This window comes from Lissotriton vulgaris, chromosome 5 (assembly GCF_964263255.1).
Source record: "Lissotriton vulgaris chromosome 5, aLisVul1.2, whole genome shotgun sequence".
Taxonomy (NCBI): Eukaryota; Metazoa; Chordata; class Amphibia; order Caudata; family Salamandridae; genus Lissotriton; species Lissotriton vulgaris.
In genome coordinates, this window is record NC_141693.1 from 1591811112 (window position 1) to 1591955290 (window position 144179).

Below are 144179 nucleotides of genomic sequence, written 5' to 3' on the forward strand. Positions count from 1 at the left end.
AACTGCCCAAGAAAGTGAACTGAACTGTTAGCTGCCAAAAGGCTTTTGACACCCTGAAAGAAGAAATGTGCTCAGCACCCATTCTAAAAGCACCAGACTACTCCAAGCAGTTCATAGTGCAGACTGATGCCTCAGAGCTGGGGATAGGAGCAGCCCTCTCCCAGATCAATGAGGAAGGCCAATACCAACCTGTTGCTTTCATAAGCAGGAGGCTACTCCCCAGAGAGCAGCATTGTAGTGCCATTGAGAGGGAGGCATTTGCTGTGGTTTGGTCCCTGAAAAAGTTGAGGCCCTACCTGTTTGGGACTCTTTTCCTGGTTCAAACTGACCACAGACCTCTCAGATGGCTAATGCAGATGAAAGGGGAAAATCTAAAACTACTGAGATGGTCCATCTCCCTACAGGGTATGGACTTTGAAGTGGAACACCGACCAGGGACTGCCCATGCCAATGCAGATGGACTTTCCAGGTTCTTCCACTTAGACAATGAAGACTTTTGTTGGAGGCTTCAGTGGCGATGGTTGTGGGGTAGGTGCCTTGGCCTCTGAAATGAACCAGTTGTGGGAGGCGCTGAGACTTTTCAATGCCTCCAGGTCTTCTTGTACATATGGCAGTTCGGGCTGGACTGTTCCCATGAGGCACAGGGTCAAGACGGATTTGCATATGGCCATGTATGAACTGGGGTGGCTTGGTGAGCAAAATAACGATGGATTAAACCCAGATCTGTGACTGGGGGTAAATGTTTTGCCATTGTGCAACATTCCGTCCATCATCTTGTGTGTTTTGCTGTTTACCCTATGTGGGAAGGGTATGCCCAGACGTGGGTCCCTTGCTCATTACGCCACTGGAGTCAAGCTATCCTGGCTGATAGCCAGAAACTGGTCTTAGGATGCTTGATTCCGGTCCAGGGAAGACATGGCTTGGCAGTTCGGGATGGACTGTTCCCATGAGGCACAGGGTCAAGACTGATTGGCTTAGGGCCATGTCTGAACTGAAGTGGCTTGGTGAGCAAAATAACGATGGATTAAACCCAGATTTGTGACTGGGGGTGAATGTTTTGCCATTGTGCAACATTCCGTCCATCATCTTGTGTGTTTTGCTCTTCTTGTACATATGTCCTTCATCTGTCCTAGTTCGCTGACGCTGTGTTTATTGCCAGTAAGCTTTAATCTGTGCCATGGCATGAAGGGTTCAGTTTTCATGAATTGTGGCTTGAGTGGAGATTGTGGTTGAAGCCAATCCATAGGGACACAACATTTGTGCTGGGGTCAGATGAGGCTGTCAGTCTGGCTGACATAAAGGACAGACACTGACACATTTCTGAAGGATTTACTGATCATTTTCAGCAGGTGTGGTGCAGCTCAAAGGCAAGTGTGCTGATATCGGTCCAGTGCACGTGTTAGGGTGGCTGGTAGGTGACATCAGGCAGAGCGGTGTATATGAAGTGCAGACATGGGCGTAGGAAGTGTGGATGACGCAGGGGATATATCCCCCCAGATTTTAGAGTGGGGGGACAAGGGTGTGGGGATGAGGGGACAAAAAAATTTACCCTCTCCCTTCTGTTACACATTAGCGCTGAAAGCGCTCCCTAATGGCCCTGCACTTGACCTTTCTGGAGTCAAAGAGGCCACCCACCCTCTGCCCTTTGTTATGCTGCAGGAAGTCTGGGAAGGGTAGAGAAGGGAAAAAAACTCTGTCTCTTTTCCTTCATACCCAGAGAAGGCAAGCACAGTGCCTACTTCTCCTGATCTGCCTCTGGCAGCTGCCATCCTCCCCCCTCTTGTTATTCCTCCATCTCTTTCTGTCTCTGTCTCGCTCCTCCTTAAGCTCTGATTACAAGAGACAACTCTTGTACTCTCTCTTGCCTCTCCTTTTCTTTATTTGTTTCCCTGTGAAATGGATCCAAAAAAGGTGGAACACTTTGGCTGGAAATGTCCTCATTTACTGAACTTTTATAATTTCAAAGAAAAACTGCAGGATGGAGAGAAAAAAATAATTAAATACCTAAATAAAGCGATACAGAGTGGTCAGCAGACAGGCCAGATTGTTATTTACACCCACACACATTAGCGCCACTTTACAGAGTTTGCCAGTGAAAGCGCTACTTTCTTTTTATCTTCTTTCTTTGAACAACATTGTTTTCCCAGGGTGGGAAAGTGCACCATTCCAAAATAGACTGCAATACCTGGTTGATGGGTGGAGTGGAAACGTTTAATATGATAGTTTTCAACTGTTTTAATTATTTTAGCTTAGAAAATGTGTACAGCGGCTCTATGTTCGAGGATGTGGTCTTCTTTAAACCAAACTGCTTACATTTTGAAAGGCTATAAGCAATGGACATTGAAACGGGTCCCATCCTGGTCCTGTAGCCATGTCCTGAATTTTTCAGGAAAAATCATTTACTGATTTCTGAATAATGAGCTTAAAACTGTTAAGGTAACCATGTTGTTCCTGAATACATATCACATGCTTTGCTTATTTTTGCATTCCTTATGAGTGTTTTTTTTTCCTGGGTGTTATTCATTTTTTTCAAGCAGCATTTTAATGTTGTCTAGTGCATAATCTGAATTGAGTCGCAGCACAAATGAGTTGGAGCTGAAGGCAGTGCAAGTTTCTCTCAGTGGGGCAGTATGGTGTTCAGTGTGGGAGAGGATGTGTCACTCTGGCCAGAGCTGCTGAATTTGGAACTGGAGCACCATTCTCAGCCTACCTGACTATCAAAAACACACAGGGAGAGTAGGGTCAGAGGGAAGAAAATATTTTAAGACCTACTACTGGTTCACTTCCCCAGCAACTTCATATGAATAACAAACAAGAACCTAGGAGGTCTATGAGCAAAGCAAATTGCTGGCAAAACTGGCAAGTCTATCACTATGTCAGTTGGTGCTACAGTCACCATTTAACAATGTCTAAATAATAAAGAGAAAGCGAGAGACACATGTGTGAGAAAAAGGGAGTGGTGATGTCTAAGACTCAATCAAAAAACTGGTCAAACCAGATCCAGTACACACTATTTGTGGATAATCTGGTTTGACCAGTTTTTTGATTGAGTCTTAGACATCACCACTCCCTTTTTCTCACACACGTGTCTCTCGCTTTCTCTTTATTTTTTAGACATTGTTACATGGTGACTGTAGCACCAACTGACATAGAGATAGACTTGCCAGTTTTGCCAGCAATTTGCTTGGCTCATAGACCTCCTAGCCGACATGACCAGTCCACTGAGACCACAATCCTGACAGAGCTCATTCCGATGCTACACCTTAGAAGGCCCCAATAAACCTTAGAAACCCTGGCTTCTTAGCACCCGCAGGTGGACCCTTGCGGTGGCAAGTATGGCTTAACCTTGAAGGTCTGTCCACCACAATCCATTCTGCAGTTCACCTCCAGTCTTGCAAGCAGGCATACGAAGAAGCACACCCTAGATCGACAGTGGCATTGAGGTCACATGATCCTTGAGGCCAGTCCACTGCACCCATTGGTACCTCCATTTGCCTTTTTAGCAGTAGTGGTGCAACTCGCCAGGGATCGGCAATGTAGGATTTGCATGCACACCAAATTTAGGGAGTGATTATAATGGAGGTGGGACCGCCACATCACCCCATCAGTGGCGGTTCCATCGCCATCGGTGACTACATCACCGCCAGCCATATTACAATGGCGGGTAGTTCCCTATCAGTAGGAAAGACAAACCGCTACACAACAGACTGGCTCCATGAGCCCACCAGTGCGGCGGAGGCGCTCGTGGTTCCTACAATGCTGGTGGTGCCTACCAGGCACCGCACTAGGGATTACAATACCCTTTACCTTCCAGCCTATTCATGGCAGTTCACCCCCCCATGGAAAAGTTGGCGGAAAGGGACATTGGGGGACCATAGCAAACCCCTTTCCCCAAGCCCCCAGACATGGGACCCGGGGGGCATCTACGATGCCCCCCTACACATCACTGCACCATGTGGCAGGCACCGCATTGTGCCTGCCACGTAATGCAGCGATATATGTTACATGTCAGTTTTTACATTGCGGTGGATGATGCAGTCAGCAGCACCTGCTGCAATGTAAAAGATAGGCACTGTGAACGCCATAGTGGCGGTCGCATTGTAATGCCTATCGTGGGGCCGCCACCTTGAAGGCCAGCGGTCCCATTCCCCGATTCGATGGCGGACGGACTGAAGTCCACCTGCCATCGTAATCAGCCTTTAAGTTTGCAAACTTCATGGTCTCTGCTTCATGCACAAACACTTTTAACATTTGCAGCCTGCTTTCGGGCCACTGGAGTTATGCAGAAATGGAGGCCAAAATTATGTTGCAGTGTTGACTAAATTATGCAACAATAAAAAGGCTGCAGCGTAATGTGGTGCATTTTTGATACTTTATTATTTTGACATATTTACACATACTAACAGCCTCTGCAAAGCATTTGCCTAATTAGAACCTGTGTAAAATACAAATGCAGTAGTGGGAAAGGTGACCAGTCAACCTTTGCCAAGAGCCCTACACTTCACAGCAACATAAGTCACATTTCTTTTAGTAATTTTTGATCCGTCTGAGCTACAAAATTATTTTGGGGCACATTGTTAGATTATGCAGCAGATGATGTATTATGTGGCAAATATGATACAGCCATAGTTAAGTGGAATTTTTTTTCCACTTAAATTAATTTTGCCCCAGCATTGTAGTTGATCAATTTCTATGTTCCCCAAACCCAAAAGTCGAGTTTGGGCACAATTTGCATTTTAAAAGCAGTCCTACAATACAGGGATACTTTTAAACTGACCTAAAGCTTCAGCAGTGCACACATGCAAACGCAGAAAGGGCTGCTGGCCTCTAAACTGCAATGCCCTATTATATTCTAGGGCCTTAAAGGTAGTCCCATCCAGTGGCGTAACTAAACTTGAGGGGGCCCCCCTGCAAACTACATGGAGGGGGCCCCCCTCCCATCATCCGTGCCAGTCTAGAGCTCTCAGGCCAGCGACCCGCCATACTGCGGGGGATGCGGGGCTATTGTTACACCACTGTAACTAATCCAGCCGTTATAAGTAACACTGGATGGTGGAGTCAAAGGTTGGGCTTAGTCTGCCCGCAGGCTATCATAGGTGGTGGTTCATTCATTACAGGGTCTCTGCCATCAGTACGCCAGGGAAGTTTGCCCAATTCTAGGTGGGTTTCCTGATGCAGACTCCTGTCATGATATACAATGTCGGGCCACTCATCGTTCAGTTTTGACAAAAGTGCATCCACTACTCCTTTTCATTTCCGTTTTAAAACATTAGACAATGCGACAATGCAGTATTTCAAAAGCAGATGTAACTACAAAGAGCACATTTTGATAATAAATTTTTATTAATAGACAATAGCAATCTTAAGAGGCATTGCATAGCTTCATACACACCGTGACCCCAATTCCATCACAGTCTCTCTCTCAGTGAGTCAGTCTCTCTCTCTCAGTCAGTCAGTCTCTCTCTGTCATTCAGTCTCTCAGTCAGTCAGTCTCTCTCAGTCAGTCAGTCTGTCAGTCAGCCAGTCTGCCAGTCTCTCTCTCTTTCTGTCAGTCAGTCAGTCTCTCTCTCTCTGTCAGTCAGTCTCTCTCTCTCTCTGTCAGTTTCTCAGCCAGTCAGTCTCTCAGTCAGTCAGTCTTCAGTCTCTGAGTCAGTCAGTCTCCACTCTCTTTCCATTCTCTCTCAACTCTGTCAACTCTATCTCTACTCTCTCTCCACTGTCTCTCCACTTTCTCTCTCTCCACTCTCTCACTCTCCCTCTCTCTATCTCTCCACTCTCTCTCCACTCTCTATTCACTCTCTCTCCCTCCACTCTCTCTCTCCACTGTCTCTCTCTACTCTCTCCACACTCTCTCTCCTCTCTCTCCCTCCACTCTTTCTACTCTCTCTCCACTGTCTCTTTCTCTACTCTCTCTCTACTCTCTCTCTTTCCACTCTCTCCCTCTCCACTCTCTCTCCACTGTCTCCCTACACTCTCCCTCTCCACTCTCTCTCCACTGTCTCTCTCTCCACTGTCTCTCTCCACCCTCTTTCTCTACTCTCTCTCTCTCTCCATTGTCTCTCTCAACTCTCTATCTCTCTCCACTCTCTCTCTCCACTCTCTCTAAACTCTCTCTCTCACTCCACTCTCTCTCCCACTCTCTCTCACAAAGTAGTGTGTGTTGCCATGGGCGTACGCAGAAATATTTCCGAGGGGGGGGGGCACATTTTTAACTTCTTTACCATCCCCCTTGCACCCTTCTTCCCTCTGCCTTGCACCCTTCTCCCCTTCCCCTTGTACCCTTCTCCCCCTCCGCCTTGAACCCTTTTCTACCTTGCACCATTCTCCCCTCTGCCTTGCACCATTCTCCCCTCTGCCATGCACCCTTCTCCCCTCCCCTTGCACTCTTCTCCCCTCTGCCTTGTACCCTTCTCCTCTCTACCTTGCACCCTTCTCCCATCTGCCTTGAACCCTTCTCCCATCTGCCTTGCACCCTTCTCCCCTCCCCCTCCCCCTTGCACTCTACTCTCCTCTGCCATGCACCCTTCTCCCCTCCACCTTGCGCCCTTCTCCCCTCTGCCTTGCACCCTGGTCCCCTCTGCCTTGCACCCTGCTCCCCACTGCCTTGCATCCTGCTCCCCTCTGCCTTGCACCCTGCTCCCCTTCTCCCCTCCACCTTGCACCCGTCTCCCCTCCGCTTTGCTCCCTTCTCCTCTCTGCCTTACACCCTTCTCCCCTCTGCCTTGCCCCATTCTCCACTCCCCCTTGCACCCTTCTCCTCTCCGCCTTGCACCCTTCTCCCCTCTGCCTTGCACCCTTCTCCCCTCTGCCTTGCACCGTTCTCCCCTCTGCCTTGCACCCTTCTCCCCTCTACCTTGCACCCTTCTCCTCTCTGCCTTTCACCCTTCTCCCCTCTGCCTTGCACCCTTCCCTCCTCCCTCTTGCACCCTTCTCCCCTCCGCTTTGCACCCTACTCTCTGCCTTGCACCCTTCTCACCTCTGCCTTGCACCCATCTCCCCTCTACCTTGCACCCATCTCCCCTCTGCCTTGCACCCATCTCCCCTCTGCCTTGCACCCTTCTCCCCTTTGCCTTGCACCCTTCTCCCCTCCGCCTTGCACCCTTCCCCCCTCTCCCTTGCACTCTTCTCCCCTCTGCCTTGAACCCTTCTCCCCTCCCCCTTGCACTCTTCTCCCCTCTGCCTTGCACCATCTCCACTCCACCTTGCACCCATCTCCTCTCCGCCTTGCACTCTTCTCCCCTCTGCCTTGCACCCTTCTCCCCTCTGCCTTGCACCCTTCTCCCCTCTGCCTTGCACCCTTCTCCTCTCTACCTTGCACCCTTTTCCCGTTTTCCGAGGGGGGGGGCACATTTTTAACTTCTTTACCATCCCCCTTGCACCCTTCTTCCCTCTGCCTTGCACCCTTCTCCCCCTTCCCTTTGCACCCTTCTCCCCCTCCGCCTTGAACCCTTTTCTACCTTGCACCATTCTCCCCTCTGCCTTGCATTATTCTCCCCTCTGCCATGCACCCTTCTCCCCTCCCCTTGAACTCTTCTCCCCTCTGCCTTGCACCCGTCTCCTCTCTACCTTTCACCCTTCTCCCATCTGCCTTGCACCCTTCTCCCATCTGCCTTGCACCCTTCTCCCCTCCCCCTCCCCCTCGCACTCTACTCTCCTCTGCCTTGCACCCTTCTCCTCCCTACCTTGCACCCTTCCCTCCTCTGCCTTGCACCCTTCTCCCCTCCACCTGGTGCCCTTCTCCCCTCTGCCTTGCACCCTGGTCCCCTCTGCCTTGCATCCTGCTCCCCTCTGCCTTGCACCCTGCTCCCCTTCTCCCCTTCTCCCCTCCGCCTTGCACCCTTCTCCCCTCCGCTTTGCACCCTTCTCCTCTCTGCCTTACACCCTTCTCCCCTCTGCCTTGCACCCTTCTTCTCTCTACCTTGCACCCATCTCCCCTCTGCCTTACACCGTTCTCCCCTCTGCGTTGCACCCTTCTCCCCTCTACCTTGCACCCTTCCCTCCTCCCCCTTGCACCCTTCTCCCCTCCGCTTTGCACCCTACTCTCTGCCTTGCACCCTTCTCACCTCTGCCTTGCACCCTTCTCCCCTCTGCCTTGCACCCTTCTCCCCTCTGCCTTGCACCCTTCTCCCATCTGCCTTGCACTCTTCCCCCCTCCGCCTTGCACCCTTCTCCCCTATGCCTTGCACCCTTCTCCCCTCTGCCTTGAACCCTTCTCCCCTCCCCCTTGCACTCTTCTCCCCTCTGCCTTACACCCTTCTCCTCTCTACCTTGCACCCTTCTCCCCTCTGCCTTGCACCACCTCCACCCCACCTTGCACCCATCTCCTCTCTGCCTTGCACTCTTCTCCCCTCTGCCTTGCACCCTTCTCCTCTCTACCTTGCACCCTTCTCCCCTCCCCCTTGCACCCTTCTCACAAGACCTGGAACCCATCTCCTCTCTGCCTTGCACTCATCTCCTCTCTACCTTGTACCCTTCTCTTCCCCCCTTACAAACCCCTCTGCGGACGCCCACATGGTGAGTGCTAACAAGAGTGCTTACCTGAGGGCACCATTTTGCTGCCTCATCCCTTCTCATATGAGCTTTGCCCTTGAGAATGCTGACAGTCTGACTCTGAGGGCCCCCACTCCCAAAGGGGATACTGACTCAAGACATACTCCACCTTTCTCACAGTTTAAATTCAGAGAAACAATATACTGATGTTAAAGAGGCATATTCACTAAAGAATACAAACTTTCCACACCACTCTCACCAGAAAGCTCGAAAATATCCAACCCAAAGATTTCCTATAGGAATCAAGCTATTGTTTAAAATACTTCACAGTGGAGAGCTACAGCTAAAGGTGCGGTGTTACATGACAACCAAAGTTGTGAAATAGAACTACAATATTTGACAACATTGAGAAGATAGGATCTTGAAACCATTAATTCAAAACCTAGTCTTGCAAGTGTGTGGGACAGCGTGTTACCCGTCTGCCCATTCTTCCTTAGTTCATGAATACCATGCATATTTGCATCCATACTCTTGTCATGAGTGTGGTATGTGCCTTCAAAACCTGTGGGAAGAACACCATCTCCATTTCCCCTCTCACAACTAGGTAGACCCGACCTCATGACTTGTTCTGCGTCCTAATTGCTCTGTGCTGCCTCCTGCTCGGGGCCCCCACCCACCCCATCCTCCTTCCGGGCCTGGCTCTGACTGAAGAGAAACATTGCAACTTGTTACTTTGTTTCTCTTCAGTCAGAGGGAGGGGGCGAGGGGCTCGGAGCAGGCTGCAGACAGCCTGCACCTGTTTTAGGGGAGAGAGGCTTGCTTCAGCGCAAGCCTCACAGCTCTCTGAAGTGCTGAGGGGCCCGGGGCCCCCTTCATTTACTGAAGAGAGTGGGCCCCCCCCCGCACTGCGGGGCCTGCGTGGGTGTGTGTTACGCCCCTGGTCCCATCCTCTTTGTTGGTGGTTGATATGAGGTACAGATGGTGACACCCAGACATCCAGGGTGTGGCAGCTGGACGGGGTGAGCCGGGTCTGTCATTAGGACAGCATGGAGGCTCGTAGGGGGGATAGGGTCAGATGCGCCTGACTGCAAACAGGGCATTATTTAGGTAGGGGTGTATTGGGAGCTCGCTGTGATTGCTATGAAAAGTGACACGTGGGGTGTGGGTGGCTGAAGCTTGTGTTGACTGTGCGTTGGAGCCATGCGAGTTTGTGTTTGATGCGTTGGGATGTGAGATGGCAGATATGGAGCAGGGAGCCGTGGGAGGAAGGCACATGATGAAGATGTGGTGAAGTGATGTGATGTGAGCTGTAGGGTGCGGATATACTGGCCCTAAGCAGGCCTGAGAGAACTCGTGTTACACTGAAGGGTAAACCGACGGGCCTGCACCGCTGCCTACTGTCCCCAAGACTCGGCCCCCTGCATGCAGGGCTGCAGCCAGGTGCTACGGTTATGAACATTATTACAAGAGCTCTGAGGTGAAGAGGTGTCTCAGGGCATCCCTCGGCTCGTCCTCCCCGCCCTCTCAGGTGAGTGCTGCTCACGGGAGGGGCCCGGTGTGCGCCCCTGAGAGGAGCCCGGCGGCGCGAGGCCTGGACAGTGCGGCCTCTGCTGAGGGGCCGGTTCTTAACACGGAGCAGATGCACAGCAGATGTCCCGGCGTCCCTGGGGTGAGGCCAGGCCAAATGGAGTAAGTGTTTCGGCTCAGACTATGCTACCCCTCGCCAGCCAGCCCCGCACAGCCGGCTCCTCCACTGTTCTTACAGCTCCCCGAGTCCGCGCTCCTCCGCCGCTGCCCACGGCCCTCCCCCACCGCTCACATGTTGCGCAGTATTTTCTTGTTATTGCACATGTGGCTGCGCGGCGCGCCCTCCCACGCGGTTCTCTGGGGTCCTGGCTGTGAATTGTGGGATTGTCACCCCAGGCAGTCCCGCTGAATAATGCCGCCTTGTTCCCGGGGTATGAGAGCACTGCCGTGCCAGGCTCCGGGACAATCCCTCCTCTGTCGCTGGCTCCACTCCCCTTCGTCAAGCATACGAGGTTCAGCCGGCCCAGAGTGATACCAGGGGCCCACCACGCCCCTCCCCCGCCAGCAGCCACAATAACCCCAAATATCATCCCTCTGACACTGGGCCCTGTTTAGTGGACGACTTCCATGGCGGGAGCGGAGGCATCTCTCATTCACAAGGCCTCGGTGTTCTAGCTCGAGTGTCCATGGTGACGTCACTTCCGTCTCTAAGTGATACGTCATAAGTATGTGATCTCGTACAGGCTGGCGGTCTCAGGAATCTTAGCTTTACTTTTGGTGGTCTTATGGCTCCGAGAAATGAGGTCGGTGTCTGGTGCGTGGTGTAGTGACAGGAGTTGGGGGGGGGGGGGGGCAGTCTCTAGTCTCAACTGCATCGCTTCGATGACGTCAGTGCAATCATAGTTTCAGTGGTGCTCGTTTTCGGTCTGTCGCTGCTATGAGTATGGTGGTCTATATGATATGGTGGGAGAGGATGTGGCGTTACGGCCAGAGCTGTCGACTTTGTAAGTGGGAAACCAGGCTCGAGTCTTGGCGTAGGTTCATCATTTATCCTATGATACAAGTTAAGTATATCTATCCCGACCTTTGATGGCTCAGAGGACTAATGTTCCAACTCAGGAATTTGTTTTTATCCCATGGTCACATATTCAGATCTTGGTCGGATCGCTGGGCCTTTCATCCTTCTGAGGTCGATAAAAAGAGGAACATTGAGTTATGATTCAATGAACACCTATTATTTAAGCACCAAGAAACCCCAAGGGGTGAACCAGTGCTTTAAAATAACACATCAAGTCGGCGTGGACCATTTGTTTCTCTCCTCCTCTCTTACCTCAGACTTAGCTATCTCCTGCCTGTCCCATCCTTACCCTGATTTTCTGCCCCACTTTCTCTCTCCCTCTCATTTATTCATGGAGACTTCCAGTTCTCCTACTCATTCGCTCTCTGCTTTCTTTTACTTTTACCCCATTTCACCCTCTGTATGACTTCCCAATTCATTACTTTCGCTACATCTCCATCGCATTTCACGCGCCCCCAGTAATATCTCCTTCTGTTCTCATTATCTCTACGCTCCTACTCTCACCCACTCGCCCCTCTCCCCAGTCCCGCACTAATTCTCCCTTGCCCCATTTTACTCTGGACGCCCCTCTTCTACACCTCTTCCCTCCTCTGCTCTTTCTCCACTCTCCTCTTCCACCCCTCCCCGCCTTCCTTTCCTCGCTCCCACCCCCTCCCCTAGTTCCTCTTCCTGTGAACTCTCTGCATCTCTTCCCTGACTGCGCCGTCTGTCCTGGGACATTCCAGTTCTTTCGTCAGCCAGACCCGTGTCCTGCGGACCACCCGTTTCGCAGACCCCCAGACCGAGCCCGGATTCCTGCTGGGGAGATGTACGAGGGGCGGGGTGAAGAGGCTGACGCCCAGGGCCCTCCCGGGGGGTTCAGCCTGGCCCAGGACTTCCTGAAGAGTCGGAAGGGGACGATGCTGGCGGCAGAGCTGGTAAAGACGCCACGAAAGCCACCCCACCCATATTCACTCCAGTATCGCGCCAATAACCCTCCTCCGTGTATGCAAGCGCGCACTTTTAGGGGAAGCTTTCCAATATTGCAGCCAGAGAAGTTCACGTTTCGCTGCTTCTCTCCTCCAAAAATGCCATATACTAACCAACTTACCGTCACATGACACCGCACGCTCCCCAACCCACTATTCTTCCTGCGTGAAAAAACTTACTGTAAACACTTCTCCTAACATTCCTCGAAAAGCACCCTACTGTAAGAACATCATACCCTATAAAACAAAGTTCTTAAACATTCCTTCTATCCCTACAACTCTAGTAAGACAACTTATCCTAAATTAACGTTGTCCTATGATAAAATCCACCATATATGGGAGCATCCTCCCCACATTCATTCTTCTGCAGGGACCCTCCCCGCCAATCATTCATAGGAGCATCTCGCCCATTGGAACATTTACATGTTTGTTGAGTACTCCTTATATGGCATTGCCATTCTCCTTTTTTTATTATTATTGTATTATTTATGAGATTTTGTGTACATTCAATACAGACAAGATTTGTTATGTGGACTAAAATCAATCCCTCGATAGAACTTCGTCCCTGCTTTAGGGAACACCTCGCTTTTTTAAGAATCTCCACTAGATGGCGCCGTTTTACAAGCTGGAAATCATCCAAGTCCCTCGTAGGGCGGCACGTGCTGTGCACAAAGAACTGCACGCGCACTACACAACGAGCGGCACGCGCCGGCGAAAGGGAGCTTGTCTGAAATTTATGAGAATATCTGAACTGTTTTGAAAGTTGTGTGTGGACATAAAAATGCGCCTAGGTCCAATATCCGCTGATACGCTGACGTGCTAAATTGTTCTTCTACACAAAGAGGGGTTTGGGGGGGGGGGGCAGCCGAGCCTGCGAGGTCTGCCTCCCGGGCAGTTTGGAAGGGGGCGGGGCGGCCGGAAGCGGCCATTTTTTTGGTAATTAGTTGGGCTCCGGGTATAGCTCAAAAGTAGCCCAAGTGATTTTATAGCCCAACGGCTGTAAGGCGGTTGCCCTCTCTCTCCCAGCCACCATTTTAGGTTTAGTGACCTGGTGGCTGGGAGGGTAGCTATAACTAGAAATTTGTCCCTCCCGTCTGTAGAGAGCCACTCGGGCTCTCCACTACAATGTTGCCTTTTCCCCCACGCACGCACGCACAACCCCGGGGCGGGCTCGCGCCGGGGTATAAATAAACAAGCGGAAGACCGCTCGGGGTCTTTCCGGCTAACCTTCATCCAGTGTCCGAGTGTCATTACTACCCCAGTATACCAGCACGTGGTAGGCCTCACCTACCTCACTACACTGGCGACGAGGCGGTCGTATGCCACGCGTGCCCACCGCCTTTTACACCTCCTGCTGCGTGTGCCCTGGCCACAGTACTCAGCCGATCCGGCTCGCCGTGCCCTGCAGCCGAGACCCGCCCACGCGTCACCCGTGAGGGTGCGCCTTCAGCTGGCGGGACTCGCGACGACGGTGCGCAGCCTTCGCCTCCTGCGGGTGAGTGTTCCTTCTGCCCCGCCTGCGCGCGCTCACCGCGCCCCTTCATCTTGCCGGCCGGCGAGAGTCAAGACACCGGCAGAACCACGTGTTCGCGGCCCGGAGCAGGCCCGCCCCTCCCCCTCTTCAGGCTGCTGCAAGGAGACGCCTCTGCTGCTTGTGCGCGCGGGGCTCCGCGCTGCTCTCTCTCTCTTCCCCTCGTCAAGCTGCCTGCAATACAAACAAGCATTGGCAACGGCAATTCTGGCCGACTGCTCCCAGGGACAGAGAACACTACGAGGCCTAACAAGCATTGGTCAAAGCAACTCAATCCTCGCTCCTGCCTGTACTGCATGTCGTTTGGGAAGCCTGCAACCCTGTGGTCTCATCAGGTCAAGGCGTAAGGGGAACACTAGTCTCAGTCACTGCACCCAAGGACGACTGTCAGCAGCAGTCCCTCGCTACGGCCCCGGAAAGCACCATACCTCCTCACACACAGCGTCACCATGAGTCAGGACGCCGGCGCAGCACAAGACGGCGTTGTCCAGCCACCGCCACCTGCAGTCGTCCCACAGGCCAACGCCCAGGCGGGTAACCAGGCCCCTGCCGGGCCCACTACCCCTGCTCAGTCTGCCCACCTGCATGCGGGCGCAGCGCCCATCCCGCCATTCAGCGAAACGTCGGATCCGGCAACGGCCGCCCTCCGCTGGAGGGCGTGGGTCGGACGCCTCAATCTTTATTTCAAGGGAACTAGAGAAACTGATGGAACGGTGAAGAGATCTCTACTCATCCTCTACGGGGGACAAGAAATCTATGACCTATTCGAGTCACTCCCGAACACTGGTGCCGAGGACGACTACGACGCCGCAGTCGCGGCCCTAAACGCCCACTTTGATCCACAGCTAAACAACGACTTCGAGAAATTCAAGTTTAAGCGAGCATGGCAGACTGAATCTGAGTCCGTCGACATGTATTATGCTCGGCTCCGTCGACTTGCGAGCACGTGCCCGTTCACGGACCCCAGGGAAGAAATAAGGGATCAAATAATTGTCGGATGCAAGTCGAAGCTGCTACGAAAATTGATCCTCAGGCAACCAGGGATTTCACTTGACGAGATTCTCGTCCTGGCCAGGTCGCATGAACTATCGGATGCAAGGGCTGAAGAAATGGAGGTGGCGTTGCGCACTCCTGTCATTGCCCCAACGATGGCGCGAACCCCGACCATCAAGGAGGAGCGAGTGGACGCCATCCACAGGCGATTCCCACCGGCAAGGCAGCGACAAGGCCCTCCACGAACCAACCGCTGCGGGTATTGCGGAGAAGATCACCCGACCGCTGCCACGTGCAGCGCAAGAGGCAAGACGTGCCTCAAGTGTGGGCGCCTCAACCATTTTGCCGCCGTCTGCCGAGGTGGCAAATTCAAACCAGCAGGACCACGTGCCCGGGCGGTGACGCAGCGGCTTCACCAGCTATCAATCGACCAGGAGCGACCCCCGCCGGACACCGAAGCACAAGACCGCCGGCCCAGGTACGAGGACGATGAAGATGACGAGGTATACATCGTCTCCTACGTCAGCCGGGCATCTACAAAACGAAGGCCACCGCCCATGTGCTCCATCACTGTGGACGGGACGAATGTCAACGCATTGATTGATACTGGAGCGTCTGTCAACGTCATGGACTCAGAGCAATACGACAGCATGTCCCCCAAGCCGACGCTGACACCGACCACGGCAAGGATATACACTTACGGAAGCACGGAACCGCTCCCTCTCCGAGGGGTAATACAAACCACAGTCGTCAATGGGGAATACTCCACCGAGACCAAATTCCATATCACCGAAGGCAAGAAAGGCACCCTCCTGAGTTGTCACACCGCGGAGGATCTTCGCCTGGTATTCTTCGCCAACCAGGTGCATCAAGCACACGCGGACTTCATGCTCAAAGACTTCCCCGAACTGTTTAAAGGACTCGGCAAACTCAAGGGGCGGAAGTTCAAACTTCACATAGACCCCACTGTGAGGCCCGTCGCACTCAGGCATAGGCGGGTGCCCTTCAACCTACGGCCACAAGTAGAGGAGGAGCTGCGGAAGCTTGAAGAGCTGGGGGTGATTGAGAAAGTGTCGGGACCGACACCCTGGGTCTCCCCGTTGGTCGTCGCCCCCAAACCAAAGCAACCAGGAGCCATTCGCTTGTGTGTGGACATGAGACTTCCGAACACAGCCGTTAAGCGGGAGAGGCACATCACCCCCACCATGGAGGACATCATAGCTGACCTCAACGGGGCAAAGTGGTTTTCGAAGCTGGACCTTAACTCCGGATATCACCAGCTAGAGTTAGAGCCCGCCAGCCGGTACATTACCACCTTTTCGACGCACGTGGGGCTGCGTCGCTACACAAGGCTCAGCTTCGGCGTATCCTCGGCAGCCGAGGTTTTCCAAAACGCTATTCGGGAGGTGCTGTCAGGACTGACGGGTGTCATCAACCTGAGCGATGACATCCTTGTCTATTCTTCAACCCTAGAAGAGCATCACACCAACCTGAGGGCGACTCTGCAGAGGCTTGCCGACAGCGGGTTGACCTTGCATCGAGCCAAATGTGCCTTCTACCAGGAAGCCGTGGACTTCTTCGGTTACACATTCACTAGGGAAGGCCTCAAGGTGGACCCAAAGAAAGCGGAAGCGATTAAAGCGGCTAGCACACCTCGGAACCCAACGGAAGTACGCAGCTTTCTGGGCATGGCCACGTACTGCGGCCGGTTCATTCCGAACCTGGCTGCCATCGCGGAACCTCTCCGGGCTCTCACCCGCACCGATCAGAAGTGGGACTGGACCTCGGCTGCACACAAAGCGTTCCAAGACGTCAAAGCTGGCCTTCTAGACAATACCACCATGGCCTACTTTCAGCCAAGACGGAAAACTGAACTGATTGTGGACGCCAGTCCCGTGGGACTAGGAGCCGTCCTTTTGCAAGAGTACGGTCCGGAGGAATGGAGGCCAGTCGCCTATGCCAGCAAGGCGCTGACAGACACGGAAACCAGATACGCACAGATAGAAAGGGAGGCCCTGGCAATCAAATGGGCCTGCCAGCACTTCCATCTCTACCTCTGTGGACAAGAATTCACCGTGGTCACAGACCACAAGCCTCTCCTACCCCTTTTTGCTGGAACCTCAAGACTAGCTCCTCCACGGATCGAGCGGTGGGCCGTCCAGCTACAGGGCTATCGTTTCAAAGTGGTATTCCGGCCTGGCGCTCACAATCCCGCCGACTACCTGTCGCGGCACCCGGACGTTGCCTCACAACCGCCACCCACCGAGGACGGAGAGGAAGTGGAAGAGATCGTGCACATGGTCACGCAGGCCGCGTGCCCTGACAACATGACCCTCAAGGAGATCGGAGAAGCCACGGCGGGAGATGAAACCCTCACGAAAGTCCGCCGGGCCCTGGAGGAGAACCAATGGGCCCGCTTCCTTGATGGCGCCGCAAGCCTCCGTCCGGAGGTCAGCCATGCGAGACAGCAGCTATGGCACGTTCGCAGTGAACTCAGCGTGGGAGAAGAAGGAGTGATTCTGCGAGGACACCTCCTCGTCATGCCAGAAAGCCTCCAACAGCGCGCATTAAGCTTAGCTCACGTGGGACACCAAGGCATGGCGAAGACGAAAGCGCGTCTACGAAGCAAGGTGTGGTTCCCAGCGATGGACACCCAAGTAGAGGCAATGATAAGGTCCTGCCATGCCTGCACGATCACCGGGGGCGAGCCCCTTCCAGCTCCTGTAATCACGGAAGATGCGCCCAGGGCTCCATGGACCCAATTGAGTATTGACTTTGGAAGCTTCCCGGATGGGAGGCAGATGTTGGTGCTGGTAGATTCCTTTTCGAAGTTCCCCATTGTGGAAGTCATAGCATCCACCGCCTTCCCACACGTCAGAAAGGTGCTCAACCGAGTGTTCGCAACCATGGGACTCCCCGAGGAAATTAAGTCAGACAACGGCCCTCCCTTTCAAGGGCGAGAGTTCCAATCATACCTAGAATCCCTCCGAATCAACCATAGAAGGATCACTCCGCTGTGGCCTCAAGCCAACGGAGAAGTGGAAAGACTGATGCGGACCATAAACAGAGCACTTCGGATTGCTGTGGACAACGGGGAAGATCCGGAGACAGCACTAGACCAGTTTCTAGGAGCCTACCGGCAGACGCCGCACTCGACGACGAAGTGCGCCCCAGCCCACGTACTGTTCAAGCGGGCCCCCAGAGACGGCATACCCACGGTGAGCGAGTGGATGCCGGCAGAGAGAGATGCAGAGGCCACGCAAGCCAGGAGACAGGTCACCAATGCCAAGGCGAGCCTGCACCGCCGTGCCAGAGAGCCGGACATCCGAGAAGGTGACGCAGTGGTCGTCAAGGATCGCTACCCAGGATGGAAGTTTCGAACACCGTTTGAACCTGAGGTGTGGAGAGTCGAAAAGGTACAAGGGACAATGATCACGGCCAGGAGAAATGGGCAAACTGTCACACGGAACGTATCCTGCTTCAGAAAAGCAACCGAAGCAGCCACGGGACACCAGCGAGCGGAGGAAGCGGCAGAGGAAGAGCCGATGCTGGAAGAGCCAAGCGGCCTTAGGTCCCCGAGTCCTCTGCCAAGACCGGTACGCGGAGAGAGTCAACCGAGGCCAATGTCACCAGGCCTCGGCACCGAGCGGAGTCAGCCAAGGGCCTCTGAGTCGAGCAACGATCCGAGTGCAACCCCGGCTGGGGCTGCCGAACCATCAGGGATCAGGAGTCATCGTTACAGCCTGAGGCCTAATCCGGTGCCCAGCCAACGGCTGAGGGACTTTGCATGGACATCTCCCTAAACTGTCAGCCGAATGCCTGAGGGCAGAACGAACTAAAACAAAGGAGGGATGTAGAGAGCCACTCGGGCTCTCCACTACAATGTTGCCTTTTCCCCCACGCACGCACGCACAACCCCGGGGCGGGCTCGCGCCGGGGTATAAATAAACAAGCGGAAGACCGCTCGGGGTCTTTCCGGCTAACCTTCATCCAGTGTCCGAGTGTCATTACTACCCCAGTATACCAGCACGTGGTAGGCCTCACCTACCTCACTACACCGTCCACCCTTAAGTTAGGGTTTTTTTCTGGGCGCGGTTTCGGGCAGTACATTTTTTAGAGTGCGGTTTTGTTGGGAACAGGTGCTGCAGTAGTTTGGTTTGCTGTCACTTAAAACAGGTGCCGTGGGGTTTTTCAAAAGTTGGCCAGATTGGCAGAAGTTTGGAGTTACATTTTGGGAAGTTTTGGGGCCAGGGCCAGGGAAAGGTTAGGCAGGTAGGATAAGTTTAGAATAGAGGTTAGATAGTTACATTTGCAGAAAGACAGATGGGGTTGTAGGTTTTATTAGATTGCAGGAGTTTGGAACTGCATTCCTGTGGAATAAGATTGTTATGGAATGTTATGTTATCGGCAGGGCGGGGGATTTTATGTGGGGATCGTAGGGGTGGGTTTGAGAAAAATGGAGGAGCATTTTATTGGTTTATAGTGAGGTTTTAGTTTGTAAGGCAATGGCCTAGGTTGGACATTGTGATATGCACCTGTTTTTAATAAAGCAGCATTTTTCACACACAAAAAATGGGTCTCGGTGTTTGCTGTCCCCCTCCCTCCCAAAGTCGCGTGTTTGGTTGAATCAGTATTTTAGATTATTAGTTGTTGTCGGGAGCCTTTGCCAAAGCTCAACCCTGACACGTTGAAGGCGCTTGAAGGCACCTAATAAAGAGACAGGCTCAATTTAGGCCACTGAATTGCGGTATATTTTCAATAAGTGGAGGGTCATATGCATTGGATGCTCGAGGAACGTTACTGCTAACCAGCATTACCGGCTCACCCAGAAAGAAATCTATAATAGGTACCCGTTTCAAAAGAAAACGTCAAATACATGGGAGGGAGGCATGGAATATGAATGTGGACATGTTCAATAGCTGTGAATAGCCATGTTAGTAGGAATAAGGGAACCGGGAGTCTGAAAGCCAAACTTGTGGCGGGTCCATCAAAACTTCACAGAGGTAAGTCGGTACCCGAGTTACAAAAGAGACCCAAGGAAAAAGGAAGAACTCATACAAGGAAGAGAACACATGAGTGATAAGTGGGAAGATCCAAGCTAATGTATCTGGATTGCCATCAACTTAACCTTGTGATCAGTGTTATCATTTGGTTATCCAGTTAGTGCAATGGTATGCCTCTTGATCATAGAGACATACTACCATTATCGTAATAGCAGACTGGATCTTACCCACAGCCACTTCACAGACACCAAATGACCAATTAAATGGTTGATTACAAAAAGAGAAAGTGCAGTGCAAAACACAAAAGATATATGGTGAATTTAAAATAGAGTGATGTGACCAAAAATAATACACATTTTATTGGGACATAGGCACATCCCCTAGTTAAAAATAGAACAGTGCAACGGGCAGTATGAACAAATGACAGCCAAAGAGGGCCAACATGTTTCAGCCTCGCGAGCAAATGCTCCCTCGGCTTTCGTCAGGGCCTCTGCTCTCAAAAATTGCTACTGCATATAATCGTGTGTAAGTGTATAACTAAATAAGCAATCGAAAAAGTTGGAATAAATACAACCTGTTGTTTACTAATCCTCCGCATCAGTGAATGCAGATGGCATCTGTAACAAATTAAATAAAACCATTAGAAGATATCATACATGTTCTCTTCCTGATGTGGTTCCTACGATTAAGTGTAAAGTGCTTATTAGATTAAAATACTCACCCAGCTTGACCGGGGACTGGACCTCACCTCACCTGGACCGTGCTCAGGATATAGAGGCCCCGGTCTGTGGAGAAAGAAGGCAGATGGAGGGGAACATATAGAGCTGCTTATATATAATCCACGTAATTGCTCGATCCCATGTTAAACCTCCAATCATTAGCTCTTCCTCCCCAAGCAGGAACAAATTAAAAATAACCGGTTGGTACAACATCAAGCTCCCGATTACCACAGCACAACTCAGCACTAAATGTTAAAAGCGAACTTATATGCAGTATTCCACATACCAAACCATAGTCCTCTATAACCATGGAGTAATATATACATTCTGCATGTAATGGTAATACCCTAAATCTCAGTTCCAGGACATGTTTACTGAAGGCTCCCAGGTCAAGATGTTGTTTATAACGGCAAAGGCTGGGTAGCCGCGATGTAACATGTAATAGAGGGTTAGTTTTAATGTGCCCAAATCTAAAAACTATATTTATCCAAAAACAGCCACTGGATGACAAGAATATCCATGTCATGTGTAGTTGAGGTTCGAAACCAATAAACTTAATACAGGATATCCTTAATTAATGCAAAACAAAGTAACTGAATATTCGTTCAGCTCATCTTTCTCTATCAATCTCCTAGATACTCTTAGCTGTACGTAGTATCTAAAGATAATACATAATATGAGCCCCCCTGCCTACCTGTCCGTCGTTGCCTCAAGACTTTCCTGAGTCTTGGGGGAGGCAACGAACGGCGGCAGACACTCGTTTAAAAAACAATAATTGGACTATTTTCTTACCGCGTCCATTAAGTAGATCGTCTAATCCTTACTGTAAGCTCCTGGAACGCAGTCTTTATAAGCCGCCAGGGATGCTCTAAAAAATGAATGGCACACGGGGACTCATCTGTTAAACAAGACCCCACCAAACTATGCCTCCTACGATGTATTCCACTGCCAAAACGCAGAAGTATCAGGACTACAAACTGACGTCATCTGTGTGACGTTTGTAGTTCCCTCGGGTGATATGTCGGTGATCGGTCTCTGCGGTGCCCCCGAACCTATCGCTCTGAACAATAAGCGCTACATACACCCTGCGAAGAACTATGGCTACCTCATGCCATGGATCATTTAGCACAATCAAATATACTTTAAATGAAAACCTTATTAAACTTAATGTGTGTAAATACAGGATGGCGCTTGCTTGTTTTAAACTTTAAACTTTAAACTTTAAACGTTTTAAACTGAGCTGAATGGGCAGCCGCTCCTTTAGGGTGCTTGCGGCAGGTTTATGGAACTCGCTCCTGGTGCACATCCGAGCCCTTGATGACTTGCTCGCCTTCAGGCAGGCGATTAAAACTTTCTTGTTTCCCGTGTCTGAATAGTTGCCTTTTCTTTTATTGTGTGTTATGTTATAGTGTCTGTCAAAGCGCCAGGACGCCCCTTTGCTGGGGCAGCTGTGCGCTATAAAAATATAAATAACATAACATAACATAACATAACATAACATAACATTGTTTCCCTCTCGTACGCTCGTCTATCACTGAGTTCCTTCAGCACTAGAGCTAACAACATTCAAAAGATAGTTTGCCGGCATTGGCGCATTTTGAATCACACCAATGATAAGATTGCTCTACCCCTTTTTGCTTTAAAAAAAGGGCAAACAGTCTGGTGCACACACGCCCGAAGGATGTACCCAAAAGAATGGTTGGGACACTGTGGAATTTGCCAGCTGTGGTGGGACATCATCCGTGTGGAGGCTGTTCGGTCTGTTCCCAGACCAGACACTCCACGACGGTAGACATAGGCACTGATCGCCCTTGGGAACAAGTCCATTTTATCAACTGCAATAGTGAGAATTTGATTTACCTTTTGACTTGCCCCTGTTCAACTAGATATGTCGGAATGACTACACGAAAAGTGCGTATTCGGATGCTCGAACACAAGAGTTCGTTCTGATGTAAGAAGACTCTGACAAGGTTAACGAAACACTTTTCTGATAAACATCATGGAGAAGAAGAGTTTCAGTGGACTGTACTTGAAAAACCCTATGTGTGTATGGCATAGGACGCAGGACTCTCTCAAGACTTGTTCCCTTGGGAATCCCACGGAACTCAACTAATTGTCAATGTATTTATAAATTATGAACCTTAAATTCTCCAAAACGCATGAACATACTTACACTATATAACACAAAAATCACGTTTTCTTACTAAAGAGCTCGCTTTCTGCCAAATCTGGTGTAAATCTGTTCAGTCATTTTGGCTGTAGCGCTATATAATTATATATTTGCCCCCAACTTTACTATTTCTAACGCCCACCAGGTGCCCAATATCCCTCCTCGACCTGAAGAGCACCAATACATTTTATATTATTTTTCCTCTCTCAATCCTAACGTAAGCTGCGTTCACCCTTGAAGGAAAAGAGCATCTAACTAAGGGTTCTACTCAAACCACCCACTCACTCCCCCTCCTCAAAGGCAGGTCTCTCCATGCTCTCACTCTTGCAGATATTCAGGTGTGTCTGAGATATATTTCCATTCACCTGCCTTGCAAAGACACATCTCTGCTGCAGCCAGGGTGGCTCCTTCACTATGGCTCAGGACCGTCGCCCCACCTCTGAAAGGCAGCAGACAGAAGAAAAATAAAAATGACAAAACTATTTTATTATCATTTTATTTTTCACTTCCAGTCGCGGAGTCTAGGTCTGGGCTGGGTCATGTCACATTGTCACATATCAGGGGAGGAAGAGTGGTAGGCACTGAAAGTGCGCATGTCAGTTTGGCAGGCCGTCTTAGGACGGCCAAAACGACATGCGCACTTTGTTATCTCCAAGCTGTACCTTGGAGATATCAGCAGTACTCAGGTGATCAGGCTCTCAGTCCCTGCTGGAGCATGAAACTGGCCTACCCCGCCCAATCCCAGAGCTCCTCTCATGCTAGGAGTAATAGCATGAGAGATGCGCTGGGATTGCGTGGAGATTCTGGGAGTCTGTGCTCCTGGAGATAGCAGTGTGGGAAGCAGAGGATCAGCGCAGCACAGGAGCAGAGGATCAGGCCTGGTGCGGTGAAAGTTAAGTGTACATTTCTTTAAAACAAAATTCCCTCTTGTTGGCCCCCCACATTGGATTGGCAGCAGCCGTCACTGGCTGTAGCAGCGCTGTAGATTTCTTTTTAGGAGAAAGCCTTACGCTCTAGGGAAGAATACGCCAGAGTTAGTTTTAAAATATGCTTCCCCAAAAATGATACATAGTAATTAGACACCCAAGAAATCTTACACAGCCTTGAAACGGAGTCCTTTGACTTCACGTCAAAGTTCGGATAAAATATGCCTGCTCTTTTTCCAGAGGGTGCAATTAGTGGTCACCAGATAAAACATGAAAAGCAAAAGATTCCAAGGCACTGGCTGCTGTGCTCTGCAGGATTTTCTGTCTCTTGAGAGGCGTGAGATCCTTGGGTGATGGGCGTAAGGCCTAGGTGTGCGTGCCTCACACATTTTTGCAGGATGATGTCTCTGTCACCGAAGTTAGTATAATGTGCTCTATAAGGAGAATGACACCAGCCAATGAAACATTTGGATGGAGCGTGGGCAAGGCTTTCACAGCATACTCTACTACAGCATGGCTCGCAGAGCGAGCAGCGCATGCGCGCTGCCTCTAGGCTCGACCTATCAAGGTACCAATACTTGTGACGTCTTAAATTTAATGAAAATACAACACATGCTTGCACAGCTGTAATGAAAACGACTGTGTCTGTAAAATTAGATGCACCCCACGGTAAAGAGTCCTGCCTCCGAGCGCATCGAGTCAGACTTTTATTCAGACATCTGCCTGCCAACAGACACCAAAACATACAAGTTAAGGGAAATAATTGCTGCCTATGTGCACTATTCAGTGACTTGCATACTTGTGCTGCTCTGAGACCTTCATTTCTGACTTTTTATCGCCACGTTTTCCTGTTCACAGACCTTCTGCAAGATACTACATTTGTGTGTTTTTAGGTCTCGCCCTGGAATTCGCATCCGAAGGATGCGTCCAGGGCGGAGACTTATAGTCGGCTGACACGGGGGAATGAGGGACACAAAACTGTGACGAGCGTGGATTGAGCTGCGTGCACGCGCGTCAACATTCACGCATGCGCACATCACAGCCACACGCATACACAGCACTCACGCATGCGCACATACACACGCATACACAGGCACACCCCCGTCACCTACACGCATACACAGAGACCCCTCCACACACACCAGCCCCTCTCCTCTCGGCTCCACACACACGCACACGCATTTACACTTACACAGACACGCAGGCACCCAGACAGGCAACCCCCCCCCCTCACACACACGCATACACACAGACTCCAGGACACATACACATACACACACACATGCACGCTCACACACATACACAGTCCGCCGCCGCGCGCGCGCACACAGATGCCCCCCGCCCCCCCCAACAAGGCGACGCCCCACTCACCGGCATCCTCAGTGCAGCGGCTCCCACCGGCAGCAAGACTCTTCTTCCCTTCTTCGGCACCGGGGCGCAGGGTAGGCTCCTGCCTGCTCCGGTGCGCCAAACAATCGCGGCTCTTCCGTGGGAGGCGGGGTAGGCTCCCGCCCTCCTACTTCCGGTTGTCCCGCCCGGCCTGCCTGACTTCCTGGTAGAAGACACGGAATGTTCATGGCAAACAGACAGACAAAAAGTGTCTTAAGAATCTTTCGTGCGCCGGTAAAGTCATCGCGGTGCTGACCAGCAGAGGGAATGCACAAGGTAAGCGGCTCGCAAGGAGGTGGTGGGGGTGTGAGGCGAGGGACGTGATCTCGCTTAATTTAGTTTCGAGTAGAGCCCCCTGCCTCCCTCAACCGTGCCCCCTCCCCCGCTTGAAGGGGCCTGTACTATGCCCCTGGTGCCCATTTGGTTTGTATTGTAAGTTCGCAACTCATTATATAACACACGTTAGAGTTGCTCCCTGAGCCTATTCTTCAGGACATTGACACAGTTTAATTCCCTCACAGGTGGCCCGTGTGTGTGTTAATGTGTGTATATGACGTTGCACCTGTAGTTGTGAATGTACGCACGTCTGACTGGCGCGGAGGTGTGCATGCATACGTGTGCATCTATCTCTGGATGCGGGCAAGAGCAGAAATGTCCTCTCTCTATGTGTGCTTCAGTGGCCAGCCACTACTGCCTCTCCAAAGGACTTGCGGATTGCCTTGTGTTGCGATCAAACTCACTTCCGGATTTCAGTAACGCTAGGTGTTACCTGCGCATTATCAGGCAAGGCCTTTCAAGGGATGAGCTCCGGAGCTCATCTTTCTAACAACACGATCCGGCTGGAGCAGCGGGGACGGCTGAGGTGCTGAGAGGACTCGGTGCATCAGAACACTGATGCTGCAATGCAGGTTTTCTCTGAGCACTTACAGTCACTGTCACAACCGGCTTTCGTTTTCACTGTTAACAGCACATATTTCTTTTACAAGTGGGATTAAAGGAGGTAGGCAGAGGACCGTGTTCAACAAAAAGAGGGGACACGTATTGCATGCAATCCTCCAGAATTGGCACCGCTTTTACAATATACGCGCTGCTGTGATTTGAGGCCCTGTTGAACAGCTCCAACATTCACCAGACATCATTTCCTTCATGTAGAGACATGAAGAATGGCGGAGAGGGAGTTTTGAATATGAGGGACTATGTTAATGTAAAAAGGGCATAAAGTACACCCTGCCGTAATTCTGGTGCAGAGTGACTGCAAATCCTCCAGTGAGCCCACACTGAAGGCCAAGATTTGTCTGTGAGATACGGGAGACTCAGGGGCCCTCTTCAAATTCTGCCTGTGGGCCCCCTCCATTTTGCATTGCGTCATAGAGTGTAATGTGCTGTAGGGCACAAGGCGGCTGTCTGCTGCACATGGTACCTTTGTATATTTTCTTGTCTAGAACCAGATATTCCTTAATACTTCCCGGAAAATCTGTTCTTCTCGGAGGAGCTAGTGTGTCACCGAACAGGATGTGACACAGGGGTATCGGAGCTAGGGGAGTCAGAAACGCTAACATCATGGAAGGGCCTTTAATGGTGCAGGTTTGATGATGGAATACCTTTCTGCTCTTACATTATTTAAGGAAATGTGCTCCCTGTGCTTTCCAGTGAGGAGTGTTGAGTGTCCGGTGTAGTACAGAAAAATGGACATGCATCCTCGGATCAGATTGTGGCAGCTAGACATGCAGCAGAAGTTCGTTGTCACTCGCTTCCATTTCTGCACATTCAAGCACCTTGGACCGGAAAACGTACGCTTGTCCCTAATGTAACAAGCGCGAGGCCAGGTGCTGCAGCAACATTACAGTACTCCATTGCCGTGGGCCCAGAGCCATGAACTAGGTTTAAACCTTCTCTAATCTCAGTTCCTTCGTTAATCAGATGCACCGACCAGAGCCGTAGCCTCCATTAGCGCAGCAGGAGCATTGGTGCCGGGGTTCAGAGGCTCTATGTAGACACCCAAACACACACACACGGAGTGACAGTGAGTGCGAAGTGACAGTGAGTGCGGAGTGACAGTGAGTGCAGAGTGACAGTGAGTGCAGAGTGACAGTGAGTGCAGAGTGACAGTGAGTGCAGAGTGCGTGCAGAGTGACAGTGAGTGCAGAGTGACAGTGAGTGCAGAGTGACAGTGAGTGCAGAGTGACAGTGAGTGCAAAGTGACAGTGAGTGCAGAGTGACAGTGAGTGCAGAGTGCGTGCAGAGTGACAGTGAGTGCAGAGTGAGTGCAGAGTGACAGTGAGTGCAGAGTGACAGTGAGTGCAGAGTGACAGTGAGTGCAGAGTGACAGTGAGTGCAGAGTGACAGTGAGTGCGGAGTGACAGTGAGTGCAGAGTGCGTGCAGAAACAGTGAGTGCAGAGTGCGTGCAGAGTGACAGTGAGTGCAGAGTGACAGTGAGTGCAGAGTGACAGTGAGTGCAGAGTGACAGTGAGTGCAGAGTGACAGTGAGTGCAGAGTGCGTGCAGAGTGACAGTGAGTGCAGAGTGACAGTGAGTGCAGAGTGACAGTGAGTGCAGAGTGACAGTGAGTGCAGAGTGCGTGCAGAGTGACAGTGAGTGCAGAGTGACAGTGAGTGCAGAGTGACAGTGAGTGCAGAGTGACAGTGAGTGCAGAGTGACAGTGAGTGCAGAGTGAGTGCAGAGTGACAGTGAGTGCAGAGTGACAGTGAGTGCAGAGTGACAGTGAGTGCAGAGTGACAGTGAGTGCAGAGTGAGTGCAGAGTGACAGTGAGTGCAGAGTGACAGTGAGTGCAGAGTGCGTGCAGAGTGACAGTGAGTGCAGAGTGACAGTGAGTGCAGAGTGACAGTGAGTGCAGAGTGACAGTGAGTGCAGAGTGACAGTGAGTGCAGAGTGACAGTGAGTGCAGAGTGAGTGCAGAGTGACAGTGAGTGCAGAGTGAGTGCAGAGTGACAGTGAGTGCAGAGTGACAGTGAGTGCAGAGTGACAGTGAGTGCAGAGTGACAGTGAGTGCAGAGTGACAGTGAGTGCAGAGTGCGTGCAGAGTGACAGTGCGTGCAGAGTGACAGTGAGTGCAGAGTGACAGTGAGTGCAGAGTGACAGTGAGTGCAGAGTGAGTGCAGAGTGACAGTGAGTGCAGAGTGAGTGCAGAGTGACAGTGAGTGCAGAGTGAGTGCAGAGTGACAGTGAGTGCAGAGTGACAGTGAGTGCAGAGTGACAGTGAGTGCAGAGTGACAGTGAGTGCAGAGTGACAGTGAGTGCAGAGTGACAGTGAGTGCAGAGTGCGTGCAGAGTGACAGTGAGTGCAGAGTGACAGTGAGTGCAGAGTGACAGTGAGTGCAGAGTGACAGTGAGTGCAGAGTGCATGCAGAGTGACAGTGCGTGCAGAGTGACAGTGCGTGCAGAGTGACAGTGCGTGCAGAGTGACAGTGCGTGCAGAGTGACAGTGAGTGCAGAGTGACAGTGAGTACAGTCACTCAGCACCACCACATTATCAGTCAGAACCACCACAGCATCACTCAGAACCACCACAGCACCACTCAGCACCACCACAGCATCACTCAGCATCACTCAGCACCACCACAGCACCACCATAGCACCACTCAGCACCACCACTGCATCACTCAGCATCACCACAGCCCCATTCAGCACCACCACAGCATCACTCAGCACCACCACAGCACAAATATGTTCTCTCAATGTTTCAAGCTTTATTACAAATGTCACAAAAAGATGTTAATATTTCACTTCTGTTCTTGGATTTTGTTACAATAAAATACACTGAACATAATCTTCACAAAAGTTATTTACAAAAGTTTAAGCTATTGCCATTATAAATTACAATCACTTTTATTAAGTATTAAAAAAAATTAAAAGCCATTGTTATTTGTAATATCAATACATCTAAGTCACGTAAATACAAATGTTGCATTACAAATGCTATAGGTGTCACATTTGCGAAAGTTATAACTACTGGCATTGTAAATGACAAAGCTATTAATTTAGCTATTTTCAAAACCAACACATAAATGAACGTTTGGTGAATTTCCATTAAAATATTTGACTTTTTTACTAAGATATTATTATACTGTTTTATGCAAACAAAATTTAGATACTGCATAAATAACTTTAATAAAACATATTTTATATGAAGCTTTTTATGTAAAAAAAATATATAGCATAAAGCAAAAAACAATTGCCATTTACAATGCTAATAGCTCAAACTTAAATAATGCGAGACCTATTGCATTGCAAATGCTTGTTTATCTTGGTTGTGTACACGGGTTCCTGAAGGACAGAGCACTCCCTAAAATGTGATATTCAAAGACCATAGAAATGGGAAGGAGCGCCCACTTAGTGCCTTTTTCATGGAGATAAAATGAAATACAGCCTTATACCGGACTATGCACTTGACTTGCTGTCAAAAGTGAGTTTTGAAGGGCTGTGGGTACCTGCCTTCTTTGTGCTGTGTCACCCCACATGCACATCCAGACGGGCGATTCGCAGGAGAATATGGCTTCTATCGGCCCAGCTTTTCTAAGCATTATTTTGCAATTAGTGCCACTGGTAGTCCTGAAAGGGGCTTTTCTCAGGCCTCAGGCCTTTTATGTAAAGTACAGGTGCATTTGCTGTTTAATCTCTCGGGGTGAATACAGAGCATTCTCGAGTTCTATATTAATGCTGATTGAAAACTCTGTCCTCACCTGAGCATCACTAGTTGCTGTTAAATATCACTGCTCTTGAGGTTTTCATGTGGTGTAGCCCCCAACATGTATCAGCCGTGTGTTCGGTCAACCCCAATGACCAAGAATAGCAGTCAAAACACCATGTGTTACCTGAGGATTCTCAGTGCAAATAGTTGCTAGTGTAGTATTGTACAACATGGCCTCCTGCTTTCCACACATGCACCATGCTGATTTAGATATTTTCCGTCCTCCTGCTCCATGGAAATCGACAACCATGCAGCTTATGGCTGCAACCATCCTTGAATGCAATTCACCAAGATTTTGCTGTCTTCTTTTTTTTTGCCGTTTTATATAGCACAATCTCAACTCGAAAGGTCTACATGAGCACCACGTGCATTAGACAAGGTCACGTGCATTTTGTTTATTAGGCACAGGGAGATTAAGTGATTTCCCCAGAATAACAGGATGTTCAGTTAATGCCAAGACTACTATTGGCTGACTCTTGGAATTTAGGAGTAAGGCAGGAGTACTAGAAAATTAAGTTACATCTCATAGGAAGATCTTTGTTAGTTCAATCGTTTTTCTGGGCCATGCATTTCTAAGAACTGAGTTGACTTGTTCTGAGCTGATATTTAAATCCTTGTTTTATTAGAACTACTTGGTCAGTTTTCTATTAGACAGTGTGTCTTCAAGGAACTTATTTACAAGACCCCAACTCTGCTGGAGTGTCACTTTTTGTGACGCTCCTGCACAGCAGATTACTAAATCATATCTATGAGGCCAGGCAAAGCTACTATTTGTGGCCTCATAGAAATGAAATAATAGAGTAAGTGTGCTCAAGAGGCGTTCTATCAGCAATGCGGTGGGTCTTCCCACTCAAATCCCATGGATTTTGACACTGCCCCAGATTTACAAGATCGTGTATAGCCGGAAAAGTCACAAATCCTTATGCCTCTTGCTGTGAGTTGTAACAAGGTATTTTTAAAAATTTCTCTTCATTTTTAACTTTATCTCTGTCACGGTCACGGTCACGGTCGGCTAAACCCGCCCTGAAGGCACTGCATTGGTTGCCGGTGCGTGAAACGGTTAGGTTTAAATCCCTTCGTCTGGCGCACAAAATTCTGCAGGGTAAAGGTCCACCGGCCCTGAAGAATTTAGTTATACCCTACAAGGCCAACAGAACCCTACGCTCAGACCAGAAACACTGGCTCAAGATCGCCAAAGTTAAAAAGGCACGCACAGGGGGAAGAAGATTCTCAGTGAATACAGCCGTTCTCTGGAACTCACTCCCCCTGAATTTGCGGTCGGAGACGTGTCTTCTCCGTTTTCGCAAACTCTTGAAAACACATCTTTTTTGTTAACTGCTGACCTGGAGTACTTGCGATTGCCTCTTTTCTGTTTCTGGAACAAGCGCTGGGATGCTCCAGGGTAACTACGCGCTATATAAGACTTTAAATAAATAAATAAATAAATAAGTATGCTGCATTCTGCAGCACACATAGAAAGAGGAAAACACCTCTTAGGATTGGTTCTGTGTAGGAAGGTGCCCCTTCCTGCACAAAAACTACCCTGCCGACAGTACCTGAATTGGCGCTAGGCTGCCGAAATGGTGCCAGCACGGGGGAAAGGACAGGAATGCACTATATTGCATAAATACAATGCATTCTTTCACTTTCACTTTGGCAGAGGGCAGCGCAGCAAGACGACTTGCTGCGCTGCCTGATGCCAAATCCCCGTAAATAAGGGCCTTACTATCTTACTCCTTTTCCATTTTTTAAAATCTGAATGAAGTTTTGAAAACTGACATTCTAGTCTTTATATATTTCTGGCCGATAATTGCCAATAAAATAAAACCTACAGCTTTTTAGGATCCATTCTTCAGTCTCTTGCTCCTCCTGGGCCCCCTTAGGGCAGGAAGGGTGTAGATTCACTCCAAATTATTATTTTTTTGTCCCACCACTTTGAAAGTTCACCAGCCGTCGCTAGCCAGGACCCGTTGCAGCCAAAGGGCCTTCTGACACTGATGTGGTCATGCAGGTCAGAACACCACCAACCCCCTCCACCCATCACCCCAACTCCTACTAGCAGGAGAGCAACCATCTCACCGCTGCCAGAATCTGTGGACAGTGATAAGGGTCATTCACAGTGAAGGGCCCTCAGAGCATCATAGACCAGGAAACACTGAGCAGAGGGAAAAGATCAGCAGTCCGTAATGAAAACCAGTCAGTTGGCATGTCGGATAGTGTTCATGTGTATGGTGGGTTGGAGAGGTTCACCATCTCTGTAGAGTGCCTGCAGCCAGAACTGATACGGACAGTTAGGAGGTAACTTCAGCGTATGTCTAAGTCACTGCAGAACTTGGAGAAAGTACACCAAAACTAGGAAGGGGTGAGAAGCTTTGGTAAGGTGAAACCCTCAGCTTCCCAGACTGTATTGAAAATCTACATAATAGAAGGTTGACCTATCGCTCCTAAATCTCGTCTTTTTGCAAGGCTAGATGCGTGGCCCTTATTATATCTCAAGTGAGTGTGCGATCTACACACAATTCAATTAGTGTGATCGCCAAATTTCATGGATATAGTTGTTGGGTCCTCACTCGCGGGTCACACCTGTGACCTGCTTTATCATCGGACCCACACCTATGCTCTGCGCGTTTGTAAGCGGAGCACCTAAAGGTGCAAACGAGGGATTGAGAGTGATTACCTCATGGATCCTAAATTCGTTTTTAATAAGAGAAGTCTTGAGGTAAGGTTAAAAGCAGTGAGTTTTCACAAGATTATGATGATTCTTGACATCAGGAGGTTGACATGTAACTGCCCAGTGGTTCAATTGGCTTTCTTCAGGACCAAATATAGTACTTTATATCCCTGCGTGGTGCGGTTGTTACTTGCAACCTATCTGTATGCATTTATTTAATGTCATTAAAGCATGCACACAACTGTACAGACCCTAATTAGAACTCTTTCCTCGAATTACATGTCCTATATATTAATTATGGTGGGGTGATCTATGCACACTTATTTATTAGTTAATCAAGAAATGAAACTCTTTCTGTTGATCAGTGTGCTAAATGAGTGTACCTAAACACTCTAAATTGAAGTAAGTGGGGGCTAGCTAGCTCAATTGCCTGCTAGACTCAGACATGCACAACTCTTAAATGGTTTCCCACAAGTTAGCACAGAAATTAAACATTTTGTTTAACATTTCACAATGATTTATATTCAATTTATTTTCAAAAACCAATCTTTTCAATTATCTTGTAAATAGCAAAACTTTTCTTATATATACATAAAAAACAGCCTCATTTTGATTCACAAAAAATGATTATGTATTCTAAACATGTATAATTCACTACTGATGTTTTCTTTAGATGATGTAGATGGTAATTGCCTAATGCATTACGGGACTTTTTATAGTCCCTTCTTCAGGGGCCACACTGTAATTCAAAAACAACAAACAAACATAAACTACTGATTTCAGCACATAATGCATTCTATGCGTGAAACTTTACATATTCGCAAGGTCATCCACAACAAGTATAAAGATTTATTCAAAGATGTAGAAATCTGTGGGCAATTAGCTGTACACCTATAAACTCAGATCGGTGAAAAACATGAAAAGATGTGTGAGGAAAACCAACACCTCAGTGAAAAAATAGTGCATAACGAATTCATGAAATACACTTACTGAAATAATACTCGAAAAACCTCTTTCCAATAATGTATTCTTAAATAAAACTTCTTCCTAAATCTAATTAGTGAAAAACATATCTGGTTAGACAACTGGCCTGTAATATGACAAACTGGAAAAAAATACTCTAAAACGCAACTTTCTTTGCAGGATTAATTATCGAGATCGTCACACCTATAGGTGGAAAAACATATAGGTATATATTAATTAGGCATCATAAGGTTTTGAGGAGTGGATGATGCCTGTAGTGAAACATTCTTCAAGGGACATCGTCCATGCGAGCACCTACTCGGTCGCCTGAAACATGCAGGGATTCAAGACCATATATTTGGTTCTGAAGAAAGTCAATAGACCCACTTGGTGTGGATCCAATGATGAAGCAGGCCACAAGAGGAACTTGTTGGTGAGGACCCAACAAATATATCCAAGAAATGTGGCAATCGCACTAATTCACCTGGGTAGAGATCGCACACTTACATGAGACATAATAAGGAACTTGGAGAAAGGGCAGGACTGGTAGCTAGCAACAATGAAGAGGGATCACCGTGTGCAGAAACAGAGGCACAGGCAGTACATAAATGTTAAATGCTGTATACTTGTAAAGCGCACAGCTGCCCCAGCAAAGGGGCGTCCCGGCGCTGTATACCGCTGGGGAAGCCATCCTGGCTTTCCCTGTGAGATGGTCCCTCCTGGGCATCTCCAAGGTGAAGACAAGCATCCCCGGCGCTGATGGGGCCGTTAGTAGAGATTAAGCAAGCTATTGCCCAGAGTTGCTGAGTGGGACCCATGGTTGGAGTAGGCACCGAGGCGAGAATTATCAAGTTCGCTGACCATGGCCCAAGACCCTGCCGCGTCGGGAATCGAACCCTGGTCCCGGGTTGACCTCTGCTTCCAGGTCTGCCGCCTCTAACCAGTGAGCCACACCACTCCAGGTTTGATTCTTTCACCCGGTCCCTCAACCTCCTGGTAGTAGCCACAACAATGCTAGCAAGGTGGACTGTGAACATTCAGATTGACCTGGGCCACTGCTGGTAGGATGTTGCATGGTGGGTCATGCAAGTGACCACAGCCCTACATTAAATCCAGACCCCCATCCTCTGTGTCCCTAAACATCCTGTCCCCACCGAGAGCAAAGAGGGCTCTAGCCTCAGTTCCACATTTGTTCAAGAGGCTTCCAGTACCATGTGTTTACACAGACACACTTCTGGGACTGACATATCACCAGTCCCACAGCCAAGTGTTGCAGACAAAGCACCAAACTCCAGAGGCGGAAATAAGTCAAGCACTCAGAGGAATTAGTCGTCTTTGTTTTGTTTTGCATTAGTAACTTTTGTTGTTAAAATACTAAGAATGTTATATTCACAAGGATACAGTCAATCCTTGCGTGTTACAATGTTGTTAGTACCTGAATAAAAGGTTGTGCTTCAGTTATGCACCAAGCATTAGTATCATGTGTGATGTTTCATTATTTGAGAAGCTAATTTTTCTTACCTCACAAATAGTTGGGGATTTCTCTGCATCGTGCAGGTCCCTCTGCTGAATGTGTGCCCTCCTGCTGCACCAGCAGCAGCAGTGGTAACTCATCATCAGAGTCAGTATCTGGCTCAGTGGGGATGCTGTGTAGACCCTTCCTCATTGCAATATTGCACAGTATGGTACAAATGGCGATGATCTCGGGGAATGTATCCAGTCTGTACAACTGTGCCCTACTGGTTTTGTGGAGGCAGCGGAAGTGGAAATTCAGGATCCCAAAGGTCCGCTCCATGGTGGACGGCATTATCCTATGTGCCCAGTTGTATTTCCTCTCACTTCTTGTTCATGGAGTCAGGTGTGGTGTGAGTACCCAGGGGAGTAAAGCATATGCACTGTCACCTTAACAGCATAAGAAGTAAAACCAATAAGTCACATTACACACGCCATGCTTGCCATTGTTTACTTTGGGTGTGAGATTCTCTTACCAAGAATGAAATCACCCCCAAATTCACCCTGTGCCAGTTGGTTGTGGATTCCACTGTCACAGAACATGAAGGAGTTGTGGGTGCAGCCTGGGAATCTGGCCACAAGTCTGATATGACACAGGAGGCATCACACAGGACCTGCACATTGAGTGAGTGTGAGCTCTTACCGTAAATGTATTCAGTTGCTGACAGGGGACATAAGGCAATATGTGTGCCATCTACACAGCCAATGACATTGGAGAACTGTTCTACCCTGTAGAATATGAGGTTTGCTTGCTGCAATAATTGGGGGTATTGGGAAACTAGATATATTGGTTGATCTTGCTCACCATGATGTCAAGGAACTGGTGGAAGAATCTGTAAAAGGTACTTTGTGACACCCACCCTGCCACTGCTATGACCCCCTGGTAACTGCCTGATGCTAAGAGGTGTAGGCAACACAATACCTGCACATGGGGTGGTATTTAGTTGCGTCTGGGTGTTGGGCCCTGAAGCTGAGGTCGTAACTCTGCTATTAAATCAAGTATTACCAGGCTACGTTGCCTGTACTTATCAATAATATCTACCTCTGTCTGTTCAAACAGGGTGACTCTAACCCTAAATATCCTCTCCCGTCTTCTCCGCATGTTCTGCCTCGCCGCCAAAATACATATCCTCCTCACCAAAACGTACAGGACCACCATTGTGAAAGAGCCTGATGCATTTTGAGTGTCTTTTTTTTAAAATAGTTTTCACCTAATTACTACCAGATTTAATTCAGTGGCAATTGTATTTTCCAACTAGTCACAATTAAGAATTGCTTTGTACATGCGGTTACCGCAAATAGGAAATCCCTATTTGCGATTTCTTATATTGCAAATTACAAAATGCAATTTCTACTGACTAGAAATAGAATTTTGCAACGCCGCATATGCCTTTCATACATACCAAAATGGGTATTTTGCATTTCCTAATGGCCTGAACTAGCACTTTCGACCGTTAAGAAATGCAAAATCCTTTGTCTTAGGAATGTGGATGTACATGTAATGTAACTGGTGCTCAAAAAGCGCGCCAGTTCGTGAAAAACTGGAAAACAAAAAGGAACAGAAACAGTACATGACCAGGTGATTTGCCTTTTGGTGATTGTTTGCCGCAGCTTTCATTGGCCGCAGGTGTTTCATGGAAAGCTAAGGCAGGCTATGTCAGAAGAGCTGTCATTGCATGGAATCTCAGAGCTGGTAGCACTGTCCCCAACCCCTGATTATACCCCTTTGTGCTTTTTAACAGTGATTTAGTGTTACACGTCAAGGATAAAAGCGAGAAAGTACAAAATGGAGCGACATAAGTAAGGACGTTGAGAAACAAGGACAGGAACCACGGGTGCGGACAAAAAAATAAGAAATCGAGAAAAAAGTGAGAAAGAAAAATAAACACTCTAAAGATATATTGAAGAGAGTTGGGTCATGTTTTAAAAAAAAGTTGTGATCAGGGTGATAGAGGAGTTGAGAGGCAGCAAGGTGGGATTAAGGAAGGGAGCTGGGGCAGCTGTATAAAGCTTGTGAATGATGGTGGTGTCAGGATCATCAAAAGATAAAGAGGGAGCTACCCTTTTGACAGGAAAAGGATTGGGTCAACAATCTTATGAAAACAAAAAACTCCTTCTCCTGAGTTTGGCAAATGATTAGTGATGCTATATTCCCCTGGGGGCCGTTTGCATCAGTGGGAGGGATTTAAGTATTGCGTAGGTTACCAAATTTACAACTTAATATGTATCAGACCAAAAGATAGCATGAAAACATAACCAAACAGCCCAGGAAGGAGGAGGACACCACGCAGATCAGCTACCCTAAACAAAGTTGGCAGCTAATTTATAAAAGCCCAACAAAGTGACCCTTGATTTCACACTAAAGAAAAAAGAAGGAGGAAATTAAGTTTAAAGCAGGTCTTTTCGCCAAGAAGACAAAGTGGTGAGAAGAACAGCGACGGGTAGCTCCCAGAGGCGTCCTTCCAACCCTTTAAGACACCAAGAAAATAGGACTGGATTGAAGTTGGTCCATTTTTAATCAACCCAGGTGGAGTACCAACGAAACTGATACATAAGAATAAGAAAGAGGAAAGCAAACAAAACTTCCTTAGGAGAACACAAGAGCGGAAGAGAACCTGCTCAAAAGACCGAGAAGGTAGTGCCAGAAAGGAAATACAAACCTGGATATGATTTAAATGAACAAGTCCTGAAGAAGGTGCATGATTTTTTGAGGCACCGAAACCCCGCGTCGACAGTTTGTTCCTTATGTCTAATAAATATGATATATATGTAGACTTGTGTAACAATGCTAAACAGCATTTTTTTTTTAAATTTGAGTTTTTTTAATATAGCTGACTAACAGCAAAGACGAATGTGCACAAGATTGTTTTTATGAAATAATGTGTTATTATTATTTTTTAAATTATTTGAATAAATGAATGAAACTTTGAATTTTTGTGTATGCAATGTTTTCATGCTATCTTTTGGTCTGATACATATTAAGTTGTAAATTTGGTAACCTATGCAATACTTAAATCCCTCCCACTGATGCAAACGGCCCCAGGGGAATCTAGCATCACTAATCATTTGCCAAACTCAGGAGAAGGAGTTTTTTGTTTTCATAAGGTGTCAGGATCATTTCATCTCAACTAAGCAGTCACAACGGTAGGGTCCAAGTTGTTCACTCGCCTAGTTTGAAAATAGGGAAACAAGCCTTCTGAGTCATCTCTGCACTCTCTTTCGCTCTATATATGTCACTCTCTGGATTTATTGGTACTGAATAAAAGACGTATGTCTTAGTTCCCTTGCAGCCTGTGGGGAGGGTGAGGCTGTAGTTACTATTACATCGCATTACAAAGGTCCCCCCCCCCCTCTGGGAATCCTGGTAACAGATCTCCTGCCACTGCAGAGGGCACGTAGCGCTTCGAGGCTACTCTGTGGTTCTTCAATGAAAGCAGGGCACTGCACGTGCTCCCCAAGATTGAAGTACGAGTTCTCTTCCGTGTAATCTTTATACCCTATTCTCTGATCAAATCCTTTCTAGATTGGCGAGCGCGAGAGCATTTTCTTCTACTTTTCTTCTAGATTTACAGTCTTGAACTATGGTTCGCGAACAGGTGTTTAATATTTTGACTTAGTGCGGCGTATATGCATTTCTCCTCTTTAACTACAGCCGTTTACGTTAGCTTTATATGATTAAAAACATGCATGCAGAAGGGTGCAGGCCATTTGCTCCAATTTCCCTATTTCCGTTAGGGATCCTTGCCCGGTGCCCTGGTCTGACCATTTTATATCCCATTTCTCTTGGATGATATCTAGTGCAGTGTCACAGGTTTGTTCCCACCAGAAGCCTGCTTTTGGGAAATGGACCCTTTGGAACTCAAACAGGCTCTTGATCATTCTAGGCCTGTTTTGCCAGGAGAATTGGAGGAGTGTCTGACGGGGTTCACCGCTTGGGTTGCTAAGGCGGTGGTTTCTGCAGCTTCTCCCTGGCCTGTTAGACCGGCCAGAGACACCCCGTCTAAACCATGGTTTAACTCGAATCTCAAAGCTGCCAAGCATGATTGCAAGGTCTTGGAGCGTGCCTGGCGTCAGAGTGGATACTGCCCCATAGCCAAGAGGAAACTCAGAGTTACGCAAAAAATCTACTATGAGGCTATTGCTGTGGATATTGGGCAATTCTATGCAGCCCGCATTGACTCTGCCAGGAACAACGCAAAGGAAATCTTTTCCATAGTGCAGAATTTCACGTCACCGCGGGCCCAAGCGAGTGTTATTCCATCTTCCCTCGCCTGGTACAATACGCTCTCCTGCTGCTTCAGAGAAAAAATTAAGACCATCCAGGCTACATTTCCCTCTGGTATTGGCCGCTGTGTGGGACCTTTGTCTGTTCACTCTGCCGCCCTCACCTGCTCTCTGTCAGTATCCAGAGCAGTCGACCCCCTGGAATCTCTTAAAATCCTCAGGGGACTTAAGTCCGGTTCTCCTTCGGACCAGTGCCCGGCTAGGCTTCTAGCAGCAGTAGCAGAGAGTGTGCATACTGAGGTGAACTGTATTGTTAACATGTCTCTTCAGACAGCAGGGGCGTGGCTTGGACGCCGATCGGGATGGCGGCGTGAGCTCGCAGCTCCGCGCGGAATCCCGCTAATTCTCCTGTGTTCGGGACCCTAGGCGACCCGAAGACGACGTTCCTGCCCTCTGAAGTGTAAGGGGACAGCTGGGAGCAATCAGAGGGTCGTTGGGGGACTGCTGGCCCCGAGAAGATCGTGAGAAGAGGTGGCCGAGGTGTTGCCGAGGGTGAGAAGAAAATGGCGGCGAGGAGGTCGGACGGTCCCGAACTTCAGCCCTGAGCCAAGTTGTCGCCAAGTGGCAAGAGATCCTGCACTCGGCTGCCCGAGGCACTAGGATCGGCGGTGCTGTGTCCTGAGACCAGGGGACGCTGACCTGATTCACCCGGGAGCTCGGGGACCTTCGTTGGCCCCCACCCTAAGACTCATCATTCCCCCCTCAGGCTTCGGAGGGGGGTGACGGAACGGAGTTCGTCCACCTGGCCATTGCTCCTGAGATCATCGGCGGGGACATTGCAGTGCCCGGAGACCGGCACGGAACCACGGGCGTAATCGCAAAACGGGCGCCTGGACTTGTGACGCAGCACCCTGGCATGGCGGCGATCGGAGGGCCGATGCCCGGGAGTCGCGAGGGGGACTCGGCGACATCGACTCGGCTGAGTGAGAGTCCCTCCCCGGAGCTTGATCAGGAACAGCGGCTGAACCGGCGTTTGGATGCCATCCTTGATGCGATCACCTCCACTAAGGAAGCGTTGCACCATGACATTGCCCAAGTGGCCACGGGCCTGGGGCTGCTACGCGCGGATCACGCGAAGCTGGCGGACAGGGTCAAGGACCATGACCAACTGTTGCTGGACCTGAAGCCATCGGTGGTGACCGCGGAGCACAGGATCACGGACATTTTGGCCCGACTGGACTCACTGGAGCGGAGGGCGGAGGATGCCGAAGTCCGCAATAGACGGAACAACGTGCGGGTCGTAGGCCTGCCGGAACGGATTGAGGGGGAGGATGCGGTGGCCTACATGGAGAACTGGTTCCGCACTGTGGTGGCACCGGAGGGGCTTACTCCTTTTTTCACTCTGGAGCGAGCTCACCGGGTGCCTGCTCGCCCGCCGGGGCTTGGCCGCCCCCCCGACCGATGGTGGTGCGGCTCCTCCACTACAAGGATCGGGATCTCCTCATCCAGCGGGCCAGGATGTCGGGCCCGTATGAGGTGGAGAACAGTAAGGTAACGATCTTCCCGGATTACACTCAAGCGGTCCAGAAGAACAGGGCATCGTTCCTCGCGGTGAAGAAGGAGATTAGGGAGGAAGGCATCCAGTACTCCTTGCTTTATCCAGCCAAGCTGCGGATCATTATGGATGGCACTACGCACTTTTTCCAGACTCCGGACGAAGTTTGGCAATGGCTTGAGTCATATAGAGCGGGGACGGACAGATCGCATAAAAGCAGGCGAGACCAACCCGAGCAGCCCCGGGTGAGGCAGTCACAACGCATCAGATCCCGCAACAGGCGCCAGCGGGAGAAACGGGAAGCTCAAATGGCGGCGGAAAAGAGGGATGCGCTCGCAGCGACGGCGGCCATTACAGGGTCGCAACAGAACAGTGAACGGGCAGAAACGGACTCGGGAGGGGAAGGCAGCAGGACGGGAGAGGAACTTTCAGAGGCGGAAAGCTCGAAGGGGCCGATAGTAACCCCACAGACATCGGATGGTATTTTCTGCGGCTGAGATAGAATTGGGACTAGATCGAGACTTCATGGTAGGGTGATATCCTGTTGATGGAGGGCGGGTTGCCGGGAGGGGGAGCTGTGTGCATTGGAGGGGATGAAGGTGCGGGGCGCGGGCTCCGCTAGCTGGGGTCGGCGGCGACTCACCCCCCTTGGGCCCTTAAGGCCGACTGTGGTGGAGACCACAGGGTAAGAGTGTGAGAAGCTGGTTCAAGGTTTGGATGGGGGCGGCCATTGGGTTCGTGTGCTCTGTCCTGGGGAGTGGGGGTTGGGAAGTGTTTCAGTTTTGGGAATGTTCGGGGGGGGGCAACTGCATTGGGGGGGCCATGGAGCTTCGTTATTTGAATCGGACTGTACGAGGTTGGAATGGGGACATTACCTAATTTGAAATGCCTAACGTGGAATGTCCGGGGGCTGCGGACTATGGTGAAACGTCACAAAGTACATGCATATCTTGTACGCAGGGTGGTTCAGATTGCTATGCTCCAGGAGACTCATCTCACCAAAAAAGAGTGCGCCGCCTTGCAGAAAAGATGGCGGGGCCAGGTGTTTGGCACCACTTACTCAGCGTATGCCAGGGGGGTGTTGATCTGGGTGAGGGCGGGGATACCCTTTCAAGTGCTGAATCAAGTAGTAGATCCGGATGGCAGGTTTGTGGCGGTGGAGGGGAGGTTATATGGACGGGATGTGGTTTTCTGCTGTGTCTATGCACCGAACACTGACCAAGGCCGATACTTTGATAGTCTTTCGGGGTCCTTGGCCTCTTTCCTGGCGGGTCCGATAGTGTTAGGGGGGGACTTCAACTCGATCACGGATGTTGCTCTGGATAGGTCCCATCCCCCCCTAGTAGACTCTCCGGTGCGCAGGCTGGCCGCGCACAGGAAGGACTGGCAGGAACGATGGGGGTTGCTGGATGTCTGGAGGGAACGGCACAGGGGAGCCAGGGATTATTCCTTTTATTCCGCTCTCCATGATCTGCATGTCAGGATAGATTCGGTGCTCTGCGGGGGATCCCTAGCCCCTTTGATTTCCCATGCGGAGTACTTGGCTAGAACTATATCCGATCATAACCCCCTATTGGTGCACATTCAGTGGCAGAGAGAGCGCTCAGTGATACCAACATGGCGGCTTCGGCCGGAGACGCTTGAGGATTCTGTGTTCAGCGACGCGGTTCGGCAAGGCATTGATAGTTATTTCGGAGTGAATGAGGGCACGGCTACGAGTAGGTCCACTGAATGGGATGCAATGAAAGTGGTGGTGAGAGGGGTGTGTTTGGGTAGGTTCTCGAATGCTCGCACGACTGTGCTGAATGACCTAATGAAAGCGGAAGAAACTTTGAGAGACCTGGAGCGCCGCAGGCCGGCTAGGCCAGATATACAGGCCCAGTTGTTGGAAGCGAAGGAAGTGGTTGCCACCGAGACGGAACGTTTAAGGTGTTATGACTATAGGCAGTACATCATCAGAGCACATGCAGAAAGGGACAAGGTGGGTACCCTCTTGGCCAGACTAGCTAACCCGGAACTTAGGGGCTGCCCGATCCTCAGCATTCATAATGCACAGGGAGAGATGGTGTACTCCCAGGCAGCGGTATTGGAACGATTTAGGGGGTATTATGAGGAATTATACCAGAGTCAGCTGGGAGTGGGGGTTCAGGACATCGCGGAATACTTGGGGGAGAGGCAGCTTCCGGTCCTGGACGAGGAAGACGCGAGGGAGCTGGGTAGCCCGATTACGCTCACGGAAATACGGGTGGCCATCAAACATATGGCCCGCAACAAGACGCCCGGGGTGGACGGACTGCCGATTGAATTCTATCAACAATATGTGGACAGCTTGGCGCCCAGGCTGCTGGTGGTGTATACGGAAGCTTTCGAGACGGGGGCATTGCCTGGGTCCATGCGGGAGGCCTTGATTGTACCGCTCCTCAAGCCTGGCCGGGATGCCGCGGATGTGAGGTCTTATCGCCCGCTGTCCATGTTGACGGTGGATTATAAGATCCTGAGCCGAATCCTGGCCACCAGGCTGGCCCCGCATATGACGGGCCTGGTACACAGGGACTAGGCCGGGTTTATACCCACGAGGAGCACGACGCTGAATATCCGCCGCCTGGTGGGAATAATGGACGCCATCTTGGACGGGGAGGGAGCCCCGGCGGTTCTGTCTGTGGACATCGAGAAGGCCTTTGATAGTTTGGAATGGTCTTTCCTGGATGGAGTGTTAAAGAGGTTTGGCATGGGCGAGGGGTTTCGAAGGTGGACGAGGGTGTTATATACCTCGGCGACGGCGAGAGTACGATTGGGCGGCCTGGTATCTGCGGCGTACCCGGTGGGCAGGGGAACACGACAGGGATGTTCTCTCTCCCCCCTATTGTTTGCCCTGGCGATGGAACCCTTGGCGGTCCATGCGAGGTCAGGTGACCGATACGCGGGGATAGTCAGCGGCGGGCAGTGGCATTATATATCGCTATATGCGGATGACTTGCTCCTGTATCTAGCTGACACCTCGGGGGCGTTGGTCGGAGCGATGGCTCTGTTGTCTGAGTTCGGCCGGCTATCGGGCCTTAAGGTCAACTGGGCGAAGACTTGTGTGTTCCCGCTGCGAGCGGGATCGCCGGTCCCTAGCAGCGATTTGAGTGTGGTGTGGGAATCCTCTTGCATCACCTATTTGGGTGTCCGCATTTACCACGCGACTGCGGACCTATTGGAGGGCAACATTGGCCGCTGTGTCCGGGCGCTGCGGGGCAGCTTGTCTTTCTGGTCGACCCTCCCGCTGACAGTCCTGGGCAGGATTGCACTGTTGAAAATGGTGGCGCTCCCCCGCTTCCTCTATTATTTCCGAACGCTGCCTGTCTGGATTCCCCAGGGGGTGTTTAGAGAACTGCGGTCAATGATAATTGGCTTTCTATGGGGGCATGGCCGCCGCAGAGTGGCCCTGAGCACGCTACTTCGCCCCAAGATAGAAGGGGGCATGGCTGTGCCCGACCTCGAGCTGTATTATCTTGCGGCGCAGTTGCAGGTCCTTACACAGAACGTAGCCAGGGTGTTCCGGGGCCCGGAGGAGGACCGGGATCGGGGAATACAACGCCACGTGCTGTCCTACATCATCATGCAGCAGAGGCTCGAGTTACGGGCCCTCACCATGGAAGAGCGGACGCTCCGGCTGTGCTGGCAGAGGAGCCTTCGGAGAGCAAGGGCATCGCGGCCTTATGCCCCGGAGATCCCGCTCGGGATGTTGACGGCTTTGCCGCACGGAGGAGATTGGTCCCCGTTGCTGGATTGGGAAGAGGCGGGACTGCAGATGGTGGGCGACTTGTACATAGACGGGGCTTTGGCGCCGTTCGAAGTGCTCCGGGACCAGTTCGGGCTGCCTGATGGGGACTTCCTCCTACACGCGGCAGTAGTGGCTGCCATACAAAAGCACTGGAAAGGGGGGCTCATGGAACCCACGACGACTATGGCGTGCCAATATGTGGTGATGGCGGCTGGTACGTTCAAAGCTGTGACGTGCCTCCATAATAGGATGCTGAACGAGGGGCTGGAACCACTCCAAGGGCTCAAGGCTAAATGGGAGGTGAGCGTGGGCCGGCCCATACCGGATACGGCATGGGGCCACATCCTGCGGCGCACGTGGAAGGGCACTAGAAATGCGCGCTTTCAGCAGGTACATTTCTATGTGCTTCATAGGGCTTATTTGACTCCTGAGAAATTACAGCGGTACTTTCAGGTGCCGGATGCCTGTTGCCCATGGTGTTCGTCCCCGGGAGCGGACATGGACCACTTGTTCTGGGGGTGCCCACAACTGGGGACCTATTGGGCGGAGGTAGGGGAGCTTCTGAATGAAGTGTCTGACAGGGAGGTGGAATTCGATATGGCGGCGTGCCTACTGCTCTGGTTCCCGCATACTAAGCACACCAAGGTGACAAGCAAATTCATAGACCTGGGCCTGATATTGGCACAGAGGGAAATATCGTGGCATTGGAAGTCCAGGGGGGGTTCCTCACTGCGTAGATGGAAGAATGAGCTGCTGCGGTGGTCTGACTGCGAGAGTGTGCTCCGGATGAAGCAAGCTGTGAAATTGGGGAATGAGAGGGCATTGGATGCGGCGCGTGCATGGGAATTAGTGGTACAGGCTTTGCGTGATTCTTTGGTAGAGGATGAGGATGGCGAGAACTAAGCCGCTGGACACCGCGGGGCGAACACAGAAGTATGGTACCACGCACTGTAGTGGACCCATCCAATACGACAGGACGAGGCACACACCTTAGCAGTTGCCAGGGGAGGGGGGGCTTTGGGGGGGCTGGTTGAAGGATGTTTGGGGAGGGCCGGAAGCCATTGGATGGTGGCTTGTTAGGGCCTTGGATCTACTGGGACGGTGGTTACTATGTGGAGTGTGGAATGGCTGGGTAGTGCGGCCAGGTGTGACGACCCAGAGCGCCTAGGGCAGGTCCCGACAAGGGCGATATCACTGATTATCACTGGGATGGCTGACGGGAGTGTTGTTGTGGGTGGGGGGATAAAAGCAGATACGTAAAACGATCTTTCAGCCAGGGTCCCCATGGGACGTGCACTGTGATGTGTTCCTCTTGAACGACGTAATATGCCGCCCGGCCTCCGGGATGCGGGCTGAATGGCTGTGTATGACTGGGAATTCTTATTGGATGGGGGGATCTCACAAGTGTACTGGCTGATTAATTGTATCCTGTGGTTTATAATTCTGCAATAAAAATATATTTAAAAAAAAAAAATGTCTCTTCAGACAGCAGTGGTCCCTCAGGGGTGGAAGCAGGCTAAGATCTTGCCTATTCTTAAAAAAGCTTCTCTGGATCCCCTTATTTCAGGGAATTATCGTCCCATCTCCCTCCTTCCGGCCGTTGCTAAGGTCTGTGAGAAGGTTGTCAATAATCAACTCACAGAATATTTTGAGACAGAGGGACTCCTGCACCCAGCACAATCAGGATTTCGAGCCTCTCACAGCACTGAGACTGTTTTAGTCGAGGTGGCGGAGGCTATTCAGGAGTGTCTTGGCGCAGGCAGGAGGGCAGCATTAATTTTGCTGGACCTCTCGGCCGCGTTCGACACAGTCCCCCATGCTCTCCTTTTGGCCCGACTTGCGGAGATTGGGGTATCGGGAGTGGTCTGGGGCTGGCTTAGTTCTTTTCTGGAGGAGCGGGTTGAGCAGATCTGGGTCCCCCCTTTTACTTCCTCCCCCCAGCTGTACACCACTGGAGTTCCACAGGGTTCCTCCCTTAGCCCGCTCCTCTTTAACATTTATGTTACGCCTTTGATATATATGGCAGAGGAGCTCGGGGCTAAGGTGATGGCCTATGCTGACGACACGCAGCTTCTGTTTACTTGGGATAAAACATCTGACTCCGTCTCAGCAGCGCAACAGTGTCTTGTTTCCATCTTTAAATGGCTGGCGGATGCACAGTTAAAATGCAAGGAACAAAAATCCGAGATCTTGCTTAATGGCAGGTTTCCCGCTGACTTTCGTGACCCGCCTGGGGCCTCCTGACACCCCGCTCCCCCGCGTCGGGGCAGCCAGCAAAAAACCTGGGAGTATGGTTCGATGAGAGTCTTTCCTTTACAGCGCATATTAAAAAACTGGCAGGATGCTGTTTTGGCCTCCTTAAGACTCTGCGGACCTTCTTTCTGCTTCTCCCCCAAGCGGCTGGAGAAGCTGTCACCTGTGCCCTGATTCTCTCTCGCTTGGATTATGCCAATGCCCTCTTTGCTGGGTACCCATGATACCTGCTTAAAAAGCTTCAGGTAGTCCAGAATACGGCCGTTCATCTGCTATCGGGAATTTCGGCGAGGAACAGTGTGACTCTTCAATTGCGTTCTCTTCACTGGCTTCCTGTTGTTGACAGGTTAGGTTAAAATCTTTGGTATTGGCCCATCGTGCTCTCCTTGGCTCCGGCCCCCTCTACCTTCAGAGACGCTTCTCCTTCTACCTTCCGACGCATGCGCTTCGATCTATGTCTCTGCGTTTTGCTCGGATTCCTCGCTTTAAGCTCCAGAGGATGGGTGGCAGCTCCTTTGTGGTGAAGGCCAGTGCAGCCTGGAATGCCCTCCCCCTTTCTTTGTGGTCCATTCAGAACCCTGTTGTGTTCAAAAGAAAACTTAAGTCCCACCTTTTTGTCTGTTAGCCTCTCTTATACCCCTCTGGCATCGCGCCGGGACACTCATGAGTATCCGTGCGCGTTACAAGTGGATATAACATAACATAACATTGTCTAAAGTAGGCAGCGAGTACAGCGCAGGCAAAGGCAGGGTGCACAAGGTACGGGCCGGTAGTGTGCACAGTGCACACACAAATTGCAGGTCCAGTCTGTGCACACTAGGCTCTGTGTATATGGCCCACACAAAGTGTGCGCTATGTACCCATCGGTTACAAGACCAGGGCAGTGCATACACTAGTCCTTGACTGCACCCGTGCACAAGCAATCCATGCAGCGCACGCATGCTGATCCATCTGTCACTGTAGTAATTTGTGCAGATAAACAGACAGTGGCTGTGCATACTGCGCCCACAGGCAGGGAGTCGACTCTGCACGCACTGCACAGTTTGCCTCTTTGTATTTAGTGTGCAGTGCACACACTGCACTCAGTGTGTGGATACAGAGCACACAAAAGATGGGGCTCAACCCTCGCACCACACAGTTAAATCCTTGCAGTACAAATAACCAGTGAATGCAAACTGCGCACACAAAGTCGGTGTGCAGGCCCTTCGAATTGCATGCTGTCGCGTGTTTGTGCAGTGCACATACACATTCATTCAGCCAATGAAGGCAGAGAAAACACGGGCAAGGGGTGGACCTTTGGCTATGCACATAGTTACCTCCTTGAGTGAAAACAGCGCACATGCAGTGGCAGTGAGTGCAAAGACCGCACACCCAGTGAGTGCACGCAGAGCACACATGGAACTTGAGCGGATCAATTGCATGTATTGCTTATTTGTTGAATGCACACTCATCCAGTGAGTGTGTAAGGCACAGAGCTAGTGAGTGAATGAATGCACGCAGGGTGCATTCGGTGAGTGAATTCAGCGCATTCAGTGAGGCATGTAGCGCACACCCAGTGTGTGCATCCAGAGACATACAGACTAACTGCACCGACTGCCTGTTTGGTGCACTCGTGCATGCAGTGAGTGCAGGCAGCGTACACGCAGGCACGGAGCAGGCAGACCTTGCACTGCACAGAGAGCGCTCTTTAATAATTTTCACAGCGCACACTCGGACAGACGGCCGCAGAGCCCCGCTGTGCGAGCAGACTGAGGCAGTCGGGGAGGGCTTCGGAAGGAGCTGGGCAGACGGCGGCGGGTGAGCCCAGATCCAGGGAGGCCGGCTGTGAAATCCCCCATCAGACCGCAGCGCGGCGCACACTCCCCAGCCGGGTCCTCCGGAGACGGGCAGAGCGGCGGCTGCGGATCCCGTCAGTCCAGCAGAAGCGGCGCATCACACCCCAGAGAGGGTCCCGAACTGGCGGCGGAGCAGATCCTGGGGAAGTCCGTGGCCAGGCTGCGGGCAGACAGCTCGGAGGGACCCTGCCTGGTCCTGGTTCGACGACGGCGCAGCTCGATCCGACCCGCTGGTAATTTTTTTGACGTAATATAATTACAAAATGTGCATGAAATATTACTTCAGTTTTTTATGACAACTTCATTGAAAACCCTTGAAGGGGCGGGGAGGGGGACGGGGTGATGCAGACAGGGGAGGAAAGTGAAGTGGTTTTGCGTTTCCTTTTCTGAAATGTCCAGACTGTAATTAGAAATCTCTCTGCAGGCAGCGTGCCTCTCAAAATGTTGACTAATTCCAATCGTGTCCTCTCTTTTCCAGATGACTTTTCAGGATTTGCGCTCGCCATGCCTTTTGTCTCTAAGCCCCGTCCTTTTCAGACTGGGGGCCCGGACTTCCTGCTGGCATAAAAGGTTCCTTATCTTCTTTATGGGGCCATCTGGACCCGTAAAGAAGATAAGAAACCTTTTACACCAGCAGTAAGTCAAGGAACCCAATCTGAAAAGGACGGGGCTTATAGAGAAAGAAGAACGTCACTAGGACCTCTTCTCCAATGGCTGGCCACCGTTTAGGAGGCCAGCCAATGGAGAAGAGGGGCGGGGCTTAACCTCGCTAGTGATGTTCTCTCTATCTCATTAAATCTCGCCAGCGAGGCTGCGCAAGCGCAGCCATCGCAGGCTGAGACCTAAAAAAGGTTATCTGAAGTAGCCACAAGGTGGCACACAGCACCTTATAAAACAGGGGCCTCCATCCTTTTCTGTAATTAGAGCTACTTGTGTTCAATCAAATTCCTCCAGAGCTACTAATATTATTAGGATGTAGTTTTAACCACATCAGACACGATTACATTATTTCCCACCATATGCAACATTACCCACAGTGATCACCTTGTGTATCATGTGTTGATGATACATAACAGCCATACCTGCAGTTCCCCTACCACAAACTTAACAATTGAAGTAATAGTCTACCCCAACACAATTTGATTTTTCGCCCTCAAATATCTGCTTTAAATATATTTTAGAAATTAAACTGTTGTTTTTTTATGAATTCTAAAAATTCAATACATGCATTTTCATTTCAAATACATGCATTTTCGTTTCAAATACACGCTTTTAAATTTTAGTATACACATTTTAATTCACCAAGCAAAAGCTTCTAATTTATTTATTTTTTCTTTTTTTTCTTTTTTTTATTTCTCTGGGCTGCACACAGGAGAGCTACTTACAACTAGCAGGAGAACTACCAGGAGGTTACGAACTACTCATTGGAGAATCCTGTTGTGAAATATTTTCATCAAACACGCCAGAGGTTACCTCATTGGTCTCTTTGTCTTGAAAAACAAGATACCTCTGTCTGCTTAAGCTTCATAACTGCTCAATGGGGAATAAAGATTGACTTATTGCCTTTTCTTGTGATTTCTCCCTTGAGAGCTGTGGAACAGTCAGTCTCTAGGATAGAGCACTTACAGTACCTTTAATATGTCAGTAGAGTAAAGCACGCAAAACGTGAATGTGGCAATTGACACCAGTGGTGTGACGCAAAATGATGCCATCCCAACCCCTGCAGAATGTGATAAGTGGCCCCAGATTTTCAAATATCTCATAGATTTTCATGGCATTGGGCTGTAGGGGTCACCTGAAAGCCTGAGGGGCCTGTGAAGTGTTGGGTGCCCCCCTTGTGTCGCAGTGACCTGCTTTACGCCCCTGGTTCACATTGAACCACATAGCAGGCTCATAGCCAATGTGGTGGGTGGACCACAGCACATGGTTGCGTGGCCCACATGGCAACGCCTAAGCACTACGGGATCACAAGAATGATACACACACTCAGCATTTGGTGTGGGCCAGAAGACCTCGAGCGGTCCCAGTCTGTTTATTATATAGTCTCTGGCCACGCCTGGCCAGAGTATGTACATGGTATGTTTCTGTAGCAGGTTGCTACTACAGGTGAGGGGGTTAGGGGGCCTGTACATCCCCACCCAACTTGGCGATGAACTCTGCAATTGAACTAGGCATGTAAAGTCTCTGAGCCTCTCACTTGGTGGCGGGTTAGGTCTATGGTGATACCATTGCTGCCGGGAATGTCCTCTTGCCTTCTCAGGGCCCTGGCTGCTTTGGGAGTCGGACTTGGTTTTGGTCCTGGTACCGACTTGGCCGGGGGTCATCTTCTTCATCTTCCTTTCTTTTAGGTCCTGAAGGGCTCTCACACATCGCTTGTTTTCCCCTTCTTCCGGTTCAGGCGAACTGGGTAGGTCCAGTTTCTGGAACCATGATATATTCCTAGTGGCCAGCTCATTACCTCTGCAAGTGGTGATCATGGTCTAATTTGCCTGAGTGATAGTTCATACACTAGGCTCGTTAGGTGTTCGGAACTTCCACCCCGGTCTTTGGTTTTTGAGCAGTACCTTGTTACCCGGTGAGATCACCAGTGGGACAGCTCGCCACCTGAGGCGTGCACGCGCATTGGTCATGGTGTGCCAGGCCTGAGTACTCATTGGGTCGTACTGTGGCGGAGACCACTCGAGATGGATTGGGATTGTGTCCCGTCGGTGACCATTGAGCATTAGAGACCAAAGAGAGCGTTGAGTGATGCAATGCGGTGTTCCTCAGCATTCCCTCTGACACTTCTGAAGGCGAACTTTTGGGTTGGTTGCTTAGACGACAGCGATTCTGAGAGTCTTATTTAGTATCCCAAGGTGCTTAAGCAGGTCTTGACACTCATATCCCTGGAAAGGCAGTCCATTGTCCATCTTTATTTCTTCTGGTAGGCCAAAGAGTGCGAATGTTCTTTCCAACACCAAGTCCACATTGGCAAAGGCCATGGAGTCACCAACTTCGACAACAGGGGAGTAACCGACGGCTATGACTACAGTTGTTGTACCGTCCGGGAAACTTCCTATGTCAAGACTCACTTTGGACCACCATGTGGTGGATGGCCCTTCTGTCATGTCATTAGTGGGCACTTCTTGAGAGCTGTAAAGGTGCATTAGGGGCATTGCTTGACCTCGAGACCAGAGAACCAGACATTCTCCCTCATGCAAGATTTTATCTTCGCTGTTCTTTGAGGTCTGCCATGAGCCAGTTCTGTCTCTTGGTGCTGCACTCTTTCCGGGATTACTAGGTGCTGTCCTCTCAGGATGATTCCGTCTGTTGTGGCGCTTAGCTCATTTAGAGTCACCATTTTTTCTCGAGTTTTTCTTTCTCCAGGCCTTGGCACCCATTGGCATCTCGTAGGAAGTTGTGCAATGAGACGCTTTGTAGAGCGCACATCACTTTCTCCAGCACCGGATCTGCTGCAGTAGTGTCTCTGATTTCCAGTGCTTGGGAGCAGACCCATTGGGATACTAGGCTAACGTACACTTTGGTGGCATCTGTGTTATCATCGTTCTCACCAGAAGGCGGTGGTGGTTGGCATGAGAGAAAGCCTGCAGGGTTCTCGGATCCCTGTCAGTAGGTGACCTCAATGTGGTAGTACTGCAGTTGGATGGCCCAGCGCTCTATTCATAGTGGATGGTGCGGGAAGAGCCACGAAAGAGAGTGACAAGTGGTTGGGAGCCAGTGACCACTCTGAACAGCCTTCCACAGAGGTACAAGTGGAAGTGTCCACATGCCCCTTTAATCGCTAGTACTTCTCCCTCGTTTTGGGAGTAACGTGCCTTCGTCAACGTCAGTGCTTTGCTAGCGAAGGCAAAAGGGGATCGCCTCATGTTCTCCAACCCTTGGGTGAGCACGGCTCCCAATTCAACTGGGCTGGCATTGACCAATAGTTTTTTTTTTCTTTGGATCAAAGTAGGCCATGGTGTCTTACTTAACAGGGCTGTCTTCATCCTTTTAAAAGCGCTTTGTTCAGTGGGACCCTATCTCCAGAGGATATCAGACTTGGTGAGGGCTCTCAGGGGCTGGCCGATTGTAGCCAAGTTAGGGATAAATCTACCACAGTAGTTGGCCATCCCCAGGAAACTTTGAACTTTAAAACGGTCGTCGGGGCTGGGGCCTTTTGCATGGCTTGCGACTTTTGGGGGTTGACCTGTACACCATCCTAATTGAACACATAGCAGAAAAACTCAATGCAATTCTCGAAAAAGTTAAAATGTTCCCAGTGCAGAGTGATGCCATGCTCCTACTGGCATTTGAGCATGGCCTGCAGGTGTCTGTGGTGCTCTTCTGCTCTTGCGGAATATATTAGGATGTCATCACTCACATTCATGACACCAGATCAGTGTCTCCCTAATGGCATCCTGGAAGACCTCTGTTATGTTATGTTATTTAGTTTTTTAAGGCGCTCAGCTACCCAAGGGTTTCCCGGCGCCACCTGAAAAAAGGTCTGAAAACAAATGAAAGAAGGAAACCAATTGATTAAAAAGCCAGGTTTTCAACATCCTATGAAAGTGCACAAAGCTAGGCTCATTCCTTAAAGACAGAGGGACAGAATTCCACAAAGTAGGCCCCAAATAAGAAAAGGATTGACCGCCTACCATGGATAGTCTATACCTTGGGACCACAAATTTTGTCTGATTGGCTGAGCGAAGAGGACAAGGAGGGACATACAATTGAGCAATGGATCTCAAATATTGAGGGGGCTTACCTATTTTAATCCTATACATATACGTTAAGGTTTTAAATTTAATATGATTCTCCACTTTCAACCAGTGGAGATCGCGAATGGAACTAGAAACAGAAGTAAATTTAGGAATCTGGCAGAGCAGGCAAGCAGCAGCATTTTGGACAGTTTGTAACTTATGAATAGCCTCCTTATTGGCTCCAAGAAATAGGATGTTGCCGTAGTGCAGGTGAGAGGTGACCAAAGCCGGGACTACTGTTCTTTTTTGTAGGATCCGGCAACATCCATAAAATCTTTTTGAGCCACCTAAGTATGGAGAAGCATGTTGCAGCCACCTTTATGGCTTGAGGCCTCATCGAAAGATGATCATCGATTATAAATCCCAAATTACGGGCTTGTTTAGTAGGCTGAGGTGTGACACACAATTCAGGAGGCCAGTGTTGGGGGCCCCAGAATTCTTTATTTTTCCTAGGATGAGCACCTCTGGCTTCTCCCCATTAAGCTTAAGTGAATTGACTTGCATCCACTGCATGATTTTACTCAATCCATCTTGAAGAGAAGATGGCCTGAAGGCTCCTTTGGCAGATAGGGAGAAGACTATTTGGGTGTCATCAGCATAGGAAAAAATTGATAGTCCTGCCTCCTCAGCAATGTCAGCCAATGGTTTAACATAAATGTTAAACAATAAAGGACTAAGAATCGAGCCCTGTGGCACCCCGCAAGGGGAGGCATGGAATTTAGAGACTGCTTTAGAAGAGGAAACCTGAAATGTACGACCAGACAAAAAATGTGCTATCCATCTCAAGGCAACTCCAGTTACACCAATGGATCGAAGTGTTTGCAAGAGCAAAGTATGGGACACCATGTCAAATGCGGCACTCAGGTCTAATAGTATGAGCGCCACAGTGTCCCCAACATCCAAAGGACTACGCAACATTTCACTCACTCCCAGAAGTGTGATTTCTGTGGAGTACCCTTCTCTGAACCCTGATTGAGATGGGTGTAAGAGCTTATGGGATTCCACATAATGAGTTAGTTGCGAATTCACATGTTTCTCCAATAACTTGGAGAAAACTGGGAACAGGGCAATGGGTTGAAAATTGGAAAGTTGGGCTGGGTCAGCATTAGGTTTCTTTAATTGTGGAAGAACCATCGCATGCTTCCATTCAGGAGGAATCAGGGCTTCGCGTAAGGAGGCATTGAGTAGCTCCTTAATCTGCTCTAGAACAGGTAAGTCCATTTTTTGCAGTATAGTAATAGGAAGCTGGTCCCGAGGGGAACCTGATTTAACACTTTTTAAAATACAATTAAAATAAATTGTGTCAAACAAAGTCCATTGTTCAAGTTTATTAATACTGGTCTCCTCCACAACCTCTAACTGAATTCCAGGATTTGATAAAACAGTAGTGACCACGCATTGTTGTGAAGTAAAAGTCATAGAGGTATTTAATCTGGAATAGATCTGCTCCAATTTATCAAGAAAAAATATTGCAAGCTCCTCACATTGCGATTGTAATAGAATTGGTTTGGACATTGACAAACAGCACCAGAAAGTTCCTTAACCAAGTTAAACAGGACTTTAGGGCAATTTTGAGCATTAGAAATAGTAGTGCTTACATACTTAGCCCGGGCAGTATTGCAGAGAGAATGATACTCTCTGATTGACTGGTTATATATCACTTTAGATTCTGAGGCGTAATCTCTCCTCTAGTGTCTCTCTAATGCTTTACACTTACTCTTTACTTTTTGTAAGGTAGATGAGAACCAGGGGGCCGGAGGACGATGATTTTTTACTTTCTTGGAGGTCAGAGAAAGACAGATATCAACAGAATTAGAAATCCAGTTCATAATAGTCCCTGAGTCAGTCATCGAGGTCTGATTAATGGAGGGCATGGTTTCCATTAAATGATAGTTAAAAAGATCCATATCAAGTTTACTCCAATTTCTAGAATTACATTTATTCCCCAAGTTGGGTAAAATTGGATTAGTCTGCTCTACTGTAAGCCTAAAAGCAGCTATAAAATGATCAAACCAAATGAAAGGGAGGGCCGAAGCACAGCGCAAGCTGAATAGATTGGAAAAAACTGGATCTAATAAATGTCCCGCTACATGAGTCGGTCCTGAATTAGTCAGCACACAATTCATAGCCGCTAGATCAGAAGTTACAGATATGCTAGCGGGGCAAGACAGATCATCAAAATGAGTGTTTAGGTCACCTAAAATAGTAAAATTAGCTGCACTAAGCACATGGGGAGTGACCAATGCAGGGATAGTAGAGGCCAGCAAGGCCTGGTGGACGATAAAGTAGTATTCCTAAGAAGGTAAACTGAGGGCTGAGAGCAACTTTAAATAAAATAGCCTCACTATCTTTCCAATCTAGCTTTTCAAAGTTGCACTTATACAGATTAAAAAAAATTATAGCCAACTCACCACCTATTTTACCTTCACGGTCTCTTCTAACTATAGAATAGCCAGCAGGAAGCGCAGCCGCTACATCATGGCCTGAGCTTTCATGGAGACTTAAATCAGTACAACTGAAGTCAATTCCACCATAGGGAAATATGTACAATTCTATTCAAAAGCATAACAAAATGCAAGCATTTTTTGACATAGGGTCACAAGAGAAAGGTCGACGCGTTTCGAACTGGACCCTTTGTCCGATTCTCATCAGGACCAACAGATAATCTGAAAGGAAAAAGACAGGAATCCTTACAATCTAGATGATTCCGTGTGTAAGAAAGGCAACAGCGGTGACCAGCATAGTGCATTCCCTACCTGAGTGGTTCAAAGAGAGGCTTCAAACGGATTGATCAGAAGCGTGAGCGTCTGGGAAAAAAGATGATAAAAAAGGTAATCCTTTTTCGACTCGTGTCCGTAGATGAAAAGGCACTCATCAGTGGCGAAAGGAGACTGGTTTGCCTTACTTATCAATGTATCGTTTGATCGGAAGGGCTTTCAGGCACCCTAATCCTTTGAAGAGTTGAGGGAATTGGCTCAGGAGTTCATCGACCTGACAGGCTGTCACGTTCCATGCAAAAGATACAAGGCCTAGATCTTCTGCTGCGTGGCTGCCGGTGAGAGTGTTGGCCTCCTTGTCGACCATGTGGAACGAGGTTGTGAAATCTTTATCTTCCGACTTTACTTAGACTGTCATCCACCCTTTCAGGGGCAGGGGCAGATGTAGGGGAAGAGCTTGGTATTTGTCGGGGAGAGAGATGGTCTTCGCCATAGGCATCAGCATTGTTGTATTCCCATCACATTTACTGAGGCACTGGAATCAATGATGGCCTTGACGTTCTGAGCCGCAATCTGAACCATGCATGTGGGTTGTGGCCGCCTATGCCATTTCCGGTCAATGGTAAATGAGAGGAGAAAGGCTTCCTCTTCATCATCATCTGGAGACAAGTCTTCCAGTCGATATTGGTGGCATTGCGATAATTTGGTGGCGCTCTGTGATTCGGAGTCATCCAGAAACAGTTGCCGTATGCCCTTGGTAGCTGTTCACCTTCCCCTTGTGCCTATTCCTTTGGGCCTCCCTCTGGACACTATTGCAAAGTGATTTAGCTTACCACAGTTTGTAGCCCTGTGCCAGGCAGACTTCAAGGATGTGGTGCTTGTTAGATCCACAGTACTTGCAGCGGTGTCCTTGCTGAAGGGTGATGTGAGCTTGTTCAGCCTTCCCTTCATGTGGATGGCATCTGCATGCTTAATTTTCACTGTGGGGGTCTTTTCAGGCTGTTGCGTGATGGCGACGTCCATTTCGGCTGCTCATGCTGCAGTCAGATCATGGGATTGTGCCATGATGAGGAAGTCACTGAGGCTGATGCTGGGCTGCCTCATGATGAGGCCTCTGCTAGTCTTGTTCCTGAAGTCCTGGATGATTCGCGCCCTTATCTCTTTAGGTTGGTCGTCGGCTGTGCATGTGCTGGAAATTGCACGAAGACATGCATAGAACACATCTATTGACTCCCTTTCTCACTATCTGACTTGGCGAAGTTTAAAACGTTCAAAGTCTAGGTTTAATTGTGAATCGAAGGGTGCACTAAGCGTGTGCATGGCTGCATCGTAGTTGGGAGTTCCTGTATTTGGTAGTTGTTCGAACAATTTGTAGATTTATTTGCCTGCATAAGGAAGCAGGAGGGAGCATTTGATGGATCCATCAGTCTTGCGGGAAGCGACAAAGTCATTTTCCGGCCTTCCAATCAACGTCTTCCAGCATGGTAATGCAGTGGCTGGATCAGCAAGCTTATTAAACAGTTGCTGCACTCCTATGGGCGCAAGTTGTGGGGTTGACTGTCCCGGTTGTAGGCCCTGCTGGGGCGCGGCGTTGGTGTCATTGGCCATGGCAGGCTGGTTTTAGTGCACGCAGTTCTGGATGTGGAAACTTGCGTTGGTGTTTTCTGAGACCTGTAGGCTGATGCTGACTGTGAGTCTACCTCTGGTGTGGCCTCTATGCAGGGTGTATATATGGTGGGGTAGTGAGGTTGAGGGTGTGAGCCTTTTTATTTTTATTCATGTGGCCAGTAGTATGCCCTGCTTTGGCTTTCTTTCCTCTGCTCCCTCTTCTGTATTCCTTTTCCCCCCATTATTTTTCTTATGTTGTTCTGTGATACGCTGTGTTCTTTTATATATTTGTTAGTAGGAACAGAGAGATTAGCTAGATGAACTTGTATTAGTTCAAAAATAATGTATCCCCTAATAATCGACTGAACTTATGCTAATATGCAGAAAATAAGCACAAAATGCCCTTAAAAACATTAGTTCACATTTTTTGAGCGTTTTTATTTAAACACGTTCACTTTACCCAAACAGGTGTTATCACAATTCACCAATAAAAGAACACAGCGTTTGAATTTGGATAGACAGCTGTGGGATCCTAAATTCAAAAAAAGGGCCTGAGGCAGTCCCCCATAAGTTTATCTTAAGGAATCCGGTGGCTCCTCCGTTGTTCTTTACCGTGCACCCCAAATTGAGACCAGGTAATGTGCATAAATAAATGATAGGTGCATCAATAGAATACTAAACAACAGTATTTCATATAAAAAATATTTTAATATTTTTCCCCCATTAAGGCCATTGTGCAAAGTGGAGGCACAGACGATTCACAGATATCATGTTGCTTTAGGAGTTTTCTCAATGGTCAAAAGAGAAACTTCGACAATATCAGGTATTAATTTTCACTATCTTGTATATAAATTCCTTACCATGTAGGGCATCTCCAGATTTTCATGTGTAAGATATAAAGTAAAAGGTTTTTATTGTTAATTGTGAAGCCAGAGCACGAACAGAGGTTCTCATTATGCATGTCCCTAGAATAACAGGTAGAAAAAGTGATATGTCATTATGTACACCAGTTAGGATATTAAAAACGTTATGTAGATGGATGATCATGTGTCGTAAGAAAAAAATATCTAAAATTATGTTTTTAAATTTTTAGATTACTTGAGAACTGTCAAAGTGTCCTGAAAAAGGTGTAAACAATAGAAACTCACACCGAAACGCAGCGTCGACCTTTGTACTTTGACCCCTTTTTTTAACATTGTTTCACTTTCAGTGATTATTTTAAATATATTTTTACCTAGATTGTAACCCTCACAGGGAGGTATTTTAATAAATTGTGTCTATATTTTTCATTCCACTGGTGTGTTTACCTGTTTATATTTTTAATTAGCAAATATTGTTTAGCCTGGGATAGTGCTTGACATTTAGATCACCAATGTTTTTGTGTTGTGATTACTTAAGGACCCTCAAGTCAAAGGTTTTGCCCTAATACTGGTTTGTTCTAGCCAGCATTCCTGACCCTATTGAGTCTACCACAAAAATCACAGGTCTCTTTTAGTCGCAGCACTCTCCCCCTACCTGTGTTTAAGTAACCAGGGGAACCTTCCATTCATTTTGTTGGACCCTGGTACTGACACCGCGGTATGCCTCTTCAGCAAGCTTTGTAGGATTAGTCAACTTGCTATCAATAAGGTGCTGGCGTAGCTCTGGAAAACAATTAGCAGACAAGTGCTCCCTAGCAATGAAATCATAGAGCCCTTGAAAATTATCAACATTGCTACCCCTCACCCAACCATCCATCGCTCTGCAAAAGAAAGACACATATTCTACCCAAGTGGTTCCCTCCAGTCTCTCCGGAGGCGTGGGTTTGAATCCCACCGCTGCCACCAATGTTAGTCCTGGGGGTCTCTAGTTGACAATGGTTACCACCTTTGTCCAAATAGGGACCCTTACTTTTAAGTCAGGATAAAGGGATTACACTCCTTAATAACCCCTGCTCACCCCCTTGGTATCTTGGCACGGGCAGACAGGCTTATCTCAGAGGCAGTGTGTTAAACATTTGTGAATATACACAGTAATACGGTGATAACACTACAGAGGGACACAACACTGGTTTTTATAAAAATAAGTATGCTTTATATAGACTTAAACAAAAGACCACAAATGACAAAAACCCACAATACTACACTTAAGGTTACTTAAAAGATGATTAAAGTCTCTTAATTCAAGTTGTTGGTAAATGCGACAAAGTTCTCAACCAAGTACCTGGATGCATAACGCAAAGTAAACAAAAGGCTCGCAAAAGAGAAGATGCGCGGTTCCGTGATCCGGGGGAACGGTTGCGTCCTTCCTCACTGCTTGCGCAGAGTAGGGGACTCGTCGTGAGCTTTACCGGAGCGAAGGTGATGCGTAGATTCTCGGCTTGCGGGCCCGTTGTGGTGTGCAACATTGCGCCTTGACGCGATGTGATGATCCCGTTGCGATGCGAGAAGATGGCGCCCTTGATGCGGCGATGCGATGACGCCCTGGCAGCCTTGCGACGACTCTCTACTTTGGAGCCGCGACAGGCCCTGCGACACGCTTCTCCGGTGATGCGATAGCGACTCTCTCGATGTTGTCATGCTTCTCCGGTGATGCGACAGCAAGCAGCTTCGATGAACACACGCTTCCAGGGAGATGCGGCGAAGGCTCTCTTCTCCGGCGTAGCGATGATTTCAGCTGCGGCGACGACACGCTTCTTCTCGATGCATCTGCTTCCAGCTCCCAGCGGCATGCAAGTGACCGGAGTCAGAATTACCAGCAAGGATATTCGGGAGGGAGCTGGGGGTGAGGTCTTTTGGCCCTGAGACTTCAGCAAGAGGAAAGCACAGTTTAAGCCCTTGGAGAATATTCTGTAGATAAAAGTCTTTACAAAGTCCTTCTCCTTTCCCTTGGCAATGAAGCAACCACTGCAGGCCAACCCAGCAAACAGCACACTGGCAGAGGGGCAGTCCAAACTCCTGCAGCTTCCTTGGTTCTTTTCCTTGGCAGAAAGGTTTCTTGTTCCAGAAGTGATCTAATTTCTTGGGATCAGGGTCCCAATATTTATACCCCCAAACCCTGTGTTCTCTGAAGGCAGAGGCCTCTAATCCAAACCAGTTCCTGAGCACTTTGTTTACATGACTCTCTTCTTCCTTTCACTGTGCAGGGCAGAGACATCAGAGCACAGGAGGTGGAGCCAGCACAGGGGAGGGAAGATACAGCTCGGGAGAACTCTGTTGACATGATTCCTCCTCTCCTTTCACAGTGCAGGGAAGACACATCAGACAAGCCACAGGGGGTGGAGCCAGCATTGTAGAGGGAAGGCCCAGCCCTATTCAGGTCCCAGGTGCAACTCCTCCCTCCCATCTGGATGTAAATCTCTCTATTCACCACTGGGCTGTCCCAGCCTGTCTCCTGGAATTCCCCAGCCCTGTCACTCACAAAACCATACAGGGAATACACAACTCAGCAGAGGCAGGCTCAAATGGTTGGGCAATAAAATACCTGATTTCTAAAAGTGGTTTTTGCAAACACAGAATATTAAAATAAACTTTACTAAAATATGTATTTTATTATTCTGAGTTCAGGCATACTAAACTCGAATTTCTACCATGTTCCCTGAGTCAGTTAGGATTATAAACATGTAATAATCTAGCTGCTCATTCTGGCCTATGAGAACAGGTAGCCTTCAATAGTGAACAACGAAATGGCTGTAATTCACTATTAGAAAATGCTACACACATCAGAGGATGTCCTACCTTGTACTTACAATGCACCCTACCCATGGGTCTACCATGGGGGTGTCTAATACGAAGCAAAGGGAAGGTTTAGGGACTTGCACATGGGTGCACTTGGCCAAGTCGACATGGCAGTGCTAGACTGCACACAGGCCTTGCAATGGCAGGCCTGAGACACACTTTACACGCTGCTTCTGCGGGTGGCACAACCAGTGCTGCAAGCCCACCATCAGCATTTGATTTAAAAGGCCTGGGCACACATGGTGCACTGTACTAGGGGCTGACAGGTAAATCAAATAACCCAATCATGGAATAACCAATCAGTACATCAATTTAACATAGGGAGCACTTACACTGTGGCACTGATCAGCAGTGGCACAGTGCCCAAAGCATAAATCCAGCAAAAACATATCAAAAACAGAGGAGGCAATCTGTCAAAATGGAAGGGAGACTCACGCCTATGATGCCAGGTCTAACATACATCTTTTAGTAATGTTGGTTTTAACATTCTGTGTTTGAAAATACCACGTTTAGGAAGTAGGTATTTTCTTGCCTAACTGTCCAGGCCTGCCTCTGCTAGGTTGTGTATTCCTGGTCTGGAGCTTTGAGTGACAGGGCTGGGGGATTCCAGGAGACAGGCTGGGGTAGCCCAGTGGTGAATAGAGAGATCTGCATCTAGATGGGAGGGAGGAGTTGCACCTGGGACCTGAATAGAGCTGGGCCTTTCCTCTACAATACTGGCTCCACCCCCTGTTGTGTGTCTGATGTCTATGCCCTGCGCTGTGAAAGGAGAGGAGGAATCTTGTCCACAAAGTGCTCCAGGGCTTTGCCTTCACTCCCCTATGCAGGCTCCACCTCCTGTGGGGCGTCTGATGTCTCTGCCCTGCACTGTGAAAGGAAGGAAGGAGTCATGTAAACAAAGTGCTCAGACACTGGTTTGGACTAGGCAGAGGCCTCGCTGCCTTCATAGAACAAAGGATTTTGAGGTATAAATATTGGGACCCAGTCCCAATAACTTTAGATCACTTCTGGAACAAGAAACCTTTTGCCAAGGAGAAGAACCAAAGGAAGCTGCAGGAGTTTGGACTGTCCTCCTGCCAGTGTGCTGTTTGCTGGGTTGGCCTGCAGTGGATTCTTCATTGCCAAGGAAAGGAGAAGGAACGTTTTAAGGACTTTCATCATCTTACAGAATATTCTCCAAGGGCTTGAACTTGTGCTTGCCTCCTGCTGAAGTCTCAGGGACAAAAGACTTCATTACCAGCTCCCCCTGTGAATTTCCTTGCTGGGAATTCTATCTACAGACATTTGCGTGTCGCTGGGAGCTGGAAGTGCGACGCACCGAGAGGAAGCGTGTCGCCGCCGCAGCTGAGATCGTCGCATCGCCGGAGAAGCGTGCCGCCACCGCATCTCCCAGGAAGCGTGTCTTTGTCAAAGTGTCCTGCTGTCGCATCACCGGAGAAGCGTGACGCCATCGAGAGAGTCGCCATCGCATCACCGGAGAAGCATGTCACAGGTCCTGTCGCGGTTCCAAAGTACAGAGTCATCGCAAGGCTGCCAGGGCGTCTACGCATCATCATCTCATCGTCGCATCAAGGGTGACATCTTCTCGCATCGCAACCGGATCATCGCATCGCATCAAGGCACCATCTTGCGCATCGCAACGGGCCCGCAGGCCGATAATCTACACATCAGCTCCACACCGTTAAGGATCACGACGCATCCCCTAATCTGCGCAAGCATTGAGGCATGACGCATCCTTTCCCCCAGATTCCAGAACCAACGTATCTCCCCTTTTGCGAGCCTTTTTATTCACTTTGCGTTACACATCCACGTACTTTGTTGAGAATTCTGTCACATTTATCACCAACTTGAACTAAGTAACTTTTACCATCTTTAAGTCATCTTAAGTATAGCATTGTGGATTTTTGTTGTTTGTGGTCTTGTGTTAAGTCTATATAAAGAATACCTATTTTTATAAAACCTGTGTTGTGTCCATCTGTAGTGTTTTCACTGTATTACTGTGTATGTTCACAAATGCTTAACACACTGCCTCTGAGATAAGCCTGTCTGCTCGTGCCAAGCTACCAAGGGGGTGAGGGGCGGTTATCTAGGAGTCTAATCCCCTCAACCTGCTTTAGAAGTAAGGGTCCATATTTGGACCAAGGTAAATACCATTGCCAACGAGAGACCCACATATCTAACACTAACCATATCCACAAGAGCTTCCCTAAAACCTAAGAATGGACCCGGGGGCCGATAGAGCCCAGACATAGTATAGTTCGGGCTCAAGGTGACCTTGAAGTAAGCACACTCGCAACCGGTAACCACCTATTTAATAAAAGAACATGGGTCGCAGTATTTAAAAATAATCGCTATACCCCCACCAGTGGATGCTCTATTAAGCGAGAGGATGCTATAACCCACAGGACGAACAAGGCCTGGTTCAGCTGTCAGAGGGTCAGAGAGCCATGTTTCAGTAAGAAAGAGGACGTCCGGTGAGGCATCCTCTAGCAGGTCAAAAACATCAGCATGATGTTTAGCTAATGAACGACAGTTAAGGCTAAGCATACTAGTATGCTTCCTGGACCTGGAAAAGTGGTGGCGAGGGGGAAGAGTATGTTTTTCTTGAAAGCCACATTGTAGACTGCAGAATGGGCCCTCTATGATGTTTATAAACACAAAGAGGGGTGGGAAGGAGAAACAATGCCAGGTAGAGACAGTTAAGGGAAAAATAACAAATCTTGATAAAACTGCCCTCACTCACACACAATGTGTGTGACATGCTTCATCATCGGGTCTGCTTACAATACGCCCCCGCGTAGCCCTCTACGATGTTCCCACAAACCTGCCCACAATGCTCCTCAAGTTTTCAGCAGGTCATTCCACGTATAAATTGCACTATCCTTCATAAAAAGGGCAGCATGCCTGGCGTTGCACTGGCGTGGACGGGCGCAGACGGGCTTGCCTTTGGCGCGTCGTCTGTGCGGCGGCACCATAGCTCTATTTTTATACTGCTGTTCGTAAGGTCTGCCAAATTACTAGTCCGTCTCTCCCCCAAGATGGCCACCGGAAGTGAGGAAAATGGGAGCCTGGGTCGTAACGAACTACCCCCACACAAACAGCACAGGCTGCGGTGGACCGGGAGATGAGCGACTAAGGTGAGCAAGTTTAAAATTTAAATAGGAACATAACACTGCGCAACCACAGTCAGTTCAAACAAAATATAACACAGTGTGTAAAAAGTAGATAGAGCACGTAGCACTATTCGCATGCTACTGACACTGACCGTATCAATAGCAAGCGTTAGCTTTCTTCAGTTTTCCACAGCGGTGCAGAGGTCCGTCAGATGCAGGCAGATTGGTGAGTGACAGTGCGCCTGAGTGCCGCTGGCTGACCCGGACTGCTGCCGGCGGGCCGCAGTGCACTGGGCGTGGGTGATCGGAGCTTGCAGACCCACCCGCCAGCTCCGATCCGCCAGCCTCGCCCTCTCTGCAGCCCCACGTTTTCGGAAATCCACCATCGGAGGTAGATCATGGAACTCCCTCCCCACCCACCTACGGCTGACCCAAGACCCTCTCTCGTTCAGGAAACAACTCAAGAACTGGCTGTTCGAGCAGTAGTCCCAAGAGTTTTTTTCAATCCAGCCCTGAAGATTCGCAGTTTGTTCCCTGCGATGAAACACGTGTTGGCTTTTGAAATGGAACAATAAACAGAAGTGACCACACCAAGAACAGACTGTATCTCCACCTATGTATCTCCATGCACATACACTCATTCTCGGAGATTTACTAAATGTTTAGATTTTTCTTAATGCCTTAATTGTTAGATTTTCAAAAAAAACTTACACTATTATTACTATCTACTCACTGAATGTTTATAGTGCAGGGGCATAGTTGTTTTTCTAACGCTGTTGAGTAGGGCTGCTGTCATTTTCAAATGCACGAACAAACATTTCTCTGCAGGGCTATCATGCTCTTAGAGAGACAATTTGCAAAAACAACAGGTGATGGACCGAATGTGGATCAATGTCACACACTCAACCCAGTCCGAAGATCTGGGCCCAAATCCATCGTTTTTTTGCACTCCACACCACCCCGGGTTAGACAATGGCGATATGCAAATCAGCTCTGACCCTGTGCCCCATGGGAACAGTCCAGTCCGAACTACAAAAGCCATGTCCTTCCCAGAACGGAATCAAGCATCCGAGGACCGGACCGGTTTCGAGGTAACACCTCTCATCAGCCCGGCTAGCTTGACTCCAGTGGTGTGAAGTGCCTGGGACCCACGTCTGGGCATCCCCAGCGCACTTAGGGCGGAATTTGCAAAAACAACAGGTGATGGACCGAATGTGGATCAATGTCACACACTCAACCCAGTCCGAAGATCTGGGCCCAAATCCATCGTTTCTTTGCACTCCACACCACCCCGGGTTAGACAATGGCGATATGCAAATCAGCTCTGACCCTGTGCCCCATGGGAACAGTCCAGTCCGAACTACAAAAGCCATGTCCTTCCCAGAACGGAATCAAGCATCCGAGGACCGGACCGGTTTCGAGGTAACACCTCTCATCAGCCCGGCTAGCTTGACTCCAGTGGTGTGAAGTGCCTGGGACCCACGTCTGGGCATCCCCAGCGCACTTAGGGCGGAATTTGCAAAAACAACAGGTGATGGACCGAATGTGGATCAATGTCACACACTCAACCCAGTCCGAAGATCTGGGCCCAAATCCATCGTTTTTTTGCACTCCACACCACCCCGGGTTAGACAATGGCGATATGCAAATCAGCTCTGACCCTGTGCCCCATGGGAACAGTCCAGTCCGAACTACAAAAGCCATGTCCTTCCCAGAACGGAATCAAGCATCCGAGGACCGGACCGGTTTCGAGGTAACACCTCTCATCAGCCCGGCTGGCTTGACTCCAGTGGTGTGAAGTGCCTGGGACCCACGTCTGGGCATCCCCAGCGCACTTAGGGCGGAATTTGCAAAAACAACAGGTGATGGACCGAATGTGGATCAATGTCACACACTCAACCCAGTCCGAAGATCTGGGCCCAAATCCATCGTTTTTTTGCACTCCACACCACCCCGGGTTAGACAATGGCGATATGCAAATCAGCTCTGACCCTGTGCCCCATGGGAACAGTCCAGTCCGAACTACAAAAGCCATGTCCTTCCCAGAACGGAATCAAGCATCCGAGGACCGGACCGGTTTCGAGGTAACACCTCTCATCAGCCCGGCTAGCTTGACTCCAGTGGTGTGAAGTGCCTGGGACCCACGTCTGGGCATCCCCAGCGCACTTAGGGCGGAATTTGCAAAAACAACAGGTGATGGACCGAATGTGAATCAATGTCAGAGACAATGTCAGCACTTGTCAGCAGGACTGTTATGCTTGTGTTGACAGCACTCACACTCAGAAGCGACATCATGCATTTACAACCAGAACCTCTCAGAGTGTCTGCTATACATTTAATAATGTTCACAGCTCACGAGGGCTGTTACACTTGCACTGGCACTTGATTTTCTATAGCGTTGCTATGTCTATTAGTCAGTACCAGCACTTCTCAGCTTGGTGATTTGATAGGACAACCCTTTTCAGCAGGGCTCAGAATTTTTTATTTGGGAATTTGGAATATTTGTTGGAATTAGCCAATTACAGAGGGTCTTTGATAGCCCTCATATACTAATGTGGTTGGTTTCCTTCAATAAGGTTGGTGAGGCTACTCAGTATTCTGTTAAAGGTGCAGGTTTCATTCCTGGCAGGGCCAACTGAACCTTTCATCTTTCTGAGACCTGGACATCTGGTACAGTTGAGGTGACTCTCATCTCTGGACAGATGCACAGAAACACATGCGCTCTTCCCCTCTTTCTAGAACCCGGTATGGAAAGGTTCTAGTACATGCAGTCTACACTTCTCCTACCCCAAACACAAGCAAAAGATACATTCCTCATTCTAATCAGCAAGCCGTGCAGGAAGTCTCATATTTCCGGCTTCTGACTGAACCTCTCGATCAGTTGACCTCTTATCATAGTCAATTCAATCAATTCAATTCAAAAATCTTTATTCGGATTTCAATAATCCATAAAAACACAATTTAAAAACGATTTGACATTTGCAATTACAATTACAATAGGTGCAATAGACACTATAAAGTTCATTATCAGTGCATTTACTAAGTCACACATTTCAAAAGTGCAAGGAAGATCAGTAGTCATTGATAGTACAAATAAATCAAGGGTATTCCATACTTCTACGTACATTAAAAATAACTTTTAAAAAACAGCTTGTGCGAAATATGAGTTCATCGTCCTCCAATTTTAAAAGCATCAGATAAGACTGATTCAGGGAAATGGGTCTATGTTTTTTAAAATATGGTGCTAGAAACCATTTAATATATTTCATATAAAACTTACACATGAAGAAGAAATGTAGATCGTTTTGTTTACTGGTTCCGTCACAAGGACACGGAATCTTGTCATCTACGGTGTGTCCCAGAGGAAAACAAAGTAAACATTTTACCGTTCCTGCTTTCATTCTAAATAATAGAGATCTTTCCCAGTAACACATTGGTAATGTCAAATACAACGGGAGTTGCTGGGTTAATAAACCATTATTAATATAGGACACATTAGTTTGTTTCTTCATCTCTTCTGACAATCTTTTTTCCCTGTAATTGGCATACAGTTCAAGTTGGACTTCTTTTTTGTCAGTCCTCTGTATATGAGATGGATTTTCAAAGAGGTTGCCCCTGTCTATACTAGACAGACTCTCTTGTATACCACGAAACCATGGGATCTTATTCCATTTGTCACAAGCTAAACATTCCCTCAAAATATCATGTGTTAAGCTAGCATATTCATTTGCCCAGATAGCTAACCAAAATAATGCAGGCCTGGCTGCAATAAAGTCACTAATATAGGGTGCATTCAGCTCCGAGTGGCAAATAAACCCTGATGATGAAATGGGAGCCCCCAGTAGCTTCCTACAGAGCCGATTCTCTTCTCTTTGTATTGAGGGGGTTTTTACTGACCCCCAAATTTCGGCACCGTAAGTTGCCACTGGGATGCATTGGAGCCTATAAATCTTTAAAATTGCTTTAGTTGCTCCAACTTTCCTCGGTTTGGGGAGAGATAAAATTGAGTTTATGGCCTTTGAGAACTTGCCTGTGGCGTGGGCAATATGCCCACTCCACAGGCCGTTCGCAACAAAGACCATACCTAAATATGGGAAAGTTTTAGTTAGGAGCAACTTATCAGCTCCTATCGTAATGGAATTTAATTGCTTGGCACCCGGCCCACAAGACATGATGAATGATTTTTTTAAATTTACTTTTAAATCCAAATTCCCCATATATGATGAAAAATCCCTGACTAGTGCACGAAGGGCATTAGGTGTTAATCCCATAAGCACAGCATCATCCGCGTACAAAAGACACGGTAGTTGGCATCCTTTAATTTTAGGGACATATTGGGTAGCCTTTTTTAGGGAGTCGCTCAAGCCATTTATGTAGATAATAAATAACAGGGGTGCTAAAACGCACCCCTGTCTCACACCCCTCTCTACATTAATTGGCCCAGAGACTGTACCCTCCATGTCAATCCGTACTTGTGCCTTTGTATCTTTGTGCAAATAGGCGAGGAAATGTACCAGGGGGGGATCCAGGCCATACAACAAGAGAATCGACCACAATTTTGACCTGTTTACCAGGTCAAATGCGGACGATAAGTCCATAAACGCCAGGTAAATGGGTGATGCCTTAGCAATATTATATTTGCTAATTAAAAGGTTTAAATTTAGGCATTGTTCGATGGTTCCCACCTTGCGTCTAAAACCCATTTGACAACGGTCAAGTACCCCCATTTCCTCAGCCCAGTCATTAACTCTATTATAGAGTACCCTACCCAAGATCTTTAAAGTATTGTCCAAGAGCGCAATAGGCCTATAATTTACGGGATCAGATCTTTCGCCCTTTTCATAAATAGGCACTATTATGCTCGTGGACCAAGTTGCGGGTATTGGGACAAACGGTAGACTGTTGAAAAGGTTAACAAAAATGTTTCCCCAGAGTTCTGGGTTGTGCTTGATTATATCTATTGGGAAGCCGTCGGGCCCAGGTGCCTTGTTGCCAAGGCTCTGATTAATGGCCACGGTGACTTCCCCCACAGTAATTTCTAGGGATTCCAATTTTCCTGGGGTATAGTCTTCTAAAACAACTCCAGGGCTGGCATATATTTTAGAAAAATGCAATTCCCATTGCTCACTTGCTATGGTACAACTAGTCGGGGTTAGTTGCTTACCCATATCCCGCATCTTTTTAACGGCAGGCCAAAAAGTAGTACTGCTCCCCAGAGTGGCAGCAGTTGTTAATGCCTCCCATTGCTCAATTAGTAGAGCAGCCTTCCTTGAGCCTATAGCTGTTTTATAATTCTGTCTAGCGGTCCTCACATCTATTATGCTTCTGGGTTTACAGTTTAAAGCTCTGCGAAGAGCTTTATTTGCTGCTGAGCAATGGCGGTCAAACCACCTTGGCTCAGGAGCAGTCGGTTTGATAGGGACACTTAAGAGGGATTTAATAGTGTTGCAGAGTTTAGAGAAGTCTTTTACTATTCTGCGATGGTTCCCATCATCCAGAGAACATGATTCAAGTAACAGACCATGGTTACTTATAATAGTGTCCGTTACTTGTCCACTATCTACCCCTCGCCATTTTAACCTCAATTTGTTAGCTGAGACCGTAATATCCCTTGCCCCCAGGGATCGAACAAGGGCACTCGGGGGACCTAAGCCAATGTTAACCTCCAAAGCGTTATGGTCCCCAAAGGCAGTTTCAAGGACGCCGACCTTGTTAACTCTATCTATTAAGTCAGAGGACATGAAAATGTAATCCACTGTGCTTGAAAATTCTCTTCCTCTGAAGGTTGGGATATAGATAAGTGGCTCCTTTTTGTCAGCATCCATTATGTCTGTTAGGATGTGTTCATTAAGGAAACATTCTAGTTCTTTACCCCGTTTGTATGCCCTATCTATTTGTGCATTGTTCGTTTTAGGTGTTGTAAACTTGGCATTAAAATCTCCTGCCAGTATTGTCCTGGTACTTATATGATTATGGAGTTTTTCTGCTATTTTAGATAGTTCTCCGAAAAGTTCAATATAATTCCTATTCGGAGTAGAACTAAAATCGTTGTTATAAAAGTTAATAAGATAGTATGGAACCCTTCAAGTGTACTCAATTATTTGAATGTTTGGATTTTTTGAAGGGATCAATTTTATAGACCCTCCTATGCTTATCTTAAACCCTATCAATAAACCTCCAATCGGGCGGCCGAAAACAGGCTTTCTGGCATTAATACAATAGCAGTGGAAACCCTCTATATGTACCGCTGTTGTCGCCCAAGTTTCCTGAAATAATATTATATCCTTATCGGAAATAAGACGGAGACCCTTTGCTGAAGTCCAGCAACATTCCAGCTTATAATCTTAAACTCCTTATTTTGCGCCCTTGGGTATTCACTACCTTCATGTATCACCAAGTCATGGGGTGTGGCATGTTCTTCTTTTTCATGGGGCACTAATTGACCCAATACATTAACTAATCCTTGTACTGGTGTAGCATATGTCTCATCTATTTGTATGCTTCCTGCCTGAGGCTCATTGATGTTTTTCCCCCTAACACTGGCATCTAATGGGATGTTTTGAAATTCGGGTGGTGATGGGAGTCAGTCTACCATGTCCAAAGTATTGAAAGTATTGAATCTATTGGATGTAGGAAACCCCAAGTGGGATCCCTTGCTAGATGGGGTCTTTGGTAATTCCTGTGATTATCATAGTCAACAAAAGACAGAATAAACTTTCTGGCCACCATCCAAACATTCTGGGAAAAAATCTGACGACAATCTTTAATACACCCAGTGTGCGCTTATCCAGAACTTGCTTCAGTAGCTACACCATGCCTTTTGGACACAGTGTGGTTGGAAAACGCATCCTCAACCTTGGGCCCACCTATGCGGCCACAGTTCTAGGAGTCGACTGTCTGCTTACTCTGCAGCACTTTTACCACATAATTCAGATTCCACCTTTTGCTGCTTCACAGCCACATAGCACCTGTACCAACTTCCGGCACATTCAACAATCCTCAGTTGAGTTACACTTTCTGTACGTAGCCTCTTTGGTTTACACACCATACCACCCACAACCTGGGGCCTAACATTACGATTCAAAGCTTATTATCTGTGTATTTAAACTGACTGCTATTAGTTCACTAGATAAGCAGTCAGATGTAACGTTGTGTCACACACTCTAACCTGAGGTGTAATTCATGGGTGCCAACAGACAGTCTTGTTCAATCAATTGCTCTTGTGATCCCTCCACAAAAAAAACACCCCGTAAAAACAGCGTGAGCCTCTCCACAGCCTAACAATGGGGAAAGAATAGCACACCACCCACAACAGACAGCTGTCATTTGTCACTATGCCCACTGATGAAGGATGCTATCTCCTGCAAATACATTTTTTCCTAATATTGTTTTTATTCTTTCAAAATCTAGTTGTCTACGCTCTCTATCAACTCAAAAAATGCCTCTTATTTTGTAGTTATTTTAAAGGTTCCGTTTTCTTTACAGAAAAAGATAAGTAATAGTCTCCTTGTCGTAAATATTTAATTTACCGTCTTAATTTCTATGCAGGTAAGTACTTAATCAATAATAACTCAATCAGAAAGAAAAAAACAGAGTCCGTGGTGTTAGAGTTCTTAGGGGTTTTATTCCTTAAAAAGGAATGGTCATGACTGGATATCGGATTCTTACCACCACAGGGGTGTAAGAAGGGATAGAGCATACTTTATTGACATTACATTACTTTTATACTTAATATACACAATAGAAGTCAATGCAGAAGGCTTAACAGCTGAGAGAAACAAGATAAAACACACACGTGGTCATGATACGTAATTAGGAGGCGTGAACTAGGCGTGAACATAGAAGTGTGTGTTAGAAACGTCACAGGTAGGTGTCATAAGTGGGTGGCAACAATAAGCAGAATCTTGTAATGTCAGCAGAAATCTGAGGCCTGGATGCGCGCGCAGCTGCATGACGTGTGATTGACGTGAAGCTGGAGGGTGCTGGGGACTTGACATTTCAACTAGCGGAAAGAGACAGAAGTCTGGCATGTCAGATCAACTTGTGCTTCTATCATATCTGATATCTGATGTTTAGGAACTGAACTATCTGGGCGGAAAGGTCTCTGGGGCAGAAGCTATTCTATACTGACTGTGAGTGCGTGTATAAGCGCCTAAGTGTCTGCATGAGAAGCGTGGGGGCATGGGCCTTCCATGGTAGCGTGGTAACAGAGGCTATGAATTACTTGCACAGAAACAGTAAGGCCAGGCCCTTTTGCTCTGCAGCTGGGGGAATGTTTACTTAAACTAGTAGGCAGGAATGCATCTTCGGAGAGGGAAACAGATAACTCGAAGGTTGAATTCATTCTTGGCAGGCAGCAGGCTGAGCTGAGCGCGGTGGGCCGCGCTGAAAGTAAGGCAGAGTTCACAGGTACGGGGGCAGCCTGGGCAGCCTGGGCTGAAGCTTTCAGAGTCAGAAGGCAGAAAAAAGGCTCGATGGCAGAATTCCGGGCCTACTTTGCCAGAGCTGAAAACGTGTAAAGTACACTACAAAAAGACGTTGGCATGGCATACTTAGGAACGGACTATTCAACCCATTCAGGGTGGGTCTGAAAGAGGACATGTTAACGTTGGACGCAAATGTATTTGCGTCTTCATAGCTGGCACAGGAGGGAAGTTACATGCACTTTAAACTCGTACATGGAGACGGTGGGGTACACGATAGGGAACATAACTTGACCAAAAATTTATATTTCCTCATTCCCTCCTTGTTCCCTACGGACCCTTCATGATATCTCGATCATCATGAATCGATCAGTCTGTTCTTGTAACATCATTTGCTCGTCTCTCTTCCGTTGTCGGTTTGAGAGAAAACTGGAATGTTCAATGCATGATGTGGCGCACAGTCCACATATCGCCGGCCCACACTGTAGGCACAGGCAGCAACTGAATACTATGACAAGGCCAATGCCTAGGAAGGATAGGATCTTCCATCCCCAAGCGGTCAACGTTGTCCAGAACCATCCGGACCAAGTCCAGGTGCCTGGATTCTGATGTATTAAACTTGCAATCTTATGAAGACGTGTAATAGCTTTGTATACAGATGGCGCGTTTTCTGGAATGAAAACACAGCAACTTGACCCGATGACCTTACAAGCTCCACCTCTATCTGCCAAGATGACGTCAATAACGAGACGATTTTGAAGGACAACAATCCGCATAGCAGACTGCTCCTCTGTTAAGTTACCTAGGGCAGAGGCAGTTTCATGTACTACTGCTTCAAGTGTCCTAGTTAGTCTACGTATTAATTTACTGTTTTGGACGGAGCCTGTGAAGAAAAAGAATCCTTTATTAAAATCTGTGTATTGCTCCCATGCCGTTTCAGTATAGTCGACAATCGGGAGATCTCTTCGGAATCTATCTTTTACTAGGTTTGTATTTCTATGATAATCAGGAGGAGCTAGGAAAACAGGGGGCTGAAGGAAAGCAATGTAACAGGTACCATCCCAATCTGGAGGTAAACGTATGTATGCGGTATGGCCACAAACAAAGTAGGAATGACGTGTAGCTCGAAATGAGGACCTACCCTCATCAGTGAATTCGACCACAGTAGTACATTTACTATGACCTAAGTGTACTGAACCTTTCTTTCTAACACAAAGATGACCAGTGACTGGTAATACTGACATAGCGGGGAGAATGGGTGCAGCTTCGGACTCAATAGTAAGGATCATGAGGTTAACTGTGTAATTACCTAATCCATATACTTCGTTTTCTAGATCAGTTCCTATTCTAACGGATCGTCCACTTTTATCAGGGTAACAGACGTCGAACAGAACTGAATTCAGGTTTCCCCAAACCCAGCCCCCTTCGCGGGTAACAGCAATATCAGAATCTAAAGAATTAATCAATCTACTCCATGCACCACAGGAGCCATTGTGAGTGAAGGGATACGGAAAGAGGGGCAGAACTCCCTTGTATTTCTGATGGGGAGGGAGTCGGCCACATATCCAACAGTTTGTAGCATTGCTCGTCTGATGGGAGTGATGTAACATGCTAATGAATGTGTTGTTGCGCAGCGCAAGTCTGTAAGACAATTTGTGAGGGGGTAATGTACTAAAAGAATGTTCAGCAGAAACATTGTAAGCAGATTGTTCACGCTTGAAAATAGGGTAATAGATAGGAAGCAGTATACTTGCAACAATAATCAGAAGACTTAGAAAAAACATAATTAATAATGTCACTATACAGTGACTACGCAGTGATTTGCAATAAGTACGTTTCTTGAATTGTCTCTCTCTCTCTCTATCTCGATCTAGGGGATACATGTCAGAAACTATTTAACCGATTCACCTAGGGGAGGACTTAAACAATTAAACTGTCTGACTTGCTAGATCGGAGTTTCAATTTATACTCCTCTTGGGGAGTTTTCTCTCGTTCGGGTACTTTAAAGTCACTAGGTTTAATACAGTCTTTGGTGGGGGTGGACGAGTCAGGGTCTGGTTTCAGTTCGTTGCATTGTTTAATATGACTCGTGTGGATCCACCCCTTTCTGCCCTCCACCTTTACTGCGGTCCTCGTAGTAAGAAGGACGGTCTTCGGCGCTTTCCAGCGGGGCTCCAGCTGACTTTTCCTGTCGAAGTTCCTAATTAGGACCAGGTCGCCAGGACGGACATCATGCGGCTTTACATCAGTGTTGTCAGGAAAGGCTGCGGCAACCTGTGAACGACATGATTGGAGTGCAGACATCAAGGAGGCAAGGTAATCTGTCAACATGTTACAATCAACATCAGTAATTTTCTTAGGCATGGGCGTCCCCCACATATTCGGTGGTCTGCCAAAGACCACTTCGTACGGGGATAGTCCTGATCTCGAGTGGGCAACCATTCTCATGTATAACAGTGCAACTGGCAGGGCGACTATCCAGTCAACCCCTTTCTCCTGGCATATTTTAGCAAGGCGGGTTTTTAGTGTCTGGTTATGCCTCTCTACAAGGCCTGCGGCTTCGGGATGTCGGACACAATGGAATCTCCACTGATATCCTAGCAGAAGGGAGACATGCTTCATGAGTTCGGATGAGAACGGCTGTCCGTTATCTGAGTACACGACACGAGGCAGGCCGTATCGTGGGAAGAATTCTCGAACCAGCTGCCTGGCAGTGGTCGGAGCAGTGTAGTCTGGGACTGGATATGCTTCGGTCCAACGAGAAAGTGCACAAACAACTACAAGGACATATTTGAATCCTCGACAACGGTCCATCTGGATATAATCCATCTGGAGGACTTCAAAAGGGTGATCGGGAGGATGAAATCCACCTTGCTCTACAGGAACGCTTTTACCTGGATTGAACTGACAACAGATCATGCAAGTACGCACTTTCTGTTTTGCTGCTGCTCGTAAGTGTTTGTTGTACCAGAGATTCTGTAAACTGTCTAACATAGCTTTTTCTCCTAGATGTGCAGGACTATGTGCTGTATTTATCATTATTTGGACCATTGAGTCGGGGAGGAACCATGTAGATTTTCCCTTTGTGACCCATCCTTGATCCATCTGGATCCCTCCTAGTTCAGTCCATTTCTTTATTTCATCAGAAGTGGCATGTGTCTGAATATCGATTACGTCTAGGGTGGGATCCCTGACTGACATACACTGAGTTGGTACTATTGTCTTTGTCACATCAGTAGTCTGGGTGTGAGTCAATGCTGTATGTTTTGCTGTCTGGTCTGCCAGGTCGTTACCCTGGGAAACAGAATCTGTAACCTTAGTATGTGCTTTACACTTCATGACTGATATGCCCGAGGGCAAATGTATTGCTTCTAACAGTGCTTGAATGAGGGGACCGTGTTGGATCTTGGCACCATGAGAGGTCAAGAAACCTCTTTCTTGCCATAACATGCCGAAGTCGTGTACGACTCCGAACGCATAGCGGGAATCAGTGTATATGTTAACATTTCTGTTCTTGGCTAGTATACAAGCTCGGGTCAGAGCGATGAGCTCCGCCGCTTGAGCAGACAATGTGTCAATACGATGTGTTTCTTTAACTTCAGTTTCAGTGGTCACTGCATACGCGGCCACTAATTCTCCTGTACTTGTTCTCATGCATGAACCGTCCACATAAAGTGTCAGGTCTGGATTTTCCAGTGGAACATCTGTTAGGTCTCGTCGAGGTTTTGTTACTGCATTAATGATCTCTATGCAATCATGCGGGGCTGGATCTGTCATAATTGTAGGTAACAATGTTGCGGGGTTCAGAATGCTACAGCGTCTGATTTCTATATGTGGCTGGAATAGTGTCAATTCATAACCTGTCAGTCGTGCTATAGTCAAGTGCTGAGTCTGGGTTCTGTTTAAAAGAACCTCTACAGAATGTGGAACTTGAACTGTTAATGGATGTCCTAAAACAATTGAATCGCTCTGTCTGATTGCTAACGCTGTTGCTGCTACTGACTTCAAGCACGCAGGGAGTGCCTGAGCTACTGAATCCAATGTACTTGAAAAATAAGCACAAGGCTTATGTGAACCTGCTTGATCTTGAGTGAGGACAGACAATGCTGTGCCATCACGTTCTGTAACAAAAAGTGTAAAAGGTTTGCTGTAACATGGTGTCGCTAGAACTGGTGCTTGGCATAAAGCTTTCTTTAATTCTTCAAAAGCCTGTGTATGTTCCTGAGTCCAAGGGAGGACAGTCGAAGTCGCTGCCTCCTGTGTTGTTAACTGAATGAGTGGTTTGGCTAGAAATGCATACTGGGGAATCCACTGTCTGCAGTACGAGGTGAGGCCTATAAAGGCCCGCACTTCCTTTTGTGTCTGTGGTTGTGGCATATTTACAATTAACTGAATGCGATCGGGAGTGAGCTGTCTCCCCACTTTGGACAGCAAGTGACCCAAGTACACAACTTGCTGAACACAGAATTGTAGCTTCGAAGGAGACACCTTGTGTCCCTTGTCGGCCAGAAAATGTAGAACTGTCAGTGATGCTTGTTCACATTCGGGCTCACTTCGTGCGGTGATCAGCAGATCATCGACGTATTGCAGTAAAGCGGTGTTAACTGGCATTATGATACAATCAAGTTGTCTTTTCAGTGCTTGGCTATAGATGCTGGGGCTTTCTGTGAATCCTTGAGGTGAGCGTGAAAATTTGAAACTTCGTCCATTTAAACTGAATCCGAAGAGATATTGGCTCTCTGGATCAATAGGTACACTGAAGAAGGCGTTCTTGAGGTCAATTACAGTAAAGGACGTTGCTTCTGAATCAATAGCAGTCAATAGGGATGAGATGTCGGGAACCACAGGGTACTGTGGAATAATGCATTTATTCAGTTCTCTTAAATCAATCACCAGCCGATATACTGGCGGTGCATTGGGATCAGTACGTTTAAGGATCGGAATGATGGGTGAATTACAGATATTGGAGTCGGTTTCTACAACCACTCCTTGGGCAATGAGCTCTTCAATGATTTCCAGTAAAGCCACTACAGCATCGGGTGGTAACTTGTATTGTCTGATTCTGGGTAAAACTACACCTGGTTTGAGTGTAACACGGTATGGTGTAATGTGCATACAACCTACATCAGTTGGGCCTTTTGCCCACAAGTGATCTGGTACATTTTTCAATCTGACATCAAACTCACGTAACACATAATGACCCTTGAAATCCCGTAGAAAGAGTCTAACTCCCTCCGGGGAGCAACAGATCACGGCTCCTAGAGCCTTCAATGTTTTTATTCCTAACAGATTTTCTGGACATGATTTCGTGAGTAACAGGTCTGTAACACGTGATAATGGACCCACAGCCAGGGGAACTGGTTTCGATACCTCATTTACAATAGGCTGTCCTGAAAAACCAAGGGAAACATTCTGTGAGCCTGAGAGGGGTGCCCCTGGAACTTCATCATGACTGATTGTGGTGCGACTTGCCCCTGTGTCAATTAAAAACTTTCTGTCTTTTCCCAATACTTGACTATGTACATAAGGACCCTCTTGATCTACAGGAATCTCAATAAGAGGCAAGCCACCTTCCCTCTCTAGGCTGTTTCATGTATATCGTGGATAATCGGGATAAGCGGACTGGGCATACTGGTACATCTGTTGTGAAACTTGCTGAGTTGCGGCAATGGGCTGTGGCTGTGATACCGCTACTGTCTGTGCTGCATGTGATGAAGCATGCATAGGCTGTGTATTCTGCATGGGCTGTATGTTCTGTGAGGTCTGTTGATGACCATGATCTTGTCTAGGTGGATGTGGTCTTTCTTTAGTTTTACCTGTCGCTATGTTATGTTTCAGAACTGGGCATTCGTGTACGTAGTGACCCGGCTGCTTGCAATAGTTGCATGTCCCTTTAACGGGAGCTGCGGAATGGCCTGTCTGGGTCGTACCCTTTCTCTGACCGTCGGCTGGAACCGACTGGGCTACTAACATTTTCATTTTCGTGTCTTTCATGCGTTTCTGTTCCTGATCTTGTTCTTCTCTAATTCTGTTCTGATGGTATTGTAGCATCTGTAACATCTGGGATGGCGTATTTGCCTGCCAAGTACTTTCAACTTTATACACGCGGTTCTTAACTAATGGCAGGGAATTCTCGACTAATTTTGATACAAAAAGATGCGGATATGACTCACTACTTGGTTTAAGGCCACTATTAATAATGAAACATTTCTCGAATCTTGAATAGAAGTCACTAGTATCTTCATCGTGTTTCTGTTTACAGGACGAGATGGCGTCCCAATCTTCCTTTCTAGTTGTCAATAATCTTGGCAGAACCTGTACTATCAAACCTGGTAATGCTTTAGTTTTCTCCCCAAGGCCTACCCCTGGGACACGTTTTTTCTCTTCGTCTTCTATTTCTGCCCATACAATCTTTTTCTCTCCCACCTCCCATTCTTTTTCCTTGAGTTTCTCGTAGATGCCCGTGGGCAGCAGTACCTTTAACATTTTCATGATATCTTCATATGTGTAATCCCCCATCAGTAACATGTCTTTAAGTTCTCTGTGAAAACCTGCAGGGTCTTTATCATGACACGGTACTAGTTTCTTCATTTCTAACAGTTCTAACTTAGTCAGAGGCGTGTGTACATACACACGTTTCAAGGTATGATCCTCACCCATAACTGGATGCACTTCTCGTAAGGGGTTCTGACTTTCAATGCCATGCAGACGTTCCATATGATACATTTTTCTTTCTGGGGGCGGAGCGGGAACATATTCGGAGCTTACGAAAGTGTTATATCTGTGGCGTTGTTCTAGAATTATTTGAATTAATTTGGTGCTTAAACCTCTCCATCTATCCATGAGTAGTGCTTCTAATGTATCGTGTAAGGGACCTGGATCAGAATGTTGGTTTCTGTATAACGTGAGGAGGTGCTGAATCATGTATACACCTGCTAATTTCTGTTCGTCTGGGGAAAGGTTCAGGAATGTCTGCGCTACTGTGTCATCATTATATATATCCGGGTTGTCAGCCCATAATACTGCTGACCGAGCTAGTTCTTGTTCATCCATAGAATTGAGTACATGGTACCCCATTCGGTCTCGAAGCCTTTTATCGGTCTCCTGGAACTGATGTTCAGTAGAATTTGGATTTGTTAAGCCAGAGAGAAAAACTCTCTTGCTTTCTGGACGAATGCCTTTCCTAAGGTAAGCTCCCTTACCTACATATGCTATCGTATCTGTAGTCTTTTCTGGTTCTTCACGTTCTTCCTCCTCCTCGGAGGAGGCATTCTCTTTTTCTTTTTCTTTTTTGTGTATCTCTATTACTTCTTTTCTTATTTTCTTGTACATGCTGGCTATGCAACCCCCTTTATCATGTTTTCCTTCAGATATATTTTGACCCCACTTGTTGAGTCCATCTAATTCATCCTGGTCTGTCTCAGGCCTGTCTCGTTCTCTTATTAAGCAATTTATGAAAAAACGTAGTAGATACGCTTGAGTGTCGACTTTCTGATATGCCATGGCTTCCTTAATACTGTCAGGGTCTTCCCCAGTCCGGACAAAATTGTATATTCTATCTAGGTACTCTTTCATTCCTGGGAAGTAAAGTAGGTAATCGGTAGCTTGTCGTAAGCGTAGTGATGCTATAAACATCCTATCATCTTTACCAGGTACTGGGTCGTATCTGCAAACTTGAAGCGGTTCTTTGAGTGGGTCGAGGCGGGGTGAGTGGAGCATAAAGGGCTTCTGCAAGTGTAATCTACGTGTTGGCGGCGGGGTCTGGGGACCCCCGGACGCACCTCCTGAGGCTGAAGCTTGAGCGTTATCTCTTTGTGGAGTCTGTATCGGTACTTGAATTTGTCTTTTAATAGGATCAGGTAGAAGCGGTTTCGGTAGATTAATTTTAGGTGCGGGAAGTGGTGGAGGTGGTGGAACAGGGGGAATCTGTCGGGCGGGGGAACCTTGTTGTGGTACTGGCGGAATATGATCTTGGGGCGGGTTACCACCCCCGTCCCCGTCGTTAGGCAGGGCGCGGACAGGCAGATTGGTGTAAGCGGGGGCTACATCCTCTAGATAGGAATTCAGGAATATGTCTTTAGTGGTCCTGTGAGTTACTTTAGTTGGAATTAATGGTGGCGGGGCGATTTTCCGGTATTTCTGAAGTGGCCTCTGGCGAACCCTCGGCCACGAGATACATACCATTTACAAGATTGTTTCGTGCGCGGTCTATTTGCTCTGATTTTACTCGAATCCCTTCAGTAACTAATTCGTTTTCTTGAGCTTTATCTGATTCTTTAAGTCTGTCTTCTCTACGGAGTGCTCTTTCAGCACGCTTATGTGATTCCTTACGCCAAAATTCTATGGCGTCTTTCTGAGATTGTCTGGCTTTCTTTTTCCATAATGCTTCTTCTACCTTCAAGATGCACTCGGCATCCCATGTTCCGGTAATGGGCCATCTGTGTCTCTCATCTAGATGCTTAGTATAATCGGCCCATAAATCTAGATACAGTATGGCGTCTATGCCATGTTTCTGATACATGAAATTTCCAGGAGTGTCCCTAGGGGGGATAGGAATTTCTTCCTCTAGCATCCCTTTCCTAGTTCCTATCTGCTTTAACTTGTTGAAAAACGGCATCTTGTTCACTTAATACTGAATGCTCAATCCTTGCTATTTAATACTGAATACAGCTAGTTACACAAAAACACAATAATGTACATAAAAACAGTCACTCATACAACGACATTGATCACATGGAAAACGACATTTAAAAAACACTTATTACTACCCCCTATACCGGATGTACTGCTAAACAGCACAGATACACTGCTGAGAACAGTGCAAGAACTTGAATCATCGGATATACTGCTAAACAGTACAGATACACTGTCTAAAACAGTGCAGACCGGACTTGTGTACCCAAACCCGTCTAGATACGTCCCAGCAATGGTACTCACCGGGAAGCACGGAAAACAGAAGGCCTCGGAAAACTCGACTGGACTGGACCGGACTCGACTCGACTCGACACGTGGATACTTCGGAAAACTGGTGGGCCTCTTGACACCTCAGACCTTGCTTCTTTCGGCTAGGCTCTGGTCGGGATCCTCCGCGCTCCTCACCGCCTCGTCTGGGTGCTAATTGCAGTCTTCGTCACCTCCGTGGGCCAGAGGGAGATACAGGAAATCCTGCCGGTACGCGTAGGTTCCGTCTAACTGATGGCAGGGGACAGAGTTTGCAACGCACCAACCGGCGCGTGAGGTGGGGGAGGGGTCCCTATTCGGGCGCCAAAATGTCGTAAATATTTAATTTACCGTCTTAATTTCTATGCAGGTAAGTACTTAATCAATAATAACTCAATCAGAAAGAAAAAAACAGAGTCCGTGGTGTTAGAGTTCTTAGGGGTTTTATTCCTTAAAAAGGAATGGTCATGACTGGATATCGGATTCTTACCACCACAGGGGTGTAAGAAGGGATAGAGCATACTTTATTGACATTACATTACTTTTAAACTTAATATACACAATAGAAGTCAATGCAGAAGGCGTAACAGCTGAGAGAAACAAGATAAAACACACACGTGGTCATGATACGTAATTAGGAGGCGTGAACTAGGCGTGAACATAGAAGTGTGTGTTAGAAACGTCACAGGTAGGTGTCATAAGTGGGTGGCAACAATAAGCAGAATCTTGTAATGTCAGCAGAAATCTGAGGCCTGGATGCGCGCGCAGCTGCATGACGTGTGATTGACATGAAGCTGGAGGGTGCTGGGGACTTGACATTTCAACTAGCGGAAAGAGACAGAAGTCTGGCATGTCAGATCAACTTGTGCTTCTATCATATCTGATATCTGATGTTTAGGAACTGAACTATCTGGGCGGAAAGGTCTCTGGGGCAGAAGCTATTCTATACTGACTGTGAGTGCGTGTATAAGCGCCTAAGTGTCTGCATGAGAAGCGTGGGGGCATGGGCCTTCCATGGTAGCGTGGTAACAGAGGCTATGAATTACTTGCACAGAAACAGTAAGGCCAGGCCCTTTTGCTCTGCAGCTGGGGGAATGTTTACTTAAACTAGTAGGCAGGAATGCATCTTCGGAGAGGGAAACAGATAACTCGAAGGTTGAATTCATTCTTGGCAGGCAGCAGGCTGAGCTGAGCGCGGTGGGCCGCGCTGAAAGTAAGGCAGAGTTCACAGGTACGGGGGCAGCCTGGGCAGCCTGGGCTGAGGCTTTCAGAGTCAGAAGGCAGAAAAAAGGCTCGATGGCAGAATTCCGGGCCTACTTTGCCAGAGCTGAAAACGTGTAAAGTACACTACAAAAAGACGTTGGCATGGCATACTTAGGAACGGACTATTCAACCCATTCAGGGTGGGTCTGAAAGAGGACATGTTAACGTTGGACGCAAATGTATTTGCGTCTTCATAGCTGGCACAGGAGGGAAGTTACATGCACTTTAAACTCGTACATGGAGACGGTGGGGTACACGATAGGGAACATAACTTGACCAAAAATTTATATTTCCTCATCCTATACCCCAAAATATATAAATTATTCTTTGTCACTAGGTATTTGTTTTGCTTCAATCACTTAAATGTGTTCAGGGAAAATATCATTCTGCAAGATCACGTGCCGTAAGTGCGCCACTTTTTTGCAGACACTAACACTTTTTCTGCCTTGATGTCAGACTCTTAGATAAATGAACCAAAACACTGCCTTAGAATTCTTTTGTCATCCTTAACCTTTTCACTAGTCCATTCTCCTTCTTCCCTCCATCTCTTCCTTCCACTGTCCCTCTATTACTCCAGTCACCCTCCTATCCTTTCACCCTTCATGTCCACCAGTGACCCATGCTCCCACCCCCTCACCATCCCCCATGCACCTTCCCTTACTCCTTCCTCCCATCTTCTTATTTTTCCATGTTACCTCTCTCCCTATAACCACCCTCACTTTTCTATTTCCTTCTATTATCCGTCTCTTCCATCCTTCTATCCTTCCTCTCTGCCTTTCAACTCTAACCCCTCTGTAACCTTCCCAGACCTGTCAACTCACACATCCGTTCACCATCACATTTATTTATTGAGTAACTGAAAATATATACTTCAGTCCTAACACTAATGGCTCCCTGATGCCGAAAAAGCCTTCGAATGTGACCCTTTAATCGGCGGCTACTCCTCACTCTGTTCCAGACATAGCCATTGTCCAATTCCCTATTTAGAGCACCCTGTTGTCGTAATCCTATAATCTCAAAGCTGTACTTCTCCTCATGTATATTACTATATTTCATGAGTATTGCTCTAACTCTGTTCCATTATTGTGGAATACCCCATGTCTGATACCTGGCTATGAAAATAGGCATCATTAGCCTGCTGCAACGGCTATAATGGTTGTTAAAGGCCCCAGCCCAAGTTATAGGTCTGAGCCGCAAGTGAGGTTCCATAATGAGGGTGAGGGCCATTCCTGCTCTAGCTTCACTCTGGACATGATAGTAATGGCCGATCCTGAACCCACCTGCCACTTCTGTATTATCATGGCACACATTGGCTAGTACGCTTCACTGTTATCAACTGCCAGAACCATAAACAATCTAGGTTCTCCTCAATTTTGATAAATTCTTTACCAATATTAATTTTCCATTTCCTACTGCTACTGCACCCGTCAGCAAAGTAGCCATCCTTGGCACAACGTTATTCATGTCATTCCTACAGCAGAGCATAATCTATCATTAAGTGCATTACAGCCATCCCACACACACAGTCTGTATTTATTTTTACTGCCACCACTAAACTTAACGTTGGATTTTTTCATTTATTATTATAATATTTTTTTATCTTTGGAAACAGTTCACTCATGCTCCAGCCTTTAATCCATGATCTGTAATGGTTTGAGGCACCGTTTGACGCTCTTACCAATGGCCGCAGACTGTTCAAAACTAAAAGTGTTACACCCCACAAGTCTCGCTTGTTAGAGTGTGTACTGTAATTCACGGCATTGTCATGTCCAATCAGCTTATTACTAGCATTTCCAGATTCGCAAAGTGTGGCTACAACGCCTATAGGCCTCCATAAGTTCATGACCTTGTTGAGAACGAGTACAGAACCTGGGAAATTCCAGTACTACACTTGGCTGTGTCACAAAAAAGTGTCTTACTAGCCAAACACATGGCCAACTCCCACATGCATGACCTGAAAGCAGAACACATGTCCAACTCCCACACACATGACCTGAAAGCAGAACACATGGTTAACTCCCACACACATGACCTGAAAGAGGAACACATGCTAAGCTCCCACACATGACCTGAAAGCAGAACACATGTCCAACTCCCACACATATGACCTGAAAATAAAACACACGTCCCGCTCCCTCACACATGACCTGAAATCAGAACACATGTCCATCTCCCACACACCTGACCTGAAAGCAAAACACTTGTCCAGCTCCCACACAAATGACTTGAAAGCATGTCCAACTCCCACACACATAACCTGAAAACACAACACACGTCCCACTCCCTCACACATGACCGGAAAGCAGAACACATGTCTAACTCCCACACACATGACCTGAAAACAAAACACACGTCCCACTCCCTCACACATGACCTGAAATCAGAACACATGTCCAGCTCCCACACATATGACCTGAAAGCATGTCCAACTCCCACACACATCATCTGAAAACAAAACACATGTCCTGCTCTCTCACACATGACCTGAAATCAGAACACATGTTCAACTCCCACACATATGACCTGAAAGCAAAAAACATGTCCAGCTCCCACACACATGACCTGAAAGCAGAACACATGTCCAACTCCCACACACAAGACCTGAAATCAGAACACATGTCCAACTCCCACACACATGGCGTGAAAGCAGAACACATGTCAAACTCCCACACATAACCTAAAAGCAAAACACATGTCCAGCTCCTACACACATGACCTGAAAGCAGAACACATGTCCAGCTCCTGCACACAACCTGAAATTAGAACACATGTCCAGCTCCCACACATGACCTGAAAGCAGAACACATGTTCAACTCCCACACAAATGACCTGAAAGCAAAACACATGTCCACCTCCCATACATATAACCTGAAAGCAGAACACATGTTCAGCTCCCACTCATGACCTAAAAGCAAAACACATGTCCAGCTCCCACAGACATGACCTGAAAGCAGAACACATGTCCAGCTCCTGCACACGACCTGAAATCAAAACACATGTCCAGCTCCCACACACATGACCTGAAAGCAGAACACATGTCAAACTCCCACACATGACCTAAAAGCAAAACACATGCCAGCTCCTACACACATGACCTGAAAGCAGAACACATGTCCAGCTCCTGCACACAACCTGAAATCAGAACACATGTCCAGCTCCCACACATGACCTGAAAGCCGAACACATGTCCAACTCCCACACACATGACCTGAAAGCAAAACACATGTCCACCTCCCATACATATAACCTGAAAGCAGAACACATGTTCAGCTCCCACTCATGACCTAAAAGCAAAACACATGTCCAGCTCCCACAGACATGACCTGAAAGCAGAACACATGTCCAGCTCCTGCACACGACCTGAAATCAAAACACATGTCCAGCTCCCACACACATGACCTGAAAGCAGGCTGTTGTAGAAACTTTGTTTATCAAATAGTCAAAGAATTGATACAGTCAGGGTGGCTGGTTCCTCAACTGAGCAATCTCCCAGCGGCCCTACAGCTATTTCCTGGTGTTGCAGGGGGTGCCCTGCTCACAAAAACACAAGGGCGCGGGAAGAAAGATCCTAACACCTGGCAGTACCGCAGCAGGCCAGGGCTGCCAGTTGGCTAGTTGGAGGGTGGCAGAGCTGGTCACATGTCAAGCTTGAGCAGACTGTTGACTACACTCAGCTGTTTGGCCAGGGTAGTGCCTTTGAAAAGCTAGTAAGACTGGAAAAGAGCTGGCCACGTATCTTGCTCGAGTCAGTCATATGTCAGGCCTGGCACAGAGGTTGGCAGGGCAATGTTTGTCACATGCCAACAGCTCCTAACCGTGGCCGACTCTCTTCAGAGGCACTGGCCTCTCGAGGCTTCGCCCAGTCTTCCTGCAGGGCGGCGCCTTTGGGTCCCAGAAGGCAGAGGAGGGTGGGGGGTGGAGGGGGTGTCAGAAGACAAGAGAAGACCTTCTGTTCTCACCTTGGTCGCGGACTGTGTGCGGGTCTTGGGGCTCTGACAACACTGACTGGCCTGCCCCTCACACCTCTTCTTCCCACAGGTGCTGTGCCTCATCATCTTCATCTGCTTTGCCGCCTCCATCTCCGCTTACCTGGCGGCCCCCCTGCTGGAGTTCCTCTTCACCTTGGCCTTCTACTTCCTGTTCGCCACCAAGTACCAGGAGCGGTTCCCGAGCTTCAACTGGCCATGTGTGGTGGGTATACTGCCTGTGCATACCACTGCCATCCTCCTGCACCCTGCTTCCCAACGTATCTAACTCCTGCCCAGGTCTCTCTCTACGCCATCATTCCTTACTCCCTCATGCCCACTCTTCAATCCTTTAACCCCCCATCTCCCCACCCCTGTCTTTACTGTCTACGAGGACATGTTGTTAGGACACCCCTCTGGTGCAGGGCAGTTCCTCACCTGCACCCGCGCTACCAAGTGGGGTGACCAGTTTAATAAATAGGGGGTTGGGTGCACATGTCCACGCTCCTGTTCTGCCGTGTAGTTTGTGATTGTGGATCCTACTGGTGCAGCATGGCCTGCGCCACACAACACTGTCCTCCATCCTTCCACTCTCCATCGCCCTTAAACCTCCCACTCCCCATCCTATCCTTTCTCGCCTTCATCCCTCACCCCCATCCTCCTCCCCTCTGTATCCCACATCTCTGCAAACTTCCCTCTCCTTTGTCCTTCCACCTTCTTTCTCCTCTATACTGCCTCTCCCTCAACTTTGCAGCATTGCCAACTCTCCTCATTCTTCCACCTATCCTGTCCACCCTTTCACTGCAACACATCCACCCTTTCCACCCTCTCCACCCTTTCCTTCATGGTTATTTCACTGCTCTTAGTCCTTCCATCTTTCTTCGTTCTGCTCTTCATCTCCTTCGTTCCTCCATTCTTGCTTACTTCCTCCTTTACATTCGTACACTCTTCCTCGTCCCTAACCCTCCTCCACCATGATTATAGGCTAACTCTCCACCATTCCCCCAGCATTCACTCTATCAGCCTTTGTTTCTCCCTTTCTAGCCACCCACCATCCATTCTTTCTACATTTTTTCTCCACCTTCTTTGCATCCTCCTCCTTAACCCTTCCACCATCTTTATCCTCCCATCTTCAAAATTAATCTTTCGCACACTCTCCATATATTCCCACATCCCATCTCCTCCATCCTTCATCAATCCTTCCACAGGCTCCCACCTTCATCCCTCCACAATCGGTCTCCAACATCTGTCTTTAGCTCCTCTTCTCCAGTCTTGAAGAGTCTATCTCCCCATTATCTTTCCAAACTTCTTCTCCATCACCCAACCATTCTTTACTCATCATCTCCATCATCATTCTTTACTCCCATCCATCCTTTTTGCCATACTTTAACCTGTGCTCTACACCATCGTCCCTTTTCCCCTCCATCTCTTCCTTCCACTTTCCCTCTTTTACCTCAGTCACCCTCCTATCCTTTCAACCTTCATGTCTCCTAGTGACCCTTGCTCCCACTCCCTCACCACCCGCCTTCCCTTACTCCTGCCTCCCAAGTCTTCTTTATTATTTCATGTTACCCCTCTCACTTTCCTATTTCCTTTCACTATTCCTCTCATCCATCTTTCCATCTTTCAACTCTAACCCCCTTCCTCCTCCCCAGGATTACCAACTCACACTGTACCATAGTGCGTAACACAAAATTGTCTTTTAGGTACTTGCGTGGAAGGGAAACTGGAAACGCCTGCTCTGAGTGGGTTTCCATCTTTTCTTTGGAGCTTTGAATAGCCTATGTCCTATGGAATGAAAGTTGGTGGGGGGAGGTTGCAGAAGTGCTCTCTGGCAGGTCTCAGCATGAAACCCCGCCCCTCCAAGGCCACACCCTCATTATGATGTGATTTTTTGCAAGATTGGTGGGCCTGCTTCCCTGGTCCCCTTCGCCCTGCCACTCTGTCTTGTCACCATCACTCCTCATTCCCAGTAAGCTAGCTCCTAGGTTTCCACCTCCAAACATGTGGCAGAGCACCCCTCTCAGTGTGCAGAAGTGTGTGCCTGGTGGGAGAAGGGGTTTCTTTAGCCGAATAAGCAAGTTGAACTGCACGAGCAGGTAGGAAATGAAACATGTACTCTGGCCTCGTGGCGCCTCACGCTCTCACTGCCTTCTGATGGAAGCCGTTCATTTTCTCCATTTTGTAGGATTTCCTGCGGTGCGTCAGCGCGGCAATCGTCATCATGGTGGTATCCATTGCTGCAGCGGCGAGGAGCGGCGGCGAGGGCGGGGCAGTGGCAGCTGCCGTAAGTACCGAATTGTTCTGTTGCATTTATATGCACCTGAAAAACTGATAAAATGCTTTTGCAGACAGGTGGTGGCCCGCTAATCAGTGGGGCTCTGGGGTGATATAGTTGGCAAAGTGCACATCTGTACATGGACGTTCTTAAGGGGTTGCCAGGGCCCAGGGTTGCAGTGGCGACCCCCGGTGTGCCCCTTGCGTCCCCCGGCACTGCCTTTGCGACCCCTGATCTCTGAGATGGCAAGATCAGTACCAAGAAGGCAGAGACTACGGTCTCTGACCTCCTTTATTTTTGGGGCCATTGGGAATATTATGAGAGCGCTGACACTTTTTTTTAGAGCAGAGCCAGGATTTCTGACTGGTGATTGTGCAGGGCTTCTCTCTGACTCAGTGCCCTGTGCTGCTCTGGCAACAGAGATCAGGCACAGTGTCCCTGTTTACTGTTTTTTCTTTTTGTGGAGTTGGGCTGTGTTAAGTGTTACCATGTATATCTATTTTGGGCGCCAGGAGCCATGCCAACTGCAAGACCTATAAACCCCCTTGGCACCGGTTCCTTTGTGCTACAACAAAACACTTAATGACCCACAAATAGCATGAAAGGCCAATTTATTAGGACATGGTCGTGTATCCTCAACTTTATTAACAAATAACATCAATTTTGTGGCTAAGGCACATTCCCCCGACATCACGCGTCCACTCACCTCTTCCACCAACTTTCATTTCCCAAACGTCATACCTCGTTCCATCCTTCCCCGACATGGTACTGCCCCGGCTTTTTCTCCTGCGGCCGCTCTTCTTTTCTCCTGAGGGCGAGTAACAGCCCGCATGTGACTCTCCACCCCCAAGACTTCTACCACCCAGAATAAACCCTGTAGAGTGTTTTTCTGCCCCCCATTCACCTCTCAGACACTATTCAGAGGTGATCTCTCTAGCACCATATGGTCTCATGCCACAAGCAACTCGCTGTGTCCCTCAGCTCCATCATGTAATACGCATTCCCCATTCTTAACAAGTGCACACCATCATCCCGTAACAGGGACGCTTCTTCCTCACAAATACCCCCATGAGAGATCACCGTAATTCCCAGCCCCGCGCAGAAAACTCTCATCACCCTGTTCAATTTTTTGCGAGCTTTGTCTAGTGCAGTGTGCTGTATTGCCTACCGCCATCTGCGGCGTGGCACAAATTCAGTCCATACGATACAAGTCCCTGCAAAGTTCCACTCGATGGCTTCGAGATCCCGCTGCATGTGCTGTAAGAGTGTCAAACCCGATAACCGCACAACATTTTTTCCCCCAAATGAATCAGCAGCATGTCAGGGCAACCTCTTGGCGGAACCAGCTTTGTCAACCAGGGTAGCAAACTTCCCCATCGCATTCCGGTCTTTCCCCATCATAATACTTTATGCCAGCTGCTGTGCAATCCCAGATTCCTGCAGTATATTTGCTGGTCAGCATATTTGGTCGACCATTGTATCAAGGAATGTCCCATGATCCAGGTCACTGTCTTGGCCCCTGGACCGTTCACACAGCCTGCATTAAAAGAGAAACGGCATTAGCTTGGCATCCCCAGACCCCCTTTCACCTTTCCCTGTACCTCCCCATTTGCCCATTCAAGTCATTTTCTGCCTTTACTTTCTGACATAGCACTCGCAGCAACGGGACCGCCATCTACCAATCCTTCGGATACGGTCCCAGCCCCACCCTAGGCTTGCCACTGCTGTTGCTGCCCCTATCCTATAGAAGTGAGTCCTGAGCGCCACCGGATCTCTCCCCAAACATGGTAGCCCCATGCAGAACACCACCAACAGCTGTGAAACAGACATTGGACTCCCCCCACTTGGTCATAAAATACTTCCCTGTACCTACGCCCCGGCCAAGTAAAAAAACATTGCCACTCCAGCACCGCGCAGTCCGATCCACTACCCCCTTCACTCAACCAGACCCACTTTCCCCTGCCCTGTTGGGGGGACTACTTCCCCCCAAACCCGGCCTTAGCCCCACTTACCAGGCCACGTCCCAGAGCTCCTGTTCCCCACTTCAAGACCGCTGACTGCCTTAACCACACATATGCGTGGTTAAGGAATATGAGTGGTTCAGGCAAGCATTGTTTCGCTTGCGTTGAAACGGCACGCGTGGCTCAGCCCGTGTTGTAAAGGTCGTTTCCCGTATTTACAGTTTTATCAAGTACATTGTAGGGCCCAATTACTCTTAAATTCTGTAAGCCAGGATCAGTGCCATTTTTGTAGAGCTCGGAATTCTCCTTGTATACTAGTCTGTCAGTCAGTGTGTTTTTACTCATTTTTGGATCATTTAATTACGTAAAATATGTAAGATAAACGTATATGCCAATATTTTAAAATAGGAAAGTTGGAGTTTTTAGAAAAATAATCATGAGACTGTATTTGCCCAATTGACTTCAGTTGTAGGAGAAGCAATTTCAGGCAGGGCATTTTTTGTTTAAAAAAATAACAAATCTCCCACCTGAATCGGGACTATTGGCACGTATGGATAAATAATGTGAACTAGACTAGCAAGGTTCAATACTTTTAAGTTAAAAATAAAGCATGAAACAGCTGTTGACACACTCCTGCCCTTGCCTTAATGTACCATCAAATTACTTGAATAGATTAAAGGGTGCCCTTTCAAAACCTATGTCTTGTTAGCAAATATAAGTGAAAACTGCTCTGGAAAATGCTCCGCTTGGCAGCATTTTTCAAAGTTCTCACAGTGAAAAACCTTCAGTCTTCGAAGTCCTCATTGAAGAAGCTGGGCTTTCTCATTTCAGTCACTAACTCAAATTTTGCTTTGCACATTTTCCAATCTGGCAGCCGGTGCGCCAATGATGGAAGTAGGTGGCACAAGTGGAATAACTGGGTGCTACCATCCATGAAACAACTTTGGGCACCTCCATGTATTTTTTCACAAATTTAGCACTGCGTTTTCATTATAGTAATAATGAATAATATGTACTATTAGTGTAATAACAAATGGAACACAAAAAGATGGAACGAGACCTTCACTGGCAGCTGAGGTGAGTAAATGCTGTTAAATATAATAATCCACATTTGTAAAGCACGAACAATCACCCCTAAGGGTCTCACTCTCTAGGCGCTGGGGGCGGTCGGGAAAATTGGGCAAGCTACTGCCTAGAGTCACATGGTGCTGGGCTAATCTGCTGCCGGCGCCAAGGATCGAACCATGATCCCCAGATTCCAGCGTCAGTCACCCTGGCCCCAGCGCCACACCTATGTTGTGTGCACAATTGCGGATGAGAGTGTGTTTCTGTGAGAGAGAACTTTTGTAATTGAGAGCATGTCTATATGTGAACATTTGCCTGTTTGAGTGAAAGTGATCCAGAGTCGCTCAGTGAGCGAGAACGACTGAGATTGATTGTCGGTGTAAATGACTGAATCAGAGTGAGTTGGAATGGGTGAGTTTAAGAGTGCTGGCATGTAAGAGATAGCGTGACTGAGAATGAGGAAAAATTAATGTGAGGAATGTTAGGACATGTGAGTGAAAATGAGTGTGAGTGACAGTGAGTGCATCTATGAGAAGGAGTGAGTCGGAATGAGCTAGTATAAGAATGAGTTAGAGTGATTGTAAGTATGAGTTAGAGTGATTGCAAGTTGTTGTGAGCAAGTGAGAAAGTATGAATGAGTCAGAGTAAATGTGACTGAAAGTGAGTGAGTGTAAATGAATGAGAATGATACAAGTCAGAGTGAGTGAACATGTGGGATAGAGAATGAGTGAATGCAAGTAAGTGTGAGCGAGAAAGTATGAGTGAATCAGAATGGGAATGAGTGAGAGTGCATTGGTGCACATGAGTGAGCATTAGTGAAAGTAAGAGTGATGGCAAGAGCGACTGACAAATAAGTGAGTGCAAATGAGTGGATACTAATGAGTGAGACTGAGTGACTGAGAAAGAGTATAAGTAAGTGAAGGTATGTGATCGCGAGTGAGCATGTCGGTTTTTGATGGTGAGTCTTCCATTGGCCCTAGCATACAGAAGGTAATTCTTGGCTTATAGAGTAATCCACAGTAAAATATTGGCACTGGCATAATGTAGGGAATGCTTAGCACGACAAGCACCTTTGACAAAATACTGGAACTGGCACAATGGAGGTAATTCTTGGCATAATGGGCACCCATCGTAAAATACTGGCTCTTACATACTAGATGCTATTCTTGGCATATGGGCACCCGTAGATTGTAGGTAATTCTTGGTAGAAGGGAGGATAACTAAGGTGAACGGGGCAGCAGTGACAAAATGCTGGCCCTAACCTATGATAGGTAATTTTTTTTACAAATAGTTTATCCGTGATATATGGATGACCTTAATGGCAGAATTCTAGAACTGACATATTTATGTAATATTTGACCTGGGGGGAAACTTGACAAAATGCTGGACCTGGAATATTGGAGGCAATTTTTGAGATGTTGGGGCACCCATAGCACATTTTGAAAAAACACTGGGCAACTAATGGGGAACAGAAGGTTTCATTGGTTTGGCACACAATAACGAACTTGAATATTTAATGAGTGTCTCTTGAGAGCCTAAGCTTTTTAGCAAATGTATGTGAAAATTGTGCTTTAAAAATACATTACTTGACTCCTTTTTTCAAAGTTTTCTCACTCGAAGGACCCCAAACTTCCCATAGAAAAGGATGGGCTCACTTCCTTCACTCGCTCTCCAGAGTTCAGGAAAAGGATTTTGCCCCACAGATTTCAAAGACCATGCCAGCACCCTAATATTTGTAGTATCAAAACGAGAGGCTTGTATGCGTTGTATTGTTGTATTAGGAAAAAACAAAAGGGAGAGCCAGAAAATGGAGGGCTACGTCCTTATCTCCAGATAAACAATCAAACAACAAAAGGGACGGACCCTACAGGGGAATCCCAAAAACCTGCAACAGGTGGTGGTCACTTGGATATTAAAGATCATACTAGTCTTTATAGTATCCACCCTTGCTTTTTTAACCTTGTCACAGGACCTCAAGCTGTTCTACCTCAACGGAGGTTCCAAGAGGCATTTTATTTGCACTTTGATCTCACTCCCTTCACAAAACCCCAGGTGTGCTTCTGCTGTAATCAGGCATGGAAGCACACCTGGGCTGTATTTGGCAGCCCAGGTGGGAACCCAAAGATGAAGCATGCCACCAACTAGGTTGGTGGGTGAGGGTTCTTTTTAAAACCTTATCATTTTTCCCATTTTTCCTGGCACAGTGTTGCAGGTTTCTTTTGGATTCCCCTGTAGGGTCCGTCCCTTTTGTTGTATTGTTATATTAACCAGTTGAGTGCTTGTGACGAGCTCAACTCGTCATGAGGCACAGTGGAGCTGCACTCATGACGAGCTGAGCTCGTCACAGCCGTTGGAACGTTCGCATGCGGGGATAATTTCCCCGCTGTGCTGAACATTCCAAACGGGTGTTGCTGCGACGAGCTCAGCTCGTCATGAGTGCAGCTCCACTGTGCCTCATGACGAGCTGAGCTCCTTACAAGCACAGCGGCGCCGCGCCAGGCCCCCCTCCCCACGCACAGCAGGGGGAAAACACCCCACAGTGAAGGGGTTAATCATACCGTTATTATGCCTCTTCAGCAATGTCAAAAATTGTCATGTCATTAGGATTAAGGTCGTGTGACCTCACTTCCTGGGAATATTCTGGGTCAAAGGATGTCACTTCCTATGATGTTGTTATTGTAAAAGTGTGTGTGATGTCTCTTCCGCTACCCCTGGCACGTTGGTAAATTGACATCCATGCATCTGTACCCAGGTTTCCAGCTCATTGTGGGCACTCTGTGTAATATAACTCTTCACTGGGTGACCATGTGAAGGGAGCCAATATCATGTGGCACACAGTTTCACAGTGCTCCTTGGTAGGTCTGTAGCTATTGTCCCTGCTCATAACAGGGACACGTATCTGGGTGTGTGATAAATGCTACATTTGGGCAACAAGTCCTTGATCCACATGATAACATGAACGTTTGAGGGCACAGGAACCTGAACTCAAAAATGTGTTAATTTGGCACTCAGGTTCCTTGAAAAAAGTATCTGCCATATATTGAACAACAGGAGTGTAATCAGTTCTATCTCCTTAAGGTGTTTCCATTTTCCCCAGTATACTTTCTATGCCTTTACTTTCTTTCCCGGTGTCTGCAATTGTCTGAGTCCTGCTGACCAAGCCCAGTAATGTGGTATTAACCCAATTTACAGGGAATCCCCTGTTCCACTGGGAATAGACAGGTAACCAGGCTACCCAGCTGCCTGTGAAGTATTAATACCTAGCAGAGAGTAAGTGACCTCTATGACTGCAGGTTTACCAATACCCACTTACTGAGTTATATGCCTGTTTAGTAGGATAATTTTCCACACAGAGAACTGAACTTGCAAGAGATATATTTTTATAAAAAATAAATGTAGGATTTCATACTTTATACAGCCAAAGTGAAATTATTGTTGATTTCACCTCTGTGGTGTGGAAATCATTAAATTATCTCATTTACATGATATGGCTTGGCTATTTGAGCCACGTCAGTCAAATGAGCTACGCACCATATTGGAGCTTGTTGAAAAGGGTCTCAGGAAGATGTATAGTGCTCTAAGGCAACTCTATGAGAACAGGAAACACATGGTGCTGAGGCAGTGGGTGCGGGCACTCTTTGGGGAGTTAGGGATTGATCTAGAGGTAAATGCCAACAACTGACTAGCTAGCTTTCCCACTTTACCAGAAGAAAAAGTTTTCACTCCTTAGCCTGATTCGTCTTATCGAGAAAAGGGGAGAGAGCTGTCCAAGACATAGCATGAATCTGTTTCCAAGGTCTTATCTAGCCCAAGAACTGTGGGAGCCAGTTATCTGAACTATCTCTACATTCCCTGACTGGGCCTGCTGTGATCCTTCTCCAACCTGCTGGGGTACCTGATGCCTGTATCCTAAGTTGCCTGGCTGGAGAGTCCTGGGACCAGACGGAATCTGCTGCACAGTTGGAGAAATACCACTTTGGAGTAATACTGGGGACACTTGGTTAACCTGTTACAAGTTGTTGGGATCGCTCTACAATTATTGTAAGAGTCCCCAAGAAACTAGCACATGAATCTACTGAAATAACATTTTAAAAAGGCTATATCATTACACAGAGAAACAGCATGCATCAGGTAGCTAAAAGCCTATACTCCACTCCCACCAACCAGTGTCAGGCCTGAATCTCCTTAGTGAATGTTCTCAGTGCACTGTCACACTCCAATAAACACTAATGACAATGATAGAGCGCGGGCTCACCTGCCCGAAATTTTACCATACTCACCTGGGCCCATAAATCAACATACACACTTTGAACAGGTAAACCTACGCTTAACCAATTTTATTGACCTTTTCAGGACCTATACCATTTGACTTACCAATCTTAGTCACCGGTACCTAAAGTCCTAAGGGATCAAGGGTGTTAGCATAATAAGTGGTAAATAAACATTTGCACTCATATAATAATCACAAACTCGGGGAAAGTTTTAGATTCTTTATGTAACTTATTAAATGTCAGTGTCCATACTACATTTACTGAAACTTGATCAATCAACAAAAATATGATTAAGGTAAGATAGAATGAGAAACTTTCATTAAGCATTGGAGCATAGGGAGGGTGGAAAAAGGGAAAACCAGTACAATGACGAACCCACATTAATTATAATTACCTAAAATGGTGTGAAGACCAACCCTGGCCACTGGCTGGGTCAAAGGACAGAACCCCAAAGTGCAGGTGCCAGCAGGAAATACTAGATGCAAAACAGAATCAGGACAGGTACGGACCAAATTGGATCAGGACAGGACCACCTCAGGCTAAGACCTGCACCCACAGCTAATGTGCTACGCCTGCGTTGCACCTTCTCTGCAGCCAACAGCCAAACCCCGATTGGGTCTTCGACTCTCCTTTCCCATTAACCCCGATTGGGTTTTCGATTCTTCTGACAGAGTGCTCCGCCAGCACCTCTGCTCTCGATCACCTATTGAGTGCGTTGGGTCAGTGACAGGTCAGCTATTCGGACAAGTCAGACAAATTGACTAGCTAAGCCTACTCTAGTATACTATTTTCCTGGGCAGTGTACCACCCCCCAATATTGCAAGTGTAAGGATCCCCAATTTTGATTGGACAGAAGGATAAGGAGAGGTCATCACACCATACCAAAATGAAACCTTTCTTCTGAATATTTAATTTAGCGTTCCCGCCCATCAATTTATTTTTCCCATTTATTTTTATTCCACCCAACAATTAATGTTCTTATAGAAATACAATGTTAACAATTTGACTTCCGCTTGGGGTCATCAAGTCAGGTTCCCAGGCGCATCTTCTAGTGTGATGAAAGCTTGGCTTCAATTCAATGACGAATGACTTAAGCTCCTTCTGGAGTTTGACATGCGCAGTGTTGGTTTTCAAGATGGAGTAATAGCACATCCCAGGCCCAAAAATACGATACATGAAAAATAGAAAATAAACAGTGTTAGAACACAGAATAAATGAATGCACTGTATACCACTTAACTATTGTGTTTAGTTATTAGGCAAAACAAAACAGCTTAGCAAAGCAGCAGTGCAAGCTTCATGCATGCTGTAACATAAAACAGCCATCTTAGTTCTAGCAAAAGTTTCTTTCCAAGCAAGATAGTACGTCGTGTCACGTGAGTATGACAGACGCGTGCGCAGTAGAAAATCCTGCATAGAAGCAGCCATTTTAATGCAAGCGGATTATAGTTAGTAAAAGCACATAGTCAAGCTTCCCCTAGATGCTAGATATGTTGTGTAATGCAATATTAATTAGACAAAACATGTTAATTAGTACGTTATGAGTTATTTGAGAGGGTTGAATACAAGCAAGTAGCTTTACGTGCAAATCCTTGCTCCATCAACAACTCACTTTGTAGACAGTTGCTTTTGGACACTTTTGTATTTTCCACCCAGTAATTATTTTTCAATTTCAAATGTTGATTTGATCATTTTCGTCGTGTTTGTGGTATTTCCATTCTTATATTTTCACCTTTCTAATTCAGTTCAGTTTAGACTTTTACATTCTATTTTTTTATCGCAATTATTGTCAATCTCTCCTGTGCACAAATCTCAGAAGTTTTATCCTGCCGCTCAGCTCAGCCAAGTTACCAGATGTGAGCCAAGGATACCATTTTGGTTTGTGGCCTATACTTGTGGGTTCCTTGGGTAACGGTTGGCTTGCTCCAAAACTCACATGTACTGTCTGTCTCTCCATATCCTGTCTGTCGTATTCCTTGTTAATGACTATCACTCCTCAAAGTCCACTGTCAGATTACCGCACTATACTGGAGAGTCTATAAGAGTGAGGTGAAGCTTTTACTGTACTCAGTCAAGGCTGTTACTGCACTTGACTGGACCTGTGACAGTGCCAAGCAAATGATGTGCCTGTGCTAAGTCATTGATGGGAATTTCCTGGCTGAGTGAGCAAAGCTTTGAAGTCCAATAAGGCTGGGTTTTATGTGTGCTCTAGGTATGTGTGCTCTGGGTAGCTTAGCTGAGCTGTTTGCTGCTGTTTGTGGCTGTATGTGTTACCCATTTACAGTCTTCCAGTCACTGACCCACATAATCTCTTCCCCCACAGCTCTTTGGTTTTGTATTGGTGGCAGTATTCTGCTACGATGCCTACCTGATCTTCCGCTCTGAACTAAGTCAACAGGAGTCCACTGAAGCCAACGCTAGGAAGAGTGAGTACCATATACATAGACCACAAACAGCTGGTTCTTCCCATTCACACAGAGTCTAGTGTGACCCTAGTCCTACAAACGGTCTGGGACTTCCAGCATCAGAGCAGCAGGTCCACAATCCCAATGCCCATGCTGTGCCTTTCAGTCCCTGAGCAGTCTGTTCCCCCAGGACTAGAAAGAATTGATGTTCCCCTCGCTCCCACAAGCACTCTTCTTGCCATCAATCCTAGCATTAAACTTTGTTTCTCCCAGCCCTTCAAACTCTGCTTGACTCAGACCTACACACCGTCTGTTTGTTCCAGTCCTACACACAGCCTGCCTCGTCCCACCCAGACCCTCTGCCCCCCCCCCTTACCACACACAGCAGTTCTATCAGGCCTACAAGTACCACATGGTTAGCCCAGCCGTCAATGCACTGTGCACTGTCCCTGTGCTATCCACATCCTCCGACGCCAGCCTTATAAACACTCCCACAGCCAGCCTGTTTCTGCTGTTCCTACATTCTGCAGTCCACCAGTTACACACACGGATTCCTTCTCCTATTGCTACATACAGAAATACAGTTCCTCCCCTTCATACAAAGAGGCTGTTCTAGCAACATAAAGCCCTTAGCTGCCTCACCAACCAGCTCTTTCTCCTAGTTTCTGCTTAATCATGTCCTCAACTGCATTTTCAGTGTTAAGTTACACCATGCTCTGTGGCCAACTGCACCAGAACCTGCAAACAATTTCTGTCTTTCAAATGCATGCCTGATTGCTGGAGGTCTCATGGTGCTTGGAATATGTAGAGATATTCTTCCCATTAATGCATGTCTCGGATCTGTTTCAGGTTCATTCGATGGTCCAGAGTAGGTTGCACAAGCTGATAAAGATCTCTCCATCCTGCATACCTGCAAAGGGACGACCTTCGAAGAAGAACAGTTCAAGAAGTCAACGTGGGCCTTTGTGGCATCTGACCAGCTTCCTCTGTCTACCCACCTCACTGATTAAATATGATCTGAAGGAGTAAGATGCCCTTGAGCAGGCTGGACTGACCAGGGAGAGAGATTGGATCTGAAGCCATACTCCACGTTGAACACCCTGCACATGCACTAGGGGTATCAGCATTACTTCCAGATTGCTATTGTACAAAGAAACACATTTCTCCCAAAATGGGTCCCGAGCCTTTCCTAGGGACCTTTATTCCTGAGGTGAAAGAGGAATGCAGTTTCCATACTCAACCAGCCCTGGGTGGGATTGTCCCCACCATACTCTAAACACTTCCCATTGAGGCCCTGCACCGGAGTGGAACTGGTTTAAGGATCAGAGACTGTTATGATGCTCCATGTGCACTAATTGTGAATGTGCTAACATTGTATAAGGTATCCTGCTGCTAGACTTCATCCTGCTCAACATGAGGACTTCTGTTTTGCCTTAGCTTGAAAATAATGACCACCAGGAAACTTTTTGTCATTGTGTATTGGGCATACTGTGAGAAGACCGGCCATCCAAGCTACCGCCTCGAACACTGGATTATGTCGGAAGCGCCAGAGAAAAAGATGGGGGTTTGTAACTCCCATATATGGACATATTGACAGTAAAACAGTGCTTCCATTTTTAGTAAGACTGCTCCTTTTGTAATTGTAGAACTCTCTCCTCTGTTCTCCAACACGCTCTGCAGTGTGCCTGGACCTGAGTACATTGTGCTGATTCACAAAGATGTTCCTATGAGTATTTGAATCTCACCTCAGTCTGAGGTTAGAATTACTCCTGAATGTTTCACAAAGGTTTCTTCTGCAACCAAGTATGTCTTACTTTCTAAAATTCTAGCTAAGGCTGGACTTAGACACATCTACTTATAGAAAAATAAACTTTGCAAGTCATACCTTGTGTATTTGCTGAACAGCTCAGTGTGATTGGAGTTCCCTGGCTTTGAATGATGGAACGGTTGGAACTTCATAACCAAGCCCCATGGTTAGAAGGGTAGAGGGGCTCCTGAGGTCAACAGCTGCTGTATTTATAGAGGGAAGCACATCTGACTACTACCACCTACCCTAATGTGCTCAGCTGATAAATCCTGGGCATCTTTGTGAAATAATCGCACACAAACCATCATGTAGCATAAAAAGCCACTTTATTAGGATTGGTTTGTAGTTGGATATATTAATTCAAATAAAAATGCAACATAGTATCAACCTCATTTATACATCAGATTCCTGTCAAAGCCTCTCCCTCAAACAAATCCCCTAAGTGTACAAAGCAATCCACAATCGGGTCCCCTTACACCGAACCTCACTCTTTCTTCTATCATTTACCATCCGACTTGCATCCCCCTGTCTATCTCTTTCTCTACCAAGCATCCCCAAGTGAAGCCTCCTTGTCCTACCCCAAAGCCCCAGACTTCGTCTTACATCCCCTGTGCTTCCCTCTTCCCATGAGGGATGGATATGCCCGCACTTGACTCTCCATCCCCCCAAACTACCGCCATCCAGTAAAATCCTATAGGGTGTTTTTCCGCCCCCATCTTCAAGAACAAATGCTGCAGCCACTTCATTCAGAATCTCCTTTACACAACACCTTTTTGTTCCACGGCTTCTCTAAGATATCCCTCATTCCATCATTCAATAGGCATTGCCAAACTGATATAAATGCACCCCATCATCCCAGAACAAAAACATATCTTCTTTAATACGCATTTGGAAAAAACTTTAATATCAACTGACATGCAAAAACCTCTCGTAGCTCTGTTCAATTTCCTCCTGGCCTTGTCAATATTTGCATATTTTATTGATCCTCTCAGATGTCTTTTGGGCGCAAATTCTGTCCAAACCAAGCCATGTGGCTGTAAACTTTCTCTTTATCATATCAACTGTAAGTCCTCCTTCATTTGCTGCTAAAGTGTTAAACCTGATTGTCTAACCAAATCATTCTCCCCCAAGTGTATTAATAGCATATCCGGACAACCCCTCTGAGTAACCAAATCCGCTAGGAAATGCAATAAGCTGCCCCATCATATTTGCCTCCACTATAGCTCATCCTGTCTGCAACTTGATAATCCAATGCAAAAATAAGGCTTCTTCCATAGATTTGCTGATCTGCATACTTTGCTGTCCAGTTGCACAAAATGCACGAGCCCTGGAGGAGTAAGATGGTGACATGGATAGTAGGACTACTATCCATGTCACCATCTTACTCCGGACTACTATCCATGTCACCATCTTACTCCTCCAGGACCCCTTCACTCATCCTACGGCAAAAAAAGAAACGTTATTGGGAGAACACACAATAGACTATCAGCTCCTCTCTATCTCTTATTTCCTCACATATCGTTCACAGCATATAGATTTCCACCGGTCTATCTTTGGTATCTGTTCCAAACCCCAACCAAGATTAGCTGCTTCCGTGGCTGAACCAATTCAAAATGTCCCATACTTGCCTGAGTCCAAGCCCAATTTAATTAACATCGTTTTAAACACTGCCTGCTAATGAAAAGCTGTAACCCTTCTTCCCCTTCATGGCAAATTATTTCCTTATGTCTCTGTCCAGGCCACTGTTGAAATCTCATCCATTCTTTAACTTGGCAAACCTCTGCCTTACCTCCTTCACATAACTATACCCACCTACCCCTATCAACCTGATCAGTTTCTGAACTTCATAACCATATTCTCAACTGCAGTTTCTTCAAACGAATTTCAGTATGCAGTACGCCTGCCTTATTCTTAGAACCTAATAATTCTGAAAACCTAAAGGGGACAAAAAACATCCACAACATGCATAATCTAAAAACAGTAATCTCAACAAGATCATAACCCCATTTTGGTAAACTTTCCAAAAAGTTCTGCAATAGTTCAAGCATTATTGCCTCTCATTTCAGTAAACTTTCCAAAAAGTTCTGTAATAGTTAAAATATTATTGCCTCTCTTACCGGTGAAATAGAGCCCCACTCTCTTCCCCAATCACTCAAAGTTTTCCTTAACAGCTCACTTTGAGCAGGACCATAACCCATAACTCCAGTATGTTTTCCCATAGTTAGATAATCCAGACAATATCCCCGCTATTGCCGTGGTGGATAAACCTTTGTCTATTAAATGCAGTACAAAACATATCACTTTAGTGTTTGATTATTGCAAATTGTCTGCCACCTTTTTATGTTCAACATAAAAAGGGGCCGCTCCCAGTATAGTGACCAAGGTGCTCAAAGATAAAATAGTGAGTGTGAACATCTCACTAAAAGTGAAGGACTGGCCTCACACACCACCAGGTGTCATGCTTCATCATTGACAGTCCACTCCCTTTAGAAACTTGGTTTGGTAGAGGGCGGGCATTGACCTGACTACAGGGATGCACTTCTAAACTAAGTGGTGGCCCGTGACCAGTGAGTGAGATTTAAAAAACATTATAGTTACCAAATGTAATTTTAATATGAATGGCTGCTATATGGTATTAAAAGCAAGTGAACGGTGAAATAGGGAAATTATTGTCCCCTCACCGTGGTGAATATGGTCGACATGTTTCCGCCTGCTGGCCCAATTGGGTCCATGGCTTTCATCAGGACCTAAAACAAGGGGGCTCCGTTCTTACCAACCTTGTGGTGAGAAGTTACCACTTTGTGGGGTGATCTATATCACACTCCACCGTAGAATGGCCTGTGTTAAGTCCTAGGACAAGAACCTACATGCCCCATGGGAAGAAGAGAAATAGAAGACCCCTGTAGTCAAATTTGCCTCAAGGTGGTCCTCCCATGGTTGCACCTAGATGTGTGCTACTTTCTTCCCCCCGATGAACTTTTGTACCCTGTGACATTGATATCCTTAGCAACTACAGCTGAATTTAGGCAAAAACGAGGTGGTGATGGTCAAAAACAAACTGCATTGCTGGATTAATTCCTTTTGGTCTCAGGAGCTAGGCTCCTCTCCTTTTACAAAAAAAGAGGTTAAGAGCCGTGACATTCTTGTTGATGAAGACCTCTCAATGAAACCCCAGAATAGAGCAGTGACCTTAGGATGTACCATTTTTGAGCCCCACCTTTGTGCCCTCCAGAATACGGAACTACATCTCCAGGAGTAACCTCAGATCAGCATACCTCAATCTCTTAGCGGTCCCCAAATTCAATAGGAAAAGACTGGGCGGGACCAGGTTTGCTGTGCTGGTTCCTGGTGTTTTGAACTCTCTTCAAGACAACATATTAGCAGCAACCTCCTTTGAGCATTTCAGATCCCTGCTAAAAACATGGCTTTTCAGAGAAGCCCACGGTTAACTGCTTCTTCACTCTACTACTAGTACTCTCAGTGCCATGAAACTTTTCGGTGAACATGCGCTTTAGAAGTTCTGTATACCTTAACATCCTAATCGAAACATTCCCTTAAATCCCACCCAAGTTTTAAGGCTGCTTCCCGTTCAGGGTGTGTCTTTATCAATTGACTGAGCTGTAACACGTTAACTGGTGTATGAGCCCTTTGCTGTAGCTGCACCTGATATCCTCTACCTTTGGGTGCTCTCTATTGCTTCCCACTATTGGCCATTGTGAAATATTGTGCAATGGGTGCCTACCACCACATTTAGAGAATTCATGTTTACATTTGCGAAGCTGCCTATGGCAAAAACCCTTGTTGAAATGCCAGCATGCCCCCACATTGTGCCCTTGTCCTCTTGTAAAACTTTCCACCCCTGTTGTGCGGAGTGATACCGCAAAAGGCTGGTATGTTATTGGAATACTACTTTCCCAATGTTTAGTTTCCTGGGGCTGTTTAGAAGGTATGCATTGTAATCATAATTCTGAATCCACATCCCCACATAGTTTCTCCGAGTTCAAACCGAGTTTTACCCTAAACTCCTTGTCATATCTAAGCCAGGCATATCCCCCAAAATGCACCTGAGCTTTCTTGATGATATCCAAATACTTGAATATCACTATTGCAACAGTTTAAACGCATCACATATTCATGTTTCCTAATACTTTCTTTGTCTTTTCAGATATTTGTGACCCTAACGGCATTGCGAAACTCATATAGGGAAGCTTCTTCTTATGTTGCAATTCCTCCTTGGCTCCTCCCCATCTTTAATTTCCTTTGTTATTTTATCTTCTTTAACATCACTTTCAATTTCTTTATCACAGATCATTTTGGTCAAATGATTTCTTTTGGCTTGCAAACTCCATATACCCCCCAAAACCGTGGCTTCCCTTTGTCTGTATTTCCTTCAATTTCTTTATCAATTTATTTCCTCCCCCACACCAACTGATTCAGTTCCTTTCTTGCAATTTGCTGTGTCCCTCATATCCCACACAGACCACCACTCTTTAATACTTTGTGGAAATATTTCTCTTCCTTGTTCTCTGTTTTCGGATACACTTCTTCTTTTCTAAAATTCTGTGGTGCTTTCTTTGTCCGCTCATGACCTCTGAAAAACACCAAAACTTCTTCCATTACCAGTTAACCTTGTTCTGTCTTCTTTTCTGTAGTCATCTGTATCACTGTCCCCTCGTTGTCTCTCAGCTCACCTTCTTCCCACTTATCACTACTGCATGATCCATTAACCCATACCAGGGCGTTCATCAGCCCCCCTTGTCTTGCCTTGTGTTCCAAGGTCGAACGATCCCGCGACGTAGGGAGGGCTGCCATCAACAACCCCATTTCTTCAGACCAATGTCCAAGAGCTGTTCTATGCTCTGTTGACTTTGACACCTCTTTGCCAATCTCTCCTTTCGGCATTGCAGAAGAATCATACTCTTGGCTGCACCAAACTACAGGATCTCCTTCACCAGGGGCCCCTTCAGCTGTCCCAGCTCTTACTGTCCGAAACCACTCTTCCTCTATTTCTGGGACCCATAACCACTGCCCTTTCCTAATTCAACTTTGTATTAAGGCCTCTTTGATAACATTTTGTTGCCATCCGAAACTCCTGTATGCATTTTGCTTTCTTTCCAATGTACCCTTGTTCTGCAATAGCCTCCCTTTCTTTGCACAAACGTTTCGATTCTGTCTCTTGTTTCCCTTAAAAACTGCCTCTGTTCATTAATTTTCGCCTCTATGTCCATGTCCTGCTACTTGCTAGTCTGTTTAGTGCTGTTTTCTCCAGTACTGTCTGTCATTATATGTGTGTCCAAAGGGACCACAAGTTCCATCATTCGTCCCTCAGCCGTCTTAGTCAATTGGGCCGCCACCTGTTCGGTGACCCCTGGTGACCCGCTGTCCACACCACACTCTCTGTACTGTCCCTTTGCTTTATTGAGCACCTACTGGGAGAAACACCTGCTGGCCCCTTCCCCGACTCACGTGCGAGCCGCGCTTTGGTCTCTTCCGCTAAAGCGCTCCTATCTCACTCTTTTGCTGCTCCCTTAACACCCGCATTCCTCTGTACCAATGCGAGCTGCTCCCCCTCTGACTCCTTGAGCACAACATATGCCAGTAAGCTATACTTCCTGTACAGTGGCTTTCTTTCTTAACATGCAGCACTGTGACGTATCTCCCCATTGCCCTTTTGTTCTTGGACCTGCCCTGGGTAGGAGAGCAAGCCGCTAGCGCCGCCGCCACACCCCCTGTAGCTTGTCTCAACACTTGTGTCATACACACCCATGCCTGTTCCAGGATGCCTGGTTTAATGAGGCCTTTCCTCCCTGCTACACATATAGTGTGCAGTGTCTATCACACTGCCTCGCTATCCTGCATGCCTAGGGATATGTTACCCTTCCTTCAGTTTGGTGCAAACTCTTTTCCTGAAATCAAATGTTAACCTAACCCAGTAAGAAAGAAACTGCCTATCCCACTTTTCCCTCACATACAAACTATCTCTGTCAGTCACATAGTAATGGAGTCAACAAGAGTCTGAACTCCTGACCTCACTGTCCCTAAATACCTTGGCCCTTAAACCCCGCCTCCTCTCCTGTCACCTAGCCTATCCCCTGCCTTGACCTTGTGGCCCGTTCCATGTCACAAAGCCACCCGAGGGGAGATTGGCTTCTCCTGATGCTCCAGGGTCCTTCGTTCCTGTACTGTTTCCTAGACCCAAGGATGAACATTTGCTGTACAAATGCACATTATGTTATGTTTATGCTATGAACAGAGGAGGTAGAGCAGCCACCTGGTGTTAATTGACCTGTCTAGAGTGGTTACTCCAGTGTCACCAGACATGGGGCAAAAAAAGATTTGCACCTAGAGGGTAAATATACCTTTAGGGCAATGCCAACTCCAAGACCACGTGTGGAGCTTTACGCAAATATAGTATTACAATATATAGGTGTGAATACAAAACATAATGGCACCCTTTTAACACAAGCAATTTGACTAGGTAAGTGCAACTTAGGAGTGCAAATGGCTTCATGAATCGGGCCTAAACAGCACAGCTAATATGACTCAATACCAGGTTGTAGACCATGCTTGGGGCAACAGAGGTCGGGAGATGTTCGTAGCCCAACATATGCTGACATGTCTTCTCCGCACACTAGAATAACTATGCACAGAGATCTGTGTAAAGGCCATGGGTCTCTAAATAAGGGATTTAGTCACTAGCCATGGTAAGATCCAATGTGCAGAAAGAGTTGAACTTCAGTCAGGATTACTGTACTTGTGACGCAGTTAAACTGTCTGTAGGCGAATACCGCCCCACGTGGAATAAGAACTGGTCTGTAACCACGTAGGAGCTTAGAATTGTCTTGCTTGCTTACTACATTTGGATATGTATTCTTAGCTACGTCCTCTCGACCTCCCCACTGCTACCACAGCAGTATTTTCTTCTTGTTTGAAACACTAAGTAAATATAACATGTTTTATCTTGCTGTGCTCTGTGTCTATTGTTTATTGTTTCTGCAGCTCATGTGATTTTACAATTATAAGGGATAGTTTATTCTAAAGTGACTACAAGATTGGCGATGTGGCACTAAATGGTGTAGGCGCTCACTCTTAACGGTTAAGTAACCTCTGGTTCTTTTAGTTATGGTGCTCCAGGGTGGGGGAGACAACCCCAATCCTTCAAGTGTGACCCTAGGGATCTGACTTAGAAACAACTCAGTGCCCGAGCACACACATGCAAGTAAACATTACTAGTGTACAGTATAAATGCTCTTAAGAATATTCGTTTTCTTTTTTTTTCTTCTTTGAAGGGATAGTGTATTCTGGTTACACATTCCAACATTTAAATGTTGGAATGTGCACACGAGTCATGTCTTGCTGATTTTTTTTTTTATTGGGAGTGCGCAGGAAAGTATAAGCCATTTCATTTTGACTCATCTGCTGAGACATCCCGCAGGGTGACATTCATATTCGTAGACATTGTCGCAATAGCGTAGAGGCACTGAGGCAGCAAATGCACAGGCGCTTCTCCAACAGGGCTGGAGGGAACTCCTCTTACACTGTAGCATGTAATGAGGTAGCCTTATTCTAAAAGAAAATAATCTGTGTCCACTGCACATTAAAGATGCTTTTTTCTCATAGCCAAGAATAACCCCGAGCTTCTGAATTGTCTCTGTACCTCTCCCCTCTACCTATGTTTTGGTAGTTTCAGCAGAGCCTTTTACTGTAGCCTTGATATTACTGACTATGCCCTCTCTACTACAACAGACTCATGTAAAGAATATCCAGAAGCTACTGCGAATTGTGATAGGGTCTAAAGGTGAACTTAGGGACCCTAGCAAAAAATGACTATTGGGCTACTGCTACCACGGGTGCTGGTGTGGGACCCCTTCCTAGATAGGTGGATTTTGGAATGAATATTGCGTAAATATTTCCCAGATACACCCTTTTTCCAACTAATATAAATGGAAACAGCACCTTGGTGTATGTTTTTTAGACAAAAACATTTACTGTGGAACTACTGACTTAAAAAGTTGTTTAACCCAAATCAGGATTCAAGGGGGTAATTCTGTGTAGTAACGTAAAATCATACAAAGAGGTTTATTAGAAGAGCTGTTTTCTGTGAGGCAGTAAAGAGTGTTTTTCTTTTCAGTGCTTATTTTCCTGCCCGCTGTAACCTCATAGACTGTATGTAGTCTCCACCTCCGTCTTTGTCCTGGCACTTTATATAGAGAGGGGCATATGTTTGGGAGTGTGTGTGATCCCAAGGCCCACCAATACTACCTTTTATCCTGCAATCTGTAATTTCATTACAGTCACTGGCTCTGACTTTGCACCATGAATAAATTGTATAGATCCACAGCTAAATAGCTATTCAAAGTCAGCTGAGGCCTGCCTACCCCACTGTAGACTCCCAGTATCCCTATCTACGCCATCATGTATCCTGGATAGACTCCACCTCAGCCTTCACTCCTGGTTCTTTGAAGCTTCCAGTGTGTGGTGTTGTGAGTATACTGTTGAAGAAAACACCTATAAATCACGCAGAATATATTACCCTCAATAGGCCAATTGAGAGTAACAAAATCATTAAAGCCGTCTGCAGCCTTAAATAAGAAGTCCCTAGATCAGATGGCTCCTATGGTTCATTTTACAAAGCTTTCATTAATGTACTTGTAACCCCAATGGAATCACTATTTTCACACTACACCGGGCAAAAGATGGGATCTTATCTGTTATGGCAGCCAATGCAATAATAGTGGTCATCCCAAAAGAAGGAAAAGATCACATGGACACTAAGGGGTCCATTAGGATGACGGGGGCGGACTTTGTCCGCCCGTCATCCTAGCGGGGATTGGGACCGCCCTGCATAAGGGCGGGGGGCTTGTGGGGGGCATTAGGATGTGCCCGCCACAGTGACGGGCACATCCTGCATTTCTAGCATTGTGGCGGGCGGTGCTCTCATGCATTTCAGCATTTGCATAAACGAAGCGGCAGGCACCGCGCGCTAATATGGCGGGGAGAATTCGGGAATGGATGTCAGGCGGATTGCCTCCGCCAGGCCGGCGGTGGCTACCACCTACCTGGCGGAGGCAAACTGCCCGACATCGTAAGGGGCCCCTAAAACTTTAGGCCTATATCATGGATAAACTTCCATTTCTAAATTGTATGCAAAAATCTTAGCCTCTAGACTGGAGAAAGTTTTACACACACTCATCGGGCCTGCTCAATAGCCTTTCTGAAAGGGATGCTTTCTGCGGATAACATAAAGCTGTTCAGTCATGTGACTGCCAAAGAAAAACCCTAAACTCACCTGTGACCTCTATGGCTATGATGTAGAGAAGGGCTTTGATATGGTCTCATTGACCTTCTTACATGCAACTCTTCCAAAAAAACGAATTAGGCAGTGAATTTATCTGCATGACTATGGCTTTCTATTCCAACCCAGAAGCAAGGGTCAGAATTAGCGGCTATCTTTCTCATCCGTTTAACCTATCTCAAGGAACGCGTCAGAGATACCGGTATCTCTGTCCCTCTGTTGTTTTTACTAGTGACAGAACCGCTCTTATTGGCATTAAGAAACTACATCAATATTACAGGAATACACTACCCCAAGGGTAAGCAATTAGTACGCAGTTGATATCCTAATATTTACGAAGGACCCGGACAGAGTTATTCCAGCTATCATGATAGAAATAGCTAACTTCTTAACCTTTTCCAGATATTCATTGAACAAGAAGAAAAAAACAAGGTCTTCCCTCTGACCGTTCATACCAACAGTAATAGGAGACTATGGTTTAAAATGCAACCAACAACAAAGGAGTGACTTGAAATAGAAACATAGAAATTATTTTAAAGTGAAGTGAAATGTGGAAAATCACAATTGTTTATTATATTACCCTCACTCACCCAACTATTGGGTGACATGCTTCATCATTGGGTATTGTCACCGGGCAGGTAAAAGACCTAACCGGTGTGCTACGACACCTGCATCTGCAGTGGAGCTGGGTTATGTAAAAACAGTGAATGAAGTGAGAAAGTGATAAAAGTAAAAAGGTGCGGACGCTGATCCAAACCAAACTTTAATAAAGATCGGCGTGAGCATCTGGTTAAAAAGGGGTGAGATGGATGATGTAGACCTTAAATTTGGGTCGTATCATCCAGATCACAAGGTCGACATGTTTCTGCTCTTAGGGCCAACTTGGCCGAGCTTTCATCAGGACCAAAGGACAAACACTGGGCGGTATGCACACTCTAAGGTGCACCCTAACCTCAGTGTAGACGTTTAGGATTACCAAACTCACGGTTCTCAGTACCGATTGAAACCTGGAATTTCTAGGTCATGAGGATCTATGGAAAGAAATAAGGAGAAAAAACACATATGTACATTTCCATTCATGACATGTGAAAGTTTCATCCTTGATAGTGGACCCCCATGCACTTCACTTTGCCAAAGCCCCACACTAAATGTGAATATAACATAAAGTATTGTCAAGCTGGCATATATATTATAGACCCCTAGAGTGTGAATCACACTGAATCAATATTCTAGGAGGTATTCTGAGCCCATTATGAGCCCATTGGGCTGTTAGTATCCCCAAAACGTGCCTGTAACTTTAAGAACACAGAAGGAAAAGCGTATTGGGATTTCCAAACGCCAGACTAACCATTCTAAAAATGCTAATACACGATTTAGGTAATTAGTGCAAGTCAGTAACTCTCATAGTAGTACAATAAATGTACCACACATCATCAACACACCCAACAACGCGGACCTAGAAACACTACTAAAACCCAGAGGAGTAGTTCAGTATATTTACATGAAGCGGCGATGTTTCTCACATCATGGGCCAAAGTGGTGGGGGCTTTCTTCACATCGGAGAAAACTGAAATGGTAGTAAAAAAGAAACGCATAAAACGTCTCAGAAAACTACTCGATAAAGAGTGACTCCAAAGTGACTCACAAGTTGGCATTTAACTTAAGCGGCGACCTAAGTCACTTACCAGTGCTCCGATGACTCCCCGTATGGAACCTAGCGTGATCTCAACCACTGCCCGGACTGTAACCAACATCGGGAGTGGAAACAACAAATACACGGCTGTCCCGGTCACGTGATGTCACGTAACCAATTGTTTTGCTCCGTTCTCGGAGGAAAAATAGAGCGTCTGAATTATTCAAACCCAGTCTTGTGTTAAGTAATCGCCCAGTCTTATCGAGTCCTCCAGGGGGCACAAATCTAAAAAGATATTGGTGACCCACGCCGGGGTTTTGATAATATCAATCCGAGATGCACCCGGTCACGTGGGTTTAAGATGACCAATTATCAGACTGCTTTTGCGGAAAGGAACAGAACAGCGGATTTAAAGGAGTAGTCCTGTTCTTTTTTTCTTATTTTCTTTTTTCTAACTTTATCCAGTCCCCGAGGGGACAAAGAACTTACAAAAATCCTAATGTGAGGAAGCCGGTTATCAATGGCAAAAAACAAATTTAGAATTTAAGTAAACCCATCTGTAGTGATTTATGGAGAGGGCGGATGTTTCCCATTCCGGTTGCCTACAATATTAGCTATTCTCACTATCTGTGTGTGTGTGGGACTCAGAATGATGTTGCAACAGTGTATACTATATGACCCATAATATATAGATTTATTAAACAGCAAGGTTACCTGATGTGGACTTAGGTCAATTATGGCTCTCATCGTTAGCACTCATTATAGGCGCACAGTAAATATCCAGAGTGGCGCAATAAGACCAATTTACCGATGCATCACTGTGCCCCAGGGGATGTTATCATTAAAGCCATGCAGATGGGTTGCCAGCCGGTATACCCATCTCTGCTCTTTTTCAAATAGTGATTCATTCAGTCTGGTCCCAGCCTGTATTTGCTCTACTATGGTCCACCTGATGTTGTTTGGGGTATGCTTGGCTTCAATGAAATGGGCTGTCAATTTTGTAGTGTTCTTCTTGCACCTTATATTACTACGGTGCTCACCAATTCTCAATTTGATGCGTCGTGTCGTCATTCCTATGTAGCGTAACCCGCAAGGGCATGTAATAAGGTAGATTACGTTACAGGAATTACAGTTGGTGTGTTGGCGTAAATTCCACGTTTTTCCGGGTTCAAGGGTCAGGGTAGTACTGGCGGATGTCAAATGACACACACTGCACCCGCCACAGGGGTGGTGACCCAGTACTGGGGGAAGGCCCCATGCATTCAGTACAGTACTTTGTCTGGGTGCTGAGTGTGTAGAAGGTCTGGTATGTACTAGAGTGTCTCTGAGGCTTCTTGCTCTTCGGTAGGAGAACAGGGGTTTGGTCCAGTTATGGTTGTTGCTCGTCAGGATTGACCAGTGTTTGTTTATACATTTGCTGACGTTGGTAGATAAGCAGTTATATGTGGTTACACATGTCAAAGGAAATGGCAAACTAAGTCAATAAAATACCTAGGCGTCTGGTTCTCCAATGACTTAAAAGAATCACTAGTGATAAATGGAAAATAAAATGCTATCCAAGCTTACAATCTATTAAATGCTTGGTCCCCGAAATACATCATCTGGTGGCGAAGAACAGAAACTATCAACATTATTGCAGCCCCCATGTTTTACTTCCTGGAAAGCATTCTTCCAACTGTGCTTTCAATCTCCCTTTTTAAATCGGTGGACAGGCTAATTTCCAACTCCCTCGAAAAATAAACAGGCAAGGACATCTCTACACAAACTCAAAATAAATAAATCTAAAAGAGGCCTGAACCCCCTGTCCTCCAAAGATACCAATTCGCATTCCTAGATGCCTAGGGCTCCTGGTGGTTTATGCAAGACAAACAGAACTCCCCCCTCTGGCTACAGATAGGATCCCAGCAGCTGTATCCACTACCTTTGTGCTCCACCCTGACAATTAATCACACAACACTGCTGCAAATAAAACACTCCCACCTCAACTTCCAAAGCACTCACAATGCCCTGCAACTGTTGGATATAAAAATTTGTAGTAAGATGATATGTTCCGACATGGCATCTATCTGGCATAACAAACAAATTAAAATTCTAATTAAATCTCTTTTGGGGAACTTGGCCCATTAAAGGCATCAACTGTATCAAAGATCTAGACTCCCATGTCAACCCCCTACCATCATCTGTTATGAAATCTAAACTTAACCTGCATAACGTGGAATTATTAATTTTTCTGAAACTCATAACCACTCTTGGGCTGATCCCACACCCCTGACCTGACCTTCCCCGCCTTACTTCACAAATTTAAAGAACTCGGTCATGTAGTGTCCATAATATATAAACTGCTTCAACCACAAAAACCTATCTTATCAAGATTGAAACATAAATGGAACTCCCCAAATTCACCATACTACAAACTCACCTCACCTTTTCTGACTCAACTTGGCAAAAAAATATGGCAACCACCCTCCATTGCCAAATTTACCCTAGCTCAGGTTTCTGGTCCATACATAACACCTACTGGGCACAAACTAAACTCCACAAACTGGTCTTACGTGACTCAAATCTCTGTTGGAAATGCAATATCTCTCAAAGCGACATTGAACACATTTCACACTTGCAAATGCAAATATGTTGACCCGCTCTGGGACATTATACAACCCCTTATCCACAATATGCTTAAAACTAGCTTGACATTGTTCCTATCTACATTTACCCTTAGTATTTCCGTGTATCCATCCCCTTTAAACTCCCCTACATCAGACCTCCTACTCCTGGACTTGATTTTGGCGTGAGTTGTCAAAGTAATTCTATCGGTATGGAAAGCAAAGGCCTTGGTTTCATTCAAGAACTGGTGGGAATTATTATGCTTTACCAGAAGTGCTGATAATATTGTGTTCTCCAAATCATACCTGACACACAGATCATAAAAGCTGTAAGACAGTTTTGATAAGTATCTACAGAAAAGTAAACCACCTTGGACCGCACATGCTTATTCATACTTCAGGTCAGACACTACTCAAGTCATACCCGATAGATCCCGCCCAGCTACTTCTAAAATTAGGATTACATGTTGTAAAACTTGTAACACTGCCAAGATGAGGGTATTCCTGCTGTTACACTAATTCATCCCTCCTTGGTGGATGCCAAACCTAACCATACACATATACCCCCGCCTCCCCTCCCCTCCTCCTTGTCTCTGCCCTTACTTACCCGTTCCCTCTCTCCCCCCTTTATTAGCTTGGTTTAAAGCATCTGCTTCATTTATATACCAGAATATGCAGGATTTTGTACACAAGTGTCACAGATTAAAGCGGACAGTGGGTGACATATAGTTGTGTGCATTACTGACAATAAGGTTGTCAAGGACTAGTACTGGTTTGGTGGGGTTTATAATTAGAAGTTCATTTTGTTAGGAAGATTTTTACAGCCTCCTTAAACTCCAGGTGGAGGTAGTCTTTTATTGTGTTCGATAACAGTGAGTCTGAGGGTGACTGTCTGAACAGACAAGAATATACCACCAACATGGAACACGAAGTGAGGGCGTCATTCTTGAATGGAGATTCCCATTTTGCTTGTCTCACTGAAGCTTCACTTGAGCAGAGGATGGTCAAGTGCTGTAGACCTTCCCATGGGTAAAGCAGAGTGCTTTGTGGGATGACTATCTTGGACCAGTACCTTATATATCTTTGCTAATAATTGTGTCTTACGAAATGAGGAGGAGTCACTCGTTCTTGGGTCCTACTTTGCTTAAAAAATGTGCAAACAATGCCCCTTAAGAGAAGCATATGGTCGTTTTGTACGGTTCCTACTAATTTAGTAAGTAAATGCTATGGTGCATTTGGGCAATGTAAGCATGGAAACTATTGGGACTGAGTCCACTATATGTCGAACGAGTTTGTGGCCTGCTCACAGTGCGCCATCTGGACACATAAACCTTACAGCGAACCTGCCGATGTCTACAACCTCAGAACATGACAACCCAAATTCTTCCAATAAAATCATGGAAACAGATCTACTCTTTCATTGTTAACTCTGGCATGCCCAGAGGGAGATACAAGAAAAACACAAATTGGCATTCAAAACATTTGTTGAAGCAATTGGATTCTTGCATAAAATACGTGGGCTACAATTATTAGTAGAAGAAAACAAAGCACAGTAATTCGCATGACAAGAATGGTGAAGAAAAATGAATAATTCAACTATTATAATTGTTGCATTGATTATATGAATACATATAATTGTACTCCTACCTAGCACTGCCTATCCTAGATAGCATAGGAGGGATGCAAGTCTGCCAGATACCTTAAAGTGGTCTAACTCCCTATTTGCCTGCATGCGTGTGTCATCTGGTAGTCAGCCTTGGTGTAAAGCAGGCTGCTGTCTCTCTCAGGAGAGTGATGGAATTCAACTGGGCTAGAATTCAGGCACGGCGACCGCGACAATCTATTGAAATGATTCTCTGCTGAAGAAAGGCTTGATGCAGTTTATATAATAAAACTGGACTCATTCTTTCTGAGCCTGAGCTCTGGTCCAGTTGTCGTTGTGGATTCTACCCACCCAGAGTTGTCGCTGAAAAGACAACAACAAACAAGGCCAATTTGCACAGTGTGCCATGTCCTTGGACCGAATGTTCTAAAGAATGATAATGTGCCTAGGAAGAAATGTATTTGTAAGCAGAGCTTTTCTGAGTACACTCTCTCATACGGGCGCGCAGGCAAACGTGTGCTAAAAGTCACTGTTTAAAAGGATGCCAACTTTGAACGTGAACATGTAAAATGGAAGTGTTTGTGCACAGGACCTATCAACTTCCCTACAGAAGCTCAATGCTACTTTTTTCGAGGATGGATCTCTACAAGGTGATCTTCATTGCGGCTGCGGCTACAATATTTGCACCAGCGAAACAGAGAATGTTCCTTCTTTCTACTGTTGGTTTGAATGGTGTCAAACATCATGGCGTTTCTAATATATGATGGTCAAGGACACTTTGTTTGCATTTCCATTCAAATAGTTGGCCTGCTTTTCCTAGCCCCTACGCCTACACATGCAGTCTCTGATATTAAATGTAGTCATGTGTACAGGCAATCAGGCCTGTCTTGCATATAACATACATTATCACCATACGAAAGCCCTGCTGCAAATGACATAGAGATGTGCTCCCTCTATTTAGTGAAGTCAAAATTGTTGTTATTTTAATACTGGTATACGGTTCAGTTCTCTTGGAAAATTGTAAGTCTGAGTTGGCCTTGACAATATTCAAACTTGTGACTTGCAGATCACAACAGATGTTGGAGGAGCATGAGCTCACTGGGCCATTTTAATTACTATTTGCACAAAGTGAAGACACTATCTAACGTCTGAATGTCATACATTTATTCCAGGTTTCGCACAACAAGTATCAGACATCAGGCCCAGATTTACTAACATTTTGTGTCATGGGTGCATCTCTTTTTGGAGCAGCCATGTCGTAAAATGTATTTCAGTATTTACAAAGCCACATAACAATCCATTTGCGTGGCTTTGTTAAAAAAAAGTATAGTGGCGCAGAGCTCTGCCTAGCGTTACTTTGCGTCAGGGGTGTTATTTGTGGGAAGCATTGACATTCCCGTACATTAAACCCATGTATTTTGATGCTATCCCGGATTTACTAAAGTCTGTAAACATGGGTTTGTGCTAAAATGGTGCGCCTGCGTGAGACTGGTGTAATGAGGAGAAATATCTTTATTTCTCCTTGTTACTTCCTCTTTGCAAGTGCACTGTAAACTGCAGCACACATGCAAAGAGGAATATGCCTCTAAGGATAATTTTTGTGTAGCAAGGTATCTCTTCCTGCACAAAAACTATCCTGCACACAACGCAGGAACCCTTGCACCATGGCACAGGGGTGCTTGTGTTGGCTCTACGCAGCCACAAGTGTGCTGACGGAGGAAAGAGAGCTGAACAAATCCATATCTTTGCAAATATGTTAAAGTTCAGTACTTTCCTGTTCATGTAGTGCAGCAACTTGCCTTGTTGTGCTGCTTTGCATGAAATGTTAGTAAATGTTGGCCTTGGTGTGTATATCTACTGTGCATATATGAGAGCCCTGTGAACCATATATAGGCCAAAGGCTCTGCACACTTTGTATATATCAGAGACCCGAATAAAGGGTGCATGTAATAAAGAACTGTGTACAGGACAGACATACTTACACACATATCATACTTCCACATATTAGAGACATTCATACAGTTCAGATGCCGTGCACATCACACGTGCACAGTATTTCTTCCTGCCTACTGTGCACGTCACTATGTAGGATGCATATATTATGCAGGTTCCCAACATTACTGCTCGAGACACTTTTAGTGATAGCAACACAATCGCCTGTAACCCTGTGAGCCTTATAGGATGAGTTGACATGTCATTATCCGAATATTTAGCAAATTGCATGCCATTTCGGAAGTCTCAACTGGGAGGTTTTGAGGGAGAAAGTGTGAGAACTGTATTTGTCCACTGACTTGCATTTGGGTGAGGGATCATTAAGAGGGCGATAGTAAAATACAGATTTATGTTAGGCACTTAGTACAAGACTTACAATCAATCAATCAATCAAAGACATTTATAGAGCGCACTACTTACCCGGAGGGTCTCAAGGCGCTTGGGGGGGGGGGGGGTGCTGCTACTGCTCGAACAGCCAGGTCTTGAGCTTCTTCCTGAAGGAGAGGTGGTCTTGGGTCAGGCGCAGGTCGGACGGGAGAGAGTTCCAGGTCTTGGCGGCCAGGTAGGAGAAGGACCTTCCTCCTGTTGTCGCTCTTCGGATGCGGGGGACGGCGGCGAGGGCGTGGTTGGTCGATCGGAGGTGGCGTTTGGGAGCGTAGAATTTGAGGCGGTTGTTGAGGTAGCTCGGGCCTTGGTCGTGTAGGGCTTTGTGTGCGTGGGTGAGGAGACGGAAGGTGATTCTCTTGTTGACGGGGAGCCAGTGCAGGTCTCTTAGATGTCCGGAGATGTGGCTGCGTCGGGGGATGTCGAGGATGAGTCTGGCTGAGGCGTTCTGGATCCGCTGGAGTCTCTTCTGGAGCTTGGCGGTGGTTCCGGCGTAGAGGGCGTTGCCGTAGTCCAGTCGGCTGGTGACGAGGGCCTGGGTGACCGTCTTCCTGGTCTCAGTGGGGATCCACCGGAAGATCTTCCGTAGCATGCGCAGGATGTTAAAGCAGGACGCTGTTTTCCCCAGTACGGTCTGTCATTATATGTGTGTCCAAAGGGACCACACATCATTCGTCCCTGGGCCTCCATCTGTTCGGTGACCCCTGGTGACCCGCTGTGCACACCACACTCTCTGTACTGTCCCTTTGCTTTATTGAGCACCTGCTGGGAGAAACACCTGCTGGCCCCTTCCCCGACTCATGTGCGAGCCGCGCTATGGTCTCTTCTGCTAAAGCGCTCCTATCTCACTCTTTTAGACCTCAGCACTCTACGGAGTCGGTCATGGTAGCAGTCCATGACGAACTTCGGAAGGGAGCGGACCGGAACATCTCTCAGGCTCTGGTGCTCCTGGACTTGTCGGCGGCGTTCAATACCATTGATCATTCCATCCTTATTCAGCGTATCGAGAACGCGGGCATCAGGGGCACCCCGCTTAGGTGGCTTACCTCATTCCTGCAAGACCGCAAGCAAGCAGTTCGTCTTGGTTCCCTCATATCCGAGATGAAGGACCTGACTTGTGGGGTCCCCCAGGGCTCTTCCCTCTCCCCCTTATTATTTAATCTCTACATCCTCCCGCTGATTGCCAAACTCAGAGAAAAATCAGTGGTCATTTTTAATTACGCGGATGACATGCAGCTCATCTTCGACATTGACTCCTCCCCTTCCTCAATAGAGAACTTTCAGAGCACAATGGTGTTCATCAGTAGCTGGATGGATGCTAATCAGCTTAAGCTTAATCCAGACGAGACTGAGCTGGTGCTCACTGGACCCTCGAAAAATCCATGGAATCCCAGCTTCTTGCCGCCTACATTGGGAGGAGCCCCCCGCCCGGCGAACACAGCTAAGAGTCTCGGAGTTACCATCAGTAATGATCTGTCCGTGAAACACCAAATCAAATCTGTGTTGTCGGCTTGCTTCTTCCATCTGCGCCGCATCAGGAAGATTAGCAGATTCCTTACCCATGAGGCCCTGATCCATATCGTTCTGGGCTTAGTAGTCTCCCGCATTGATTAGGCGAATTCCCTCTACATCGGGATTCCCCTCTACCAGTCCCACCAACTCCAACTTGTCCAGAATCAGGCGGCCAGACTGATCTTTCGGCAGCCCAAATCTTGCTGTGTGAAACCGCTCCTGAAAAGCCTACACTGGCTCCCGGTAGTTCAGCACAGTCTCTTTAAAATTGGCTGCACCACCTACCTAGCCCTTACCAATCAGGGTCCTTCCTTCATTGGCGCTCTGCTTCACCGATACACTCCCTCCCGAACACTTCGGTCGGCTGGACTCAATCTCCTCTCCCCCTTCGCGTTCAAGCGCAAGAGAACTGGGGGCCTAAGATTTGCATCACAAGCCCCTCGCTTGTGGAACTCTCTTCCGCCCGACCTACGCCACATCACCTCTTACCAGGTGTTCAGGAGAGCCCTGAAGTCGTGGCTGTTTGTACAGGCATTTGACTAAACTCCCTCTGCTCTGTTGTCTGTGCCAGTAAGTCTCAAAGCACCAAGAAGCCGCTGGTGAACATGCGCTGTACAAATGTCTTTTTCATTCATTCATTCGCTGCTCCCTTAACACCTGCATTCCTCTGTACCAATGCGAGCTGCTCCCACTCTGACTCCTTGAGCACAACAGATGCCAGTAAGCTATTCTACCTGTACAGTGGCTTTCTTTTTTAACATGCAGCACTGTGACGTATCTCCCCATTGCCCTTTTGTTCTTGGACCTGCCCTGGGTAGGAGAGCAAGCCGCTAGCGCCGCCGCCACACCCCCTGAAGCTTGTCTCAACACTTGTGTCATACACACCCATGCCTGTTCCAGGATGCCTGGTTTAATGAGGCCTTTCCTCCCTACACATATAGTGCGCAGTGTCTGTCACACTGCCTCGCTATCCTGCATACCGAGGGATATGTTACCCTTCCTTCAGTTTGGTGCAAACTCCTTTCCTGAAATCAAATGTTAACCTAACCCAGTAAGAAAGAAACTGCCTATCCCACTTACTGCTCACTTTTCCCTCACATACAAACTATCCCTGTCAGTCACATAGTAATGGAGTCGGCAAGAGTCTGAACTCCTGACCTCACTGTCCCTAAATACCTTGGCCCTTAAACCCCGCCTCCTCCCCTGTCACCTAGCCATTCCCCTGCCTGGACCTTGTGGCCCGTTCCATGTCACAAAGCCACCCGAGGGAGACTGGCTTCTCCTGATGCTCCAGGGTCCTTTGTTCCTGTACTGTTTCCTAGACCCAAGGATGAACATGTGCTGTACAAATACACAGAATGTTATGTTTATGCTATGAACAGAGGAGGTAGAGCAGCCACCTGGTGTTAATTGACATGTCTAGAGTGGTTACTCCAGTGTCACCAGATCAGGGGCAAAAAAAGATTTGCACCTAGAGGGTAAGGTAAATACATCTTTACGGCAATGCCAACTCCAAGACCATGTGTGGAGCTTTACTCAAATATAGTATTACAATATATAGGTGTGAATACAAAACATAATGGTACCCTTTTAACACAAGCAATTTGACTAGGTAAGTGCAACTTAGGAGTGCAAATGGCTTCATGAATCGGGCCTAAAAAGCACAGCTAATATGACTCAAAACCAGGTTGTAGACCATGAACATGCGCATTATCCGGACCTTTTTTTTTCAGCCCGGAGGGGCTCATGCAGAATCTGCTCATCGTGGCTTGGGTCAACAGAGGTCGGGAGATGATCGTAGCCCAACATATGCTGACATGTCTTCTCCGCACACTAGAATAACTATGCACAGAGATCTGTGTAAAGGCCATGGGTATCTAAATAAGGGATTTACAGCCTGATTCATGTACAGGCCATTTTGCGTGGCCCTAATAGCGAATCATAGCGACTCGCTATTGAGGACACGCAAAACGGCATTCATGTAGGAATTGCTAATAAAATAGCGATTCCTACATGTTCTTTATTTGCGATTACTCGCAAAAACTCCCCATTCATTCCTATGGGCCAAGAGGCCCATAGGAATGAATGGGGAGTATCCCTTATTTGCGAGTAGCAATTTGCTACTCGCAAATAAGGTAGCGATTTTAAGGGTGCCAGGGGTGTCCAAAGGACGCCCTGTAGCACCCCTAAAATGCAAATTTGAACAGGTGTTGCGCACACACATGTCCAAAGGACATGTGTGTGTGCAACATGCAACTTAGAAAAATGCTTTTAAAAGCATTTTTCTGAGTTTTTGCTATTTACCGACAGGTCTGACCTCTCGGTAAATAGCGGCTCCAAAAGTGCAAAATCGCAATTTCTTGATGTGTCATGAATAGCATTTGAGGAATCTCTATTAGAGATTCCTTAAATGCCATTCCTCGCAAATATGCGATTTCTTAAATAGCGATTTTTGCATTTGGGATTGTGAATACCAAATGCAAAAATCGCACTCGCAAAGGGCCAGATTCTCAGAATCTGGCCCTTTTGCGAGCGCTATTGCCTACATGAATCAGGCTGTTAGTCACTAGCCATGGTAAGATCCAATGTGCAGAAAGAGTTGTACTTCAGTCAGGATTACTGTACCTGTGACGCAGTTAAACTGTCTGCAGGCGAATGCTGCCCCACGTGTAATAAGAACTGGTCTGTAACCACGTAGGAGCTTAGAATTGTCTTGCTTGCTTACTACATTTGGATATGTATTCTTAGCTACGTCCTCTCGACCTCCCCACTGCTACCACAGCAGTATTTTCTTCTTGTTTAAAACACTAAGTAAATATAACATGTTTTATCTTGCTGTGCTCTGTGTCTATTGTTTATTGTTTCTGCAGCTCATGTGATTTTACAATTATAAGGGATAGTTTATTCTAAAGTGACTACAAGATTGGCGATGTGGCACCAAATGGTGTAGGCACTCATTCTTAACGGTTAAGTAACCTCTGGTTCTATTAGTTATGATGCTCCAGGGTGGGGGAGACAACCCCAATCCTCCAAGTGTGACCCTAGGGATCTGCCTTAGAAACAACTCAGTGCCCGAGCACACACATGCAAGTAAACATTACTAGTGTACAGTATAAATGCTCTTAAGAATATTCTTTTTTTTTCTTTTTTTTTCTTCTTTGAAGGGATAGTGTATTCTGGTTACACTCTTCCCGATTTAACATTTAAATGTTGGAATGTGCACACGAGTCATGTCTTGCTGATTTTTTTTTATTGGGAGTGCGCAGGAAAGTATAAGCCGTCTCATTTTGACTCATCTGCTGAGACATCCCGCAGGGTGACAGTCATATTCGTAGACATTGTCGCAATAGCGTTGAGGCACTGAGGCAGCAAATGCACAGGCGCTTCTCCAACAGGGCTGGAGGGAACTCCTCTTACACTGTAGCATGTAATGAGGTAGCCTTATTCTAAAAGAAAATTATCTGTGTCCACTGCACATTAAAGATGCTTTTTTTCTCATAGCCAAGAATAACCCCGAGCTTCTGAATTGTCTCTGTACCTCTCCCCTCTACCTATGTTTTGGTAGTTTCAGCAGAGCCTTTTACTGTAGCCTTGATATCACTGACTATGCCCTCTATACTACAACAGACTCATGTAAAGAATATGCAGAAGCTACTGTGAATTGTGATAGGGTCTAAAGGTGAACTTAGGGACCCTAGCAAAAAATGACTATTGGGCTACTGCTACCACGGGTGCTGGTGTGGGACCCCTTCCTAGATAGGTGGATTTTGGAATGAATATTGCGTAAATATTTCCCAGATACACCCTTTTTCCAACTAATATAAATGGAAACAGCACCTTGGTGTATGTTTTTTAGACAAAAACATTTACTGTGGAACTACTGACTTAAAAAGTTGTTTAACCCAAATCAGGATTCAAGGGGGTAATTCTGTGTAGTAACGTAAAATCATACAAAGAGGTTTATTAGAAGAGCTGTTTTCTGTGAGGCAGTAAAGAGTGTTTTTCTTTTCAGTGCTTATTTTCCTGCCCGCTGTAACCTCATAGACTGTATGTAGTCTCCACCTCCGTCTTTGTCCTGGCACTTTATATAGAGAGGGGCATATGTTTGGGAGTGTGTGTGATCCCAAGGCCCACCAATACTACCTTTTATCCTGCAATCTGTAATTTCATTACAGTCACTGGCTCTGACTTTGCACCATGAATACATTGTATAGATCCACAGCTAAATAGCTATTCAAAGTCAGCTGAGGCCTGCCTACCCCACTGTAGACTCCCAGTATCCCTATCTACGCCATCATGTATCCTGGATAGACTCCACCTCAGCCTTCACTCCTGGTTCTTTGAAGCTTCCAGTGTGTGGTGTTGTGAGTATACTGTTGAAGAAAACACCTATAAATCACGCAGAATATATTACCCTCAATAGGCCAATTGAGAGTAACAAAATCATGAAAGCCGTCTGCAGCCTTAAATAAGAAGTCCCTAGATCAGATGGCTCCTATGGTTCATTTTACAAAGCTTTCATTAATGTACTTGTAACCCCAATGGAATCACTATTTTCACACTACACCGGGCAAAAGATGGGATCTTATCTGTTATGGCAGCCAATGCAATAATAGTGGTCATCCCAAAAGAAGGAAAAGATCACATGGACACTAAGGGGTCCATTAGGATGACGGGGGCGGACTTTGTCCGCCCGTCATCCTAGCGGGGATTGGGACCGCCCTGCATAAGGGCGGGGGGCTTGTGGGGGGCATTAGGATGTGCCCGCCACAGTGACGGGCACATCCTGCATTTCTAGCATTGTGGCGGGCGGTGCTCTCATGCATTTCAGCATTTGCATAAACGAAGCGGCAGGCACCGCGCGCTAATATGGCGGGGAGAATTCGGGAATGGATGTCAGGCGGATTGCCTCCACCAGGCCGGCGGTGGCTACCACCTACCTGGCGGAGGCAAACTGCCCGACATCGTAAGGGGCCCCTAAAACTTTAGGCCTATATCATGGATAAACTTCCATTTCTAAATTGTATGCAAAAATCTTAGCCTCTAGACTGGAGAAAGTTTTACACACACTCATCGGGCCTGCTCAATAGCCTTTCTGAAAGGGATGCTTTCTGCGGATAACATAAAGCGGTTCAGTCATGTGACTGCCAAAGAAAAACCCTAAACTCACCTGTGACCTCTATGGCTATGATGTAGAGAAGGGCTTTGATATGGTCTCATTGACCTTCTTACATGCAACTCTTCCAAAAAAACGAATTAGGCAGTGAATTTATCTGCATGACTATGGCTTTCTATTCCAACCCAGAAGCAAGGGTCAGAATTAGCGGCTATCTTTCTCATCCGTTTAACCTATCTCAAGGAACGCGTCAGAGATACCGGTATCTCTGTCCCTCTGTTGTTTTTACTAGTGACAGAACCGCTCTTATTGGCATTAAGAAACTACATCAATATTACAGGAATACACTACCCCAAGGGTAAGCAATTAGTACGCAGTTGATATCCTAATATTTACGAAGGACCCGGACAGAGTTATTCCAGCTATCATGATAGAAATAGCTAACTTCTTAACCTTTTCCAGATATTCATTGAACAAGAAGAAAAAAACAAGGTCTTCCCTCTGACCGTTCATACCAACAGTAATAGGAGACTATGGTTTAAAATGCAACCAACAACAAAGGAGTGACTTGAAATAGAAACATAGAAATTATTTTAAAGTGAAGTGAAATGTGGAAAATCACAATTGTTTATTATATTACCCTCACTCACCCAACTATTGGGTGACATGCTTCATCATTGGGTATTGTCACCGGGCAGGTAAAAGACCTAACCGGTGTGCTACGACACCTGCATCTGCAGTGGAGCTGGGTTATGTAGAAACAGTGAATGAAGTGAGAAAGTGATAAAAGTAAAAAGGTGCGGACGCTGATCCAAACCAAACTTTAATAAAGATCGGCGTGAGCATCTGGTTAAAAAGGGGTGAGATGGATGATGTAGACCTTAAATTTGGGTCGTATCATCCAGATCACAAGGTCGACATGTTTCTGCTCTTAGGGCCAACTTGGCCGAGCTTTCATCAGGACCAAAGGACAAACACTGGGCGGTATGCACACTCTAAGGTGCACCCTAACCTCAGTGTAGACGTTTAGGATTACCCAACTCACGGTTCTCAGTACCGATTGAAACCTGGAATTTCCAGGTCATGAGGATCTATGGAAAGAAATAAGGAGAAAAAACACATATGTACATTTCCATTCATGACATGTGAAAGTTTCATCCTTGATAGTGGACCCCCATGCACTTCACTTTGCCAAAGCCCCACACTAAATGTGAATATAACATAAAGTATTGTCAAGCTGGCATATATATTATAGACCCCTAGAGTGTGAATCACACTGAATCAATATTCTAGGAGGTATTCTGAGCCCATTATGAGCCCATTGGGCTGTTAGTATCCCCAAAACGTGCCTGTAACTTTAAGAACACAGAAGGAAAAGCGTATTGGGATTTCCAAACGCCAGACTAACCATTCTAAAAATGCTAATACACGATTTAGGTAATTAGTGCAAGTCAGTAACTCTCATAGTAGTACAATAAATGTACCACACATCGTCAACACACCCAACAACGCGGACCTAGAAACACTACTAAAACCCAGAGGAGTAGTTCAGTATATTTACATGAAGCGGCGATGTTTCTCACATCATGGGCCAAAGTGGTGGGGGCTTTCTTCACATCGGAGAAAACTGAAATGGTAGTAAAAAAGAAACGCATAAAACGTCTCAGAAAACTACTCGATAAAGAGTGACTCCAAAGCGACTCACAAGTTGGCATTTAACTTAAGCGGCGACCTAAGTCACTTACCAGTGCTCCGATGACTCCCCGTATGGAACCTAGCGTGATCTCAACCACTGCCCGGACTGTAACCAACATCGGGAGTGGAAACAACAAATACACGGCTGTCCCGGTCACGTGATGTCACGTAACCAATTGTTTTGCTCCGTTCTCGGAGGAAAAATAGAGCGTCTGAATTATTCAAACCCAGTCTTGTGTTATGTAATCGCCCAGTCTTATCGAGTCCTCCAGGGGGCACAAATCTAAAAAGATATTGGTGACCCACGCCGGGGTTTTGATAATATCAATCCGAGATGCACCCGGTCACGTGGGTTTAAGATGACCAATTATCAGACTGCTTTGCGGAAAGGAACAGAACAGCGGATTTAAAGGAGTAGTCCTGTTCTTTTTTTCTTATTTTCTTTTTTCTAACTTTATCCAGTCCCCGAGGGGACAAAGAACTTACAAAAATCCTAATGTGAGGAAGCCGGTTATCAATGGCAAAAAACAAATTTAGAATTTAAGTAAACCCATCTGTAGTGATTTATGGAGAGGGCGGATGTTTCCCATTCCGGTTGCCTACAATATTAGCTATTCTCACTATCTGTGTGTGTGTGGGACTCAGAATGATGTTGCAACAGTGTATACTATATGACCCATAATATATAGATTTATTAAACAGCAAGGTTACCTGATGTGGACTTAGGTCAATTATGGCTCTCATCGTTAGCACACTCAATACAGACCACCCTGGGTCTTCTACAGGAGAGTGAGAGAGGAGTGAGTCAACCAAATGAAGCAACCACTAGGGTACCAGTCTTCCGAGTGGGAGCGAAACGTCCTTCTACCAAGACCTTAGTCATTTTTTAGAACACCACCTTCTCACTTTATCTTGCGCTGCACATTTCACATCCTTTACCTATACCTCTCTGATCCTCTCACCTTCCTAAGTGAGTCTCTGGATGTGAGTAAGTACTATGTAGGGTGACCAGCTAACCCATAGTCTTCCTCTTAGTCAAGGTTTTTTCCGATCAATCCCTAGATCGGTTTTCCTTGATGGGATGATACCTAAACCCAGATGATGAGACATCACATCGGGTGATTGATGGGTCTTGGTAGAAGGACGTTTCGCTCCCACTCGGAAGACTGGTACCCTAGTGGTTGCTTCATTTGGTTGACTCACTCCTCTCTCACTCTCCTGTAGAAGACCCAGGGTGGTCTGTATTGAGTATACTTATAATAGGGGATATTCACCCTGCTGGTCTATAAAATTATCCCTTAGACCCTCCATTAAGATATTTGTCGTGATCTCATCGTTAGCACTCATTATAGGCGCACAGTAAATATCCAGAGTGGCGCAATAAGACCAATTTACCGATGCATCACTGTGCCCCAGGGGATGTTATCATTAAAGCCATGCAGATGGGTTGCCAGCCGGTATACCCATCTCTGCTCTTTTTCAAATAGAGATTCATTCAGTCTGGTCCCAGCCTGTATTTGCTCTACTATGGTCCACCTGATGTCGTTTGGGGTATGCTTGGCTTCAATGAAATGGGCTGTCAATTTTGTAGTGTTCTTCTTGCACCTTATATTACTACGGTGCTCACCAATTCTCAATTTGATGCGTCGTGTCGTCATTCCTATGTAGCGTAACCCGCAAGGGCATGTAATAAGGTAGATTACGTTACAGGAATTACAGTTGGTGTGTTGGCGTAAATTCCACGTTTTTCCGGGTTCAAGGGTCAGGGTAGTACTGGCGGATGTCAAATGACACACACTGCACCCGCCACAGGGGTGGTGACCCAGTACTGGGGGAAGGCCCCATGCATTCAGTACAGTACTTTGTCTGGGTGCTGAGTGTGTAGAAGGTCTGGTATGTACTAGAGTGTCTCTGAGGCTTCTTGCTCTTCGGTAGGAGAACAGGGGTTTGGTCCAGTTATGGTTGTTGCTCGTCAGGATTGACCAGTGTTTGTTTATACATTTGCTGACGTTGGTAGATAAGCAGTTATATGTGGTTACACATGTCAAAGGAAATGGCAAACTAAGTCAATAAAATACCTAGGCGTCTGGTTCTCCAATGACTTAAAAGAATCACTAGTGATAAATGGAAAATAAAATGCTATCCAAGCTTACAATCTATTAAATGCTTGGTCCCCGAAATACATCATCTGGTGGCGAAGAACAGAAACTATCAACATTATTGCAGCCCCCATGTTTTACTTCCTGGAAAGCATCCTTCCAACTGTGCTTTCAATCTCCCTTTTTAAATCGGTGGACAGGCTAATTTCCAACTCCCTCTGGAAAAATAAACAGGCAAGGACATCTCTACACAAACTCAAAATAAATAAATCTAAAAGAGGCCTGAACCCCCTGTCCTCCAAAGATACCAATTCGCATTCCTAGATGCCTAGGGCTCCTGGTGGTTTATGCAAGACAAACAGAACTCCCCCCTCTGGCTACAGATAGGATCCCAGCAGCTGTATCCACTACCTTTGTGCTCCACCCTGACAATTAATCACACAACACTGCTGCAAATAAAACACTCCCACCTCAACTTCCAAAGCACTCACAATGCCCTGCAACTGTTGGATATAAAAATTTGTAGTAAGATGATATGTTCCGACATGGCATCTATCTGGCATAACAAACAAATTAAAATTCTAATTAAATCTCTTTTGGGGAACTTGGCCCATTAAAGGCATCAACTGTATCAAAGATCTAGACTCCCATGTCAACCCCCTACCATCATCTGTTATGAAATCTAAACTTAACCTGCATAACGTGGAATTATTAATTTTTCTGAAACTCATAACCACTCTTGGGCTGATCCCACACCCCTGACCTGACCTTCCCCGCCTTACTTCACAAATTTAAAGAACTCGGTCATGTAGTGTCCATAATATATAAACTGCTTCAACCACAAAAACCTATCTTATCAAGATTGAAACATAAATGGAACTCCCCAAATTCACCATACTACAAACTCACCTCACCTTTTCTGACTCAACTTGGCAAAAAAATATGGCAACCACCCTCCATTGCCAAATTTACCCTAGCTCAGGTTTCTGGTCCATACATAACACCTACTGGGCACAAACTAACTCCACAAACTGGTCTTACGTGACTCAAATCTCTGTTGGAAATGCAATATCTCTCCAAGCGACATCGAACACATTTCACACTTGCAAATGCAAATATGTTGACCCGCTCTGGGACATTATACAACCCCTTATCCACAATATGCTTAAAACTAGCTTGACATTGTTCCTATCTACATTTACCCTTAGTATTTCCGTGTATCCATCCCCTTTAAACTCCCCTACATCAGACCTCCTACTCCTGGACTTGATTTTGGCGTGAGTTGTCAAAGTAATTCTATCGGTATGGAAAGCAAAGGCCTTGGTTTCATTCAAGAACTGGTGGGAATTATTATGCTTTACCAGAAGTGCTGATAATATTGTGTTCTCCAAATCATACCTGACACACAGATCATAAAAGCTGTAAGACAGTTTTGATAAGTATCTACCGAAAAGTAAACCACCTTGGACCGCACATGCTTATTCATACTTCAGGTCAGACACTACTCAAGTCATACCCGATAGATCCCGCCCAGCTACTTCTAAAATTAGGATTACATGTTGTGAAACTTGTAACACTGCCAAGATGAGGGTATTCCTGCTGTTACACTAATTCATCCCTCCTTGGTGGATGCCAAACCTAACCATACACATATACCCCCGCCTCCCCTCCCCTCCTCCTTGTCTCTGCCCTTACTTACCCGTTCCCTCTCTCCCCCCTTTATTAGCTTGGTTTAAAGCATCTGCTTCATTTATATACCAGAATATGCAGGATTTTGTACACAAGTGTCACAGATTAAAGCGGACAGTGGGTGACATATAGTTGTGTGCATTACTGACAATAAGGTTGTCAAGGACTAGTACTGGTTTGGTGGGGTTTATAATTAGAAGTTCATTTTGTTAGGAAGATTTTTACAGCCTCCTTAAACTCCAGGTGGAGGTAGTCTTTTATTGTGTTCGATAACAGTGAGTCTGAGGGTGACTGTCTGAACAGACAAGAATATACCACCAACATGGAACACGAAGTGAGGGCGTCATTCTTGAATGGAGATTCCCATTTTGCTTGTCTCACTGAAGCTTCACTTGAGCAGAGGATGGTCAAGTGCTGTAGACCTTCCCATGGGTAAAGCAGAGTGCTTTGTAGGATGACTGTCTTGGACCAGTACCTTATATATCTTTGCTAATAATTGTGTCTTACGAAATGAGGAGGAGTCACTCGTTCTTGGGTCTTACTTTGCTTAAAAAATGTGCAAACAATGCCCCTTAAGAGAAGCATATGGTCGTTTTGTACGGTTCCTACTAATTTAGTAAGTAAATGCTATGGTGCATTTGGGCAATGTAAGCATGAAAACTATTGGGACTGAGTCCACTATATGTCGAACGAGTTTGTGGCCTGCTCACAGTGCGCCATCTGGACACATAAACCTTACAGCGAACCTGCCGATGTCTACAACCTCAGAACATGACAACCCAAATTCTTCCAATAAAATCATGGAAACAGATCTACTCTTTCATTGTTAACTCTGGCATGCCCAGAGGGAGATACAAGAAAAACACAAATTGGCATTTAAAACATTTGTTGAAGCAATTGGATTCTTGCATAAAATACGTGGGCTACAATTATTAGTAGAAGAAAATAAAGCATAGTAATTCTCATGACAAGAATGGTGAAGAAAAATGAATAATTCAACTATTATAATTGTTGCATTGATTATATGAATACATATAATTGTACTCCTACCTAGCACTGCCTATCCTAGATAGAATAGGAGGGATGCATGTCTGCCAGATACCTTAAAGTGGTCTAACTCCCTATTTGCCTGCATGCGTGTGTCATCTGGTAGTCAGCCTTGGTGTAAAGCAGGCTGCTGTCTCTCTCAGGAGAGTGATGGAATTCAACTGGGCTAGAATTCAGGCACGGCGACCGCGACAATCTATTGAAATGATTCTCTGCTGAAGAAAGGCTTGATGCAGTTTATATAATAAAACTGGACTCATTCTTTCTGAGCCTGAGCTCTGGTCCAGTTGTTGTTGTGGATTCTACCCACCCAGAGTTGTCGCTGAAAAGACAACAACAAACAAGGCCAATTTGCACAGTGTGCCATGTCCTTGGACCGAATGTTCTAAAGAATGATAATGTGCCTACGAAGAAATGTATTTGTAAGCAGAGCTTTTCTGAGTACACTCTCATATGGGCGCACAGGCAAACGTGTGCTAAAAGTCACTGTTTAAAAGGATGCCAACTTTGAACGTGAACGTGTAAAATGGAAGTGTTTGTGCACAGGACCTATCAACTTCCCTACAGAAGCTCAATGCTACTTTTTTCGAGGATGGATCTCTACAAGGTGATCTTCATTGCGGCTGCGGCTACAATATTTGCACCAGCGAAACAGAGAATGTTCCTTCTTTCTACTGTTGGTTTGAATGGTGTCAAACATCATGGCGTTTCTAATATATGATGGTCAAGGACACTTTGTTTGCATTTCCATTCAAATAGTTGGCCTGCTTTTCCTAGCCCCTACGCCTACACATGCAGTCTCTGATATTAAATGTAGTCATGTGTACAGGCAATCAGGCCTGTCTTGCATATAACATACATTATCACCATACGAAAGCCCTGCTGCAAATGACATCGAGATGTGCTCCCTCTATTTAGTGAAGTCAAAGTTGTTGTTATTTTAATACTGGTATACGGTTCAGTTCTCTTGGAAAATTGTAAGTCTGAGTTGGCCTTGACAATATTCAAACTTGTGACTTGCAGATCACAACAGATGTTGGAGGAGCATGAGCTCACTGGGCCATTTTAATTGCTATTTGCACAAAGTGAAGACACTATCTAACGTCTGAATGTCATACATTTATTCCAGGTTTCGCACAACAAGTATCAGACATCAGGCCCAGATTTACTAACATTTTGTGTCATGGGTGCATCTCTTTTTGGAGCAGCCATGTCGTAAAATGTATTTCAGTATTTACAAAGCCACATAACAATCCATTTGCGTGGCTTTGTTAAAAAAAAGTATAGTGGCGCAGAGCTCTGCCTAGCGTTACTTTGCGTCAGGGGTGTTATTTGTGGGAAGCATTGACATTCCCGTACATTAAACCCATGTATTTTGATGCTATCCCAGATTTACTAAAGTCTGTAAACATGGGTTTGTGCTAAAATGGTGCGCCTGCTTGAGACTGGTGTAATGAGGAGAAATATCTTTATTTCTCCTTGTTACTTCCTCTTTGCAAGAATACTGTAAACTGCAGCACACATGCAAAGAGGAATACGCCTCTAAGGATAATTTTTGTGTAGCAAGGTATCTCTTCCTGCACAAAAACTATCCTGCACACAACGCAGGAACCCTTGCACCATGGCACAAGGGTGCTTGTGTTGGCTCTACGCAGCCACAAGTGTGCTGACGGTGGAAAGAGAGCTGAATAGATCCATATCTTTGCAAATATGTTGAAGTTCAGTACTTTCCTGTTCGTGTAGTGCAGCAACTTGCCTTGTTGTGCTGCATTGCATGACATGTTGGTAAATGTTGGCCTTGGTGAGTATATCTACTGTGCATATATGAGAGCCCTGTGTACCATATATAGGCCAAAGGCTCTGCACACAGGTTCCCAACATTACTGCTCGAGACACTTTTAGTGATAGCAACACAATCACCTGTAACCCTGTGAGCCTTATAGGATGAGTTGACATGTCATTATCCGAATATTTAGCAAGTTGCATGTCAGTTCGGAAGTCTCAACTGGGAAGTTTTGAGGGAGAAAGTGTGAGAACTGTATTTGTCCACTAACTTGCATTTGGGTGAGGGATCATTAAGAGGGCGATAGTAAAATACAGATTTATGTTAGGCACTTAGTACAACACTTAAAAAGTTCCGAAGAGATGTAGAGGGTTGTGCAGAGAATAGATTGTATGTACCAGGCACTTGCCAAAAATTGCATCCTATACTGTGAATTGTATTTATTTTTGGCTCAAGAGATGGTGAGACTAGAAGCCAGTATGTTGTAAAGGGGCGAGGAAGCAGTTTGGACCCTCTATAGCTTCCATTTTTCACATACATTACCTGATTGCATATATATTTGCAGTTGTTTAAGTCCTAGGAAGGAAAAGGGATGCTCCCAGAATCACACAACATGCCTCAGACATAGAATCAAGAAAAACCAAAACCACACCAGAAGGACACAACCCCACCATTGTATTTAAGTTGCAATTGAAAATGCTTTGTGTGCTAAACACTAATCACACTTAGCAACTTATTTTCAAAAACATCCATATGTGTAGAAGACCCTAACACCATGACCCAATCAACATTGATCATGAAACTTCTGTTTACTTATTTTATATTGTGAACATTTCTGGGGTCCAGGACCCCAAAACCTAGGCTTCTGCCCTGAAGGATAACCTTTCATCTCAAGAACGTCATCATTCAAAGTTGTGATTACCAGACCTGTCTTGGAAAGGGGTGGGGCTCAGCTCTCTCTGCCTAAACAGCTCTGAAGTGGTAATTTAAAGGGCGGGGCTATGCAAAGGGAATTGGTTTAGCACTCATCATTGCCTATGAAATCTCCTTACCCCTCTTATAAATACATTAAGCACTGGTAAAGCCAATAGGTTTTTAACTATGCAAGGACTATTGACTTTGTCAATGTTTTTACATGGTGCACAGCAGCACAAACTGCTGTGCAACATAGATTAAAATAAAAATAAATAAAAAGCAGGCTAATTGATAAAATGCATGCCAAACACAAATGAAAAAATCACAAGACTGAGCAAACTACTAATGGGAGACGCGAGGGGGGTTATTTACAAGCCACTTACGCCACTTTTGCATCATTTTTAACATGTGAAAAGTGACGTACGGGTACAAATCAGGGAAATGTCAACGCAAATAACTACACATCACTGGCCTGCCGTCAGCTTCACAGGGGCTAAATGAATTGTTTGATTTATCTCCAGGAAAACAAAGTGAAGAGGTTTCCGTTATGATATCAACTGGCAGGATGTCATGAAAGTGACTCCATCACTGGTCTAAGTGTGGTAGGAATTGCAGGGCCATACCTTGAAAGTGAATCCACACGCCTCCACAGACTTACTACTGCTGTTTGGGGACCTGGGAATGCCACTATTAGACAAAAGTCCCGAGTCTGTCGTGCCCACCCCCCTAAATTGAAGTCATTAACATGCATAAGACATCTGTTGTTCTACGAAAACCGACACGTGAAACCTACATTTTAAAATATGGCCTGGTGGAGATTGCCTGAAAAGCATAAATCACCTCACCTCATAAAGATGTTCAATTTAAGACACGAATACACATAACAGAAATGTAATTTCACATAATGTCACCTAAAAACTGCAGAACTTTAAAGGAGTGTTATTTGCAAGCCCTTTATTCTGCATTTCATTTTTAAAATGCCAGACGTTCCCCGACTTGGAACAATAAACTGTCCTTCATCGTTCTCCTCTTTATGTAGGGACATAATCACTCATTAAAGAAACAAATACAAACATATTGTCGTGGAACATGAGCAGTACATCATAATCCTGCCAAGCAGTGCCATATGCTTTGAATCTTGGAAGAATTTCATAGTTTGCTACAAGAACACATGCATGCTCCGACTGCTCACTGCTAGTACTAATTTGTTTTACACATTTTATAATTTTCTTAGCATGTTGCTTAGACCTTTTGGGGATTTTAGTAAATGATTTAAAATCACCCTTAAACAGGGTTCTGACAGACTATGTGAGGAGCGACCATCTAGAAACTCGACGGCAGCCAAGCACCTGGCGGAACATGCCAGCGCAGCAGCCAACAAAGGGGGAACGCAAGGGAACACGTGCTGGCCTTGCAACAACAGCCCCGACCGGATAACGTGCTGGGTGCGAGCAGGGGCAAAACTCAGTCCCAGAGTACATAAAAACATACTAAAATTCGGTGAGCAACATCGGCAGGGCAACTCATTCAGCTGCACCAGACTTCCTTGAACGACAGCTCCGCGTCACCATAAAAAAGATAGTGAAAAGGGAACTCGAGTAATGCATTGGAAAGGGGAGATTGTATAGTTTTCAAGTTTTGCCCCAACAACAGGGACAAACGATGTATTTGTTACTAAACTAATGGACAAGACAACCCCAAAGCACTTTGCGATTGATGTTCGACTACATTTGTTTACTTTAAAATAAGTTTTATTATAAATCAAAGTTGCATAGTCTTTCTGAATCACACATCATTAGGAAATTAGTTAGTACTTAATATACAAAATATGTCAACTTAGCTAGGTATCAGACACCTTAGATGTGGCGTTAGGGATAAATGAGTATATAATAAAACTAAACGGTCAGCGCTGGCCATCCTAGTTCTTTTTAGGTCTCGGACCGTAGGCTGCGCTTGCGCAGTCTCGCTCCGAGATTTAATGTTTCTTAGTAGAGGGCATGAACCCGCCCGCCCCTCTTCTCCATTGGCTGGCTTCCGAAACGGAGTCCAGCCATTGGAGGAGAGGGGCATCACTCCGTTCAATCCCCGTCTTTATCCGATTCGGGGGCATTTTTTTGTGCTTTTTTCTTGTTTTCTTTCTGTCCTCTTCCCATTGGCTGGAATTTTACCATCCAGACAATGGGAAGAGGAGAGAACGAAAACCACGCCCCCGAATCGGAAAATGTCGGCGCTTTGCTGAAGCCATTTCAGCTTGACCGCCTCTGGAGAAGCAAGGTAGAACGTCGGTCCTTCTGTCTGCGCGGGCCTCTCTCCTGTCTTTAAAGGTGCTACGTGCAGCGGAGGCACTCGGTGTGACTGCCCGAGAGAGACCAGGATCCTAACGGCCCTCCTAGAACTCGATCTGCTTCACGCTATCGAGAGGCATTTGAACCTCCTAACTACCAAATTGTCATGTACCCATTATCATGTAGACCTTCGAAAACCTGTTGTCTGGACACTTGCCCCCTTATTTAACTTCCACAGTGGGTGGGAGGAGGGTCCCAAATCCCTGGCAGCACTTCTCTATGCTCACCACTCCTTTCGCCCCGCAATCCCCCACACCAACTGACCCCTTGTATTTTTATTCGCTCACAATTGTCACCTTTGCCCCATGCAACCCAACCTTTCCTTTTGTAATTTGTTCACTTATAATTTTTCCATGTATCCTCCTGTGACGTGCTCTACACCTTCGGGTAAAGTTTGCGTTATATAGCGGTGCGAGGGAGGGACCACTGGACCATCCTGCAGATCGTCCCAAACAGGGCGTAAGTACTGCAGAACTGGGCAGACCATCGTGACGGCACACAAAGCTGAGCGGGCACTCCACGGCGCCCGCACCCCCCGGATCTCCTCCTGATGACCGCCCCCTCCCCCCGCCCCTACACCGTTTGGCTGGTCATCCCTCGCCTGCTCCGATATCTCCTCCTATATCCTTATCTCTATGCATTCCTTCTCCTGAACGGCCCCCTCCCCCCAAACCCGGGCCCTCCCTCCTTTACGCTGCCATCCAACCCGACGCTGCCTCTGCCATGGTCCCTAATTAGTGCCCCTGGCGCGATTTTCGCTATCTTTGCACCTTTGTCTAGAAGTAGACCCCACCCCACCGAGACTTCCTTCCACCGCTACGTGCTCGAGCCCCCCCCCCCCACTCCTTCACTTTCCTTCAAAACCCCCAGTCCGGGGCACCCTCCCCTCATCAGTGCCCCCCCTGCACCCATCCCCATCAGCCTCTTCCTGTGCCTGTTCCTGTGCCCCCCGCGTCCCTCAGACGTCTGAGCCCCAGCTCCAAGTATAGCCCCCGTCTTGTTATGCCACATCTTATGCTCCTGAGCCCCAGCCCCGTATCCGCACCCCTAAACAAGCCTCTAACCATTCGCAAACGCCCCCCTTTCACCCCACCACCTGTCGCAGGCTGCGCACCTCTCCACAAATCTATCCCTCCGTGTCCTCGTGTCCCTCCGTGTCCAGCATGCCCACCCCGAATTGCAAACTTACTCCTTGGGTGGAAGGGCCTCCTGTATAAGTGCTCTTCCCCTTCTGCCCCAAACCCAAAGTACAATTCAACGGGACAGTGCCTCTGGTCTTCAAGGCGCTGTACACTCTACCGGACCTCAATTACAGCCATTTGGAGCTGCCTCGCTAGGCACTTTCGATGCCCATCACCACCTATGGCAGTCAAGGGCGATGGGGGCAAGTCCATTCCGACATTTAAGTTACACTGAGGGCAATTAATGACCACCTTACATGAAGTGTAGAGCGGGCGAAGGGCTTTATAAATGCCCCATTTTTACTCTAGACCATGCCATGCATCCTCGGCCACCTGGCACCCCACAGACTCCGACCCTGGCATAACCAGCGATGCTCCATGTTCAGCCGGCGCCTCCCAAGAAATCACCCGGACACGCTCTTCTGCCACACCAAGCAGGTCAACAAACGGGACCTGACTGAGCCCCCCCCAAAATGCAAAATGCCACAGCCAATAGCAGGCCAGGGCCCCGCTTTGCCTGTCCAAACCCACCCACTCCCCAACGAGGAAGCGTGTGCACCAAACCCCCTTCTGAGCAATGCAAGTCCGCTATCCGTGCCGCCCAAGCCGCCATCTCCCCGCACTCTCTCATCGCCATGCCTGACCCACACAGACCGCCCCAACGCACCCTATTCATTCCGCCCGAGTGGAACTGCCCTCGACCCCTCCCCGCCTCAGTCGGACGAAAGGCCAAGAGCACGCAGACTGGACCTGCACCCTGCACAATTATCGCCCCCCACCATGTTGCACAACGACAGCACAACCACATCCAGCACTTCTACCCACAGGTGTAGCACCTTGTACAAAGACTCCATCCCTCACTTCTAACAAAGGACTACGTCCACCCTTTTTTGTGCACATTGTTGCCTGCCAAGGGTACACTGATCACCTTCACACCACGTGCCCCCCCAGCACCCTGCAACAGGTTCACACCCATTACGGTGCACGGAGGCCACAACCACAATTTCCGCGTGAAACCTTCTTGCACACTTTGTATTGCGGATTCTGCACTCTCTCACCTGGCACCCCCGCCCTCTCTGCTGCTGCGGCCTTGAAGGCTCCCACACACGTTATTGTCTGCTGAACGCTGCGCAGGGACGGGGGTCTCCTTAATGGTATTTGGCCTAGTTATGCCATCCTGCGCCGATTGTGGTGAATACCCACCCCCCACACTCTTTACCATTTGCTGAGTCCCTGACCCAGCCTTCTCCCCTTTGCCTGCATCCCATCCATCTACTTATTCAATGCAATTATTTCCTCAATCAAGATGACCCCCCTCCCCCTCCTTGGGCCCCTTTCCGAACTCCCAGCCCCAGCAAACACCTGCCCGCCAGCTGCCCCGCGCATCCGCCCACCCGCTCTGTCTTTTATCGTCCGCACTGCAACCCAACCAGAACACCCCCCTCCCACCCCACCCCACCTCACCTCACACTCTGTAGCAGCAGCACCTCTCTTCTCCTGACACAATTCCCCGGCGCTGTGCTTGCTTTTCTGCCCCGGTGCTGTGCTTGCTCTCCTGCCCCGGTGCTGTGCTTGCTCTCCTGCCCGTGGCGCTGTGCTTGCTCTCCTGCCCCTGGCACTGTGGTTGCTCTCCTGCCCCTGGCGATGAGCTTGCACTCCTGCCCCTGGCGCTGTGCTTGCACTCCTGCCCCTTGTGCTTGCTCACCTGCCCCTGGAGCTGTGCTTGCTCGCCTGCCCTGACGCTGTGCTTGCTCGCCTGCCCCGGCACTGTGCTTGCTCTCCTACCTCTGGCGCTGTGCTTGCTCTCCTGCCCCCAGCGGCGCCGTGCTTGCTCTCCTGCCCCCGGCGGCGTTGTGCTTGCTCTCCTGCCCCCTCGCTGTGGCTCTGTGTGTGTGGCTATGTGTGTGTGGCTCTGTGTGTGGCTCTGTGTGTCTGTGTCTATAGCTCTGTGTGTCTGTGGGCGTGGCTCTGTGTGTCTGTGTCTGTGGGTGTGGCTCTGTGTGTCTGTGTCTTTGTGTGTGGGTAGCTCTGTGTGGGTAGCTCTGTGTGGGTAGCTCTGTGTGTGGGTAGCTCTGTGTGGGTAGCTCTGTGTGTGGGTAGCTCTGTGTGGGTAGCTCTGTGTGTGTGTGTGGCTCTGTGTGGGTAGCTCTGTGTGAGGCTCTGTGTGGGTAGCTCTGTGTGTGTGTGTAGCTCTGTGTGTGTGTGTGGCTCTGTGTGGGTAGCTCTGTGTGTGTGTTTGGGTGGCTCTGTGTGGGTAGCTCTGTGTGTGGGTGGCTCTGTGTGGGTAGCTCTGTGTGTGTGTGGCTCTGTTTGGGTAGCTCTGTGTGTGGGTGGCTCTGTGTGGGTAGCTGTGTGTGTGTGTGGGTGCAAATGCAATAGGTCTCGCATTTGCAAGCGATTAAGCTATTTGCAATGTAAATGACAATGCCATTTATTTATGTTTTAAAAACAAAAACATAAATAAAAATAATGTCATGAGCAATGCCAATAGCTCTTAACTTTAACAATGCTGGGACCATTTCATTGTGAATTCTTGTTTTTGTTCTAAGGAAGGCGTGTGGTGTGTGAGGGGGCAAAGAAAAGGGCATGAGGGAGGTGGGAGAGACAACAACAACAAAGAGGGAGGGGGTGAAAAGGATAGGGCAAACAACAAGGATGGGTAATGGGTAAGAAGGGTAAATAAAGCCTACAAAGACATGCACTCTTATGGAGTGCCTTATTTAAGAAAAGTACCTGTATATGCTGCGGCCAGTGGATGGACACTGGCTGTAGAGATTGGAAACTGTACTTGGTCCAAACTCAATGTACCACAGGATGTCAGCAAGCACCAAAGATAAAGTAGAAACAGCAGGTGGCTCTGACCAATCAGAAGCAAGAAGATGAGAGTGACATGGGAGCCAACCAGTGGTAGCCTGTTTATGAGCTTTTTTTCATTCATAAAGGGTTTTGGTGACAGCTCATGCATGCTGTACAGGCGAACTCTAAAAACAAAGGCTTCTGAGCCCACCTTCAGATTTCTGTGGCGGATTGAAAACCCTGCATAGACTCTGAGGACCCAGAGCCTCCAACACACAAGTTGGAAACAGGGCTTTAGGTGGCAGAAAGAAAGTGGGAGGTCTCCAAAAAGCGTGTTGCCTAAGCAATTAGGTGTCACAGATACCCTTCAGTATAGTTCTCCATACGCAGACTGGGCTCAAGTTGACCTAGTCTCCAACTAAGTCAGTAAGACCTCCGCTCCTGTATATTTATACCCAAATCTCCAAGTACATGATATATAGGAGAGCTGTATGTAGCTGTGAACGTGAAGTAGTCTACTGCAGTAAAGATACACCTACAGAGATCTAACAGACTATGGACCCAGCAAGGTGCACAAACAGCAGTTCGGATTTGACCGTTCCGCTCTGTGTTTGGGAACTGGGCAGATTCATGCAGTTTATTACAAACTGTGCTGGTGTGGGTGCCTGTGTGTGTGATGATTGATGGGGAATTTTGTTTTATTTTGGTCAGTTCAGAGCTTCTCATCTCAAACCCAAATGTGACTCTCCCATTGAGAACCCAAGCTGAGTGATTCCCTCTCCTATGCAGGGTGCGGAAACAAGAGTAGGATTGATGCCCAATATTTGGAATGCACGCTGTACATAAATCACAACGCTGTATTGCAGTATTGTGATTGGTCAGGGGAGTCTGGGTGCTTACTGGTCCCTGTTTGGCACCAGCGGAGTCCTGACACAGAGAGACACGGCGGTGATAAGGTAAGTTGGTATTTTATTTTGTAAGTTGTTATTTTATTTTTTCAACCCCGCTGCCCGCCACCTCCGATCGGTATTGGCAGCTACTGGTCATAGGCTCTTTTTGCAGGTGTGTTGGTGCCAAGAGTTGTGTCTAATGTGTACTGTCTGTGTTGAGCGAGGTTTGAGTATTACTTTTTTTTTGTTAAAGATATTTTTATTGAAAATACAAAAAGGAAGAAGAAAGAGAGTAAGAAGAAGATAGAATCACATTAAATGCGACAAGAGCTCACTCTGCATGGCAGAGGAGACTGAACATTGCTGAAGATTGGTCAACGCGGCCACCCTAGCCAGGATGGGTCTCAAAGTTCGCCAGCTAATAATGTTGCCCCAAGGGGGAGTCTATATATAGGCATCGGCTCACAGTGGCGCCAGGCATAAGCCACCCAAGTCGGGGGCTCAGTCGATCAGTATAATTTGCGACTCCTCGTCTCTCCACTGAGGAAACCAATGCAGTGAGGTGAAACACAAAAACCCACACCCATAGAGATAGAAGAAACAGAACACCCTCCCCCCCAAACTCCTTCAACCCCCCATCCCCCCTCCCCCCAGTGGTGGCAGCTAAGTAACAGGCACACATCAAAGCATCCTCTCACACCTGGAACAAATGGAGTGCACGCAAAGTGGGCGGGCAGACCGCCGACGGCAGACCCTGAGAAAGGAAGCGGACCAGGGGGCCCCATCGAAAAACGAAGTTTTTGAAATCTCCCCTGAAAACATCCGCCATACGCTCCATACTCAGCAGTTTCCACAACCTCGCATACCAGAGGGAAAGTGCAGGGGCCTCCTTCTTTTTCCAGGCTGCCGCCAAGGTCAGCTTGGCTGCACCAATGCAGAGCCAAAGGATTTGTTTATCCGCCTTGGTCTGATGTTCCAGGAGCGGATCATGAAGACCCAAAAGAACAAAGCCTATCGAGTCGGGTACCGGGTAACCCAGTACATCTTTGATTTGGGACAGAATCTCCTCACAGTAGGGGCGAATGACAGGGCAGTCCCACCAAATATGGCGAAAATCCCCCAAGAGGCCACATCCTCGCCAACATCTATCCGATGTGGAGGGAAAGATCTTTTTCAACCGGGCTGGGTAAAGATACCAATCCAACATCATTTTCATGTGGGCCTCCCTAAGGTCAATGGAATGATTAAATCTGTGCAAGTCACGCCAGAGGTGAGTCCATTCCTCGTCGGAGATATCCCGACCCAGGTGCTCTTCCCACAAACCCATATATCGAGGGCGGGGTGAGATAGCCGTAGCAAGCAGAAGGCCATAAAGGAATGAGATCACCCCTCTCATGGATGCTGTGCGGGTGATAAAGGATTCAAAATCTGTAGGAGGCCTTGTCGCTGCGTCCCGTACCTCAGGTGACAACGCCCAGTGTAGCATTTGGGCGTGCCGGTAACGCTCGGATGGCAACACCGCATAGTCACGCATGCAATTATGGAAGGTGAGTGGCTCATACCCGTGAAATAGGTGCGTGAGCGCGTGACACCCTCCCGCCCTCCACACATCAAAGGGGCCCTCCACAAGCGCCGGCGGAAAGGCCCGGTTAAAATGTATAGGGGTGAAGGGGGACGGGAAGGAGGTCCACCTCTCATCACTGGAAACCGAGTCCCAGACCTTCAGGGTAGTGCTCGTCGGGGTGCTAATATAGGCATTCCGAGGGCGATCCCCCTTCGCCTTCCAGATCAGGTCCCATATCGACCTCCCCGCCACACTCCTATCCATATGCAACCAGTGCTTCTCCGATTCCATCTGGGTCCATTCCACCAGCACTCGGAGTTGCGCCGCCTTATAGTAAAGGTGCATATCTGGGAGGCCGACCCCACCCTTCCTCACAGGCCTTCGCAGCATGAGGAAGGAAAGTCTAGCGCGACCCCCTTGCCAAATGTAGTGTAAGATCATGGTCTTAATGCGCCTAAAAAAGCCCCCATCCAATGTAATAGGGAGCGCTTGAAATAGACACAGGAGCTTGGGGAGCATCCTCATTTTAATAGCATGGATGCGGCCCAGCCAGGAAATGAACATGGGTTTCCACCGATTAAGCTCAGTCTGTATCTGGGTCAACAAAGGCGGGAAGTTGGCCGCATACAGAGTGGAGCCGGACACCTGGGTACTGTAGAGAGGAGCTGGCCCACGACAGGGGCGTGAGCGGCCGGATGCGGTCCACCTCAGCAGATGGTAGCGTGAGGTTAAGGATGTAGGACTTACTGGGATTGACCTTAAAACCCGCCACTGCCTCAAATTGAGAGAGTACCTCCTGTACCCGTGGAAGGGAGCTTTCCGGGTCCGCCAGTGACAGCAGAACATCATCAGCAAAAAGGGAAATTTTATGCTGCTCTCCTGAAAAGGGAAGACCACTGATGCCCGGATCTTCCCGTATCCTAAGAGCTAAGGGTTCAATGCTGAGCGCGAAGAGAAGGGGAGATAAGGGACAGCCCTGCCGCGTACCCCGGGAGTGCGCAAAAAAAGATGAAACATGGCCGTTAACCATGACTCTCGATCGAGGACCGTGGTAGTTGGCCCGCAGCATAGCTATGAATCTGGAGGAGAAACCATAGGCCGCCAGCGTACCAAAAAGAAAGTTCCAGTCTACCCGGTCGAACGCTTTTTCAGCGTCAAGGCCCACCAAGACCGCCTGGATCTTGAAGCGATTGGCCTTCTCAATCAGGTGAATCAGTCGTCTGGTGTTGTCGTGGGTCTGACGACCCTTTATAAATCCCGACTGATCGGGATGAATGAGGGCAGGCATAAGGCCCTGGAGTCGTGCAGCCAAGATGGAGGAGTATAACTTGGCATCTACATTCAGTAGGACTATGGGCCGGTAGGACTCGCACTTCGAGGGGTCCTTTGGGGATAATCAAAATCATCGCCTCCGCCATGGAGCCTGAAGTCTGACCCGCCTCCCTCATGCCGTTAAAGAGTGTCACCAAAAAGTCGCCCAACTCA

General features: G+C 47.1%; 1 protein-coding gene across 1 annotated transcript; it reads left to right on the forward strand.

Moving 5' to 3' along the window:
- Positions 1-11738: 11738 nt before the first annotated feature.
- On the forward strand, positions 11739-107504 carry CMTM5 (CKLF like MARVEL transmembrane domain containing 5). The gene is made up of 5 exons (XM_086923713.1): positions 11739-12012; positions 86840-86992; positions 88955-89053; positions 98664-98766; positions 99595-107504. Exons 1-5 carry the CDS (start codon positions 11902-11904, stop codon positions 99615-99617), a joined length of 489 nt encoding a protein of 162 aa, XP_086779839.1. The 5' UTR covers positions 11739-11901; the 3' UTR covers positions 99618-107504.
- Positions 107505-144179: the final 36675 nt, after the last annotated feature.

Excerpts from the sequence above, each read along its gene's own strand:
- CMTM5 (XM_086923713.1), top strand. The coding sequence starts at position 11,902 with ATGTACGAGGGGCGGGGTGAAGAGGCTGACGCCCAGGGCCCTCCCGGG. Across the intron at positions 12,013-86,839 it reads CGATGCTGGCGGCAGAGCTG|GTGCTGTGCCTCATCATCTT; the intron begins GTAAAGACGCCA and ends TTCTTCCCACAG. Across the intron at positions 98,767-99,594 it reads TGAAGCCAACGCTAGGAAGA|GTTCATTCGATGGTCCAGAG; the intron begins GTGAGTACCATA and ends GATCTGTTTCAG.